Here is a 121896-nt window from a genome sequence, read left to right as displayed (position 1 = left end):
AACTGCAAGACTTCCTCCCTTCGACTCTTAGGTACAACTAATTGCCCCACACTTTCTCCAAGAATTTTGTCCTTATGAAAGAGAAAGTTATCCACTGTATAATAATTCCCCTTTCCTTTCTGAGCATTCTCCCATGCTCCCACCAGAGATTCACAAGTCTCCTGCTCTCTTCTAAATACATCCGCTGTACATAGTCTTCCTGGCTGAGGTTCTTGGCTTTCACTTGATTCCATCTTCCCTTTCTCATTGAGATTCCTTCCCATACTAGCGTTTCCTTCTAGTTTCCCTGTGTTTACCTTCACAGACTTTTCCTTTCTGCTAACCTCTGGGATGTTTGTGGTTTCTTCAGGTAAGTTTTCCACCCCTTCACCTGTGTCATATAACCGACCTCCTAACATGGTGAATACTTCCGGAGGAAGCAACACATCCTCTGCCAGCGATTCTGCAACTGCACACAAAATCTCTTGATGTGTAACATTGGCACTTTCTCCTACAGTAATACTCAGTGGAATGCTTACCAAAGGGCATTTAACAGCTGGCCCAAATATACCTTTCAAATATATACTCGATCCTTCCTTCAGTTGGAGACTTTTGGTTAACTCTTTCTTAACCACCGTAATTTCTGTTCCTGAATCAACTAGGGCCTTTCCTATTGTTCCATTCACACTAATAGGAACCCTTTTCAACTCACACAGCTTATAGTCGTTTACATCCCCTGACTTCCTCAAAGGATTCACACGAGCTACCACAACTTTGTCCTCTAGGATATTATTATCCTGATCTTTCTTTACCCAGTTTACCCTGGCTTTATCCTTTTCCTCATTTCTGTTATACTGCCTAGAACCTTTAATCTGCGGACAGTGCCTTTTAAAATGTGAAGCTGAACCACATACAAAACATGTTAAACCTTTAACGTTCCGTGTGGTTTCCCCTATGGTTTCTGACGTATGCCGACTGCCTCGTCTTTCTTCGACCTTAGGTTTCTCACCTACTGCCTGATTTAAAATCTTAGTTTCACAAGCTTCCCTACGTACGTTGTAGGACTTCCCTTTAGCGGCAAAGAATATGTCACACACCTTTCCAAGCTCTCTTGGCTTGAACCACGAGTTTCCCTGCCTTACTGCCTTATACCTATGTGTACTGCAGTTTCCGTATCAAGGGTCTGGTAGATTTTGTCCACTACCACCAACTGATTAAGACCTTCAAAGTCTGTCACCCCCCTTGATTTCACATAATTTCCCCACATCGCAGTAACTCTAGTAGAAAACTGGCCAAAGGTCTCTTCTGAACTTCGTCTTGCCTTTCTGAAATTCTCCAGGCATACCTGAGGTGAAGGTTTCAATTCTTTCAACACAGTTTCCTTTATTTCCTCATAATTCCCATACTTATCCTCGCTTATCAATGTTAATAAATTTGCCGCTTTATCTCCCAAAAGGTAAATCAAAATTTTGGCCTTATGCTCATCAGGGACACTTTCATTGACATAAGCTCTTTCTAAACTGGAGAAGAAGTAGTCCCAGCCATCTGCTTTACTTGGAACCTTTACTGTCAATAATCTGATTGTCCTCGTTAACTCTTCTACTTATCCTTTCTCCCCCCGTTCGGGTGTAGTACTCCTATTCGAGTAACGATCCTGGCAATCTACCTTATACTTCTCAATCGCAATCCGCTCCTCTGCCTCTAGTTTATATTCCCTTTCCTGCCTTTCCTTCTCCTCCTTTGCCTCCCTATCTGTAATGATAACATTCAGAAGATCCTTTGCTACCTGCTCCTCATAGCTTTCACTAGCAAGAATCTTTTCCCTCAAGTCCAAAATCCTAAATGTAGGCAACACTTCAACACCAAACTCTTGCGCAAGGGCGACTAGATAAGCCTTTCTAGATTTGGCCAAAAATGACATTATGCGACTTTATATTCAACTTAATTAAAATAACAGAAAATTAAAACTAAATTTCCTTACATAAAATTATACATTAAGTTAAATCCTTAACTGCTGTTGAATCATAAACACATAGTATCTGCATTAAATATGCACAACATCCAAATACTCAATAAATAAAAAAAACATGTATGTTTATATATAAGCATTTGAAAATTAATGCAATCATATCTCATAAATAAAACACAAGCATTACTTAAACTAATGATCATTCACTCATATAATAAAAAAACAAATGCACTTGCAAGGTAATTCAAGTCTCATATGATAATCGCACTGATAATTTTTGTCTTATAAAATACTTGTTAAAGTGTACCTTTACATTAACAGCAAATTTTTCATAAACACAAAAACATAAATAAATCACTTAACGAGAGAACCTGGTAGAAGATAACTATTCCACTTAATAAGCTTCGCAGCATTCGTAAGGAATTCACTTGAGCTTTTTCCGAGTCGAAGCAAAAATTAAAAGGGAAATTACCCTTTATTCCATAAGAAGAGACATACTTTTTGTCAATTTTCACCAAAGACAAATGATGAATATACAATCTTTTGTTCATCGTACAAATTTAGAGCCTGTAAACAACAATAAAAATAATGCAATATTTCTATTGTAGTCACTTATTTGAATGAAATTTTCATTACATATTTCAACACAATTAGGGATGCTAGCACGTGGCAACTCCGATATACTTCCATTTTCAAATCGTGAAAATGATAATTTAACTCAGGCTTAAAATAATTTAATGCATAACAAGAGTGATGCCTTGACAAATGCGATTTAAAAGATGACAAATTTTTGAATGTATTCCAACAATTATTTAAGGAACATGAAATAATATGATGTTTTAAAATGCGAAATAAATGCACATTTAAAATATGACTTGAATCCACAAACTTTACATGTTCTTTTAGTTTTAAACTCTTTATGTTGATACAAATGCTTTTTAAATGCTGAACGTTTGAAGTGCTGCAAGACAGGTATTGAAGCCATAAAAATAATGAAAATTTGGGTCATATCTATGAAAGGTTCTAATATGTGATAAATACAAACGAACATAATAGAAATTTTTATCACAATGGGTACAACGAAACATACTAGCAATATAAAATTAATAAAGTTTAGAAGATAAACTATCACAGTTGTAGCATTTAATATATTCCACTTTTGTAATGCAAAATAAATATATTACTCTTTTTTTTTTTCATATATATTAAAATGGAGATGAAATACATTCTAAAATGAAAACTTGATAAATGTAGGCTTGAAATTAAAAGTTTTGAATTTTGCACAGAAAATCTATAAAAACATGAAACAAAATATTCTACTTTAATGGAGTCTTCTGATGAAGACTCATAAATTTACTAGGTATTTTACCACTGATTTTTAAAAAATAATGCTGTAAAAATTTAAGAGTATAAGATCTTTCTTTTGGATAGCTTATATTTATAGTCTACTAATAGCATAGCAATAACGCAACAGCAGAAGTAAAATCTCTTGGGACACTTAAAAGTTTCATTTTCTGCAACTACATAGAAGTAAGACGAAGACGCAATATGTCCAACTGAAAAAATTTTAGGTGACACTGACTTAGCGTTTTTCAGCATCAGCAGGAACCTAAAAAAAAAGAAAAGAAAAAAAATGGGGGAGATCAAATTCAATAACACTTATAAATAATGGACATTTTAATAACAAAACGTTTATTGCCAGAATAGGTCATGTAACATTCTTACAAGATGGAGTATCTCTGCACATTACAAATCCTGTCCAGCATCTCTGTAATCGACACGTGAAAATGTCCACGCACTGAATTGCTCTAACATGCACGAATAGCCACCAAGATCTCTACATGTGGCTATTTTAAATCACAGGTATAAAGAGGTCAGCCGACATTCCTGGCCATGCTGAAGCAATTTAATTCCCATCATGCGACATGAAATTATAGCTGAACTCTCTTCTATGCAGGCTCTCTACTGGTTTGACAACCACCATACTGAGCATATGTAATCTTAGCAGTGTGAACTGTACTGCATCACATTATGAATTTCTGGCATAACTTAAGTGAAAATGAAAATGATAATTCTTCTAATACTGCTGGCACTTCCCCTCAGGACGTGGTAATTCAGTAAGGTAATAGTTCCCCCCAGGTTCCGAACGTTCCGCCCCTAATGGTCAACCTGAGAGAGCTTTCTTTTAGTGAATTTCTAAAACAACTTGCTCTAAGAACGCAAGCAAAATATTTAGGGAAGATTAACAGGGAATTTTTAAAAGATTTCCCACAAACTCCTGAGGATCATCGAACACTAACTACACTATTTAAGCACTATATTGTTACGAAATGTACAGATGCGGTAAGATGGCTTCCCCGCAAAGCAGTTTTAGGGTGTCCATAAAATAGCAAGGAAAGGTCGGGTTGCCACATTTGGCGAGAAATCGCCCATTTGGCGACACAATTGGCGGTTGGAGAACCTTCTGGAACGAATTCTTACCGGTTTAGCCCAGAATGTTCTCGAACACCCAGAATGTTCACAAAAGCTATATAAACCCTGCTGGTACGCGGAGTTAGTTACGAGTGTGTCTCAGAGAGTGTGCCTCGTCTAGGAAGCCGTGCGGAGTCGATCGAATTGACAGCCGGGCAACGGGTGCCGAGTGGGGGGTTGAGTGCACTCTTAGTATATCGCGGTTAGTGCATCGTCAAGAGAGCGTGTTGAGCTCCGGGAACGACTGAACCGAAGAGTCGGGAGCTGTGCTCGTGTATCGTCGAGTGCATCGCGAGTTGTAGTGTGGAGAGTCTCGTGGAGAACACACGTGGAGTTCCGAGAACGACTAAGCACAGTCAGGAGCTGTACTCTGGTGCTTTGCAGGAAACTGCCTCCACCGTTATTGCATGACAGTGTGAAGGCTGTGTCGCTGATTGTTCCAGCGTGTTTATAGTAGTTCATCGACGACTGTAAAACGTGTTTTGGAGCTGTCCTGACAATACTGACTAATAGAGTGTGTTTCGATACTTCATCAAGTGTCGTCGTTATTCAATCCAAATCACACGAACCCCATACTAACGTGAAGGAAGAAAATAACGTAACATCTGGTGTCAGAAGAAAAGAGAAAAACGCAACAACTGGTGTCAGAAAAATGTCATAATATTATAAATTATTAAGTCGAGCACTATATTATAAATGAAAAATATAAGAGGCCTATCAAAGTAGTCATCAGGGGCTTATCATCTAATGCCAATACTCAAGAAATAGCCCAAACAGTCACTGAAAAAGGACAGAAGGTAGCACAGCTAACTAGACGCAGAACTGGAGTTCCCATGCCTTTACTTTTGCTGACACTCATGCAGTCAGAGAATATTGATGACATATATAAGCTGAAGGGTCTAATTCTATTCTACGTGGCAGATGAAAAATACATTAAAAGAATCAGGTACCCCAGTGCCATAACTGCCAGAAATGGCATCACTCCTCGGAGAACTGCTTTTCCGAACCTAGATACGTAAATTGTGCCGAAAAGCATAGAACTGCCGAATGCCCAATAAAAGGTCGCACAGATTAGCCCAAGTGTGTAAACTGCCTCGGTAAGCACCCATCTTCATATCTTAGGTGCCCAAAATTTCCCAAGTACAAACCTGCCAACATCAAGAAAAACCAAGTGAAACCTGGTATCAGTTTTGCTCAGGCTGTGAACCCGAAAAACAGGCCTAATAGTGCAGCTAGTGAGGATACAAGTCCAATAGTGCAGCTAGTGAGGACACAAGACCCCACTTCTGAATTGCCACAGGCTGAAAATAGAAATTTCCGTAATAATAATAATGATATGTTTAACTTTAGTTAATAAGAGCACTAGTGGCTCAGATATTATGGAATTCCTAAGATATATGAAAGAGATTCATAGTGTATTTGGCCAGGCTAACATAACAAAAATGATCCAGATTTTCAAAAAATATGTACCAGAACTAAAAACCCACACTGATACTATTGATAGATTGTTTGTTTACTTTGAAATGCTTAATGAAATTAATGGTTAGTTTGAATAATTGTGAAAATTTAAGTATTGTTACATGGAATGCAAATTGCTTATCCCTGAGATATAATGAACTCAGGGACTTTATACAGGAGTGCAGTAAAAGATAGAGTAAGTACGAATAATAGAACTAGTGGTGGACAATGATTTTAGTCAAGCGCTCCATCTCTCACTACGAAAATACAATTCCACAGCTTTTGGCCGCGGAGGCGTTAGCTATCACGATAATTCCACACACTCAACGACCAATCACTTTAGTCTCCACCTATCTCCCCACCCACCGCACTAAAAAGGAAGTTTTCGCTGATTTAGAAATGCTTTCCAAACTCAATACAAGAATTATTTTAGATGAAGATTTCAATGCACAACATGTAAATTGGAACTGCAGTACTAACGCTGGATATGGTTACATTATAAATAGATTTTCCGCTAAGGCTAACTTTCTAATTGCAGCTCTAATTGCACTTTCTAATTGCACTATAGCTCTGATAGTGCAAGTATTATTGATTTTTTCATTATGACGACATCTATTAAACGAATGTGATAAGTTATGGTTACGGATTCGACGGAAAGCCCTTTCTCCTAAATTATAGTCACGCTGGGACCTTCCTTAGACATTCCTAAACAGGCGGAACGAGAAGCTAGTCCCTTCTTATGGCCATAATACGCTGTCCACATAGTATATATAATGTAAATAGTATACTAAGACCATGGTCCTATTTGTAATAAATTTGTAAATTCATGCATTTATTTACTGATCTAATATTTGATTTGTTGTATGTTATTTATTCAAAATTTTATTTTAGTATTGCTTTGATTTTCCTTAGTTGTAAATATGGCTTCCTGCCCAGCGATTGTACTGTTTGGGATGTGCAATTCTTGGGAAGTGAACAATGTTACGAATTTCTTATATATGTTAAAAGGTATTTCTCCTGCCTCCTTAGCATGCCTTCGTGGTGTAATGGTGAGCCCACTCGGCGCGTACTCGAGAGGTCCGTGATTCAAGTCCAGGAGATAGCACTGCTCGTTTTTCATTTCTCCTGCTTCGAAATAACCTAATGTCTCTACAGTACTACTCTATTTTTAACTCATAAAATCACTAATGAACTCAAAATGAAAACTAAGTTATCATGTAATTTAATGGGAATAAGATATTAAATGATTCTCTTTAAAATATTCATCTACAATTTTATATCACAAGTAATAAAAGCCTGGGAACCCAAATAACGAAATTTATTATTCGAATTGCATTGTTAAAAGTATAAGCCCAGTAGTTCTCAACCTTTTTTTGTCCCTTTCCCCATTGCTAGACTATAATTCCTACCCCTCGTCATTCGAAATTTCGAAAATATACATATACATTTATTTAAATGTACGTTACTTTTAATGTGTTTTATAAATTAAACAAAAAAGTGTAGAAAATGTTGATAAATACTAAAATTTGAATAAAAGTAAATTTTATATTCATAAACTAAAACTAAACATTTAAATTGTAAATAAAAAGACTGAGTGAATCCCCCCCATCCTTTTCTTAACTATGGAATTCCCGTCAGAAGAAAAAAAAAATTTCTCTGGTTGAGAATCTGAGAACTCCTGTATAAGCTATTATCTTAAGGAGTTTAACGAGAACATTTTTATTATTCGTTTACCATGCTTTTATTTCTCGTGATATAAAATTGTAGATGAATTTTTAAGGAGAATTATTTAATCTCTTGTTTTAATGAAAATACACAATAAATTATTTTTCTCCTTTTAGTAAATTAATTATTTTAAAACATTTGAATAGAAGCTTATTTTATATATAAAAATAAATAAAAAAAACTTCTCAGTTTATTAATATGCGGTGCCCTTTTCTCTAAAGTTGCTATTTTCTGCCCTTTTTTGTGTGTGTGTTGGGGGGGGGTTCAATTTGATTAATTGGAACATAATGTTATTTTTAAATACATTTATTCAGTTTTCCCTGTTGTCTTCCGTAACTCAAAGATGACAACTAAAACAAAGCGGATGCTCATATTAGTGTAAATCATAAAACTCTTAACAAACTAAACACGACTGAGTTTATCTCTTACTTCTGAATAATGAAGAATCTGCAAGCATATATGTTTGTAAGTTCCTCGCAAATGATGGAAAAACTATGGCACCTAAAAGCACTAATTTTTGAAAGCACGAACTCACCTCTAAGTCCGAATTTTGAATTGAGTTGTTTTTTATTTGTTTCATATTTTGTACGAATTTAATAAACTTCTGGTTAATAAATTCTACGATTTCAAAGTGAAGAGTGTCAACACTGTTCGAAACAAAGCATTTTGGTCTCCAGTGAGCCAGACTGTTTCCATTTGGCAAAATGTAACATGTTTGTCTTTCAGCGTCAATTAAAAAAACTCGGGTATTTAAAAGCAGTTTGTTACCACTGCTTGAAATAAAATACTTTTATTTTCCACGTCCCAGCTTGTTCCCATTCAGTAAAGCGTAACATATTTAAGTATTCAAATTTAATTTCAAATTTAACTCTGCTATTGTCTAACAAACCAAGCGATTTGAAAGTAATAAACGCAGCTCTTGATAACATTTTTTTTTCTTTTTGAATATAATTAATTTAAATAAAAACACATGAAAATCGAGAGATATCTCACCAATAATATTAAATATTTTTATGAAATTAAACTAGCTGGATTCGTTACATACTTCAACCGTTTTAGACGGCTGCCCGCACAAGCAGCTTATTTTTAAAGAAATAATGTAGTAAACATAAAAAAAATGTATGGCAACCTCTAACAATCTATCGGGAATTCTAAAGAGAGTGCTGTTTTAAATATTTTGTGATCCTGTTGTTGAATTTTACGTGACGTAAGTGCAAAAAACGAGATATTTAATAAAGTTAAACACATAAATGATTAATTAAAGGTTTAATTAAGAGATTAAACAATTTCAGAGCAATAATTACAGATCTTTATTTCTATTATTATTAATTACTAGCTGAACTCGTGAAATAACACTAGCTAGACTCATTAAAATCATCATATACTGTTCTTTCCTATAATAACTGTTTTAGGAGGTTGGATGCGCAAGTGGCTGATCTTAAAATCCAGACTTATTGATCCTTCACTGACAACCAAATAGGCTTTGGTGAAAGGAAACCATTCACAGTTATTCATCAAAAACGAAACCTACTCCGACCAGCGAAAACTCCAGCCAGTCTGTTCAGGATGTCTAGAAGAGGCACCTACTAAATATGCATTAGGAAACCTGTCGCCGATATAAGCTGGACAACTACTCATTTACGGACACTATCATCAGCGAACTTATGTATTTAAGGATCATTAGTCAGCGCGTATTTGTCCAAGGTTCGGGCCAACAATACATTACTCATGTGTCCATTCGATAGGTGGGAATGTATTCAGGATCATGTTAGTTTTGCGTCAAGAGAAGAGAGCATTTGGTCCACAGACGCATTTGCGCCGAAAGCACTTAGCATCTTCTAAAGCCAAATGAACCTGAGCTCACTTAACTGACAGAGATAATCGATTCGGATTTTAATCGCTTCCTGACAGTTAACGATAACTGAATTCGTTATGCCCATACAAGAGTTTTGTTCAAGTGCGTCATTTAACTTACCCGTTTAACTCAAAAGAGAATTTACAGCAATCAATAGATGAGATAAATTAATGCTGTTCATTGAAGAAATTTCGTTTTGACTTGAAGGACAGCTATTAACGTGAAATGGAGTTCTTAAAATAGTCTGAGGCTCATTGCGATGAAAGATCTGCGTGTAAATGAATAATCGATCATGTTTTTCTGCACGCAATGATCATTAAAGTTCTTTAAAATTTAAAAAAAAGTAAAGAGAATACGTATAAAAGTAAAGAGAATACGTGACTTAAACTCTGATTATTGACTTAAGTTTTCCCAGATAATATGCAAATGCAGTTTCTTTCAGATTTTCTCGGTAATTTTACTAAATAGCTGCGTATCGAGTTGCATAAAAAAGAGAAAAATATGTAAAAATTTTAATATGTGTGTATATCTGAAAGGTTTCAGATTTAACTGTCACCAAAAGGGTTTTTTAAGGTTCTCGCTGAACTCGAAGCTCTAACAGTCCGCTCTTGCACTCATACCTACTACACATATTTTTTTTTCACTTTTTAGGTTTATTATTAAATATCGATTTCTTCGCTCTTACGCCATATACAATTCAAGAGCAAAAATGACAAAATTTTTAAAAGCAGCATAACAGCATACGTTTAGAATTCCCTATGCAATGTTAAGTGTTGGTCTACATTTTTATATTTTTTCAGTCGTTTCTCAGTTCATCATTGGTGAGATGACTTACAAAACTTTTCTTTTTTCGTCTTTTTATTATTAACGTTTTGTGTGTTAACTTTATTTATTAAATATCACGTTCTTCGCACTTAACGCCATATAAAATTTCATTCAACATCAAAGTCACAAAATGTTTAAAAATAACATATCTAGAGTTCCCGACAGAGTGTTAGAGGCTGCCATGCATATTTTTATATTTTGCATTAGAGGATTTTATATTTTATAATACTCTAATTTCTTAAAAATATTGAAAATATCTCATGATTTTAACACATGTTCATTTAAATCAATCACATTCAAAAAATTGTTAAGAACTGTATTGTTTAAAATCGTTTTGTTTATTACTCAGTAACCTTCCAGATTAAATTTGAAAGTATCTTTCAAAGTATCTTTGAAAGTAAAGGTTTTACTGAATGGCCCACACGCTTGCGCGTGAAAGATGAATGTATTTTATTTCCAGCCACGGCAACACATTGCTTTCATAGAGCCGAGTTTGTTAATTAAAACTGAAAGATAAATATCTTACGTTTTACTAAATGGCAAAAATCTCGCACGCTGGAGTTAAAAATTTCGAACAGTGTTGCCATTGCTCACTTTCAAATCGTAGAGTTTGTTAATCAAAAATTTTCTAAAGTTTTATATATATATGAAATGAATATTAAAACAAATTTGAAATTCAAAATTCGGGTTTCCAGGTGCACATGTTTGGATGGAGGACTACGTTATTCAAAATTAGATGGCTCTAGGTACCGCCATTTTTTCACAAAACGAGAAACATATATACATTCACACATGAAGATTCTTAATTTAATATCTTTAAAAATAATACAGGGCAATAATATTTGATGGCAACAATTTGAAAAGTGATAAATCGTTTATAGTGAGCCAACGCAATATCCCATTTCTAGACTAATAGCCCTTTTTGGGGGTTTAAAAAAAAGAAAAATACATAATATTTTTAATCAATCCAGTTACTATCATTCCATGGGTTGAGCTAGTAATTAATAATAACAGACGTGAAGAGCTGTGTTTGTTGCTTTTAAACTGTTCATTTTGTTAATCAGTAACAGACAGATCTTTAAAAAAAAAAAAAAAAAAAAAAAAAAAAAACAGAAATGTTTCAGATTTTAAATTACGTCCAAAGGGTAATTTAAAATCTAAATTACGTCCAAAGGTCTTTTTAACATTTTGTGTGTTACATTTATTTATTAAATATCCCGTTCTTCGCACTTAAACCATAAAATCCATTTCAACGGCAATATCGCAAAATAGTTTTAAAATGAGCATACCTTTAGAATTTCCGATATAGAGACTCGCGCGCTGGAGATAAAAATGTTTTTTCTGCAAAACGTTGCCATAGCTCGCTTTGAAATCCTTGAGTTTGTTAATCAAAAATTCGTTAAAGTTTTACAAAATAGGTACTCGATAATAAAACAAATTCCAAATTTCAAATTTGGTCTTTCATATGTCCATATTCGTAGGAGGATTACATCATTCAAAATTCAATGGCTCTATGTACCGTTGTTTTATCACAATGCGAGAAATATACATACATTTATGCAGATTTTTCATTATTTAATTTTCCTTAAATATAGCACAGGGCGATAATATTTTGTGACAACAATTTGAAAAGTGATTCGCCGTTTGTAGTGAATCGACGCAAAATCGCAAAACGAAAACAATAGTCCTTCAGGAACAAAGCCTCTTTGGACTAAAAAAAAGTATATATGTTACGTTTGCAGAATAGCAACAAGCTAGCGCGTGGAAAATAAAAACATTTTAGGCACTTGTCTTCTGTAGTGGCGCTGACGCAATTTGGGTTTAAAAAGATACTTTTGCTGTCAAATCTTAAAAATATCCACGAAAATGAAATTGAAACGGTAAACGGTAAATCACCAGTTCATTCAATGTCTGTACAACACAAGTTGTTTAATATACACTGTAGAGTCATTAGGTTAACTGGAAGCAGAAAAGATGAAAAATATGCAACCGCCTTCGCCGGAAATCGAATCACGGACCTCTGGAATACGGGCCCAGCGTGCTACCGTTACACCACGAAGGCACGCTAGGGAAGTGGGAGAAATACCTCATATACTCCCCTTTTTAAAGGGCGTCTAGGGTTTTAGGGGACCTAGTCGCCAAATCCTGGGTGCGGAGAATTATCATCCCCAACCCTTCTAGTTCGGGCGCCACTTGTAGAGTCATTAGGTTAACTGCAAGCAGAAAAGATGAAAAATATGCAACCGCCTTCGCCGGGAATCGAACCACGGACCTCTGAAATACCGGCCAGCGTGCTACCGTTACACCACGAAGGACGCTAGGGAAGTGGGAGAAACACCTTATAACACATATAGAAAAAATGTAATATAAATTTGTATTTATTATAGTAAGTAATGCAATTTTGTTCGCAATTTTTTTAAAATAACAAAATTCAATGGAATAGTTTGTTTCTCCCAAATGTGTAAATTAGTAAATGTTTGTGTCTTGCACATGCGTATTTTGGTAACATTTGTTTTTCGTCAACGCAGAAAGGAGCCAAATCCACTTTCTCGCCAAGGACATTATAGAAAACAAGGACCCCAGATTCTTCATTATTTGATTTCTTTAAAAAATAATGCAGTGTGATAATATTTGGAGGCAACATTTGAAAAGTGATTCGCCGTTTATAGTGGGTAAGGAGGTTAGAATAAATGGAAAAAGCATAGCGTCACAAAAATCAAGCCAAGGAAATGTCAACAATGGGACTTCACGACTTATCATGGCCACCATAGAGTGCACGAATAAGACTACAAAACGTATTCTTAAATAAAATTATACTGACTTTGAGAACAAATATTAATATCCGAAGGCTCAAAAAAGTTTCTTTAGGCATAACTTTCGTCAAATACCGGTGAAACTTCCACTGGTGCTCTAAGTTTTACCATAAGTTTAGTTTGCCATTTACATATTTTCATGTACATAGATTTTATTGAATTTGAAACAATTATTTGCAATCCTTAGGATTTTTCCATGTACTAGGAAGAAAATTATTTAAGTATTAAAATTAGAACAGGAGACTTATAAGCATTTAATGATGAAAACTAGCGTGTAGACAACACCGATTAGAATGTAAAAAACAAAACCCACCAAAAGCTCGCCTATGGCAGCGGCCCTGTAAGTTATGACGTCATACCATTAACGTTTCATGGTATGACGTCATGATAAGGAGGCTTATTCCATTTATTTTAACCTCCTTGATAGTGGATCACCCAAATCTCGTTTTAGAGTAATAAACCTTTCGGTCTAATAAATAAATAAATAAAAATAATTATTACAAGGAAAAGAAATCTGAAAGGATTCAGATTTTGACGTCGTACTAAAGAGTTTGCTAAGGTTTCTTATGCTCTCCCTCAGTATTGCAGGTAACCCTTTTGCTCTTGAACTCACTCCTGCTAATGCAATTTCTTCTCACGTCCTTTTTTAAGCCACTGTGGCTTGGGACGTTGTTCTAGTGAAACAAGCTTTCAGGTATTCATTGCTCAGATATATTACGATGACTATCTTTTCTAATCTGCTTCATTTAAACACAATAACGCAGTGACCACCTGATTTGAGGAAGGAATTCTAGGTGGACAATTCGAGTGCGGAAGATTAGACAAAGATAAGAAATTCATATGTGCGGTCCCTTCCACCAGTTCCCAATTTTCGAGCTGTTACGAGGCGTGAGACGACAGGCTTGGACATTGCAGAAGCAATAACTCCTTAAGTTACATTTCCATTTGACATTACAAGAATCATAACATCATGACCAGTGTCAAGGGATTTTCGCGATCTGCACTGTGTCTCTGTCACCAAAGCCTCTCGATTTCAGGAAGGCTGACGGATTAATGATCCTGATTCGTTTTCATCTTCTGATTTCGTTTCAATTACAACGGACGTAAAACACAATCTGAAAATTAAGAGAGAGTGACTAATTCAGTTGCAGATTCTTTAGACAAGGCAAGAACTCAGAATGCCCGTAAACCCTCGACTACAGAGACTTTTGCCGATAGCAAGATCCTCACGTATTAAAGACAATAACATATAATAACTGTTTCTATGCCTTCAGTGTTGTTTATTGCATTAGAACTTGTTATAGATTCTTATTTAATGCATTTTTATTGTATATACAGTAAGTAACACACAACCTTAATAAAAGTAAACAACACCGTTACAACAGTTACAACGCGTAAACAACAGTTACCACATGGTGTCGCGCCATCAGTGCGGTGTACCATCATCACCCCACAGTACTACCAACACCTTCTTAAATACTTCTGTTTAAGAAGGTGTTGGTACTACTCTATTTCAGCCTTTGTTATTTTATCCATTCACAAAAATAGTATCACTTCAGTCACGAATGCTCTCGCTTACATAGTGAAAGAAAGGAAACAGGTGTTAGTAAATTCATAGTTCCCATTTCAGTCTCTCTCTCTCTCTTTTTCGTACAGTAAACACCGCTTAATGTGATTGTGGTTAATGTCATCATAGGAATACTGTTACTGATTTGTCGAAGTCCCACCCGTTTACACAGGAAAACGCGGAAAATATATCGCTTATTGCAATTAACAGTTCGGTTAATATATGATCAAAATATTATAGAATAAATTCTTTTAACTGAAATAAAATAACCAAATAAAAGATAAATTCTATTCATAAGATCAAAATAGATTATAAAAATTGTCAAGCGACAGCGAATTTCGCCATGTGAGGTGTTAAATTGTCAAACAGCTTGTTTCGATTTCCAATAGTCGACTGCAACCAACCGTTTAAGATAAGACACATATGCAACTTTAGTTTGAGATAGATTTTGAATAACTCAATCAGTTTCGAAGGCGATCAGACAGAAGTCTTTCTTCTTCAGAAGGAAAAAATCCTTGAAAATATTTCATTCTTGAAGAATTAATAGTAGGGATACAACATCAGTCGAATAATTTAAGAAACATTATGAACAGTTTATAAACAAACCTTTTTCATTTTCCTAGTTAAAATGCTGGAGAAAATACCTGTTGATATGTTTCTTGACATTTTTATATTAAATTTTAAATTTCATTGCTCTTTTGAAGGATATTTGTTTTTATCCTTCTGTTAGTCTTGTTAAATGCTGCTCAGACGGTATAGTGGTTAGGGGAGCCTACTGCGGTATCGAAAGGTCCAGGTTCGAATTCCGGAGAAGCCATGGATGTTTGTAAATGTGTATGGTCTTTGTGGCATGAGGGCACTCTAACTATATGGCGAGCCGAAAATCCTCTCATGTACTCGTAGTTGGATGGCACGGGAGAGGGGTGGGAGAGCCTCGGACCATCGTTTAAAGTTGTGTATTTTATGAATTCATACTTTAAATAATATGTTATCACAAAATATTTAAAAACAGCATATCTTTAAAATTACCGTTAAAGTGTTGTCATACGTATTTTCATATTCGCTATATTATTTCTTTAAAAACTGGCCGCATAAAATAGTTATCATAAAAAGGAAAAAGCAAATAATGATTTCAGTGAATCCAGTTAGTGTCATTTCCTAAACTGAATATTCTTAATTAGATAATTTAAAATTCTAATGCATTTTTATTTTAATCAATCATATTAAAAATTAGAAAATGTTTTCTTAAGAACTGTGTTTGTTGTTTTTAAGTCGCTCACATTGTTACTTAGTAACTTTCCAGATTAAATTTGAAATTTAAATATCTTATAAGAATTACTGAATATGGCAATATGCTGGGGTGGAAGATAAAAGTATTTTATTTTCTGCAGTGGCAAAAGATTGCTAGCTGAGTTTGTTAATTAAAGACTGAAAGTTTTTTTTTTTTTTTTTTTTTTTTTTTTTCCCTTATACGAATGGGAATAGTCTTATGCACTGGAGACAAAAATGTTTCATTTCGAATAGTATTTCCACTTCTCGCTTTCAAACTGCTGAGCTTGTTTAAGAAAAGTTCATTAAATTTGCATAAAAAATGAAATAAATTCAAAAGCAAATTCGATATTAAAAATTCGGACTTCGAGGTGCGCATGTTCGGGTTGAGGACTGCGTGTATTAAACATTTAATAGCTCTAGGTGCCCTCGTTTTTCCACAGTGCGAGGAATATACATGCATAACATATAACACAAATTCTTCATCATTTGATTTTTGTTTAAAATAATACCTTACGATACTATTGGTAGCAAGTATTTAAAAAGTGAATTGGGACCCCATAGTTACACGGACAAAACGTGCGGTTCAAGACTAATAGCATCTCAACTAGGGTATTTTAACAGACTACCTTGCTTTGCTACCTCTATAATAAACGAAAAATAAGGCTGGATGCCTGGTAATTATACTGAAAGTATATATTAACATGCATTAAGTTACATATGCAAGGTTTTACGTTTCTTCCATGCGCAGGCTTAAAGAGAAGAACTTGCCATTCTAAAAACAATTCTGTTTTTCAAAATCGAAGGTTTTAAGTGGATTTAGGGGGATTTCAAGTGGTACTGAAGTGGCACGATTTTCTAAAACGACTGAACAGAAATCTTTTATTGGAACATCAGCAACAATCCTCCCCTCCCTTATCGATATTAGCGGTGAATCTAACGCTTGTGATAACGGTGTAGGATATTCTATAGCAGCAGTAGCCTCATAGAGTTTCACAGAGACACTGCAGTTAAAAGATTTGTATCGAGTATATGAGTCATAATGATAAGATGGGTGCAAAAATGCCGAAGGAAGCTACTTTTAAGGGAACGCAGACCTAATTTTATTTCAGTGAGCTTTCAGAATTTTGCTAGCTTTCTCCATTTTCTTTTTGATGAACCAAATGTTTTATTTTTTACAAGCTTTTCTGTTTTCTGTTCTAGTTTTTCTGAAATTTGTTTCTTTAAAAAATTTATATTGGGAGTATTGCAATTTGTTTCTTAAAAAAAAGGACTTCAAGCTCGTTGTCACTCTCCCACATTTGTGATCGTAATGCATGCCGTCATCACCGCCCAGCACTTATTTTCGTCACCATTTTCGAGACTGTAGTTCAGGGGCCCACCAGCGGTCGAGCGGTAAAGTAGCTGAACACTGGTAATTGGGTCCGAGCTTCGAACCTTGCGAACGGTCTGGCTGCATGGGCGTTTTCGTGGTTTTTCCAATGTGTAACGTGTATACGAGTCAGTTTCCCTTAGAAAGTCTTCCGCCAAGGCATCCCTACTCTTAGTCGTTTAGAAGTCTGGTAAATATAGTAGTAATAGTCTGGTGACGTTTCATGGCTTCATTTTCACTGAACGGAACAAACGAGGGAGGCTTACTCCATTTATTCTTATCTCCTTGATTACTCCATTGATTCTTATCTCCTTGATTTCGAACAAGGTTGTAGTTGCCACTGCTCGAGATAAAAATGTTTTATTTCGAACAGGGTTGCCACGGCTCGCATTTAAATCGCTGCCTTTTTTAATCAGAGATTCATTAAATTCGTACAAAATTTTAAATAAATCAAAAGGACTTAATTACTAGTAAATTCAAATCGAAATTCGGGCTTCAGGGTGCACATGTTCAGGTGGAGGACTATGTATATTCAAAATTTGGTGCTTCTTCCCTAGTACAAGGGGCATACAATTACGAAATGTCCAGGCGCGGTGAGATAGGTTCCCCGCAAAGCAGGTTTAGGGTTGCCATAAAATTGCAAGGGAAGGCATGGTTGCCACATTTGGCGAGAAATCGCCCATTTGGCGACATGCCATGGATGGATGGAGAACTTTCTGGAACGTATTCTTACCGGTTTAGCCCAAAATGTTCTCGAACACAAGCCAAAAAACTATATAAAACCTGTTGGTACGTGGAGAGTCAGTGCGAGATAATTAGTCTCGAGTTAGTCAATTCATGCCGAGTCAATTGAGTTCACAGTTGGTCAGCGATTGCGGAGTGGGTCGTCGAGTGCAACGAAAGAGTCTCTTAGTGTATCGCGGTTAGTGCATCGTCGAGAGAGCGTGTTGAGCTCCGGAACGACTGAACCGGAGAGTCGGGAGCCGTGCTCTGTGTGTCATCGCGTGCATTGCGAGTTGTAGCATGGAGAGTCTCAAAAGTACGTGGGGTTCCGAGAACGACCAAGCAGAGTCGGGAGCTGTACTCTGGTGCTTTACAGTGAAGCTGTCTCCACCGTTATAGCCTGATAACCTGAAGGCTGTGTCGCTGATTGATCGAGCGAATGTATAGTTGATCTTCGACGACTGTAAAACGTGACTTTGGAGCTGCCCTGATTAATATTGGCTAAATAAAGTGTGTTTCGATCGACACTTGATGAAGTTTCTGCATGTTTTATCGTCTAACTGTTAACCTCTCCATAATGTACTACCTATGAGGGTTTTACCAGATTAAGTAAACCCTCATAGGTAGTACATTATGGAGAGGTTAACAGTTAGACGATAAAACATGCAGAAACTTCATCAAGTGTCGTCATTATTCATTCCAAATCCACACGAACCCGTGAAGAAAATAACGTAACAACTAGTGTCAGAAAGAAACGGTACAATACATACATACAGACAGATTCTTCATTATTTAATAATAGAAAATGCAAAATATCGTTTCAGTGATAAGCAATATTTTCATATAAAATACAATAAAACTTCCTTTTATCCAGAGTAATTGAGATCACAATCCATCCGGTTAATCAAAAAATTTCGAATAATCATTCCCCTCCCCCGGCCTACAAAGTACGAGGGCTATCCAGAAAGTAGATTACGTTTTGGAATAAAAAAATAAACAAAGTATAGGAAACAAATTTTATTATATACAGATGAAAGCCACACTCAAATACTACTTTTCTACATAGTCACCATACAAATTAAGGCATTTATCGTAGCGATGTACGAGCTTGCAAATTCCTTCGTCGAAAAATTCGGCCGCCTGCGCCTTCAACCACTTCGTTACCTCTTCTTGCCTTCCATCTTGCACAAAACTTGTGGTAACCAAGCTTTTCGCTGATGATTTCGTGCAACAAACTTCGCGAAATTTGTGGAAAACTCAAAGAAAGTTCCGTTATTGTGAAATTTCGATTTTCACGGACTTTAGCATCGACTTTTTCGAGAAGTTCGGCGGTCACTATGCTGGGTCTCCCACTTCGATCTTCGTCGTGAACATTGGTTCGGCCATTTTGAAATCTTATGACCCACTGACGCACTCCACCTTCAGTGATAATGTTGTCCCCATACACTTCACGAAGCTGCCGATAGATTTCTATCGGTTTACAGTTTTTTGCAGTCAGAAACCTTATTACTGAGCGCACCTCGCAGCTCGCGGGATTTTCAATTAACGCAGACATTTCAAACCGTCACAGTATCTGAACGGAGCACAGCACGAACCTCTCACTAGCACGGCTAGATGCAGACTGATCTGCGCAACGCTCTGACCCCAAGATGGCCGCGCTAGCCCCGCCCCTAGCGGACACAGACGGAAACGTAATCTACTTCCTGGATGGCCCTCGTATATATTAACTCTAATGTAAGTGAGAAAGTTTTTATTTTTTCGATCGTGTTATTCTATTTAAACAAAGCTTATGCAGTTAAGAAAAAGAATGAAACACAATAAAGTTTTAAATTCGATTCTGAATCTTTTTCTGCATATGTAATTATCAGTGTCTTAATTTCGTACTTATTTCGATACTTAATTCCATTTTATTACGTAAACGACATTAACTTTGTTGTCCACCAGTCGTAAAGAAGCCCTACCTTTTCAGTTATGCATTGAGAAGTGAAAATATTGCCTTATACAAAAGTAAAGCTTTCAAGAAAATTAAAAAGTCAGGCATACACACATGCAAAAAACGCCCGACATGTATTAAAACTCTAATAGGAGGCAGCTAATTATGATTAGGTCGAATATGCAAAAGAAATAAATGTAAACTTATGTAAAGAGAAAATGAACAAAATGTTCCTACAGTGCTCTACTGTTTATTGGGGGGGGGGGTACTTTTTATGGCTATGCTTTGATTCGTGAAGTAAGTTAAAACCAAACGATTCCGTAACAAATACGTAATGTATGAATTAGAACAGCTTTGTTTTCTTCCATTATGGAACAATATGAAACAAATTTCCTCAGAAAGATAACTGCGCTAGTGTTGCTTCTTAGCCGCCGTTAAATTAAATGCGATGCTTTTATCGCTCATAACACAGTTTTTGTTTTTAAAGTAATTAACGTTAATAAGAAGGCTTTTAAAATATGTCATTCACTTTTGTTCTGTGTTGACTGAAATAGCAAATCTAAAACTTACATTAGTAAATAAATAAATAAAAATAAATTTAAAAAAAAATGTCTGAAAGATTTCAGATTTTAACGGTCACACAAAAGGGTTTGTTATTGTCATCACGCTCTCGCTGAGCTCGCAGTTTACCGGTCTGCTGTTACCACTCACTCCTATTTCCCCCCTTTTTTTGTCTTGTTAGCTTTGTTATTAAGCATGATTTTCTCTACGTTTTCTTCGCAATTCAACAGCAAAATTACAATAATTTTAAATGCAGTATAGCATTATACGTTTAGAATACAGCTTTAAGTGTTGGCATACATTTTTCTGTTTTTTTACGGCCTTTTCTCAGTTCATCATATCAATGTTCAGGTTTCTTACTAAAGAAGATGGATTTAGAAAACTTATTGTTTTGTCATTTTATTATTAACGTTTTGTGTGTTTACTTTATTTATTAAATATTACGTTCTTGGCTTACGCCACATAAAATTCGATTCAATAGCAAAATCACAAAATATTTAAAAAATAGCACATCTGTAGAATTTTCGATAGACAGTCACGCGCGCTGGAGATTATTATTATTATTATTATTTCCCCCCCCCGTACAGTGTTGCCATTGTTCGCTTTGAAATCGTTGAGTTTGTTAATCAAAAACTTGTTAAAGTTTTACAAAATAGATAAATGATAACAAATTAAATAGAATATGAAATATGATAGTAAAACAAAGTCGAAATTAAAAATTCGGCCGCCCAGGTGCCCATGTTCGGATGAGGATTGCGTTATTCAAAATTTGATGGCTCTAAGTACCGTCGTTTCTTCACAGTGCGAGAAACATACATACATTCATGCAGATTTTTCATTATTTAATTTCTTTAAATACAATACAGGGCGATAACATTTGGTGGCAACAATTTAAAAAGTCATTCGCCGTTTATAGTAAAACCCCACCAAATCCCGTTTTGAGACTTTCTGAGCTACCGCCCCTTTAGGATATAATAAATCCACATTCGAAATAAGCGGATGACGAAAGTGTATTTTCTCTCATTGAAATATAAGTTTGCGTATCTTTCTATCTAAAAAAAGTGTTTGGCTTGTGTTGTCCCCTATAATGGAAAAGATCCGCACCATTTTTTAATTTAACAGCCGCCTAAAATAGTTGCTATGGAAAAGGAAAAAATATTTAATGACGTTAATGAATTCAGCTAATGCAATTTCACAGCTTCAGTTATTAATTAATAATGCCGCCCAGCCGGTGTAGTGGTTAGTGACGCTAACTGCCGTACTGATGGACCCAAGTCCGAATCTTCAAGTCTGAGTGCTACTAGAATAAAAACAAACTCAGATTGCTCAGCCTTTTTCAGCTACCCAGTATCATAATCGACTGAAAAAATAAATTAAAAATGAGAATATTAATACACGTATAAGGTATTTCTCCCGTCTTTTTAGCATACCTTCGTAGTGTGGTGGTCAGCACGCTGGACGCGTATTCCAGAGGTCCGTGGTTCTATTCCCGGCGAAGACGTTGCTAATTTTTCCCGTCACCTGCTTCCAAAAATACCTAATGTCTCTACACATGTAAGATAAGAATATTTACATCAATCATCACGAACGCAAGTACGTCAAATTCTCGGTGCTAAAGAATAGAAAAGTGACAGAAAGTTGTTACTTTGCTAAACGGAAACTTTATTCTAAATATTTTAGTAGCCTTGTTAAAACAGATTATTTTCAAAACTCTCCACCGTTTTTAAACGAAAAGGGAATAAAATGTAACTACCCTCTTTTTCTTTCACTCATTTATTTTTATTTTAGATGGGAGAGGTAGGAAGAAGCGGGATTAAAGATAGGGCAGATGAGAATATAGTGCTTGTTAAACCTGAACGCAGATGGTAGAAACATTGTTGCATGAAGCGCGTCAGTAATCTAATGACGTCATCAACGAAGCCACTGCAGGCTTCAAATATGCAAAATCATTATTCGGGTCTAAAATATCACGTGGAGCAGACAGAGGAGGCTGTTATGATATGGTACTTAATATGCAAACGATATTCAGGCAGCTTCGAGGGAAGAGGCGATGAATTTGCGGTACTATCCCTCGCAGTCTGATGGCAGACGATCCATTTCGGAATGGCAGGATGACCCGAATTTCTTCGCTAAATATGCGAAAGTTTTTTGAAGCAGCTAGAATTCTTACAAAAAAAACTTTGGCGGAGAAAAACATTTCAAAACTTTGTTCGATCACGAAATTGATTGCACATCGATTTGAAATTCGGCATGTTTTATTCACCAAACTGAAGCTGTGGGTAAAATCATCATTCTTAGAACTTGAAATTTATCAGCATGAAAAATTTCTACAGACTGATTCATTCCTTGTGGCTCATCATCTGCAACTTGGAGGGGAAATTTTTCAAATTTCGTAAAAGACATCAGAATATCATCCAGCCTATAATAAACAGGAGAGTAAAATTGAAAATCAAACGCTCGTCCTTTATTTATGTTACGTGTAAACATAAATAGAAATAAATTACTAATGTGCTATTTAAAACTTTTGTAAACCATATTATTTTGTAAGCCATTATTTTAACAACTTTGATGACGTAAATAAGCTGTTATTATATTCCAGGTATACCTAATTGTCTTCATTTTTGTTTCTTCAGAATCCGAAAATTGTTTAGATTATTATTCGATTACAGCAGAACGCACAAGAACTGTTTGCCTATGTATTCCCATTCTTCACAAATACTCTAGGCTGAAATGTTGATGCCTTGTCTTTGGATTCGAACCCAAGCCTATTGACGAGCTGGCCACCTTTCGTTAAGCAGCAAATCAACTGGCGAACCAAGTTCTGCACATAGGTAAAATACAATACAAATATTTATGTCTTTTCAACTTAGGAATATCAGTGCTCTTAACTCGTCTCCATTTATTGTTTATTGCTTAGTTTGACAGAGCGTGGATTCCTAACGGTGTCCTTATAAAATGTCCTTTGTCTCTGGAGGTCAATGAAATTTTAAAGGGGGTCGATAATAATCAAGGGTCAATTGATAGTCGATTGCGAATATTCACCAGCAATTGATAGGCATAATAAAGATCCCATTGATTATAAAAAATAAATATTAATATTATAAAACTGGTTAAAATAAGTATGAGTGGAAAAAAATAAGCAAATGCGGTTTAATATATTTTTAAAAATCAGTAATATTTTTTTAAAGATATAATTTTTTATGTAAATGTACCACGCAGAAAAGTAAAACGCAGGAACACAAGACAACCCCCTGCAAATAAAAAAGAAAGACGAAGACCACAGAACTTTCTTTGATATAGTCCTATATACAAGCGACTACGAAAATTTAAAAGAAGATCTAAGATGTCTAAGATCTTAGAAGATGTGCTTCTAAGATGTCGAAAATTTGAATGTGCCAATATGGCTCATAGAATACTGAATCGCGATATGTATGATCTTGATATTATGATGAAAAAAAGAGTTGATTACATTGAAGGAGGATGTTCAGCCCAAGTTTTATAAAACACATGTGTACGCTTAAATTTTGAAATTTAAAAGTCATCCGAGAGATATATCTCAAAATAAAAGTTGCTACCAAAGAAAATTACTGACCTTTCTCTCATCTTATCATCTCTCATCTCATATTTATATATTTATATAAAAAATTCTAAATATATACTAGTTACTCATGACAGTATTCGTAATAACATATCTGTTCTACAAGGGGTACAGTCCTTGACCCAGGCACGCTGGTGCTACACCGTATCCCCCAAGTATGCTGTATATTACCGGCAGAAGAATTCTGTGCCTTAGCCCTTTTAAGTCACGCTATGGTGCCACAGACTGCACATATTTTTGCAAATATCTAGAATACGTTTTTAAGCTGATTATTTCAAGCTAAAATTGATCTAATTGAATTTACATGAAAGTTTTTATAATACACATTATTTCTTCACTTCTAATATGCAACATTTTTCCTTATTTGCACATCGTCAAAAATGAGGAACATCTTAGACTAGCTAGTTTTTGCGAATAAATGATAATTCCGAAGTAATTAATTTATTTTTCCAATTACTGAATGAATATTATTACACTACACACTATTGCTGCTAAGAAATCGAAATTGATTAGCAAAATAGAAAAAAAAAGGGGAGTTAGATGTATATTAGAATTTTACAATTTATTTCACTTATATCATTCGATCAGAATAATTTTCCTGTTGGTGGTATTGAATTAAATACTGAATTTTAGAATCGAATACATATGACAGTATCAGAAAGCAATACTTATAAAACTTATTTTAAGTATTAATAAACATTTAAATTATTTAAGCAGCTGAAATTGCTTCATAATATAGCCACAGCGAGAATAGGGCCAGTGAGACATTTGCCTCAGTTTAAAATAAGAAGTGTATGAAAACTGAAATATAACAAATTAAACATAAACGTGAAAGTGATTAAAACATACATAGTAGGCGTAAATTTTAGAATTTATCACAATGTTTCGATTATTTCGCAAAAATGTATTATAATTCGTATAAAATTATTATTCGTATTTATTCTATTTCGTAAAAATGTATATTAAAATAAATATGGCGTTGCTATTACCCTGTTAGAGTACACTTAGAATATTTTCGCTAAATGATTTTGAACTGCTAATTGAAGTTTAGATTTTAAGATCCTCGAATATATTCTTGCGAGCATACAGTTCCTTAATAGATCGAATGCACAGAGATCCAATGATAGCTAGATAACATCTATTTTTCCAAAAGAATTCTGTACCTTAGCCCTTAGTTCTGGAACTTTCCACAAAAATACTCGTACAGCTCTTCACAGCATCAAACAGTACAATCAGTCTTTACACTTCAGACTACTAAGAACGATAAACACAACGCAATGCAAATCGCATCTAAACAGCGAAGCTAAGACAGCTATCTCAATACTCCGAATACTCCGAACTAAGAACCGAGGAAATGATGCTCTCTCCGGTTGTATAGTTTTCCCCGGCCGCCGAGAAATATCTAGTACTTCTTAACATTACTGGAAGGCATAGGAGGGCCGAATACGGTTTTTGCTACATACAGGATCAATTACAGTTATTCAATTACAATACCCATTACAGTTATACAGGGCCCGGACCAAAATTTCGCCAAATTTGGAAACTTTTGTCGATTTTCTGCCATATTTGGCGACAAAAGTAATCGTTAAAGTTCTGGTTAAAACCATCGTTGGTTTGACGATAGGCGATATCTCGCCAATTCAGCGAGATAGCCGTTTTCGTTTACTCAATTACTTGCTACTATATTCTTACTTTTCCAGCAAAGCATCTTCTCTTCAGATTTTCATGCTACATTATTTAAAAAAAAAAAAAAAAAGTGCAAGTAACAACACCATGAACTACGTAAGTCTATCTTAAATGTTATGCATAACAGAAATATCCAGAACATGAAGAATTATTATGTCATGTTAAACTTACTTTATGTAATTTCGTTTTAATTTATTTCATTGATTAATAGATAGTAAAATAAAGCGATGATATATAAAGGTTTTTGGCAAGGTACGATAACCCCCCTCAAAAAAAAAAGTATAATAATAATAAAAGAAGATACAATAAATCATTCTTGTGAACGAAAATTTTAACATTTGCTTAAATTTTGTTAGCATATCGGAATGATTTACGGAATTTTATCACCAATAATTCTTTTTCTTCCGATTTTATGCCTTCATTACACAAACCAGTTTTTATGCAAATTCTGTCTCAAACGCGTCAGCAGATCGCTCTTCCTATCGTTAATGTCATTCACATTTTTGATTTTATTCTTTCGGTCCAATATTTAATTCTTTTTTTTTCCATTTCTTTTTGTTGTTTTTTTTTCACTCCCTTTCGTTTGCTTTGCTTTCACTAAAAAAGAATTTTTTTAATTCACTGACGAAAAATTCGAACAAGAAATTAACAAACACGTTCTCACCCTGAAATAGGGAAACGTTATCGCCAGCCGTTTTTACGATCTCTGGTCTTTTCTTTTCATTCCCTCCTTTCTTTTTTTATTTCTTTATTGGCAACGGTCCAAAGCGTTCAGTTACGATATTCATTTCCACATTCACTTTATCTTTTTTTCGTCCGTTTTTTTAAATTTGTATGTAATCCATCTCAACTATAAAAAAAAATGTAGCTTACTCTTTTAATAATAATGACTAATACACGCATTAGGTAACTTCGACTTACCAATGTTAACCCCTTCGAGCCGGGTAGCGAAAACGCGCGCTTATCGCGGAGGCCGGCAGTGTCTTCCGCGAGCGTCTCTCCAGGGCCGGGAGCTTTTTTGCTACTAAGCCTAAATCCAGGAAATTTCCGAAGTATCAACGCATTGTTTAATAATGCTCTATAGAGTATTTAAACGGCTTATGCTTTATAAATATTTTTATATATATACTTTAATTACCTTATTTCTTGTCTAAATGCATATTTTACACATTTTATTTTAATTACTCACCATTTTATGACTTTTAACATTATACATCTGAAAACTAAATATATTACTTAAAATTCTCTTTTCGTATGAAAAATTTTAAAACAGGGATCTACACACAGTCCTACGTTACATTCCTTGAACTCGTAATAACTCATTTACCGTTTTGGAGGATTTTTCCGGGAATGTGAACAAACGAAGCATCGTCGTCTCATTTTCTTATCAGTCTCTTCTGAACAAAGTTTTGAAAATGTCTTTCAGTTAATCTTTCAGAATCAATATCAGAATTTCAGAATCAATATCTGAAATATTTTGCATCATTTCTGCTATTTCATGCTCTGTTAAACATTTTCGACGCTTCGACATTGAAACGGTAAAAACAGAAAGAATTCACGTCTAACAAGATCTAATTATTTTTTAAAAACCGAACTGCAAACCGAAATACTCAACGCTTTAGCGCATATAAAACTTCTACTTACAATAAACAACTACCACGTGCGAATGAATAAAGTGCGATTTAAATAGACGTCATAAATCACGCCATTCGGAAACATTTAGTTCACCGTTTGTTTATATAATCAAAAACACGTGTATGTGAGTCATGCTTCTTTCATTTCGAGTAGAAGCTCTAATGCACATGTATCTGAAACCATATGGGCATACAGTGCCATCTTGTGGCAGAAATTATAGTTTGAAAAACGTTCCAAGGTACTGGCACAAATACGTGACATTCGGTAGAAAACGCAACATTGCTCTGGCACGCCTGCGTGTCGGCCGGTAGATAAGTGCGTTCGTTGCTGGCACGTATACGTGACAGTCGGAGCGAAGGGGTTAAGAAATATATCAAGGAATAAAAATAATCATGAAACGTGAAATAAATCAAGCCTTATTTCTGGGAATTATTTTTATCCCAAAGGGCGTTAGCACAAAAGGGCGATTAATTTCGCTTTGGCATTTTGCTTTGATTCACCATAAATGGCAAATCACTTTTTTAATTGTTGCCACCAAATAGTATAGCCCTGTATCATATTTAAAGAAATTAAATAATGAAGAATCTGCATAAATGCGTGCATGTTTCTCGCATTGTGATAAAACAACGGAGCCTAGAGCCATCAGATTTTGAACAACATACATCTCCCCCCGAATATGGGCATCTGGAAGCCCAAATTTGGAATTCATTTTATTATCTATTTCATAAAGCATTTATGAGTTTTTGATTATGAAAGTCAACGATTTCAAAGCGAGTAATGGAAAAACTGTACGGGGGGGGGAAATTATCTCCAGCGCACGAGTAAGTTATTTGTACTTGCTAAATCTAATAATAATAATAGATTTTTTTTTTCCCCTCGGTGTTCGTCCCTTCATTAATTTTGAATTAAGTGATTTTCTATTTGTAGTTGTCGCTGATGCATTAAGCATAATGCGAAGCACAGTAGAGGTTTGCTTTGAACAATAATTTTCAAGATGATTAAGATAATTGCAGGCTGACGTTGCAATTTATTGAACTTCTTCCATGTGATTTAAAACTGTATATTCATTGATAAAATTCTTTTACAAAGTTTTGATATTCTAATCGCTTTCTAGTCGATTCTACACTTGATTTATTCTCTTCTCAACAAGATTTCGATTCTTCTAATTCCACACCTTCCCTAATGGGTAACCGTATTACATATCTTCCATCACTTTGTTGATAATGAGTGCGCTTAAAAAGTTCTTCATAGTATTTTTCTTCTTCACGCAAAACATCCTTGATATTTTCAATGCATAACCTTCCAAAACTTTTTACAAAATTTTATCAGATTTTTCTTCACTTTTAGAACTAAGCCTCAATAGTTACTTCTCAATTACTTTTCCTCTAACCAGACGGGAGGAACTGTTTCCTGGAATGTTAACAGTTGATTTTCTAATTGAAATTTTCCTATTTTTAAAATCTCAAAGAACAATTAGGCACCTAGCAATATGTCTATTTTGCTAAAAGCTCCAAATTGGGAATAAACTTATAGGGTTATTATTATTTTACAAGTGATTTCTAATTTCAGCCTTTATTGTCACTTATCTTTTCCGTTTCCCTAACAGAAAGCAAATTAGTTTGAGAGTATTTATGATGAGGTTTTTTTTTTTTGGATTGAATTGGTTTTCGCTGAGATTTTCGGATTGAATGAACTTGTTATTTCGCTGAGAGAATCTTGTCAAACACAATGTTGTTGAAAGCATATTGCCTGGAAGGGATCAACAGCATAATTATAGTGCAGTCAATACATTGATGCGCATACATTTTTATGGACAGGTGTTATCAAATATGATAGGGAATAGTTGTTTTACAATTCAAGAAAGTATGTTAGTAGCATTTAAAGCGATCGAAAGCTTTGTTATAGAATGCTTCATTATGACATCCACCATCCATCGCATCTTTAAAATTATGGATTTGGGAAGCGATAAAAGTATGATAAGGTGAAGAATATTAATTAATACAAAGCCTTTTATTATAATAGATTATTTGAATCAGGTTTTATTATAATAGATTATTTAATTTCGATAATATAGTAGATTATTTGAATCAGTTTAACGACTGAGAATCAGAAACAATGGCAAGAACCAAACATCTAAACTAAAACGAAGGAATTTTCCAACAGCAATTTCGAACGCTTGCAAACACGATTGTTTTCAAAAGAAGAGCAATGGAATGCATTACGATATGCGAAACATTTTCTTAGCGGAGTCGCCCAAAATAAGCATTTACAAAATCTGTCAGAAAACTCAGATATTACGGCAGTTACTGATTCCTCACGAATACAGAAGGTCGTTCGTACTTTGTGGAAGCGGTTTTTTATTTAAATTTTCTGGTTAGAATTCTTAAATAAAGATTTGGCATTTTTAATACTGTTCAATACTGTCTGCTACTGTTTTGTTTTGACTGGGATGCAGAATAAGAGATTTGTTTTGGAAATGGTTCCTAAAATTGATAGATGGCTCTAAGATTACGTAAAAAAGCACTTTCCTGAAAAAAGTATTCACATCAACAATTGTAAAGAGGTGTAAAAATCAAAAGTTTTTCCTATTTCAAAGAAAGTTTTTAATCTATTAAATTTGAAATGGTAAAGCGTCTAGCTCAGGGGTTCGCAACCGGGGGAATTTCATTGTTTCAGGAGGAGAGAATGAAATCAACCTTTTATTTACCTCTTAAGTATTTAGTTCTAGTTTATGAATATAAAAAGCTACTCTTTTTCAAGTTTTGACATTTATCACCATTTTATATACTTTTTCTTGTTTAATTTATAAATCCCATTAAGAAAATCATCTAAATTTATATAAATATATATGTATTTTTTGAATTTTAGAAAGGAGAAGGGGGCGGAATGATCGTCCAGCAACCGTAAAAGGAGTGCGTGGGGCAAAAAGGTTGAGATCCGCTAATCTAGCTGACAGGAAAAATGAAAAAGTGGCCTCAAAAAAGCATCTTAAGGCAATCCGAACGCGTTTAAATATCAACAGGGTGTAGACTCTGACTCTCAAAGAAAATACATGCACTTATTAAAGATCCATTGCACCAGAGCCGGGAATGTTCTTTTGGCATTGCAAGTAAAACTATTTATGAAAATTTGGTACTAAAAAAGATGTGTAAAAAGAAAGTTATCTGCTTTTGCTGCAGTATAATAATAATAATAATAAAGTATGAAAATACCTACCTGCTGATAAGTGGAAATTTATGGTAACCTCGTTGACTCCTTGATGCATGGGTATATTTAAGTGACCATGAAAAAAAAAAAAAAAAAAAAAGGGGGGGGACGAGTTTTCTATTGCTTAGACGAGGAAAAGATTATACGAAATGGCTTCGTCAATGCATAGGAAAAGTTTCTGACCGGATTCATGATAGTTGCAGCATTTTGTTAAAACGGTAAATTAAAACTCAAAAGTAAGGCTAATGTTAGTTCACTGTGCTATCAGAAAAATATTTCAGAACCAACTTTTGAAAGAAGGAATAGTAAAAGTTTACAATTGGGTGCCCTTTGTTTTTTTTGACGCCAAGATCGGCGTCAGGCATAGTTTCAAGATGGCCGCTACACAAAACCAAACTAATAAGTCAAAGAACTGCACAAACTCGTTGTCCATGTACACATCGATCTATTTTCACTTAAAAAATCAGAGAATTGCACAAACTCGGCAATGCGCACTGCCTTGACTTTGTCCATGTACACATCGATGTATTTTCACTTCAAAAAATCAGGAAGCTAAAATATAGTTAAAATTATCATGGTAACTAGAAATGGGGTTGCATCATTAAAATGGAACAAATTTTGTTGCCAATCGAAGGAGCACCCAATTCTACACTATAGCCGAAGAAATTTCATGCTTTGCATGGACAGAACCTCTAGTAAGACGCTTAAGTCAATTGCCGTTTATTTAGTAAAGGTAAAACCAAAAACAAGAATAAAATGTATCCCATTTTTAAAGAAATACCAGTAAAATCACCTGACGTTTCTTCCGTGGACTTTTGTGTTTTCGTTTCGTAAATACCATCCTTAGAAAAGAGGTATCCAGGAACACTGAATAGACTTTAGAAAACGATTCAAGCAGATTGGGATAAAGCTGACTGACATGACGGTGTTCACGCCTTTAATTAATGTTGAACAAAAAGTTCTTTCTCCAGATCTTCTTTCTTCCAACAGCCTAACATTTTCTCATAGCAAAGGAAAAAAAAAATACTTAATGTGGTAGTGATTGAGTAAAGAGTGAATATAAAATTTTACTTCACAAATAATTTTTTTAAAAATAACTACAAAGTGAGATAAAAAGGTTTTGTTATTTCAAAGTTTCAGATTCATAAAATCTCCGCCTAAATTGTCATTTTAATTCACTTTTCGAATCACCAAATTAAGAAGTTCTTTCTCCCCCCCCCCAAAAAAAAACCAGGCTTTTTATAGTAACCGCTTTTTTTAAAGCGGGAAATGGGCGTCGTTAGATTTAATCCCGTTAACTACGGGCATATCGAATTCCCATTAAGAGAGTTTTTTTCTAGAAATTTTAACATATACTATCAGATGGAGACTAATTTAGGAAGGGGGACGTAGAATTCTTGAAAACTTTAGTTATTTAATTTCCAATCTAGATAAATCAAGAAAACCTCTACATGCACTGCTAAATGTTTGTAATAAATTCTGCTCTTTTGAATAATTTTTTTTCCCTCCATACTAGCCGCCTAAAATAGTAATTATATATATGTAATATTTTGGCAGTCGGGCACATGAATGAAGCTTGGAAGAAATGATGACGCAAAAGAAGTTAACTTTATATCTCCATCTCTTTATTCAATTGAAATGCATTTTATCACTCTTTACTAAATAAAATTAAATTTAAATTCACTGCGTCATAATTCGAACAATGAAAGGGAGAGGGGCAGCAGCACAGATCTTAGTAGCAGAGGGTGAAAGCGATCTCTTTGACGCAAAACGGCGCGAGTTCGCTATTTATAGAAGCGGTTACGTAATAGGTTGGAATGTTCTCGAAAGTACTGGTATAGTTGAAATCTCTGGTCTGGTTTTTAAAAGTTCATAATTTTTATTAATCTTTTCTTGAGCGATCAATTTAATTTTTTTTAACTATTGACAAAATTATTTTTAAAAGTTGTGGAAATCTCTTCAGTAGTTACCGAGAGAATTGTGCATTAATTCAGCTTTTTCACATGGGATCTTATTTGTGAAACGGCATAAATATTGCATTTTTTTTAATTTTTATTTCTTGTAACTGAAAAATAATTTTAAGATAGTTTCATCGACATAATCTTAAATCATACCTTATTTTGATTACTTTTACAATTTAAATTATCAATTAAAAAGTTAAAAGTTTGTTTTAACGTTTTTTGGGACTCACTGTATGTGCAATATATCTGCGAATGGAAAATCATGTTATAAAGTAATCCGTCTTTGCGAGCTTTTTACCGGAAGACGCTGGTAAGTCCTGGGTTTTACCGCAAAGGCTTGGTAAAAGTCTGGAATGGAATCATATTAATGCATACTTCAGACTTTTACCAAGCCGCCATTTTGGTAAAAGCTAGATTTACCGGTAAAACCTGGGATGTTACAGTAATATATACAAAAAATACATAATGATTTTATGAGTCCAGCTAGTCCATTTTATGAGTCCAGCTATATCATAAAAATATTTAATACTTCTAATTAGACATCTCGAGATTTAAATGCATTTTTACTTAAATTGATCAGATTAAAATTAGAAAAATATTTTTAAGGACTGCGTTTATTGCTCTTGAATCGCTTAATTTGTTTTTGAGACAGATTAAATTTGAATACTAAATATCTTAAGCTTTCCTGAATGGCAACACTATGGAGCGTTGAAGATAAAAGGATTTTATTTCAGCAGAGGCAATGCATTGCTTTTTAAGTAGCCGAGTTTATTGATTAAAATGAAAGATAAATATCTTAAATTTTACCAAATGACAACAGTCTGGTGCACTGGAGATAAAAATGTTTTATTTCGAGCAATTATAAAGAATTTTCTTCCTTATTAGCGCTTGCCTTCGGGGTATAACTGGAAGCATTTGTGCCAAAGAATCGGTAGTTCCGAAGTTCGTATCCTGGTAAGGGTACTACAGATTTCTCTAGTTTTCTGACGTCGATGAAGACTCTACAAGTTGCGCCCGAAATAAAAAGGTGATGGGTGATAACTCATCACCACCAGGATTTGGTGCCTCCCCTCATTCCCAGTAGCCCTTTGAAAGGGGGAGTATATAGGGTATTTTCTTCCTTCATTTCCATATACTTTCGCGCGTAGCTGGAAACATGTCCAACACGAAATCAGAGATCCGGAGTTCGAATCTCAGCGAGAGCACTGTAGATTTCTTCAGTTCCGTGGCATCGATAAACCTAATGACTCTATACAGTGTACCCACGCCTCGCTTTTAAACCACTCAATTTTTTAATAAAAAATTCATTAAATTCGTACAAAATAGTAAATAAATCAAACATAAATTCGAAATTTAAACTTCAGGTTTTAAGGTGAATGAGTTCTGATAAAATAAAAAGGTGATGGGTGATAACTCATCACCACCAGGATTTGGTGCCTCCCCTCATTCCCAGTAGCCCTTTGAAAGGGGGAGTATATAGGGTATTTTCTTCCTTCATTTCCATATACTTTCGCGCGTAGCTGGAAACATGTCCAACACGAAATCAGAGATCCGGAGTTCGAATCTCAGCGAGAGCACTGTAGATTTCTTCAGTTCCGTGGCATCGATAAACCTAATGACTCTATACAGTGTACCCACGCCTCGCTTTTAAACCACTCAATTTTTTAATAAAAAATTCATTAAATTCGTACAAAATAGTAAATAAATCAAACATAAATTCGAAATTTAAACTTCAGGTTTTAAGGTGAATGAGTTCTGATAAAAGATTGTGTGTATTTTTTTTATAAAACCAAGCTCATTTGGTTTTATAAACCAGCCATTTGAACAACCAAGCTTCTGAGCTAAGATCTTAGCTTTTTCACAAAGAATCGGACCCGAGTGGGGTTTCCCATAGCATGTTGCTGCAAAAACCACTTAAAAACGACATCCTTTGAATTTTTGTTTGTTGCTGCCTTCATTGATTTTTCGTGAAGAACTTCCATCTTCGTTTTCAAGCAGTAACACGAAGTTTAAAAGTGTAAGTTTGCTCCTTTTAATGTCTGAAATCGTGGATTGTCCAATACTACGTTTCCGTCTTAATTTTTTTCTTAAATTCTGAAAACGATTCGGATAATCGGAGTTCGGATAATTGTACTGTAGTTATTTTGACACAAAAGAGGACTTTTTCTGAAATAATCTACAGATGTTTTTCCCATATTTCGATTCTACATCTCAAATTATGCCTAAATATTAAATTTTGTAAAATTTGGTGGGAAGCTTAACGAGAAATTCTAAAATTTGTCTTGGCGCACTTTTTTCAGTTTTCTCCGCGAATAACTTGCATCGTTCATTATTTCGAATTATTTTAACGAAGTGCATAAACCATATTTGGCGTTATTATCGCTTATAACAAATATGCCAAATTTCAAAATGCGCCAGTATTTAAATTCACATATATAAAGTTTGAATAAAAAATTCTAATTTTATGCAGATGTGCCTAGAAACATATCTACTTTAAGATGATTAAAGTTGTAGGCATTACTTTAGATAGGCGACTCACATGGACCCCACACATTACACAACTTATTGCCAAGTTCCGAGTCCGTAAACGAACACTTACCCCCTTAATTGGCCGGAACTCCGTTCTCTGTATAGATAACAAATTGCTCATTTACAAAACCCTTTTGCGTCCCATACTTTCCTACGCCTGCCCTGTTTGGGGATATACCAGCTTCACTAATATTAAGAAAATCCAAGTGCTACAAAATGTAACACTCAGACAAGCCACGAACAGCCGCTGGTTCATTAGGAACACGGCAATTCACGAGGAATTAGAAATTCCTACAATTTACACCTACTTTGCCCTGCTGGCTGAAAAATTCTTCAAAAATATTCCCAGTATCAATAATAGCACGATACCTGTCTATAGTATGACTTCAGAAATGAAACAAATAGTAAACGACCGCTTGCGGTCTTAAGATATCTACCATAATGTAATGTAAAATTTATTCATGTACACTCTCCTTACTTTTCTGTGCTTGTTTTGATGCCGACTGCTGTATATATTGTATATATTTTCTTTTGTATATTTTATTATTTCCTATTTTTGTATATTTAAATGTTCAATTATGTAAACTTCTGGTCGCACTTGGACTCTAAAACTCAATGAGAATAGGCAATTTCTTTTTATCTACGAGTATATATGCCATTGCCATGCGTGCTTATCTCCGTCAAGGCCTGCAGTTACAGGGGTATTTTTCTCGGACTCATACATCGCTCTTCCCCAGACTTCCACGGTTATGAACTCAAATTTGTTTTTTCGAATTTTTCACCAAGTAATCGAAACCACACAAATTCGAAAATCGAAAAAGATTACGCCGGGATAGCGTCATAACGCGGGGACCCGATTAGCGAAAACTCGTCGAGTTTGCCTGAGCCGAAATGTATTTGCACAGATTTTTGTGTTAAATATTAAAACATAGACTTTTTTAAAACAATTTCTTTTTTCGGAACTAATTATGTTTTCTCTACCTTAAGATTTGCGTTTGCAAAATAAATACCATCAAAATATTATTTGTAATAAAATAATTTATTCAAAAAGCGCCAGTCAATAATTCACATAATAATTCGGACACAAAATTTTGTTCAAATGTTTCGACAGATGATGTTTCTTATCATAATTTGGCGCACCAGCGGCCGAGCGGTAAAGTCGCTGAGCACTGGTAGTTCGGTCTGAGGTTCGAATCCCGCGAACGGGCTGGCTGAATGGGCGTTTTCGTGGTTTTCCCCATGTGTAACGTGTATACGAGCCAGTTTCCTTTAGAAAGCCCTCCACGAAGGCATTCCTCCTCTTAGGCAGATAGCCCTCGAGGCTTTGCCATAATCACACACTTATCATAATTTTTTATTTTAAATGAAATAAAGACAAGAATTGTCGTCTGCATTTAGAAATTATCACTTAGCAAAATAATAATAACAGTTCCATACCTGAAGTGAAAATAGCAAGACACCACAAATTAACGACAAGTTCTGTTAGAAATTTAATTAGTCGTCATTTTAAAAAAAGATGGCAAAAGTATTCGAAATACTCCCCTCCCACCAAAAAAAAGAAAAAAAAAAAAAAATCCTTGATGTACAGCTTTCGACTATTATGTTGGATGTATTAAAACGATTCAAATTATGTGGAACTGTTGAAAATGCGTTGAAGTCTTGATAGCATTCCAAACTAGCCCCAAAGAATAGAATAATTATCCTATGAAAAATCAAACAAGACCCAAAAATTGGTGCAGTAAAATTTGCAGCGTATTTACAAGAACAGTGTGCGATAAAATTAACCCTGAAATTATTAGGAAAACTTGAAAGCATCTGCAAGAAAACTCGCAATGTAAAATATATTCAAGTTCCAGCAGGATAACAATCCCAAAAATATGGCCCTAAACATTTGCTTGTGAACTCCTCCGTATTCTCCCGACTTGAATCCTTCGAAAATATATGGAGTGAGTTGGAGAAAAGTCTAAGGGAACATAACATTTCTTCGGCAGCTCTTACAGAGGAATGGAACAAAATGAAACATTCTTGCCCGAAATAATTAGTTGAATCCATGCCAATCCCGAAGAAAAATGTAATCTTAGTTTAAGTGTATCCAAAGAAATATTAAATGTACCGTTATTTCCGCGTTTTCACTAAACGTAAATTGTTTTTTCAAAGTGTCCGAAAACTTACGAAGTTAATTTTCAAAATGCTTTGAGTAATTTTTTTTAATCAAAAACCTTTTGAATAACGACTGAATAACATACGTGAGTTAATTTTTAAAATGTTTTGAATAATTTTTTTAAAAATCAAAAACCTTTTGAATAACGTTTTTTTAAAACAAGCAGTTTTAAAAAGGTGATTAGTAAGTAGTATGTGTGAAATCAGAAGAAAAACATTTCGCTAATATTTAGTGATTGATATTTGCAAATAAATCCGAAAAACACAAGTGTTCGAAAACAAAATGAGCCACTGTATACACATACATACTATAGAATAGAGACGACAGGGATTTTGATCGATTTTTGGCCTCAATTTGAGGGAAAAAAATATGAAACAAAGTTTGCGCAAGTTATTGCTGTTTTAATTTCTGCAAATATTTATCTTAGCTAAATCTATGCAGACACATTTCCGCGTGTAAATATTTTTGATGAACCTTATCCAGATGTTTTCAATATCTGCTTCCATCATACATCATTTAAAAATTATTCCTTTTATTTTCTCATACTTTATTTATTGCCTAGATGAGTTTATAATGAGAACGGGGAAAAAAAGAGAATTTAATTCTATAACTGCATCTTGAACTAATAAAACCAATTAAGCATCGCCTTCTTCAGACATCTCCCACATAAAATTAAAGAGCAAAATCACAAAATGGTTAAAAACAGCATATTACCCATAGAGTGTAAGGGGTTGCCATACATTTTTAACTTCCTTGTACGAATTAAAGAAGTGAATCGCGAAAATTCTGTTAGAAATTTTTAATTGTCAGATTTCAATAGAAATATCCATTTCGATAGTTCCCGAACATTTTGACTAATTTTTTTTTTTTTGTAACGTCTGTACGTACTGATAGAATAAAGGACTCTTCATACCAAAACATATTGTTACGTTATTTTCTTCCTTCACGTTCTCACGGAGTTCGTGTGGATTTTGAGTGAATAACGACAACACTTCTTGATGAAGTATCAAAACACACTTTATTGGCCGGTATTAATCAGGACAGCTCCAAAACACTTTTACAGTCGTTGAACTGTCATAAACACGCGGACACATTCAGCGAAACAGCCTTCACACTGTCAGGCAATAACGGTGGACACAGCTTCACAGCAAAGCACCAGAGTACAGCTCCCGACTCTGCTCGGTGGTTCTCGGAACTCCACGTACTCTCGAGACTCTCCACGCTACAACTCGCGATGAACTCGACGATACACACACAGAGAGAGAGCACAGCTCCCGACTCTTCGGTTCAGTCGTTCTCGGAGCTTAACACACTCTCTCGACGATGCACTAACCGCGAAACTCTTCGATGCACTCGACGACCCACTCGGCTCTCGTTGGCCGGCTGTCAACTCGATCATTTCCGCACGGACTGACTAGATGAGACACAATCTATCTGACTGCGGATCAGCAGGGTTTATATAGCTTTCGGCTTGTGTTCGAGAACATTCTGGGCTAAACTGGTAAGAATTCGTTTCAGAAGGTTCTCCATCCCTCCGTGGCACATCGCCAAATGGGCGATTTCTCGCCGAATGTGGCAACCCGGCCTCTCTTTACCATTTTATGATATCTCTAAACCTTCCATCTCACTGCACCTGTACATTTCGTAACACTGCCCCCTCCCAAGAACTGCACGTCCCGGGCAGTGCAACCCTTGGTCAGAAGCCGAATTCGATACAATCAAATCGCTTTAAAACATACAGATAACATAACTAAAGAAACAAATATTTACACTATGTACAAGTTACACACATCACAATTTTAAATTATACAAATTAAAGTTAAGAAGAAATTTCAGTCTCAGTCTTTTCATTAAAATATACCTGGGTCAAATACTTTTCCACTGCAGTTCTCAGATGTATTTCTGTTTTCATATCACAGTCTGAAGATTCATTTCAACCTTCATCTCTTCCTGTCCGGCTTTCAACTCGGCCAAAAAGTTCATCAAAGTCTTTGTTTCTTCCGCCATGGCTTTCCTCTACAGGCGGGTCACTGGCATTCACTCGCAAACCCCACTCCTGACACCAGTTGTTACGTTTTTCTTATGACACCAGTTGTTACGTCATTTTCGGGGTTCGTAGATTTGGAATGAATAACGACGACACTTGATGAAGTATCGAAACACACTTTATTTAGCCAATATTAATCAGGACAGCTCCAAAACACTTTTACAATCGTCGAACTGTCATAAACATGCGGACATATTCAGCGACACAGCCTTCACACTGTCAGACAATAACGGTGAACACAGCTTCACTGCAAAGCACCAAAGTACAGCTCCCGACTCTGCTCGGTGGTTCTCAGAACTCCACGTACTCTCGAGACTCTCCAACAAGTCGCAATGCACTCGACGACACACAGAGCACAGCTCTCTCGACGATGCACTAACCGCCAGACTCTTCGATGCACTCGACGACCCACTCGGAACTCGATGGCCGGCTGTTAACTCGGTCGTTTCCGTACGGTCTGACTAGATGAGACACACTCTATCTGACTGCGGACTAGCAGGGTTTATATAGCTTTCGGCTTGTGTTCGAGAACATTCTGGGGTAAACTAGTAAGAATTCATTCCAGAAGGTTTTCCATCCGTCCTTGGCATATCGCCAAATTTGTTATCGAATATCACCAAATGGGCGATTTCTCACCAAATATGGCAGCCCTGCCTTCTCTTGCCATTTTATGGCAACTCTAAAACTGCTTTGCGGGGAAGCTATCTCACTGCGCCTGTACATTTTGTAACAGCATTTTTTTCGTGACGCTCGTACACGGATATATCTCGCTTAACTCAAAAACGATTAATCGTACAAAATTCAAATTTTGCATTTATATAATCTACACTGACACTCCTTTTTGTATTGCTATACAATCTATATTGACGAGCCAAAACCCTTTATGACCATTTCCACATTTTTCGATGAACTTGTCTGGATAACGTGGAGAGCACATGATTAAGTGGGAATGATATTTAACTGCTGCTGGTGAAAGTAACCAAAACTGAGTCCTAAAGCTAAAAGGCACATTTATAACGTCTGCATTAAGCCAAATGTTTGCCAATTTAAGGCTTTGTTATTGCTTCCCAGCATGGAATACTGCCACGGATCGACAAATACATCAGTTACAAATTGCTCAGAACAAATTTCCAGATTTTTCACTGATACTCATTTCTTTGTTAAAACACGGATCACAAAATACAAGACATTAAAACTTATCTTCGAAGAAATAACGAACGCTTTTTCAACACAGCTATCATTAGTGAGCATACAAATTATTCCCAGCTTTTCAGTTATGAAATTTTACATGAAGACAAATACATCAGACCTCTGGCTGCTCACCTCATTATTGACAGCGATCACAATTGCGTCACTTAGTCACCTTACGCACGAATTGAATCTTATGTATATTGTGTAAATAGTTTTCGCTTTAAATTGATTTTCGCTTAAAATTCTTGATCTTTGTTTTCCTTTGTTTTTCTTTGTTTCCTGTTTGATGATATTCTATTTCTAAAAATTGTATGTTATAATCACCCGTGCATTAGGATGTCAGAAGTAACGCGGGGTAACCGGCGGACGGAAGTGACGTCACAGAAAAGGGGGCATGGCCTCCGCCATTTTGAATTTCTCCGGAAGTGACGACACCAGCGTCATCTTGTATCACGTAATGGAATCACATCATCAAACTTTCTTTTTTTATCGTGTGGCAACGATCTTTTCAAAGTTTTTATTTTTTGTGGCAACAACCCTATTTTTTCAAAGTTTTATTTTTGTGGCAACGACGATATTTTTTATGCTTGTGGCAACGGTCGCTTAAACCACGTGACGTCAACTTTATTATTTTCCTTATTTACCAATTTTTTTCCTTTATTATTTTAGTTATTTAATCTTTTTTATTCATTGTTTTTTAATTATGTTTCATTATTTAATTATGATTCATAATTGTTGCCACAAAAAATAAAAACTTTGAAAAGATCGCTGCCACACCATAAAAAACGAAAGTTTGATGATGTCATTCCATCACGTGATACAAGATGGCGCTGGTGTCGTCCCTTCCGGAGAAATTCAAAATGGCGGAGGCCACGCCCCCTTTTCTGTGACGTCACTTCCGTCCGCCGGTTACCCCGGGTTACTACTGATGTCAAACTACTGCCTGCTTTCCCATCCCAGCAGTCCAGTCATATTACTAGTTCATAACGTTTCTCTGATTTTCAGCTCAACGTCCCCTTTCTTTCCTCCCTGCCTCCGTTTTTCCTTGGCGAGATTACTACGCCAAGAACTACTAAAAATCAAGTGGCTTAAGGCTCATTTGTCATGGAGCCTGCAAAATTTCACGGAGGTATTATAGTTTCGGCGATATGTGTATAAATTGAAGTTGAAGTAAGGAATTATTCTCTCACTTACTTTTACAAGTGATGGGAAAGGCTGTTGACCTAAACGAATTTGATAGAGGCCAGATTGTAATGGCCCAAAGACTCGGAAAGAGTATCTCCGAAAAATTGCACGGCCAGTAGGTTGTTCACGATCTGCCTTTGTTAGTATTTATGGGGAAAACAAAGCGAGAAATATACATACATTTACGCAGATTTTTCATTATTTAATTTCTTCAAATATAATGCAGGACTCTAACATTTGGTGGCAACAGTTTGAAAAGTGAAACGGACATTTATAGTCATTCAACACAAAACGGAAACAACAATCCTTCAGGAACAAAGCCCCTTTGGACTAGAAAAAAATAATAAATAAAATAAAAATAAAAATAAATAAATAAAATGATGAATAAATGACAGTGAAACCAGTAGTAGACGCTAAAATGTTGGAAGTTCACGCGTCATCAAAGGAAAAGGACCTCGAAGATTGTCCCGTTTGGTACAGCAAAATCGGCCTCAGACAGTGGCCCAAAACAATGCGAGGGCAAGGGGCAAGTGTTTCGGAACACACAGTTCAGCGGACACTGTTGGATATGGGACTGCGCAACAGACGTCTCACTCGTGTGCCTCTGTTGCCGCCGTTGTCAACTGTGCCTACAGTGGGCCATGAAACATTAAGAATGGACATCGAGATAAGTGGCAGACAGTGCCTGGTCGGATGAATCACGATTTCTCATTCATAACGCCAATAGTCGAATCAAGGTACGCTGTCTTCCAGGTGAGCAATTGCTCCCCCCCGTACAGCAGGTCATATACAGGCTGGTGGTGGTGGTATTATGATTTGAGAGACGTTCTCATGGACGGCTGGGACCCTTAGTTAGAATAACAGACAATGAAAGCTACGACCTATCTGAGCATAATTGCGGATCAACTGCACCTTTACATTGTATCTGTCTTCCCAAATGGAAATGGAATTTTCTAGCATGACGCCGGCCCATGTCACAAGGTTCGAATTGTGTTGGAGTGGTTCGAGGAACATAAGGATGCATACCAGTTAATGTCTTGGCCACCTAACTCACCAGATCTTAACCCGATAGAGCATATTTGGGATGTCATGGAGCGGCAGCTCGGAGCTCAAATGCCACCATGTCGGAATATCTCGACTTCGCGTGACTGCTGCTTACACATTTGGTACAATCCTCCAATCATCTATCAAGAATTTGTGGCATCCATGCCAAGGCGAGCTGCAGCTGTTTTTCGGGCCAAATGTCGCGTAATGCGTTATTGAGTAGGTAGTCCTAATGTTTTGGCTCTTCAGTGTAGTTGTGCACCTAGCTTTTTACTGGAATTCTGGCATTATCAAAAGTATATATATATACAGGGTGCCCACTAAAGTCCTGTACCACATGTTTAACTGCTGAACGGCTGCAGTTATATTCATAAAATTAGTGTCTAGGTTATAGTAAAGTGGCTATGCGCTACTTGATGAGATAGCTTACAGCACCGTCTGGTGAAAAACGGCCGAGTTAGCCTCCCTTTCTCGAACACGATACGAGATAGGAAGAAAAAGTGAATCACAAAGTTGTAGAGCATCGTCGATTTAGTACGAATAGACACCTTGTGAATATGGATGCTAAAAACAGAACGCTGAAAACACACAATTGTTTCTTCGCGATTTTCGAAAATATGACTTCACGAAACTCGAACAAAAGGAGAAAAGATTATCTTTCGGATGAAAAACATGGCCATATCGTGGCAGAGTGATGTCGCCTGTAATTCACAGCCGAGAGGACTGTAGTTCAAACCGCGCGGGGTGCATCCTTGTACTGATTGTCTTTACAAATAGAGTAGACAACATACAGATCGTGCACAATCGCAAAACGCATCAACTGAACTGAACACAACTTGAGCTTGGTGTGCGAATTATGCAAATAGTGTATGAAACGTCACACCTCTTCAACCTGAGACAGCAATAAAAGAGGCACCTTATCGTGGTTGTATGTTGAAGCTCATGGTCATGGTGTGATTTTCAAAAAATTGATTATTGTGAGATGGTTCTACTTATGGTGAATATGAGCACAAGGAATGGTCAGCAGCACGATTGTATCGGCAACGTTTTTCTGCAGGCCCACATCCTTCGTACAAAACCATCCTACAGGCTGTGAAACATTTAAGGGAGATAGGCTGCGTGACTAGCCGACTTCGGCAAACTAGCTAAGGTAGGGCGGAAAGTGCAACAGGAAGATGTCTTATGACTGCAGCAATATATTCAAATAGCAGCACAAAAGAGATAACTGAAAACTTTGGCCTTTTCAAAAAGTCGCTTTTGGAAAATCCTAAATGAATTGGATGCTTATCCGTATCGACCAACACCTAATTATACATTACTGGACTGGGATGCCGAGGTAATCGGATCCTTCTCCTTGAATCAGTTTGATATTCAGCTTGATATTCTTGATATTTACCACAGCGATCATCGTTTTATTTTGATTGATATTAGAAAAATTGAAGTTTTGAGTTCTGACGACTATGTTATTTCGGCTGATAGCAGGCGAATTCGCTCCTTTTTGTAATAAACTGAAAAAAGAAATTAGGAAACTTGAATATCTTCTCGGAAATATTGACTCTAAAAAAGACTTAAATAACTTTGTTTTTGATCTGGAAGAGTTTTTGACTTCAAATATGAAAAAACTTTTAAAATCTAGGAAGAAAAATAAATCTTCAGCCACTTGGTGGAATGACGGACTGGCTCGTATTCGTAGGAGAGTCCGTGCTCTGAGGTCCAGATCTCAGGTCAGGGACCTTAATTGCGATGAAAGAATTAAAAGAAAAAGTGAATACAAAACAGAACTTGCATTATACAGAAAACTAATTCGTAAATCTAAACGTGAATTTAAATACATTCAATTTCAAAAAATTAAAAATTATTATGACAAACCTTTTAAAAATGCTACTATTAAGAGTAAAAAAATATTTTTTACTCGGCAAGTGATTTATTGAATCCTCAACATTATTACGAAAATTTATTAGATAATGCTCTTGATTTTGGTTTTTGTGATGACACAATTTGCTTTGATGATTACGCTGGCTATGAGGAAAAACAGTTCACCAGGTCCGAACTCGTTTCTGTTATTTCCGCGATTCGATTAAGGAGTGCACCGGGTCTCGACGGGATCACCCCGACTTTTATTAAAATATTTTTTGATTTCTTTCCTGGTTTTCTTTTAACACTGTTTAATAAATGTTTAGAATTACACACATTTCCTAACGCTTGGAAAATGGCTAAGATTATTTTGATACCGAAGGAAGGAAATCGTTTTCGACCGATTTGTTTACTGAAAGTTTTTGCTAAAACTCTGGATAAGTTGATTACAAAAAGGATTTATCACCATTTATTTATTAATAACTTAATTTCAGAAAGACAGTTTGGTTTTGTCCCTGGTAGGTCAACAGAGGGTGCTCTCTACCGGGTGGTTGATTTTATAAGATATTTAATAGTATAGATAATAAACCTAATTTACACGTCGCGGTGGTCTCCGTCGATATTTCCGGTGCCTTTGATGCCGTTTCTTGGCCTTCTCTTCTTTTCTCCTTGTGTAATATTGGTATTAGCTCAAATAGTTTCGGACTCATTAGAAATTTTTTAAATGATAGGATTCTAATCTATAAACCGAATAACATGATTGAAATTAAAAGAAGTATCTTCAAGGGTTTTCCATAAGAATCTTGTAGTGCTCCGCTGTTCTGGGGCCTCATAGTCGATAAATTTTTAAAGACAGAATTTGATGTGGTTGCTTATGCGGACGATTTGGTTTTTCTAATTACAGCTGAATCATTAGAAAAGTTGAAAATAAATTTAATAACATTATGAAAATTTTTAATCAATGGTGCTCTGAGGAGCAAAGGAAATCAAATGCTGCCAAAACTAAATTTTTGTTTTTTTCTAAGTCCGGTCGCCACACACGGCCCCCTAGATTAAGATTTAACAGTGAAATTTTAAAAATCAATCAAGAATTAAAATAGTTAGGTGTTTATTTGGATTCAAAACTCAATTTTAATTATCATCTTAATTATATTCAAAAACGAACCGATTTAATTTTAAATTTTTACAAAAGAAATTACCCATCCAATATCTTGAATAAAAGAAACGATATTTTAAGACTTCTTTATAATAATGTTTTTATACCCATTGTTATCTATGGAATTACGGCTTGGGGTCGCAGGGCAGGGGAGTTACTACACTTACGTACGAAACTCAATTCCATTCAGCGGGGCTGGCTTCTCGCGCTCACCCGTTGTTTCCACACAGTCTCGAGTGAGGTGCTTTGCGTCCTGGCGGGCATTCCGCCTCTCTCGATAATCTACAAGTTTTATTATGATAAAACAATATTAAGAAATAATATTTTGGACTTATTTAACTATGATGAAATCCCAGTTTTTGCTGACTCATTTTCTGTCTTTAATTTACATGTGATCCATCCGGCAAACCGTATTTCTATCAATTATAATATTTATGATCCTTGTTTAACGGAATACCAAATTTTTACTGATGGATCGGGTTATGAGGGCGGGGTGGGTTCGGCTTTTGTTGTATATTATTTTGATACTGAGATCTATCACTATAAATTGGGCCTTGAAAAATATAACTCTGTTTATCAAGCCGAGCTCATCGCCGTCCTCTATGCCCTTAAATGGATATTGAAAAGTCATTTTGCAAGAAATTCTAACTTCCATATTTTTACAGATTGCATGTCTTGTTTAAATGCACTTTATAATGCAGAAAATAATAATGGTCTGATTATTGATATTAAAGATCTTTTCCAAAAACTATCCTTATCCTTTAATATTAAGTTTGGTTGGGTTAAAGCCCATATCGGAATATACGGTAATGAGAGAGCGGATGTGCTCGCAAAAGAGGCTGTCATTTTGAGTGTTTCGGGGACGCCTTACGTTCAGGGTTAAAAAAAAAAATAGCAACTAAAGTTATTTATTCGTTTTATTTTAAGCAATGGCAGTTACAATGGAATTCTTCTAAAAGGAAAAGTCGATATTTGAAACATTTAGAACTGATTAGGAAAAAAAAAAAAAAAAATTATCTTTAATGATTTTGAAGTTAAACAGTTTCTGACCGGACATGGGCGTTTCCCAGGATACTTCGCTAGGTTTAAGATACAGAACGACGATAAATGTAAACTATGTGATCTGTTTGGTGATACTAAGCATTTTCTCGAGGTCTGTCCCTACTTTGATGGCTTAAGAAACAATAAAAATATTGATTTTGAAAATCCCTTTTTATGCTATAAAAATTTCGCACAATTATGTAAATCTGTGATGAAATTTATTGACGGTGAGCGCCGGGCAGTGGGAATCAGTGTATGATATTTGTATTTTATTGCCATCACTAATTGGTATATTTTAATAATTTGTTGTTACCATTGTTTGTGTTTGTTATTCGCTTTTTTGTTTTTGTCGTTAGTGTCTGCTCTTGTCTAAATATTTGTATTTGTTCCTTTTCTTCATTTTTACGCTTATAATTATTATTTACACATGATTATTCTCATTTAGATATTTTATGTTTTATTTTTTCATTTGTTGAAATGGGCATGGCCTGTCATGACCATAAGACCAACTTGTTTGGTTAGGCGGGTCGGGCTGCGCCCGCTACTGATACTGATACTGATACTGGGATGCCGAGGTAATTTTCGCATGGTGCAACTTCGTCATGAACCAGATAGACGTAAGGTTTTCGATTAATGTTTGGTGTGGAATTTATAATAACAGGCTAATTTTCTCAATATTTTACCAGGGTATGTTAACGGCCGCACAATATTTAGAACTTCTGCAAGACATAATACCGGATTTTATTCAGAACCTGCCGTTGCTTCAACTCCTGAATGGATGGTTCCAATACAACGTCGCAAGTGAACAGTACCTGATGGAGGAATTCGGAGAGCAAATAATTGGGTACGGTGGTTTTGAAGAGTGGCCTCCACATTCATTTGATCTGACTCCAATGGACTTTTTCTTGTGCGGATTCTCAAACATCAGATGTATACCTACCCCTCCAAAAACATCGCAGGACCTGCAGCGACGTATAACAGATGCTTGTGCAAATGTGTCACCCTCTATGCAACAATGTGCAATACGAAGTTCTAACAAGGGTCCAGATGTGCATTTCAGCTGATGGAGAGAAGTGTGAAACATCGAAAATAGTGGTAGCTTTTGATGACTAGTTTCTTTTTTATTTTTCCCCCCTAAGATCGTTTTGTGACGTCACAGTTTCGGAAATCTCGAACAAACAAATGCGCGTTTAAAACATTCTATTCTTAATATTCATATCCACAAGGTGTCTTTTCGTACTAAATTCACGATGCTCTACAACTTTGTAATTCACTTTTTCTTCCTATCTCGTATCGTTTCCGAGATAGGGACGCTAACTCCGATGTTTTCTACCAGGTGGTGCTGAAAGCTATCTCATTTAGTACCACATAGCCACTTTACTATACCTGGACACCACTTTTATAACTATACCCGCAGCCGTTCTGCAGTTAAACGGGTGGTACCGGACTTTAGTGGACATCCTGTGTAGAGAGAGATAGAGGGAAAAAACGTAAGAAATTTAGAGCCTGTAAAACAATTACGTAATATTTTTTATTAGGAAATTTTAGGCTTTTACTCGTCTTGATTTTCTTTTTTTATGTCTTTGTGAATTAGGTTCTAAATTTCTTACTGTTTTGTCTATAACTAATTTTTCAGCAGCATATTGCGAGGAAATAATGTTTGGTTTTTTTTTTTTTTTTTTTTTTTTTTTTTTTTTTTAATTTTGTGGTACTGTATGCATACATGAATTTATAGTCCTTACTCGGCTTAAAAGTCCTTACTGGCCTTTATTTTCGCAGTCGCTGGTAGTAGTCATATGCTTCCAATTGCAAAAATGTTTTAAATGATGAAAATATTCATGTTTTTCAATGTCAGATTAAAAAAAAAAGGGGGGGCCTACTAATTTTCGACAAACAACCAAATTTAACTTTTAATTCCGTCTCCTAGTTCCTATAACTTATATTTGGAAAAGTTTTATTTTCTTTATGAAAAAATAAAATACAAGAATTTTGACTCCTGCACGACAAAAATTGAAACTATTTGAGGAAGTAAGTTTAAATGAAGTGCAGCAAAAAAATGTATTTAATTTAATAGGCCGCACAAGGAAATCATGTGGTGTCTATATCGGAATTTTTTTTTTATATTCGTTATATTATTTATTCGAAAGCTAGCTGTTCGAGCGTCCAGCCGCATAAAAGTGTTATCATAGAAGAGAAAAAGTAATATATAGTGAGTACAACTAATGTCATTTGATAAAAATATTTTATATTTCTTATTGGTCATCTCTTGATTTAAATGCATTTTTACTTAAATCAATCAAATTAAAAAGTAGAAGAAGCTATTTTTAAGAACTGCGTTTATTGCTTTTCAATCACTTGATTTGCTACTCAATAAGAGAAAGATTAAATCTGAAAGTTAAATATCTTATCTTGCACTGAATGGTAATAAATTGATACATGAAGATAATAAGTATTCTATCTGTGGCAGTAGCAACACATTGCTTTCAAGTAGATAATTAATTATCTTATATTTTGCCAAATGGAAACAGTCTAGGATGATGGAAATAAAAAATGTTTCATGTCTACGAGTGTTGCCACTTCTCGCTTTCAATTCGCTATGCTTGTTAAACAAAAATTCGCTAAATTTGTGCAATAAATTAAATCAAAAACAAATTCGGAATTAACAATCATGTTTCGGTGTGCCTTATCGGGTGATGGATTAGGTGTATTAAAAATTCGGTGCCTCTAATTCCCATCGTTTTTCCAAAGTGCGAGGAACACACATACAAACAAATTCTTCATTATTTAATTTTTAATAATAATGCATCGCGATAACATTTATTGGCAAGAGTTTGAAAAATGATTTAGAACACAAAACTGATTCGGGCAAAAAGTGAGCTTCGAGACTAATAGTATTCTGATGCTGATAAAATTACCAACACATTAAATGTAATTTTCTTGTTACATCAATTAGTGAAATTTATTCTTTTATTTATTGCAGTAAAATTTCGATAACCCGCGAACGCTTCATCCGCGGTCATTTTCGGATGTAAAGAAACAAAATTGTGTATTTACGTGAGATTCTGCTGACCGTGGAAGCTGACGGTGATCCGGCCAAATTTGTGCCAGTGTTCCTATGGAATTCTGAAAGAACTAATGCCTCTTTATTTATTTTATAAGCAATCAGTATTCGACCCGCTTCATTTTTGATGTTGATAAAAATGATTTCGTCGACCTTTACTATTCTGTTAGGCTTTCCGATTTTATCGGAAGTTCTGTTTAAAATACTTCAAGTACAAATTTCCCGCAGGTAATTGCTCTAATTTATAACTGTTTGTTTATTAGTGTTTTGTTATATATATTCAGCTGACCATACCGTGGCGTATACATATCATACTCACTTTTTTTATGGTAAGTTCTCATAACTTTGAAAATAATCCGCTGCTTGTTGTTCTGTAGAACGCAGGCATCAAATTTTAATACTTTTTTCGAAATGTAAGAAAAAATACAGCCGTAATGTTTAGGTAAAAGATACAGCCATAATATTAAATAAATAGCTAAAGTAAAAATCGCAAATTTTTTATTTCTTTTGATTTTTCTTTTTTTTTTAAACCCAATAATTATGTATTCCTGCCGATGGAAATTTAATCTTGAAATAATATTGTAAGTAATATATTAATGTAGAGATGCAGCACTATGCAACTGTTTCGAATGATGCATGTGTTCGTCGTGAATAAATTCATTCATGAATATCAATGTGTTATTTAAAATTTCTAATTAATGGAGAATTTGAAATTAAAATTTTCCGTAGTGCCCATAAAGCGGATTGTATTTTAGAACATTTGCAGTTATGAACATCACTTTTAGCAGTTTTGAACAAAAGAACAGCTTTCTCTTTCTTTACTTTCGGCGTTTCCTAATTATTCAAATGCTTACTTTATACATTTAATTTAATTCAGAGCTAGATTGTCCTGTGCGCATTCCCTTTTATCAAGTCTCCATTCGAAGCGGAATATTTTCACCAAGTTTAATTTTTATTTCTTTCGTCGGTGACAGTAGCAGCTTCTTTTATTTTGGAGGTTTAGTATCATTATTACGTCGCAGTTTCAAAAATGCCATGATCTTATTGCGAATAGTTTTTTTTTTAACGGCTTGCTTTTGCTACAGTTCTATAAACTGCTCCAAAAGAATGCATCCATATGCACATAATTATTTGAAAAAGGAATTAGGACAAAATTAAATGTTTGCATATGAACATTTTCAAAGATATGTAATAATATATATTTTTGATAATATACCATGATGCGTACATTTCATAAGATCAAGAGGTTCTCAAGGAATGATCATGAGAAGTCTAAAAGAAATTTTTCATGGACATTTTGAAATAGCTTCAGTTATTTGATTAAAATACATTGTAGAGACATTAGGTTATTTCGAAGCTAAAGACGTGAAAAATGAGCAACGCCTTCGCTGGGACTCGAACCACAAACCTCTCGATACGCGCCCAGTGTGCTGACCACTACACCACGAAGGCATGCTAAGAACGCGGAAGAATTACCTTATATACTTCCCCTTTTAAAGAGCGAGTGGGAATTAAGAAATCCAATAGCCAATCCTAGTCGTGGAGAATCATCATCCACCACCATTTTCAGTTCGTGCGCCACAGTAGAGACATTAGGTTATTTCTTCGAAGCACGAGAGATGAAAAATAAGTAATGCCCTCGCCGGGACTTGAACCACGGACCTCTCGAATATGCGCCGAATGTCATGACCACCACACCACGAAGGTATCTAAGGCCACAGGAGAAAGACTTCATGGCATTTTAATAATTTCTCAAAATCTGATGATCATTTTAAACTTGTTCAGTTATTGATTAGAAAGATTAAAACTATTTTCAAATTTTATAATTTTGTTTCCAGCGTTTCATGTTTTCCCTCCTTTTATTTTAATATAATCCCTTTGTGACATAATTAGTCTATACAGGTAGCCACAAAGTAAATCTGACAATAAATGCAATGAAATAATTTTCCCGATGCAATTAGCATCACTGTTTATGTTTAGAAGTAGTTCAGGCTTTAAAAGAATAAGTTCGTGAAAAAAAAAAATTATAAGAGAAAGTAGATCGGTAATCTATCCATTCTCAGCACTGTGGTGATGTGATATTTAAAGGTCAGTGAATTTGTTAATGTTGATTTCATTGATTTAAGATTTGATTTAACATGGAAAATTTTGTTAAAAAAAGAACGCATGTTAAAGCAGCATTCCCGAAGTTAATAACGTCTTTAAATGAAACAGATCTAAATCGAAGAAGAAATCGAAATTTAATCCCCTTTGCAGCGAACTCCAGCAAATTTTGCTGAACTAGATGACATAACTTGCGCTGCTTTAATAGACGCCGAATATGAAGATTTTAATCTTGAATACGAAAAAAACTGAAGAATATCCGGAAAATTTAGATGTACTCGGATTCATATCAAAAGCATGTCTCGATAAACTTTAAAAATTTTGTGAATGGTTGTTGCCAATTACAAGCGGAAAAACAAAATTAAAGCTTTCTGAAATAGAACTGGTTAAATTTATCGGAGAAGTGAAAGAGTGGCTCACTTTTTTAAAATCAGTTTAGGAGAATTAATGATGATGATGAGTCAATTGGTGATGAAAATAAATGCCAGTACCTCATTCAATGCTTGATATTTGGCGTAGATTTCGAGAAACTGTAGATGAAGATTACATCAACAAAATGAAATCTTTTTCAAAATGTTACGAAACGTCTCTTAATTCATGACCCTTGCACAAATTAAAATTATATTTCATTTATGATGCATTTAAAATTTATTAATCTCTTATAATAAAAATGTCTTACATTTCTTCCTTGCGTCCATATAACGAAAAATACCCCTCTAAATTATTAGTAATTTAAAAAAAAAAAATACTTTTGTGAAACTCAAGTTTTGTACCAGGAAGTTATTTATGGGTATATTTTTAGTGTTTAAAAAGGATCTTGGATAGTTGAATTACAGGATAAAGGTATCAGTCTTACTCATTTAAGAAAAGGCTTGCTGCCTATAGAAGTTTGGATGAGCTGACTGTGCTGAAGTCTTTACACTAGGAACGTTTCCCACTGGTCACCTGGTGTCGTTGCGCTACAGATACTACTTGGATGGATTATTATAGACAAGATAAACAACTGCATTTCATCTTTCATTACCAGTATTAAAATTCACAACAGTAATTTGGAGAATTTGTGGAAATTAGATGCTGTAAGCATAACTAATGCCAATGAAAGCAAGTCTATTGTGGAATTGAAAATAACTGTATTTAATCACTTTTACAGGACATTCAGAAAAAATTATGATGGTAGATACGAAGTCAATTTGCCATGGGTCGATGATCTGGACAATTTACTAGTCAACAGAGACACTGCTGAAGAAAGATTGCTCTCAACCATAAAAAACACCTAAATTAGACGAAAGATTTGAAGACTATAATGCGGTAATTGGTTACAATCTGGAGTGATCGAAGAAGTGCCAAATAATAAAACAGAGAGTGGTCTGGTCTTAAAATGAACCCAGATCTGCCAAGTTTGTCATGTACTTCTCTGGTGGATCTGATTCTGAGATGATAATCTCTTTGCTATGCGAGTCCAACAAATTAGCTGAAGTCATCATTATGAAATTCTAAACCTAATTACTTGACAGGATTGACAACATCTAGTATATGAATAATTCAGATTTTGACATTGTTTCCGCTTCGATTTTGTGAAAGAACGGACAAATTTTCTTCCAGACACCGTTCAAGATTTTTCGAGAAATTTCTTTTCAAGATTTTCACAGTAATTAAAATACTGAATTGAAAACCAAAAATCTTTAACAGACAGATGATTATTTTGCTTCATAGAATTGCAAATATCCGTTTCGTGTACTAAGCCCTGTTTTGATGATTCTTGCACATCAGTTGAAGCAATCCGGTTGGTGTTGGAGGTAAAAAAACCAGTTTTCACACATGAGTCGGAATCAATTAAAGTGACGGGGGGGGGGACAATAAAGACCAAAACAGTCCCCGAAAACATGAGCTGTTAGGGAAAATAAGAAATATCTTTTCTTAAATAAGTACCCGCATAAGTCGGGGTACTACAGCATTCATAAGTTAAACGTATGAGTCTAGTATCGTAGGTTATAAAGTAATTGTGCATGCTACATTTAATGTCATGGTTAATATGTGTATTGGTATTGTAAACTGAATTGTGTCTTTACCATCAAGTCGCATGATCCCTGTTTCATTCACGATGAACTTCATCAAGTATATTATTGAACATCTTTTCTAAGACCGCATATAAATGTTAAAATTTTCATATTTGTAACTATTTTGAGTATTTTTTCCAGCTGTTTTGCTACAGTAAAAGTAGTTAATTCCCAAATCCTTTTAAAAAACCGATTTAAAAACAAATACAATCAGTTAAAAAGAAATTGTTGATATCTTTTAATTTTCAATGAATATTTAATTTTAGTCAAAAAATGGCTGTTTAAGAGACTGCACAGAATTCTTACGTGTTTAAAATTTCCATCTAAATGTCACGAATGAATTCATAAATAGAAATAAAAGAAAAAACAGATCAGAGGGAGGAGAGGAACTGTGAGCTAACAGATGAGTTATTGCTAAACATACACAGCTGGGATTGTCGAGGAACTGCGCTATTTTCTGAAAACACAGATGGAAGCACTATTAATCACTATGACTCAAAATAATACTTTATTTTTCTAAACATTTTGCTTTCTCTAGAATTTTGTTAAATGGTTTCGATTAAGAATAAAGACTCTGAAATCAAGACAGCTAATCTAGAAGATATTCTGAAGTGTGCGCTGAACAAGATGTGAGAAACATGCAATATATTAACGAAACAAATAATAATGATAACAAAAATGACAATGTGAAACATAAGATACAACATCTAACTTCAAGTGTAGACTTCTTAGTTGCAATAAAATAGATTTTTCGCTACCCAGTGACAGTATAGTAATTATGGGAGCCAACTGCTATATCAAAGAGACCGGGTTCGAATCCTGGAGAAGACATAGTTGTAACTGCCCGTCTCTTTCGTAGGAGGTAAAGGTGGCCCGCCTATTAAGCATCTCCATAATTAAGTGACCACCACTTCTGAAGCGAAGACAGCTGAGATCCCGCCATTGGTAAAAAAAAGATATTTTTTTAATGCTAAGTTCATGAATTTGGCAATAATTTCTTATTCATGTTGTAAATATTACATCTAACGCTCATAAATAAAATTCATAATGATTTTATTTCCAGCGGTATGGCTTCTTTTAAAAAATAAATTAGATATTTTAAATTTTATGACCTATTTTTGTACCCGAATTATTCAGAGGAAAAAAATAAAAATAAATAAACCTGATATCAGTATCAAGGGAAAAGGGGGAAACAATAAAGGAAATTTAGCGGAATATTATGAAATATATCATTAAATCAATAATCGTTTGAAAATATATGAGAGAAAATAAGATTGAAAGGTTAAATTATAAAAACTGATTATTTTACAAAACGTTACGGCAAAATCCATGAGGTCTAAAGCGAATGATGTCTTCATGAAGTATTTTTTAAAGGAAACTGCCTGATATTCATACAGGCTCGTACACATTTCTGCGCATGGAAATGAAATATTTTTAAGGATCATTAACGAAAAAAAAAATTAAGGCCGTATCAGCAAATGGGAACTGAATAAATTCAAGTAAAAATATTATCGACGGCTAAACTTCACTTTTGTTATACCATCCAAAGAATAAACTCTAAAAAGAATGCAAATATTATTAAGCATAATTATCAAACAAATCTGAGAATAAAATCAACTTTGCAAAATTTGTTAAGTAGCATTAAATAAGATATTTTACAATTATACACATTTTGAAGAAGATTAATGACATTTTATTTTTACGGTTTACTAACTATTAGCTTTGATTTCTTCCTTTATATCTCATTCCGTCACTTACTTGCTCAGTGTAGAGGTTTAGTAAATAGCAGGTAAATTTTATGTCAAACGGCACAGGTTAAAACGAGAAGTAAAATCATAATCACCATGATCCATAACAGAAAGATTGGCTATTGCCACCTCTGCTGTTTGCTTAGAGAGAGACAGCTGCTGATCAAAACAGACCTGAATGCTTGATGTTGGCAAGTTCTGAATGGTAATGTCTGAATGGTAATGTCTTAGCTTCGTGTAGAGTTGTAATCCAATTAATATACTTTAAGACTCCAATAAACCACAAAGCATCAGAGGTGATAAGTTGTTTTGTATTATTTTAAGTCTCACTAGATGAAAAGAATAAGTTTTATATTAATTTTTGCATTTTTGTGTTGTATCTTGTGACCACAGTAAAGATTAACGAAAGGCAATAACTTGCTTTATCATGCAAAGATAACTTTTAACTGTGAGCAGTTAGTTACAAATAATTAAATTAGGTAGTTAGATACCCTTAGTCGTAACAGATTTACTATTAAACTATTACTATTAAATTTTATTTATTTTAAAAAATATTTATTAAAAAAGCACTATTAAAATTACAATCTAATAACATTTCAATTTAAAACACATGTAATTTATGACATTGATTTGTAAACAATACTAGGATGATCATGCATTATAAGCTACAAAACATTTGCAACAACACAAATGTTTATGTCTTTTTAATTTGAAACCTTCCTAGATATTTTGGATAATTTATATCAATTTCTTCTCTTAAAGCATCTTTTCTAACAATACGAAATTTGTTTCTCTTAAAGCATGTTTTCTTCTCTTAAAGCATCTTTTCTAACAATACGAAATTTGTTTTAACACGTAAACCAATGTTCCCACTAGTTTCTGCTTTATCTCCTAACATGTCAATGTTTCGACAATATACCTTGTAACGTTGCGCGCCTCCAACTTGCACGCAACCAAGAGGTGACTGTGAAAACTGGATAAACCACAGAGTCTTGTGAAGGGTTTAAGTCCCTTTTTATTCAACGTAAAAATTACAATTGCGTGCTCTTGACGCTCACAGACTGCGCCAACTCGGCGGTCAAATAAAAATAATAACCTGAAAAGAAACTAAAGACAAGACTCTAACTACGAGGCTCTCTAAAATAACTAACTCACCGCGTTTTACAATACCGCTGCTAATTCAGCAGACTTGAAGCTCACTTGAACGATTAACACTACTTCCCGCCAAGCACATAGGCCGAAACGCGGGGTTCTTCAATTTCTCGCTAACTACCTCCGCGCTCGTGAAGTAAGAATCTCACACACCGAACTCGTTTCCTTCCTATTTAAATCAGAATAATTCCGCTGATAATTTGAGTCCTTGCGCGTTCTACTCAAATTTACATATTACCCTCAGGGGGCTCACTTTTGTGAGTACGGGTGTGGCAATCCCGAGGTACCCTAGCCCTTCAGGGGATCATCTTCTTGGTGAGACGGGTGTCACGATCCTGGAGCCCCAGTGATCTATCCTCTTTTCCGTCTCCTCTCCTCTTGGCTGGGACTTTTTCCCTTCCCTTCTCCCTTGTGGTTTCTCTCTACGGAGTTTGGGGCTCGTCACGAGAGGCTGGAACAGATCTTGTTTCTAGTTTTCGAGTGGCGAGAAAACTGCCCACGTGTTTGCCGTGCGTGGAGACCCGTGTCGCTGGAAAGGAGGGTCCTGCTAGTTGAGGGGCGAGGTACTGTCCCCAACACACTACTTTGGTCTCTGCTTCAGCTAAACGGGAGGCACCTTAGTCGTCCTCACGGGTGTCAATCGGCTGGTCACTAGTCCTTGTGTCAGTGGCTTGGGGTCAAGCTCTCGGGAGTACCTGCTTTCGGGAAAGCCGACTGTGGGGCTTCAGTTTGCGTATAGGTCCGGCTAGCCCTAACACAGGAATCTGTGTTCCCTTGTTGGGCTCCGTGGTGGGCGGGGCCGTCGGACCCGAATTTTTTCTCTTTCAATTATGGCTTCTCTATTTATTCTAAAAAAACCTGACTCAAAAGACACCAACCAAGATATTGAAATTGTTGATAAATCAATTAACAAGAAGACCCGTACCGATGAAAATGACAAAAGTACTGAAATCATTGACAAATCCAGTACCAAGAAGATCCGAACCGATGCAAATACCAAAGAGTCTACTGATTGTCCGCGCTTCCTTGTTATCTCTAGTCCTTCTGGTGAACTGCAAAAGATGTCTCCTTTTCTGGTAAACAAATATATACATTCATGTATAGGTGAGCCAAGGAACATAAAGCGTCTCCGGTCAGGAGACCTGCTTATTGATACCATGTCGGCCACCCAGTCTGCTTCTCTTTCCGGACAAACCAAATTTGGAGAAATATCTATAACTGTGTCAGCGCACAAAACACTTAATTTTTGTAGAGGTGTGATCTCGGAGATCGACCTTCTGTGTGTTTCAGAAGAAGAGTTCGTCTCCGAGTTAGCTGACCAAAATGTCTGTGGTGCTAGGCGGATCAAGATGCGAAAGGAAGGTAAGTTGATCGATACAAAACACGTGATCCTTACCTTCAACACGCCTGATCTGCCTAAGAATATTAAGGCCGGATATCTAAATCTTCCTGTAAGACCTTATATTCCTAACCTTATGCGATGTTTCCAGTGCCAGCGTTTCGGCCATTCTAAGATGACTTGTCGTGGCAGCCTCACATGCGCCCGATGCTCACAGATTGGCCACGATTCCGAAAATTGTACCGCTGCGCCTTCGTGTATAAATTGCAAGGGTCAGCACCCAGCATTTTCACGCCTGTGCCCAAAATGGAAATCCGAAAAAGAAGTACAGACTCTTAAAGTTACCAGGAACATCTCGTATGCTGAAGCCAGAAAACTAGTTCAAAGCACACAGCTCCAATAAAACAAATCTTATGCCAGTGCAGTTAAAACAACAAGTAGCATTGCCACCCAAACATCAATAGGCACGCAGACTAAACCAAATAAAACCCAACCGACTACATCCACCAAGAAAACAGAAAAGTCAACTCATTTAATACAAAATAAAGAAACAGTCATTCAAAGTAAACCCAAAACTGCCACTAAAAAAGTATCAAATAAAAATAGAAGTTCCAGCAATAGCTCTTTTGACGAAATGATTTCTGAATCTGCGGATTCAGACACTATGGAAGTAGAGGAGGGTCTAGAATTTCCCAGGCATCTACTTCCACGAAAAACCAAACAAGAGCACAGAAAGAACAAAAACCAGACATAATGGCCACCCATGTCTCATGGAACTGTCGCGGTTTCCACCGAAATTTGCTCGACATCAAAGCCATAATTAATGCTTATCATCCTGTATGCTTTGCAGTACAGGAAACAAATCTAAAACCAGAACAACAGGCAAAACTTCGGAGGTTTTCCTTCGTCAGGAAAGATAACCTTGCAGGTGAGCGTGCCAGTGGAGGTGTAGGTCTCCTCGCCTCACTGGATTATCCCTCAAATGTGCTTTCTTTGACGACATCCCTCCAAGTTGTCGCTACTCAAACAAATTTTGATATTGTTGTTACAGTCGTTTCTCTGTATTTGCCTCCAAATGAGCATATTGATCAGCAAGATTTAAATGGTCTTCTAGAGCAGCTGCCTGAGCCTTTCATCATAATAGGAGATTTTAACGGCCATAGTCCGCTCTGGGGTAGTAAAGATACAAATTGCGGAGGAAGACAAATTGAGCAGATGATCGAAGATCATAGCCTTTGTCTCCTGAATAATGGGCAGGATACTTACTTCCATGAGCCTTCAAGGACATTCCACGCTCTCGACCTTGCCATCTGTTCACCGTCTCTGTTGCCATTTTGCACTTTTAGTGTCGGAAATGACCTGTACAACAGCGATCATTATCCCATTTTTGTATCTCTTGCACGAAGAGGAGCAAACCCCATGTCGAGACTCCCTCGGTTTATACTAGACAGGGGAGACTGGGAACTCTTCTCTTCCTCCGCAGAGCTCACAGAGGAAATGGTAGAAGATGTGCATATCGATGACGCTGTGGAAGCTGTTACTAATACTATTATTCAGGCAGCTATGCTTTCGATTCCTAGAACATCAGGAAAAATACTAAAATATTCGAAACCGTGGTGGAATCGCGACTGTCATGAAGCACTGAAAAAACAGAAAAAAGCATGGGGTATTTTTCGTAGATATCCGACTCTGCGAAACCTCATAGCCTTTAAAAGAGCCAAAGCAAATGCACGAAAAGTAAGAAGGCAGAGCCAGAGGGATTCCTGGATTTCATATGTGTCGTCAATAACATCCTCCACGCCTAGTAAGCGGGTTTGGGAAAGAGTTCGAAAAGCATGCGGCATATATAAAGACCACTCACTTTCCTTTTTGGAAAAAGATGGCCGAGTGATTAGCTCCATAGAAGAAATTGCTAATACTATTGGTGAGACATTTGCTGCCGTTTCTTCCAGCCGAAATTACTCACCTGCATTTCTTTCTATCAAGCAACGCTCTGAGAAAAATCCCATCGCTTTCAACTCTTCCAAATTTGAGCCTTATAATAGAGATTTTACTGTGCTAGAGTTAAAGAGAGCTTTGTTACAGACACATAGGTCGTCTCCGGGTCTCGATGGCGTGAATTACGATATGCTAAAGCATCTGTCCTATAAGTCACTGAATTCCCTTCTCACTCTTTACAATAGGGTGTGGAAGGAGCGTACCTTTCCCAGTGCATGGAGGAGAGCTGTTGTCATTCCTATTGCTAAGCCAGGGAAAGATCCAAGGAATCCCTCTAACTATCGGCCAATTGCCCTTACGAGTTGCCTCTGCAAACTGTTTGAAAAGATGGTAAACAGCCGCCTAGTCTACTTCTTGGAAAAAAAAATATTATATCACCTTATCAAAGCGGTTTTCGAAAAGGGAGAACAACCGTAGATAACATGCTCCTCTTAGAGACATCCATTCGAAAAGCTTTTGTAAGAAAAAATCACCTTGTCTCAATTTTCTTCGATATAGAGAAAGCTTATGATAAGGCATGGAGATACGGTATACTTCGCGATCTTCACGAGAGTGGTTTGCGCGGCAACCTAACAATTTTCATTCAGAATTTCCTGAACGCTAGAACATTTCAAGTAAGAATTGGCTCTGTTTTTTCGGATGTTTTTCAACAGGAAGAGGGTGTGCCTCAAGGCTGTGTGCTTAGTGTAACCCTGTTTAGTTTAAAAATAAACTCAGTACTAAAAGAACTTTCTTCCACCATCTTAGGATCCCTATATGTTGATGATCTGCAGATTAGCTGTCGAGGGGCAGACATGAGATACGTAGAGAGGCAGTTGCAGATAGCTCTGAATAAGATCCAAGAATGGTCAAACAAACAGGGATTTACTTTTTCCAAACAAAAAACTGTGTGTGTGCACTTTTGTAGGAAGCGAGGTCTCCATCCTGAACCTGAGTTATATCTCAATGGTTCAATTATTCCAGTTGCGCCCGAAGTAAAATTTTTAGGAGTGACGTTCGACCAGAAATTGACTTTCCTTCCTCATGTTTTAAACCTGGGAAAGAAGTGTCTAAAAACACTAAATATTTTAAAAGTGTTGGCGAACACCTCCTGGGGTGCAGAGCGTTGCTCCATGTTTCGCATTTACAGAGACCTGGTTCGCTCTAGACTGGATTATGGCTCAGTTGTTTACGGATCCGCTCGGTCATCAGTTTTGTTAAAACTCGATCCTGTTCACCATCAAGCTCTGCGGATTTGTTCAGGAGCTTTCAGAACTTCTCCTGTCCAGAGCCTGTATGTTGACTCTAACGAACCATCACTTTATCTGAGGCGTGAGCAATTGTCCCTATTGCAATATTTTAATATTCTATCACAACCTGAACATCCCAATAAACTGTACTTACTTGATGATGTGTGTAACACTTTATTTGAAACACGTCCATCCTGTGTTCCTACCTTTCCTTTAAGAGTTCGCCCTATCATTGAGGAACTTTCCCTCTCTGATATGCGCCCCCAAGCAGTACAGAATTTTGAATTCCCACCTTGGGAAAATGCACGGATTCAGCTTCTTGATGTTTTCAAGCATCACGTCAAGACAAGCACCAATGACATCATTTATAGACAACTCTTCGCTGAGCACAGGCACAAATATAGCAGTTATCTTCCAGTTTATACAGATGGATCCAAATCAACAGATCATGTCGGGATGGCATTTGTAATTGAGAACCACATGGAGGGCAGACGCTTGCACCATGCCTCCTCTGTCTTAACATCTGAATTAACTGCAATATATTATTGTCTTTTGTACATCTCTAGGCTCTGCCACAAAAAGTTTATAGTTTATACAGACTCCTATAGTGCACTGAAATCTTTAGAAGCTTTTTCTAACACTCAAAACCCAGTCATAGTGGATGTTCTCAAGATACATATAAACCTAACGAGTCGTGGATATGAAATTCTGTACTGCTGGGTTCCCGGTCATGTGGGAATTAAAGGGAATGAGCTGGCAGATATCACAGCCAAATCTGCTGTTGAACTGTCCAATCGCCTCATCCCTTTTGGAGACATCTGTTGTGTTGTGAAAAAGAAGATACGAAAAAAATGGCAGCAATTTTGGGATGTTCAGCGTCAAAACAAGTTAAGACATGTAAAGCCTAGAATTGAGCATTGGGATTTTGCTGGAAATCGTAAAGAAGAAGTTCTTTTGACTCGCCTCAGAATTGGTCACACAAGAGTGACACATGGCTACCTTTTAAAAGCAGAGAATGAGCCTGTTTGTTCAAATTGTAATGTTTGTCTATCTGTCCGTCATATTTTAATTGAGTGTCCATATTTTAATAATCTTCGTCAGAAGTATTTTAATAGCTGTGACTTACCTCTCGACCGTTTAATCGGAAGGGAGGTGAATTGTAATTTATTTTATTATTTAAAAGAGACTGGCTTTTATCACCTAATGTAATTTGTTTTGAAAATTGTGTCTTGAATTTTAAATGTGTGGTTTTAACTTGTTTTTATATGACTTCATCCTCTGGATTTGACACATTTGTCTACTTGTTTTTATTTATTGTATTTTAATTTCATCAATTGTACTCACCCCATCTCGCGTTTGGCGCACTATAATCAACTTTGGTTTTGCGCCATAATCTCTCACTCACTCACTCACTCAAATTTACATATTCTGGCATTGGCAGTTCCAGGGGAAAGTAAGGCTTGACAGGAAAGATAGTTTAAACTTAAAATAAATGTTAGTTAAAATAAATATAAACCCTACAACCTATGAGGTTTTACTTGATCTGGTAAAAGTTAAATATTCCAAAACCCCTGACAAAAGTGAAGCAAATTATGGCCATATCTGAAATAACTACAAAGAAAGATAAAGATTTAAATAAAACTATTTATTTAAACAGAACTTAGAACGTAAATGCACGTTCTTATGCTAAAAAAATCAACTACAGATCGTATGATGTAACTAAATAGCAACAGTCAAATTCAAATTAAATATATGGACTAGTAGTAGAAAACTACAAAATTTAATTTCCGTTCCGTTATTATGAGATTTCTGTTATTCTAAAAAACTACACGTATTTAGAGTGTATAGAAGAAATTACTAATTTTGTTTCTTTAGTAATATGACCACAGGTGGGAAAATGCCTAGCGTCAGCTCTGTATATGATGCATTCAGACATATAAGATGAATCTTTTAAATTATCAGTTTTCAATTTTTTTATTAACAGAAAAATTCCTTTCTGTAGCTGCCTATCCATGTGACAGGATTCGAAGCATTTTTTTATATTTTCCATATTTGTATCTAATGAAAAGAAGAGAAAATAAATAAAGATAAACATGTTAAGAAAAAGATCAGAAGTAAAACATTCAAATATTATGTTTTTAGTGTTCTTCCAAAAATTCTCTAAAAGGTAGGAAATTCACCACGGACTTTGTGCAGAATATATCCATTACGTGTTAATACCATGAAGACATTTTTCATTTTGTTGCATTTTTCTGGAATCTTCTAAAATCGTAAGGCTATAAATATTGCCTTTAAATCCTTCTAAACTTTCCAAGATGCTGTAGAGTTTATATTTATTTTAACTAACATTTATTTTAAGCTATCTTTCCTGTCAAGCCTTTACTTTCCCCTAGAATTGCCAATGCCAGAGTATGTAAATTGTAGTAGAACGCGCAGAGTATTCAAATTGTAGCAGAAGTAAGTTGAGTTTAAATAGAAGGGAAACGAGATTGTATGTGTGCTTCTTGAATCGCGAGCGTGAAGGTTGCTAGGTAGAAATTTAATAACCGCGCGTTTCGGCCTGTGTGCCTATTTCGGCAGTTCGTTGAATCTTCAACTGCTTAATCAGTCAGCTTGCTGAATCTCAGCTGTATCTTAGAACGCGGTTAAGTTAGTTACGATTATAGAACCTCGTAGATAGTGATCTCTTTATTTATTCATCCTGTCATTTATTTTTAGTTTCATATTTCTGTTTTGTTAAACCGCCGGGTCGGCGTAGTTTGTGAGCGTCAAGTGAACGCAGCTGTTATTTCTAAAGTGGAATAAAAAGGGATTACACCCTTCTTACGAGTTTGTGTAATTTACAGTTCATAGCAGTCACTACCACTGTTGCTGACAAGTTGGGACCTCGTAACACTATATTGGCGCCCGAACATCTTACGAACTTAGATGGCCGATAACTGGATGGAAGCTTCTGTACAACTCCAACAGCAAGAAATGGCGAACCAGTTAGAAGGATTTGGATATCTGGTCCAAACGATGAGAGCATCTATCAAGCCAAACGTCGATTTTGACGGAAAAAATTCGGTGGCGATATTCTGAGAAGGCCTCGAAAATCACTTCCAGTTATACCTTGTGCCTGAAAGACAAAAAGTTGCCATTGCCACGTCTGCACTAAGAGGACAGGCCTCACTATGGTGGAAGAGTATAGGGAAATTTTTATTAGGAGAATTCGGAGGCCAAACATATACCTTTGAAAATTTCAAAATATCATTATTAAAGGCCTTCCCCATAGTGAAAGACCGAGCAAAACTAGAAGCCGAGCTGTATAGTTTTTATCAACGTAATATAGAAGAGATGACGGACTTTATTCTGCGAAAAGTTAAGCTGACGGATATGCTGTATGGAAAGAAACCTGACACGGAGATAATTGAAATAATCTTACCAAGATTGCTACCTGCTGTCCAAGATTACTTCGAAATCCGAAATCCAAGCACCTTGCAGGAACTCTTCGAGTTGGCGGTCAAGTTCCAAAACCGAAGAATAGCGGGAAATTCTAGAGGGGCATCGTATTCTCAAAGTCTACGAAGGCAATTCTCAAATCAACAGACCGGAACCACAAATCGGTCGTATGGGGGAAAGAGCTATCAAGACAACTCATCGAAGCTCGAAGGTCAAGGCCCAAAAAGGAAATTTGAAAACAACCGTCCGCGTACCCAAAAGATTGAAGTTGAAAGGAAAGCTTTAAACGAGTACAGGGGCCTGTAAAAGCGAGGGTCCAGACCCCGTAAGTTCGAAAAAACCCTCAAGAAGATACTTAAACACGGTCGTGGTAAAGAATTCCCAATTACCAATTATACAAGCCCTGGTTGGCGATCTACCAATAGAAGCCCTCTTTGATACAGGGGCAGAAGGTAATTTTATGAGTGATATATTTTTCAAGAAGAATTTTAATAGGTTACGATTATTTAAAAATAAAAACACAGAAATTATAGCGGCTCAAGGAAAAACCTGTCAATGTATCGGGAAATTATCATTAAAAATACAGATAAAAGATGAAAGCCTTAAAGTATTATTTTTTGTGGTGAAAAATTTGCAGAGTCCAGTCATCTTAGGCATGGAGTTCTTAAAGGCCGCAAAAGCCAAGCTAAATTTTCAGGAGAATTCGATCATGCTGGAGATGGATCGGAGGGTGGTGGAGCCAGTGGAAGAACCTCAGCTAGACTTGAGCCATTTGAGCGTCCATGAAAGCCAAGCCATCCAGCAAGTGGTGAGTACTTTTTCAATTTTGTTTTCAGAACGGCCTGGTAACTGTCAAATTGTAACACATGATATACAACTAACTGCCGATAAACCCTGTAGGACTAAACCCTACCGGTATAATAAACAGAAAGAGCAAATTATCGAGGAACACACTCAGGAAATGCTGCAGAACCAGATAATAACGCCCATAAATAGTGAGTACGCGAGTCCAGTCGTACTATGTAGGAAAAAGAACGAGTTTCCTCCTTCGGATAAAAGGGCTTGGAGGTTTGCTATCGATTACAGAAAGCTTAATAGTATTACTGAGTTCCCAGTTTAGCCTTTGCCGGTAATAGAGGAAATTATTAGAAAGATTAAGTCTACGAGATACATGACTACGTTGGACTTAACGTCTGGCTACTATGAAATAGCTATGAGACCTGAAGATATACATAAAACCGCGTTTATCACAAAATCGGGCACTTATGCATTTTTACGCATGCCCTTTGGGTTGTGTAGGGCCCCGTCAACATTCCAGAGAGCTATGGACATTGTTCTAAAGCCTGTCCTAGGAAAATCGACTTTAATCTATCTAGATGATATAATTATAACGAGTAGTACGTTGGAACAACATATTAAAGACTTGGAAGAGGTTTTTAAATTATTAAAAGAGGCCGGTCTTACAATTAACGCATCAAAATGCAAGTTCGCGACTAAAGAACTTAAATATCTGGGTTATAAAATTTCACAAAAGGATATAGAAACTCAGGATTCAAAAATAAGAGCCATCAAGAATTTCCCACCTCCCAATACCGCCAAGAAACTTTCTTCTTTCCTTGGGTTATGTTCTTATTATCGGTCGTTCATAAAAGATTTCGCGAACATTGTTGAACCGTTGTTAGCAATTAAAAGAAAAAAAAGTAAGTTTACGTGGACAGCAGAAGCAAATACAGCATTTGAAAGGTTAAAAGAAGCACTCATCAATGCCCCTGTTTTAAAATTCCCGGAAGGAGACGAAAACCTGGAAATTGCAGCAGATGCGTCGGACTATGCCGTAGGTGCGGTTCTCATACAGAATGGCCATCCTTTGGCATTTTTTAGTAAAACTTTAAACTCTACGCAAAGGAATTATACAGCTACAGAGAGAGAAACATTAGCCGTATTAATGGCTGTACACAAATTTCGAGTTTATTTCGGCAAAGCGCCAGTAACAGTCTTTTCGGATCATGCGGCTGTTGGTAGACTTTACTCGGGGGGAAAACCTAACGCCTAGGTTAATAAGATGGGCTTTAAAACTTCAAGATTATAATCTAATAATTAAATATAAACTAGGGAAAGAAAATAATGTAGCTGACGCACTATCCCGAATAAAACTGGACGATGAAGGGAATGAACTCAAATGCACTGTGTTGACTTCTAAAATTTTAGAATCTAGAGAAACAATTATTGCTGAATTGAAAGCTGATCCTGAATTTGGAAGTATATATGCTTATTTGAAAGACCCCGAAAGCTTTGAGCACACAGATATCGATGCGATAAGAAATAGAGCAGAAAACTATGAAATAATAGATAATTTATGGTTTTATACGAAAACAACAAACGAAAATTTTGAGTATAGACCAGTCATCCCAGCCTCTTTTCGATTGAGCACTTTGAAGGAATTACACGATGCGCCAACATCGGGTCATTTAGGGGTCAGAAAGACTATAAAAAGGGTACGCGAGGCGGTATATATCACGCAATTATACAAAATAGTAACGGCGTATGTCAGGTCCTGCAATCAATGTCAATTAATAAATAATATTAATTACAGCCCGGCCGGGTACTTAAATAGCATTCGCGCTACATTTCCGAATGAAATTTTAGGCATAGATCTTCTTGTCCTTTTCCCCAGAGTAAGTTAAATAAAAATCGTTTCCTTTTTGTAATTGTAGATCATTTTTCAAAGTGGACAGAAATTGTTGCACTTAAACGCGCGTCAGCCAAAACAGTTGCAGATGCATTCTTACACAGGTACATTTTAAAATACGGTGCACCGATGAAAGTCATTAGTGATAACGGAAAACAATTCATTAGTCAAATATTTGAAAACATATGCAATGGACTTGGCATACGCCATATCAAAATGGTTCCGTATAGACCACAGGCTAACATAGCAGAAAGAGTTAATAAAAACATAGTAAAAATAATTCGCAGTTACGTGAGCACACATCACAAGCGCTGGGATGGCTACATAAATGAATTAGCTTATGCTTTAAGAACGGCACATCATGATACTACGGGAAAAACTCCAGCAGAATTATTTTTAGGCAGAAAGTTAATTACGCCTTTAGATAAATTATTCTTTGTGCAACAAAGAGAGCAAGAATTTAAACAGAAAGATGTGCAAAAACTTATTGACCAGGCGCTTAAAAGCTCGGATACGGCAAGAAATAAGCAAAAAATATATTACGATAGAAAACGCCGTGAAGCAGATTTTAAAGTAGGGGGTAAAGTGTTAAAGCGGAAATTTTCTTTATCAAGTGCCCCAGATAATTTCACTGCAAAATTGGCTCCAAAGTTTGAAGGCCCCTATGTAATACAGGAAATCAAGGGAGTCGTATTGTACCTTAAGAACGAGAGAGGGGAAACCTGTAAAGCAAGTCCCGACCAGGTGAAAAAATATTATAATCAAAATGATTTTGAAATCCTTTAAAGTTTCTTGCAGGACTCAAGCGCAAAAGAAGTAGAAATTCCAGAATTAACGCCACCCGCTCCACCACCCAAGAAGCAGAGAACAGAAGAGGAACCTAGCCCTTCTACAAGTCATTCTGGGGTCCCGAAAAGAAGGAAGGAAAATGGTCACACTCCAGCATTCAAGAAGTGCAGGAAATCAACGCCGCCTCGTAAAGAATCTTTGGTAAACAGGAAAAGACCAGTTACAACTTCCCACAGTAGAAAATCTGCGTCGAGGAAACCACTTCCAGGTCCAGATAGTCAGGAGCAAACAAGGCCGCCGTTCACGAGAAGAAAAAGACAGCAAGAGGAAAGAAAAGATTGGCACCAAAGAAAAAATTCAAGCAAGAATCCAGACCGGAGGCCGCCAAGACCAGCCGTCCAGGGGTCAAACGGAAGAGACAGGAACCCGAAGACTACCACCCAAAGAGGCCGGCGTAGAGAGGGCGAAAAAGAAAAGTCCCCATGGAGGAAACTCGAAGAACCCAAAAGCGGAGATTGACGTCCATGAATTCCATAACTTCGGATCAATTTTGTGAGAAGAGGATGTCGGAGTTCCAAGCATCGAAAACTCAAAGATAAGTTAAAATCTTCTATAAATTTTTCTTTTGTTCTGAAATGTTATGTGTAAATACGAAGTTCTATGTATTGACGGAAGTCAATTTGTCTCGGTTGAGACTTAGTTTTGTTTACTGTAGTTAGCTAAGGCAAAAGCATTATTAAGTGTAAAATCTAACAGCAAGCAGTTCCTGTTGGTCGAAAGACTAGTTCTGTTATGTTAAAGCCAAAATTTGGCCAAAAGTAAAATAACTTCGTATTCTTGTATTAATGGAATATTTAGTTTCAGTGCCGCCAGCTTGGCGAAGAAAGCGTGAAGTAAAATTTTATTTTTATCTTATTCATCTTATTGTAAATTGTAAAAATCATACGTATTAGAATTTTGTAAATATAGGTAAATACTTGAAAGTTATGTAAAAGTAGAATTTAGTCTAGAAGCATAAAATTTTAGATGCTAAAAGTAAATGATCAAAAGAAACGAGTTCAAATCTAAGTATTAAACAGTAGATAAAATCATGCTTTAGAGCGAAAGCCTGCATGTCCAAAGATGAATGAGGGGGAATTTAGAATGAATGTGTTTTGTAGGGTTCTCCACCTACACTTAAATTTTAAGAATATTAAACATAGCTCATTGAGTTTCAGTATGTTGGATTAAGGTGTGTCACATTTGGTCGTTTGAATTCTAACAAATCATCGTGGTTAGGGGAAGTGTTGTAATACAAAAACACGAAGATTCCTGTTTGACACCACACATGGTGGAGAACCAGGGTAAAGTTAAATTCATGTTTGAATATTTGAATGTATGTGAATGTAAGCAGTTAATTAAGGAAAAGAAAAGGATCGAAAACGAAAACTTTATCCAGTGTTAAGAAAGTGTAAATCATAATGTATTTAGAAAATACTGATACTTGTTCCTTCCAGGTGCTGGAAGGAAGAGAAAAAGATTGATTGATGAAGACCAATTACCAGAAAGGATCCTGTAAGAAGATATGGTATTTTAATCATCTACAGAAACGATTGTAATGTTTTAGGTAAAAGTTTGTTTTTGTAAACGGGGCTCTTGAGTCTTAGGTCAGAATATGGAAACTTTTCAACAGGTCGTTTCTAGGACCTGCTTTCAAGTTTACCAAATTCTGGCAGCGGCAAATGTAGGGTTTATATTTATTTTAAGTTTAAGCTATCTTTCCTGTCAAGCCTTTACTTTCCCCTAGAATTGCCAATGCCAAAGTATTTAAATTGTAGTAGAACGCGCAGAGTATTCAAATTTTAGCAGAAGTAAGTTGAGTTTAAATAGAAGGGAAACGAGATTGTATGTGTGCTTCTTGAATCGCGAGCGTGAAGGTTGCTAGGTAGAAATTTAATAACCGCGCGTTTCGGCCTGTGTGCCTATTTCGGTAGTTCGTTGAATCTTCAACTGCTTAATCAGTCAGCTTACTGAATCTCAGCTGTATCTTAGAACGCGGTTAAGTTAGTTACGATTATAGAACCTCGTAGATAGTGATCTCTTTATTTATTCATCCTGTCATTTATTTTTAGTTTCACATTTCTGTTTTGTTAAACGGCCGGGTCGGCGTAGTTTGTGAGCGTCAAGTGAACGCAGCTGTTATTTCTAAAGGGGAATAAAAAGGGATTTAAACTCTTCTTACGAGTTTGTGTAATTTACAGTTCATAGCAGTCACTACCACTGTTGCTGACAAGTTGGGGCCTCGCAACACTATAATGCAATGTCCAAAACCCGAAAGAAAAATTACCTCTACCAGTTCTGTAGCAGTAAAAAGCGAGAAATATTTTATGGGGGGGGGAATAATTAAAAGTGAAAAAAGTGTAAAATGAATTTTACAGAGAAAACAAATGCACGTTCTGAGAATTATGAATGGTCTGAGACATGGGGAAAACGCTTACCATGAAAAAATAAAAAGAAATCATTTGAAAAAAATTACATAGCTATTTTGCTTTTGCTAAGAACTCTTTCATAAATTGTGCTTTATAGCATTTACTACCTTGTTTATTTTTCAGATTAAAAATATTATAATAATAAGTCGCAAAAATAAAAAGTAATGCCACCTTATATGACAAGGAAAACTATATTACCATCATTTTAATGAAATTTATCAATGCTATAATGTTTAAAAAAAATCGTAGAAAAAGTCACAGATCTCCAAATTAAAAATTTTCTATAGAAATTTATCTTAAAATCGCCAAATTTAGAACCAATTAATAAAGGAATTCGAATACCATCCGCAGTGTCGGCGGTCGGTGGCCTGGTGGAATTCTCCGGCTGTGAAGTTACAAAAAGGATTCTGTGCTCTTTAGCAGTTCACAGTTTCTTTTTTATTTAATTTTTTTCCTTTATTCTTTTACCCGGCGCAATGACATCAGTAGATGTCCGGTTTTATGTACATAAAGGAATTGAGTTTCCACAAATAGCAAGCACAGCACTAAATATGGACTCAGATAACGGACAGGATCATTTTCAACAGTAGACTGGACAGGCGGACAAATTAAGCTTAGATGAACTCACAAGCAAATTACTTATCAAATGCTGATTAATTACTTTATGAATAAAACTCAAAAGCGCCATTTGTTAATGATGGTTGCCACCAACTAATGGATTACTTTCTCGCTAGATAAAAAGTTAACCAAGCAATTGAAAAATTTAATTCAGCTTCAGAAAAGACACGAAAAATTCCATCAAGAGCTCTATACGAGAAAAAGTCAATGAAAACCAAATAAAAAAAAAGTGCTATCCAAAAGACAACAGAAACTATCTCAACTGATAATGAATTCAAAATACCCAAGAAAACACACACACGAACTCTCAGTCAATCCTGAAATCCTGAAAGTCGGATTTAGAACATGTTAACAAATTTCGGTCTCTCGAAACAGAAGATAAAAAGGATCAAGATTTACCACTAATGATACAGAAACCCCAAATAGCTCTGCAGCCAATGAAAACAAAAGCCCAGATGAATTTAGGCACCAGTTTTACATAATTTCTCAAGTCTCAATTTTTTTTCAACTGAATATCTAACTTTAATCGCTGGGGGCTTATATTCAAAAAGTCCCACCTGGAACTCAAGAATTACTAACTGTAAGAGGAATTTTACGACAGTCTGCAATCAACATGGTATCAAAGTTATAAGCCCCCCACATCTCTAACTCGTATACATCACAACGCAACTACAAAAGTGTTTGACATTCTACTGACTAAATAAGGTATACATTACACTCCACATCTAGAAGTTTTGGAAGAACTAAGCTCAGATCACTTTCCAGTGATGTTCACCTTTAACGGATTGCATCCATCAGCATTGCCAAAAAAAAAAAAAAAAAAAAAAAAAAAAAAGAAAAGAAAAATCCCAAGCTGAGCAAAGTTTAAAGCGCAGCGAAAAAACATACAACGGAATCCTCAGCTTTGTAGTATAGCCAGCAATGAGTTTGCTATTACAAGCTTCAGTACCAAATTTATTCAATATATATCTCTGGCGTATCATTATATGCCATAGCTTCTAAATTGCAAAACAGCCAAATATGCAAATGACACTGTTGTCATGCCCAAATCAGACAGGCCTCCAATATGCAGTTTGGACTTAAATAACAGCAAATTGGTGCAAACTGCGGAAAAGTCAAACTAAATGCATAAAAATGCTGTGCCATATGTTTCAGAAGATATCGCAGAAATCAACAAGTTAATTTTAATTTACAAATTGATAATCAACTTCTCTCAACAGCGAGCTCTACCAAATATTAGAGGTCGTCTTGGATGAGCAGCTGAATTTAGTTTGTTTTTTTTACTGGCCTCAATATAGTTCTTGTTATATTATCCTTGGTACTTAGCCCAGTGTTGTTGTAAAATGTATTAATGCTATTAACTGCTAATTAGTTTACTTTGAAAACTTGCTGTGGTAGCTACCGGGAATTGGAGTTCTGAAAACCCCCGGCCCCGGGAAGAAAAGGGGTTGTGACGATACAGCTACTAGCATCCCCGCGGGCACAGGTGCCGAATTATAACTTCCTGTTTGTTCGCAGACGAAATGGACGATACCTGCAAAAAGCAGGACTGCAGATAAAACCCCCTGGGAGTTTCCGGACACAAGGAACTAATTATGTTTCCCTTCGCAGATAACAAAACGAGTGAAATCTTTGTGTAAGAGTTCTTCATGTGATTTTGAGGTGACAGGACGCATCTTTTACGTTCTAAACCACGCCAGTGGTTTCGGTCGAACAATAGTTTTTTTTATGCTGTAACTACAGTAAAAAGGACGCTTTTTTGAATCCAATCTGCGTTAGCGGATATTGTATGATTTAGGGCTGTAATGATCAGTTTATTTTTATGTTTTAATCAAGAAATCTATTTTAGTTTATCAAATAAATAATTTAAAAGACAACCTGTCTTTCTTTCACCCGACACGGGTGCACTGACGTTACAGCTATAATAAATGGTGGCAGCGGTTCAGATGAGAAACTCCATGCAGAAATTACAGACCGTCAGGCTCTAAAATTTCATCTCAAGATTGTGGGACAGTCATTGTCCGGATATCAATAGTGTTTTGCAGATATTACAGGCCGTCAGGTTCTGAAGTGCAGCACGAAAAGTTACGAACATCAGTTCGAAAAAGTGATTACAGCTCTTCGAAGCGACGAGATCAGAAAATCCATGCAGAAATTACAGACAGTCAGGCTCTAAAAATTCATCTCAAGATTGTGGGACAATCATTGTCCGAAGATCATCAGATCATTGTGATGTGTAGAGTATTGAAAAAGTGATATGTGGGTGATCACCCTTGTGATCGAGAAAGTTTAGATCATCAGATCTTGTGTGTGTGCGTTATAGGTGCCTGGATCATCAGTGTCCATAAAATCTTAAATTGTGAGAAGCGAAGTTGTGACGGCATCCGGTTTTGCATCGCAACCATTTCAACTCTGCAATCCAGACGGGTAAGTACCTTGGATTTTTATATTGAGGCAGTAAAGTAATTTAATTTGTTTCTGTAAATCAGTATGTAAGTTCACATAACTGTTTTAAGTCAACTTGTTCCTGTAAAGCTTAAAGAAATGTGCTTTTTGGGTTTTATGTTACAATAAGAAAGTATAAAATTTAGAATTTAAACCTGTGTTAATAGATTTTTTTTAATATCTGAAATGTTAATGTGTTGTGCTTAAATTAAACTTATATATTGGATTGTGTAAAGGAGTAGAATTACTGTAACTTGAAGGTTTTAATGTTAGGTGGCATTCTGACATATCATTTCTAAGACGTTTTGTATGTTATAAATATTAGAATTTCAGTTAAGGTGTGTCAAACTTTTATTTGTGTAAGAACTGAGAATTTTTTTTTCTATTGAAGGAGTAAAAGGGGAATGATAAAACCCCCAGTATCTTTCCTTTTAACTGTTGTCATATTAATGTTAATTACTAGCATATGGATAGGTATTGTGTAATTTATTGTATTTCTGAATGCATATTTTAACATATCCCAAATTTTGAGGAAAGTATATTGTATTATCATAAGCAAGTGTGTTTTACGCAACTGAATTTAAAGCTTCACTTTCGTTTCGTTTATTATTTGTAGTTTCATACGTCCTCAAGTAGACAATTTTTGTTTTTATTTTTGAATGCATAATGTGCATATTATAGTGTAAACTGTCTTGTTTTGTCTAACATCTGTAAAATAGGTTGTGAAAAAAATTATAAAAGTTTAATTTTTACTCTCTCTTGTGAAAATGATATCTGTTTAAATCAATTGTATGTATCTGTAGTGTGAGGGAGCTAAAATTGTTAGGATCATAATTTCGGTTATATCATAGCATTCTTAGCAAAAGTTAGGAAAGAGGATCTTAAATCCTTGGCTGAAGAGTTAGGGGAAAAAGTTAGCCCTGAACTTAGGATATTGGATTTAAGACAGCTGATTATGAGAAATGAATCCTATGAGGAGGAACTAGTGAAAGGCCTGTTAGAAAATATCACTTCAACTAGGCTTGAGAGAGAAAAAAAGGAGCAAGAAAGAATTAGAAGAGAAGAAGAAGAAAGGCAAGAAAGAATTAGAAGAGAAGAAGAAGAAGAAAGGCAAGAAAGAATTAGAAGAGAAGAAGAAGAAAGGCAAGAAAGAATTAGGAGAGAAGAAAAAAAGGAGCAGGAAAGAATTAGGAGAGAAGAAGAAGAAAGGCAGGAAAGAATTAGGAGAGAAGAAGAAGAAAGGCAGGATAGAATTAGAAGAGAAGAAATGGAATTTGAATTATCCAAGTTACGTTTACTAGCCGCTAACGGAAATGACACTGGAAATGGTGGGAATGAAGAAAATGGACTAAAGAAAAGCCGATACAACCTAAAAAAAAATGATGCCAAAATTTGATCCTGAAGAGAACGATATCAGTTTGTATCTAGTCATGTTTGAGCGCCAAGCAAAGCGTGCGAATCTTCACCAATCAGAATGGGTTTCGGTTTTATTGACAATTTTGCCAACTGACATAGTTCAGCTGATTATGCGAGAACCAGAACAGAAGGCTTATGATTACGCTTATATAAAAGGGATACTGCTTAAAAGGTTCAAACTTAGTCCAGAAAAATTTCGCATCAAATTCGTGCAATCTCAGAAACACCCCCAAACCACTTCGAGAGATTTTGCCTTTGAATTAAGGAATTATTTTGAAGAATGGATTGCAGGTTTGGAAGTTGCGGGTTTTGAACTTTTAAAATATCTCATGATAACGGACCAAATGAAGCGTCGTGTAAATGCCGAAGCGCGGCAACATTTTATTGACGAATGGGCGAAGATAACGACTCCAGAGAAATTAGCGGAAATGCTAGAAGAATATGAAAATGTGCGTGAACCCCGGAAGAAGATCTCTCCTATTCATAGTTCGGAGTCACAAGGGGAAATACAAATAATTTAAGGGCTATCCAGAAAGTAGATTACGTTTTGGAATAAAAAAATAAACAAAGTATAGGAAAAAAATTTTATTATATACAGATGAAAGCCACATTCAAATACTACTTTTCTACATAGTCACCATACAAATTAAGGCATTTATCGTAGCGATGTACGAGCTTGCAAATTCCTTCGTCGAAAAATTCGGCCGCCTGCGCCTTCAACCACTTCGTTACCTCTTCTTGCAGCTGTGCGTCGTCATCAAAACGCTGCATAGCCAGCCACTTCTTCATTGCTGGGAATAGGTGGAAGTCGCTCGGTGCCAGGTCGGGACTGTACGGCGGATGAGGAAACAACTCCCACTTAAAAGATTCAAGAACTTTACGAGTGACATTTGCCGTGTGGGGCCGGGCGTTGTCGTAAATCAACAAGATCTTAGAGCTCAACATTCCTCTGCGCTTGTTTTGAATTGCTCTTCTGAGTTTTTGGAGAGTTTATTGTAGTGCCTCTTTCCAGGAAGTCCACCAAAATTACACCTTTTCTGTCCCAAAAAACAGTCGCCATCATCTTCCTTGCCGATATTGTTTGCATGCATTTCTTGGGTTTTTGGGGAGAACTTGTGTGCCCCCACTGCATTGATTGCAATTTCGTTTCACCCATGTTTCGTCACCAGTAACGATGCGATCGAGTAAAGAGTCACCATCCTTATGGTAAGCGTCCAAAAAGTTCAACGCTGCAGCCATTCGCTGATTTTTGTGGTCCTCTGTCAAGATTTTTGGAATCCATCTTGCACAAAACTTGTGGTAACCAAGCTTTTCGCTGATGATTTCGTGCAACAAACTTCGCGAAATTTGTGGAAAACTCAAAGAAAGTTCCGTTATTGTGAAATTTCGATTTTCACGGACTTTAGCATCGACTTTTTCGAGAAGTTCGGCGGTCACTATGCTGGGTCTCCCACTTCGATCTTCGTCGTGAACATTGGTTCGGCCATTTTGAAATCTTATGACCCACTGACGCACTCCACCTTCAGTGATAATGTTGTCCCCATACACTTCACGAAGCTGCCGATAGATTTCTATCGGTTTACAGTTTTTTGCAGTCAGAAACCTTATTACTGAGCGCACCTCGCAGCTCGCGGGATTTTCAATTAACGCAGACATTTCAAACCGTCACAGTATCTGAACGGAGCACAGCACGAACCTCTCACTAGCACGGCTAGATGCAGACTGAGCTGCGCAACGCTCTGACCCCAAGATGGCCGCGCTAGCCCCGCCCCTAGCGGACACAGACGGAAACGTAATCTACTTCCTGGATGGCCCTTGTACATTCGAGGGATCCGCAAAAGTATCCTCAGTCCGGAGGGAAAACGAGATATGCGCCCGAGAAAAAAAGAAACTTTCAGAAATTAGAAAGAACGCCAATTTGATGTCCGTAAACCCTTTAAGTGTTATTCCTACGGTTCCACCGAACACTTAAGGCCTCAATGCCCGAAAGTTCAAAAAGATTTCATCAGAGTTGCCACTCAAACAGGAGAATGAAATTCCCTGACTTTTCCAGGTGTGTTTTAAGAAAATTCCAGTCTATCCGCGTAATGTACGTTTTTGTGCTAAGAGGTAAATTAATTATGGTATTACTTGTATTGTGTAGCAAATTCACTTAATTATTCAATAAATCCCAGAGGACATTTATTCTTAATTATTCTTGGTATACTTTGGTTGATAATTTTGTTTAGTTTTCCACTTGAGAAACTTAATAAAATTTAAGATATATATATTGGATAACAAATGTATGTTTTATTTAATTATTACTCATGATCATCACCAGTTCAACACGAGGCTAATCCGATCCTTATAAATCACAACGCAATGCTAAATAGTTAGGTTAGATTTTAGGTAAATTTAATTTGCGTGAGGTATGTTCTTAAAACCTTAACACTTGAAAACACAAATATAATTATAATAGTTGTTGTTTTCTCCACTGAAGATTGAGATTAGAATCTTCACAATCTGGAATAAAATAAGGCTTTTTTTGCAAACATTCTGCAGCTAAACGAAAGAAAGAAATCTATTTTAATAAATTGAGGTATTTTATATTTATTTTGCAGCATACATAAGGAAAAAATATGTGCATTAAATTTCGTGATGGTATGTCATCATACTGCTATAATTAATTTCAGGATTATGCCAGAGAAAATTTCCTGAAATTTGGAAATATTATTTACTAATAATAAATAAATTTAGAGGGAAGAAGCAACATTAAATTATATGAATAACTTAAAAATAATTACTTAAAAATTGAATTAGAATAATCATCTATATTTTAGCGAATATAGTTATATTACATGGCTCTAGATGACTGATTACTATTTTTTTATTTTACTGCAAAATGGCAAGGTATTTATTAAAAAGAAAAAAAAAAGGGTTAAAAAAGATTTTGCGGTAAAATTCTAGTATACGGTAAGGCTTTGGCACGATTTTGAAAATTGTCGCCAAGACCAAAATGACCCGTTTACTGCGCATCAAGATGTCGCCAAATCCCATTATTATTCTAACCAAAGAACGTCTATGTAAAGAAGAAAAGGTTCCATACAAGTAAAATGCTATTACGCCGCTAGAATGCGGAGGGAAAATTTGCCAAGGGATTTGGCGACGGAACCTGGCGGTCAGAATTTCCCTTTCCGCGATGTGTACAGGAAATTGAGAAACACGTGTTAAGAAGAAACGCTCTTTGACAAAAAGAAAACTACGAAAATCCGTTAGGACGTTTCTTCTTGGATTTTTCGCAATAATTTTAAAAACGGATTTTCGTAGTTTTTTTTTTTTTTTTCCTCTGAAAATAACTAATCCACGAATTAATTTACTTGCGCCAAAAAATATTTTCTTTTCCTTTAGAGTTTAACCACTTGCGCTAAGACTAAATTTCACGGTTGCGGTGCCGTGCGCTACAATATAACAAGCGGTAAAGTGTCTCATTTACGCCGCTCCGCATCTGCGAGTGCAATCCAGAGCTGTAACTCGAGAAATAAACAATCTCGTTGTTAGGCGACATGTGCACCACGTTATTTTCGTTTTTGCGATAAATGCTTATCGACGTGGTGTTCACGTCGCTCGCGGTTTGAGACAAAAGCATCTTGACGTGCGTGGCACGTCTTTTTAGCGCAAGTGGTTAAAGAAATTTTAAACGATATTCATTTTATGAACTCTTGATAACGTGACCTTCGAACTTCGACACCGGTTTCGAGCTTTGGTGACAGATATATCAGACATGCACAGCTGTTTCCCTCTATGATGGAACGGAGCCACAGCCACGTCTGTTGCAGAGAGGTTTTCCTTCTTTACAATACATATTCTTTGATTCTAACCTCCATAGTACCGTATACTAAGATTAAACCCATTTTGTTTTATACGAGAACAGGTACTTTCTTTAGTTCATGCACTGCACATGCAATTCTCGAGAATACTGGAAACCAAAAGTTGCGGGAAAGTTGCTTTGCCTTTCTAAAAGACAATCAAATTGGAGCTGCGAAAATTGGCTCTGTGCCAGCTACCCGAATGACACTCACGTGATACATAATTCGCCAAAAAAGTTACCTCTTCCGACGTCGGCGCAAAAATCGCTTTTTTTGGCGGGATCGTTGTATGAACTTCCCTGACTTTTCCAGATTTTGACAAAAATACTTAAATTCCCTGACTTTTCCCTGAATATTTTGGTCAATTTTCGAATTCCCTGACTTTTCCCGGTAGCGTGGCAACCCTGTTTCATATCGCCAGCTGTAGTAAATAGGGTACAGGAAACTGAAGAAGATTTTTTAGCCCCGTACACAACGATGGCTAAGGTGAATGGATTCGATTTACCTGTATTACGGGATTCGGGAGCATCTATAGATGTAATTTGCAACAAATACATCACTCCTTCGATGCTGACGGGCGAAACGGTTTGGGTCAAACATCCGTTTGAAGAGGATTTAATTTGTTTACCCTTAGCAAACGTTACAATAGAAGGAACTTTTGGCCAAGTAACAACAAAAGCAGCGGTCATTCGAAATGAATTGGAACATTATCTGTTAGGAAACAGAACCGCCGAAAAATTAGCAGTAGATCAACACGATAAACTTTTCTTTCAGGTGAAAACAGGAATTCGAGCTCCGAGTCAATCAAAGTATGAAATGGGGAAAATTTGTCCACTGGAGTCTGAACGCGGCGAACTCGAAACCTCAAGCGAAGTTTCTTCCCTCATTATAGAAAGGGGTAAAGTCTTGTCTCAAACATAAAGGATAGAGAAAACAAATTTCTTTCTGCCTGAAACGAAAGTGAATGATTTATCACTGCCTACAATAAAATATTCTTTTATAGCGGACCTACAAAAGAAAAGTGACGTTGTAAAGCCATCTTGTGACTTAGTCGCGTTAAGCGATCACAGTAATTCTTTGGGAAAGGTGTACAAGTTAAGAATTACCTTTTCGGTTCGGCACGAACAAGAAACTGTAGATAAGCTAAATGACGTTTCGTACAAACCAGACTCGGGAGGTTTGCGAATGCCTAGAAATTCCGTAGGAGAATTGCCCAAGACACCTAGTAGTGTAAATTTACCAAGGAAAGTAGAAGAATCCCCAGTTTATTATTTATCTATACTAGTGCCTGATACTGAACGGTCAAAGGGGATTAAATATAGCTACTTCATGAATGATGTAAATCCAACTTGTAATGAAGTGGTTTTTTCTGATGTTAAAGCCAAATTAAATGTACATGCTTATTTTGAGGTCAAACGTAGTAGTTCTCATCCAGGTGTTGGGTTACCATTGAGAGTTTATCACAAACGGAAAATTAAAAATCTGCAAGGTTTCCCTTTTCAGCCTGGCTAGATATATAATAATATTAAACTTAGGAATGCATGTTCCATTTTTCAGAAAATTATACGTTCTTTATTTGTATGTGTATAATTAAGTTTATTTCTCAGTATTATGTTGATTATTTGTTTTTTTTTTTTTTTTTTTTTTTTTTTTTTACTGGCCTCAATATAGTTCTTGTTATATTATCCTTGGTACTTAGCCCAGTGTTGTTGAAAAATGTATTAATGCTAATAACTACTAATTAGTTTACTTTGAAAACTTGCTGTGGTAGCTACCGGGAATTGGAGTTCTGAAAACCCCCGGCCCCGGGGAGAAAAGGGGTTCTGACGATACAGCTACTAGCATCCCCGCGGGCACAGGTGCCGAATTATAACTTCCTGTTTGTTCGCAGACGAAATGGACGATACCTGCAAAAAGCAGGACTGCAGATAAAACCCCCTGGGAGTTTCCGGACACAAGGAACTAATTATGTTTCTCTTCGCAGATAACAAAACGAGTGAAATCTTTGTGTAAGAGTTCTTCATGTGATTTTGAGGTGACAGGACGCATCTTTTACGTTCTAAACCACGCCAGTGGTTTCGGTCGAACAATAGTTTTTTTTATGCTGTAACTACAGTAAAAAGGACGCTTTTTTGAATCCAATCTGCGTTAGCGGATATTGTATGATTTAGGGCTGTAATGATCAGTTTATTTTTATGTTCTAATCAAGAAATCTATTTTAGTTTATCAAATAAATAATTTAAAAGACAACCTGTCTTTCTTTCACCCGACACGGGTGTACTGACGTTACAATACTCTGATTCTGAAGAATCATGTAGTATTCACAGCCAAAGCAAAAGTGAATCTGAGCTTTCTGCAGATGAATATCATAGTTTTTCTAATGATTGTGAATAAAATGATAATTTTTATGGAAAAAAGCGCTTCAAATGGAGCAAAAAAGAACCAAATCGGGCCGTACAAACATCAAAGCATAACATACTGATTCAGCTTCCTGGTTTGAAACATCCTGCAAAAATAGGCTCTACAGCAGAGCCAGAAGATACTTAGAATTTATGTTTATACATATTGTTCCAGTCATATCCTGATGTTACAAAACTGAAAAGAAAACATTTTATGCCTTTTTTAGCTAATCAACTTATTAAACCGCATCTGAATGTTGGGATAACTTCCGCTTTTTTGCCAAAGGAACTGAAAATAATAATTAGAGGAATCTTTGAACAGAACGAAATGATAAGATTGGATTTATCAAATCAAGAAGAAAAATTAGAAAAAAGAAAATCATGTAGTCTGTGCCCACCTTGTAAGATGAGAAAAACAGCATATTAAATGCTTGGAATACAAGGAACAGTGTGTCTTCAATGCTTTCAAAAAATGTGTTTTGACTGTGTATCATCTTACGATTCATCCTTGTAAACAAAGATATACTAATCTATTATTTTTTAATAATTAAATTCATTTGTTGTAAGAATTATGGTTTAATTGACAATAATACTTAATAAAGTCACATATTTCCATGCATGTTTTAATAAAATCTTTGTTCCTTAAAACGAAGAAAATAGTCATTTTTAATAAGAATTTAACTGCGTAAAATTAAATGATTTATGTTTAAAATACATTGATTTAAATGAATTAGAATTTCATAAATATGCATAAAGCATCTATAACATTCCTTGAAAAGGCATAAAATTATGTATTTTTATGTGTTTCTTTAAAGCGGTCTGTGAGACCACTCAGAGTAATTATGCCAAAAAAATTGTCACAGCAGTTGAACAATTTGTTTGTATTTGCATAAAATGTATCCTCCGCCTAACTTCCAACATCAATACTTCATCTTCTCTGAATCACTCCACAGAAATTTTACTTTTCCCATTTTCTGCCTGCACCTTCTGAGTTACCAGTTCAAATCAGCCCCAGTTAATGGTAGAGCATTTTGTCTGCTACTGCTTGAATAAAGCACATCTCTCTCAAGTCGCCTTCTTTTTTCATTCACAAAATGTAAACTTTGTATATCGAAATTGTGGGGCGCGTTTAGTATCCCTAGTTTGTACGAGTTTTAAGCAAAAATGTATTTCAATAATGTTTTAACCATCAAGCCAGTTATGATTAGTTTGGTGTTCCTAATTGACTAAGTTAACTCCATGTAGTGCATTAAGAGGTTAATGTCATTATTTTCTCTTATTTCAGCAGCTTTATTAAAAACAAAAACCCTTGTTACCTCTTATTTGGAGTTAATGAAAACCACAAAATAAAAAATTTATATATATGATATAATAATAAAACGGAAAAAAGACGGAGCAATGTCGATGCGTACGTAGATCCATATTGAAGAGGAAGCATTTTGATTGTGTAATATGCTAATATGTTGACTTGGTAATATCTAAAGAACTTGCAGTCAAGGCAGTTTTAATTCAATTTTTATTTGCAACTGACGTTTGTAGCCACAATTCACTTGCATTCTAATAGAGCCTATTCAAGAACATTTACATCTTTGATATTATAGCGATAGCAAGAAAGACAGCGAAATTACATCCTAGCAGTGCAGAGAGCGAAGCTGAAGTGCATAGTTAGGTAAGATGGAAGCACACAAAGAGAAAGGTTTTGGTTTGAGTTAAAAGTTTCAGTTCACAATTATTACGTTATTAGCACTCTTTTTTTTTTTTTGGTGGTTTTTCACATTTCTTTAATATTTTATGGGAATTTAATTTCCTTTGGGCCTTTGTAGATTCGGTTCTAAATTTCTTACATTTTGTCTATAACTGTTTCATTTTCAGCAGCATGTTGCATGGAAATAAGATTGGAATAATTTTCTTTTAAAATAAAAAAAAAAATTCATACTGTAATAGTACATATTGTTAAGAAATTGGTCGTTGGAGTATCGTGAGTCTTTCGAGTATTTTGCCAAGTGTATCGTGAGTTGTAGCAAGGAGAGTGTCGAGGGTACGTAGAATTCCGAGAGCGACTGAATCGAGTCGGTAGCTGTACTTTGGTGCTTTGCCGTGAAGCTGTCTCTACCGTTGTAGTCTGAAGGCTGTGACTGCTGATTGTTTCAGCATGTTTGTTGTAGTTTTCGATGACCATAAACGTGTTTTTGAAGCTGTCCTAAGTAATACTGCCTAATAAATTTTGATTTCATTCTTCATCAAGTGTTGTCGTTAATCACTCCAAAGCCACGAACCCATACAAAAACACAACAATCTATATGTATATATATATAATTTATTTACTAAAGAAATATTGACTAGGAATGTTGGAGGGAGGTTTGTTCCAATTCCTAGTCTCTCCCACATCCCAAAAATAACTTCTCAAAAGTTTCACCGCCTGTAATAATTCAAAAGCATTCCCACTACCGATAACGGAATTTCGAACACACACCCCCTCTGAGTAAGACACAGAAAAAAACACTTTACCAACATCCCACTAGAAAGGACGTAAGTTAATTAATGCATTTTCTGGCCTTTTATATTTTCATGTACATTTCACATTTTACTTTCTTACTACATATATATTTCAATTTTTCAACGTTTATTTGATTTGTTTTTGCAAAGATAACATAGTTATGTTTCTTACTTTTCTCATGTTTATTTCAATTACTTTGAGTTTTATTTCATAATTCCGGTTAAGATTACTACTGTTTATTTTTTTTATAAAAATAGCCTTGAATTAACATGCATAAAAGTGAAGGTGTCGGGGGACATTTACTCAAGTATCCTGTAAATTTCACTACATAAATTGGCTATTCACTCAAAATTTCTAAAGAATCTTGTATTAGCGAAAATGCTTCATTCAGAATGAGTTTTTTGATACTCTACTTTGGCTATAATCCCATCACTTCTACAATTTTGGCCAAACTTAATTTTCCAGTTTGGCATCATCATTCTTACTTGAGTAAAAGACGAAACACCTTCGCATTTATTAATTATTGTTCACTGAACGGGAGTTGGTTTGTTCCGCTTGAAAAGTCAACTAATTTCCGATCAAGAGCGATAATTACTTGTTTTTTACTTTCTTTTTCAAAGTTTGAAATTTTGTTATTCATGATTTAAATTAAAGTCCCCTTAAAAAGTTTTTTTTTTTTCACGGTTTACATTCAAGTTCCGTTAAAACACAATTTTTGGAATTAAACTTCCTACATGTGGGTTCCCTCTTTTTGATACATTCTACTAAATTTATATTAGGAGGTAATATAATCAATATTTCTTTAGTAAATAAATTATTATTATCTTACTTTGCAGCTATTGCACAAGTATTAGAAAAACTTGTTTTCAAATTCAATGAATTTTAGATCATTCAATACATACAGTCTATCGGAAAATCGTGTCTGTTTTTGAAATAAAACAAAATGCAAATTTTTCTTACCGTCAATAAACTTTCTTAAAATAATACAATTGCCATTATTATTAATGACTTCATGCCAGCGTGAGGACAATTTGTATATCCCATTTTTGAAAAATGATGTAACTTTTAATGCAAAAAATTGAGCTGGTGCTTGTTTGATATCTACTTCATTTTTGCTCTTCAAAAAATTTTGTAAGGACAGAAACAAGTGATAGTCAGAGGGTGCTAAGTCTAGGGAATATGGTGTATGTGACAGAATTTCCCAGCCTATTTCTGCAATTTTTTGACGAGTCCCCAAAGCAGTATGTAGCCTGGCATGATCATGATGCAGTAAGATGTCCTTCCTGTTGAAAATCGCCGGCCTCTTTTCTTGAACTGTTGTCTTTAAATTGTCTAATTGCTGACAGTACTTCTCCGAATTGAGCTTTTTGTTCGGTCTTAAAAGGTGCTCGAATGCCTCACCATATACACAACATTCTCCTTATTCAGGGTCAAATTTGGTTTAGAGGTGGGAGGGCTAGGTTTTCTGGGTTCACAAAATGCCCTTTTTCGTACAATGTTTCCATGGGTGATCCACTTTTTATTCCCAGTTATCATCCAGTTCAAGAAGGGCTTCATTTTGTTCGGAGCAAGCAGAGATGTGCATATGACAACTCGATCATCCAAATTCTTCTGACTTAATTCATGCGGCATCCACCTTGAATATTTCCACACTGATCCTATATTCCAAATATGGTTCGAAATGATTCGCTGAGCTGCATTAAGCCTTTCTGCGATCTCCGATGTTGTCAGAAAAGGATCTTGCTCCAACATGGTCATAACAACACCATCGCCGATTAAAGATGATCACCCAGAACGTGGCTTATCAGAAAGTTCGAAATCTTTCATATTTTTAGAGGCATTTTCTGCATGCCCTATCAGAAACTGTACCTTCACCAAACACTTTCAATAAATTTCTACATGCTTCTGTAGCATTTCTTCCTTGTTGAAATTCGTATAAAATACAGTGGCGTAAATGAACTTTATCAGTGGCCATGGGTACACTATTGCTTCACACATAAGACTAATGTGAATCAAGTTTGATTTAGTTAACTTGCTACTTTAGTATGTATACATAGTCAAACATACGGTAAATAAACATGTGCTTACGTGTCAAAATTTTTTGTCATAAAACGGACATAACTTTCCAGTAAGCCGAATATATATATATAACTTGGTTGAGTGTTTTTATGAGTGATTTTGGTTGAGTGATCACAGAAGATTTGGTCAATGCTTTGGGCAACGAGATTTGTGAAAACCGGTGATTCACAATTTAAACTTTAGCACTGGAATTTCTGGTGGAACAATTTTGTACAAAATTGCCTCTGAAAAGTTGTGTTTCACAAACTGTTGGCCTGGGAGCCCAACGTATGCATTATTGAGGTCCATTGAGGAACATCATTTGAAAAGACTGGCTTCAACTCTGGATTTTTTGGACCAATATCATAAGAAATATGATCAATTTTTAGAAAGGATTGTCACAGGAGATGACACATGGGCTTCACACATGAACCCCAGAGTCTAAATGTCAGTCAATGGAATGGCAGCACACAGCATCACCAGTCAGAGTCAAGGCCATGCAAACACATTTTTCTTTTTTTCCCCACTAGGCGGGCACAAGTCATCAGAGACGGCCTCTAAGACTAGAAGCAGTGGTGACTTTATTATGGAGGCATCTAATAGGTGGGCCACCTTCGCCTCCTATGAAGGAACAGACAGTTACAACCATACCTTCTCCGGGATTCGAACCTGTGCCCTTTAGCATTGCAGTCGGCTCCCCTAACCACCGATTTAAAATGACTTAATTATTCTTTAAGACTTATTTATTATTGAAATAAAATTTTTTAGATCAAAATTTTCTGCTGGAACTGTAGTTCAGTTATATTAAAGCTCTGGGCATACTTTTTATTTATATCTGTGGGTTGCTAGAAGTGTTCTGGTACTTTCAGGACTTGGCGGAAAATTTCTCCAGCAGGGGTACATAAAGGAGGGTATTGAAACTACATAAAAGCACCACAGGTTAAATGCACAGAATTTGCTGCTTCCTCACTACCCCATCATTATCTGGCTTGATTTCATCATCACAAGTGATGAAAAATTATGCATTTACATCAGATCACAACTCAAATGAATTTGGGTGAATAAAAATAAACTGCATAAGATCTCAGTCAAAATTTACTCATATAAGTGATGCTGCATTGTTTGATAGAATTTTTATCCATTAACTGAAATAATATGAATCACGCTAAATATGAATTCTAATCTTCTTAAGTCAATATTACGGATATTTTTGTTCTTGAGAATTTTACTGAAATTTTGGGTACTTAATGCATTTTCCCGTTGACCATGAAAGTTGGCAGAGATCCAATTACAGTTATGCCAATCGTTCCTCCAGAATTCTGAAAGAACTGACTCTTTCTTAGTTAATAAATGAACAGTATTCAACCAGCTTAATTTTTGTGCTTAGTAAAAAAAGCTTTTTGTCGATTTTTATTATATTCTTAGGTCTCCGATTTTATCAGAAGTTCTGATTAGAATGCTATGAGTACAAATTTCCTGCAAGTAGTTTTTACAATCTGTTACTGTTTTATCAGCCATATTTAGATGACTACACCATGTCCATTAATATACACTTTTTTGAAAGTAAGACCACATAACTTTGAAGATAACCCACTACATTTTATTCTGCAGAAGGTAGGCCCCAAATTTTAATAATTTCTTTTATAATACTAAAATAACAGTTAATTTACATCCATACATTGAAAGGTGGCTTATCAAGTAACAATCATGGTTACATCAAACAAAATCATAGATGTTACGAATGTGTTGTGAAATCATGCTTATCCGTAGTTGATGCTAATTTCCTTTCATGGTTGATGGGATACTACATAAGTACCAAATTTGCACCTTACAATTTAAAACAAAATATACTTTTACAGCTATAGCTCTTTCTGCTTAAAAATTAACATATCAAATTAGAAATTAATTCATTGACACAAACTTCAATCCAGAACATTTGAATACACCACACAGGAAGTAACAAGAATACATTTATTTACAAGAAAATTTAAATTAAATCACAATAAACTGTTTTAAAATAAAAATATATACATAATTTTGATACCATTTATGCAAAAAAGTCCATTTTTTTTACATTTATTCCATACTCCATGAGTGTTGGCTTGAGATCTTCATTAGTTAATACATACCTCTTGTCCTGTAACATATATAGCAGTAGAAGTATATTACAACAAAAAACATTAATCATGAAGCATGTGATTTATTGCTTTTAATTAGTTACTTATTTTTTAGATGTTCACTAAAATTGGTTGTTAGTTTCATCATTTTCACCCACCTCCATTTTATCACATGTTCAGATTTAAAAATATCATTTTAGTGGCAGAAACTAGGAAATAAATAACTTCCCACCAAAAAACTTATTGCTACATAAGAGACATTTAAATTTATAATGCAATGCTGTATAAATACATTTGTTCACGTATACCCTGTATTTGGTTACATTGCTCCAAAAAGTCTGCAGGTGCTTGCTCTTCTCTGTGGGAAGTCACTAACTAGCATTGGACACTTACTCTCTGTTATAAATTCACAAGACTTTCTTAAGAATAAGCCTTTGACATTTTGGGTGACATTTCTTTCCTTAAAAGTCTCGGTCTCTGTCCAAGAATTTATTTCCCAGGGAAAGTAAAGCATGCATTCAAAACTTAAATTATTCTTTAAGACTTATTTATTATTGAAATAAAATTTTTTAGATCAAAATTTTCTGCTGGAACTGTAGTTCAGTTATATTAAAGCTCTGGGCATACTTTTTATTTATATCTGTGGGTTGCTAGAAGTGTTCTGGTACTTTCAGGACTTGGCAGAAAATTTCTCCTGCAGGGGTACATAAAGGAGGGTACTGAAACTACATAAAAGCACCACAGGTTAAATGCACAGAATTTGCTGCTTCCTCACTACCCCATCATTATCTGGCTTGATTTCATCATCACAAGTGATGAAAAATTATGCATTTACATCAGATTACAACTCAAATGAATTTGGGTGAATAAATAAGATCTCAGTCAAAATTTACTCATATAAGTGATGCTGCATTGTTTGATAGAATTTTTTTAGAGTTTAGTGTTATTACCAAACTGTACTCTTAACTGATAAATAACTCAAGGAGTAAAAATTAGAAAATTTAATATACCAATGTAAAAATGAAATGGTGCAAATAAAAGCTGATGGTAAAGGGCCTAAATAATAAATCCTTTTTGGGTCTTAACATATAATTTTACTGAAAACTTCTTAGAGTAAAAAATGCTGAACTACAGAAAGTGATAAAAAAAATTCGTAAGCGACAGAGATAAAAAATATAAATTTACAAGAAAATGGATTTTATATTATATCCTGCTACCCAGGCAACATAATTTCTCTATATAAGAATATTTGTTTTTACTGGCAATATGATTGAATATAATCACTTAAATATCTCACAGGAAGTAATCTATAGGCAGGAAATCTGGCAATGAAAGTTCTAATATATGAAAAATAATATAGTTGCTGGAAAAAATTCAACAAAAGCTCTATTATACATTTATTTGTAGGACACCATCATTGACATATTTCTTGTCTACACTAATCAGAAATCTTTTCATATAAACACATAAACTTTATTCATGACACTAAAACCAGCACCGTCAATTTATACAGGATGGCAAATACACTAAAATAAACTATTAACAATCTCACTACTGATGTTCTAAAAAACCCATCAGTCACATATTTTAAATGTTCCTTTTATTCTGGCGTTCCCCCCTTCCTTTTAAGAACATTTATGACGTAGTAGATGGTGCTATCTTGCCTGTCTCTATGAAATTGACTGGGCAATAGAGTACTATTCTTAATGAAAGCATGCAAAATGTTTATTCTCCTTTAACAATCTCCAAACTTAAACAATAAATCTCTATCTATTTACTGTAGAGATCCAATACTTTGCTCTGAAGAAATATGGCACAATCAATTCAAATTTTCTAAACACATAGATCTTAAGTAAGAAGAATAGTTTGATGACTGACGACTATTTCATATTTTGTTATTTACATTTAAAAGAAAGCAAGCTTTATCTGTAAGGAAAATTTTAAATGCAGTCATCTTTTTTTGGTGGGGTATGAAGGTATCCCAACAAAACAAGTATATCTGCTTATAAGATGTTTTAAATTTTTGGATACTAACAGTGACTATTGGCTAGCATTTCTGGGCATAGCATTAATATTTACAGTTTTGTGAAATCAAGGATGTATTTGCTTATTAATTCGGAACTTACACGTTAAAACAACTACCTTAGTAGAATTTGCCAGATTTCCAGAATGCACCAAACTCTGGCAACCATGCGCTTAAGAAAGGCATTTAAATAAATAAGCAATGTCACCATTTTCATATGCTTTCTTTTTGTTATATTTCGAATTCCAATGTTTTTTATTGACAAATCAGGATACATTATATATATATTTTTGTTTTAAAGACAACTTTAAAACATATACTTTTGGGATTATCTTGCAGTGGAAGAAGTGCAGTAAGATTTTTATGGGAACACAGCATTTTGCCACAAGACCATTAAAGGTACATTGACTTGAATCTATTTGTAGCATGATTACTACAGTCAAAAGTCGTTAATCCGGACTCGTCGGGACTTCGGCGATTCCGGATTATCGATTTTTCCAGATTATAGATCATCAGTTTAAATCTGGTAAAATGGCATGCAGAAATTATAAAATAAAAAAATATGAAACCGTAATTTACGAAATAAAGAACAATTATGATCTAAAAGGTATCAAAATTTACAAAAAAGAGCTTAATATTTATTTGTTTACTTATTAAACATTTCTTTCAATGTAAGTTGTTTAAGTTGCTTCGTTTTTTATGTGATAATACATTCTCTTTAATTCTATAAACAGACATAATTTCTTGTTCAGTTACAAAGTTCCGCTGTTCAAGTCCTATAATTGCTGTGTCGAGAATACCGACTAATTTGTCATTCGAAATTTTTTCGTTTTCAATAACCTCTGTCACTTTCTTCGCTATCGGAAGCGAATTATAATGACGAGGCATTTGATTTAAATCATATCAAAGAGGGAGTACATCGAGATGAAATACTACATTGAATAAGCAATTATAAGCCAAATAAAATAAAAACATCTGCCCTTAAGATAAGGATAGTGTTGGCAGATCAACTTCCAATTCATTGCACGCTGCCCTGGCGTTAAAGATAAACAAAGTTTAGATAAACAAACGTTAAAGTTTAGATAAACAAAGGATATGCCTTTATCCATTTTATGCAGCAATTCCGCTTTTTGTTTAATGGACTCCGAAAGATACTTTCGCTTTGTATATCCTTTACATATTAGTAAATATATGTCGGAAATTCTATTTGACATAATCGAAAGTTCCAGCTTACTTTTATAAAATTGCTCTAACAGTCTGGAAAAAATAATAATCCAGATCCAATCCGAAGATTAAGGAACAACGCAATCTGCAAACTGAAATAGATAATTAGATAATTTTAGCTTAGCTTATCCCGTCCGTTTTACATTAAATGCACATTCGTAAATGTATTTTGTGCACGCGCACACGCAAATTCGCAGCGGTAAAGGTCTTACACACATGCGTCAACGCGACGCATGCGCAGAAAGTTTGTAGCTTTGAGGTCCGGATTATAGATCATTCCGGATTATGGGTGTCCGAATTAACGACTTTTGACTGTACAAAACTTCCACTAGAACAAGAAAAAACATCTGCTTGTGAACAGGTTTACTCATTCATTTTCAGGAGAAAGAGCTGATTTAAAGGTAAAATATGTACATAATAAATATTTTAAAAATTACACGTCACTGTTCTTTTTCTTCAGTAAAAACTCACCAAACTGTGCCAAAGTGGTGTTATTATGTAAGCACCATTAACTCTATAGTTTAAGATGGTCGGTAAATTAGCATGTTTTTGATTCATGATCAAAAACTGTAGAATTAATAAACCAAATCCTTTCACTTACTACTTGCAAGAATCTCTAGTAAACTATGCTTTAAATATCTAGAACAATACTTCTGCATCACTAATTAATTTAAATTCCATTATAAACTTATTAAATCTTCTTATATGTGAAGCACATGTAGAATAAATTATCCTCATTTGATGCAATATGACAGACTTTTGGATAGCTTACCACATGTTGTAATACTTTTGCAAAAATAACATGCAACTTATGCATTTTTTAACTTATGGTTTATGAACTCTATAATTACATTGTAAAATATAACAAATTATATATAAATTAACAATATATGATAAATAACAGATTTCAGTGTATAATTTTTTTAATACAAAGCTTAATGTATTTCACATTCAAGAAGCATAGTACGAGAAAAGAAAAATGATACCTCCATTCCTTTTTTGCTGTGTTCGGCACCTCTCATTTTACAGTGCTGTAATGCATCATTAGCAATATCTGATATGAATTTCTGAGCTGCAATTGATATTAACCGAACCCTAAAAAATAATTTTAATCCCAGGTCAACAGAATATAGCATTATAGGTACAGGTAGTGATAAAGCCAAGATAAGAAACAATATTCATACAAATAAGTAATTATAAATCATATTAAATACTTGAAATAAGGCAATTTACAATACAAATTACATGTCATTTAACACTATAACACAAAAAAGAACAGAATTCTAAAGTAAGTTTCACAATGGAACTTCTAAGAATTTATTTGGCAGTTCAATTCTTCCTTATTTTAATGCACAGGAAATTAAATGTATAGTATAAAATATATAAGTGTATGGTCAGTTATTTACAGCTGTCACAAATACTGATGCAAACTAATATTAAGGGTAACAATGGAATTCAACTTATGATATGTCTTAAACATGCTTCTCCTACTGAAAAACTTTAGATTGTTTAATTGGCAAAGTATAAGAGAGTTATCTGCTAAAGGGATATCTGCTGAGGCCTTCATGGAGCACTTCTTATGAGCATGCAGCCCATTTAGTTAGTTATGAACTCAGGTTGAACTACCAGTTCACAGTAGTCTTATTCATTCACCTATTCGTTGGTCAAGTTTAGAACATAGATGTTCAAAGGTTTATGATTTCTATGCGCTAGACATTGAATTTATAAATAATTAACAGACATTCAGAATTAAAACTAATGAGTGTGAAACATGCTACAGAATTGTGTGGAAAATTATGAAAAAGACTAACTTCAACAGAAATCGTCGATATAAATGCACAATCAGGTTAGTTATTAAAGATGCTTTTCAGACATCAAAGATCTATATATGCATTAAAATTAATGAAAAGGCAGAAAATGGTGCTTTAATATATGAAGTTACAATATACACAGAAAAAGTGTCCAGCAAAACAATTCCAAATTTTGCCAAACCAAAGAATCTAAGCATACTGCTATGACTCTGTGACCCTGGCCACAGCTTCATTGTTTTACCACACTCAGAATAATTTTTATTATTAGATTTAAACCCAGTTGAACATTTCTGGCAAGAAATGGAATATAAACTTTAGAAACAATGTATTTCTCTACAGCAATTGGAACTAGTAATTTCATAATTAGAATTCTATGTAATGGAAAAGTAATAAAAAATTATATTTCAGTTTATTTAATAAAGACAAAAGGTATTTTAGATGCTCATAATAATAATCCAAAAAACATTAGAAAAATTTCAAGAAATATTTGTTACCGATTGTTGCTTGATCAAATAATAAGTGTCTGATTATTTTTATAACATTTTCCTACTCAATGAAAGATACAGTTCAATTCTTTCTTTTTTGAGAAATAGACTAAAAAAAGACCAAATAAATGTACACTTGATAGGCTCTGGTCAGAACAAGCAGAAATTATGGGATGTTTTAACTATACTGTTATTACTTTGAATATTGCCTATATTTTAATTACTGTATTACAATAATTAAGTACATCTTTATGCATTTGAATTTCTATACGTTTTCCTGTTCAGTTCAAAGATTTGTTATTCTGTATTTGCAATTTTTTTTAATAAATATTATTTTTTTTAATTTCCCTAACAAATTTGGTAACAAATTTTGTTATGTTCAGGGAAATTCTAATCTATCTTATTCCCTTTTCAGTAAAGAAGTGACTAAAGAAAGTCAGGTACCCAGCATCAATCACAACTCACATTCTTTCTGTTAGAACACATGCTTGAAGGATTACAGTTGTACCCTATCATTAAACTTAACTCTTGGTTCATTCTGGGTATGGTTTCTAAGCTTAAACCCAGGCTTATAAGTGTTATAAAAATATCGAATAAGAAGAAAACAAAGCTAATTAATATGATAATGGAATGGAATTTGGTTGCTTTAAAGAGACTGGATAAAGAGGGAAGACATTGATAAAATTGCCATAGATTTAAATGTTAGATGAACTATTATAATAGGGTGGAGAAATAAGAAGTCAGAATCAAATCTTGATGTGCAAGAAGAGCACATTCTAATTGAAGAAAAATAAAAGTATGAATGGTGGAAAGAGTGAGGTAAAAGTATGAATGGTGGGGAGAGTGACGTTCTTTATTTGTGTAGGCAGCAAAGGGAAAGTGAACACCTATTTTAAGACATATTCTGCAAGAGAAAGATTTACTCCTAATAGATGGAAGAAGTGCTATGGTATCAGACAATTAAATATTTGCGGTGACAAACTGTCATCTGATTTGAAAAATGATAATAAATTCAAGGAAAATTTCCACAGACTAACTAAAAAGGACAGCATATCATGGGATTAAATTTACTACTGTGATGTGTCTGGTTTGAATTCTTGAATGCTGCCTTTGAAAACACTTGCATCCAGATAAGGAAAAGAATCCTCCAGCTATAAAAGAAGTACAAAATTACAAACTTGGCATGCAGTAATGCACTAGACAACCATAATTTAGCTCACATAAGCAAATGGAAAAATCCCCAAGTTTAAAAATGTAAAAAGTTCTCTAATGAGACTGACATATTCTTTGCCTGTTTGGTGCAAAAATCAGCCAAATGCATACATGAATCGTGCCATATTTGAAGACTGGATTTATAAACAGACTGTTTCTTCTAACATTCTAAAATCTTCCAAGAAAAGTACTACAGTCAAATGCATCTACTAGGAATATTTTGTTTCCCTGTCGCCTATGCGATGAAGCTGAATGAAAATTAAATGAGTGTGTAAGACAGTCGAGCACCCAAATATTTTTCTTACAAAGTGCTACTAGTCATTGCTTACTGCAAAGTCTGAGATCCGGACTCATAGGCACTCTGGCGGTTCCAGATTTGGGATTTTTCCAAATCATCAGTTTAAATCTAGTAAGATTACATGTAGAAATTATAAAATTAAATATCTGAAATAGTGATTTGTGACCTTAAGGGAATATATATATATATAAAAGTTAAAGGAAAAAAAAAAAAAAAAAAAAAAAAAAAGAGGGGGGGGGGAGGAACCTGAAAGCTTTCAGATTTTACATTATGCCCAACGGGGCATTCTTTTAACCATTCTGTGAGCTACCACCTATATTTATTAAATATCATGTTCTTCACACTTAAAACATAAAATTCAATTCAACAGCAATATCACAAAATAATTTTAAAATGAGCGTATCTTTAATATTTCTGATACATAGTCTGTGATGGAGAGAAAAATGCTTTTTCGGTTGATTCTCGTTTTTGAACTCAAGGATTTCAAAGCAAGCTACCTTGCCATTGCTTGCTTTGAAATCCTTGAGTTTGTTAATCAAAAATTCCTAGAAGTGTTACAAAATATGAAATCAAAATAAAAACAAATTCCAAATTAGGGTTTCCAGATGCCCATATCCTGTGGAGAATTATGTTATTCAAAATTTGATGGCTGTAGGTACCCTTGTTTTATCACAATGCAAGAAACACAGATAGATTTATGCAGATTCTTCATTATTTCATTTCTTTAAATATAATACAAAGTGATATTGGTTCATACGGCCGGAGTATTTCGGCAAGGTGGACGGGGACTTTTCCTCGATAAATCTCAGGACAATAATATTTGGTGGCAACAATTTGAAAAGTGATATGCCGTTTCTAGTGATTCAACACAAAATGCCAAAACAAAATTAATGGCCCTTCTGGGCTAACACCCTTTGGGCTAAAAATCTGAAAGCTTTCAGATTTTACATTATACCCAAAGGAAGCATTTTTAAAAACGTTTTGTGTGTTATCTTTATTTATTAAATATCATGTTCTTTGCACTTAAACCATAAAATTCAATTCAACAATATCAAAAAATAATTTTAAAATAAGCATATCTTTAGAATTTCTGATACACAGTCTCGTGTGCTGGAGATGTTTTTTTTCTGTAGTGTTGCCATTGCTCGCTTTGAAATCTCTGATCTTGTTAATAAAAAATTCATTAAAGTGTTACAAAATATGAAATCGATGATAAAACAAAATTCCAAATTAGAACTTCCAGATGCCCATATTTAGTGGAGGATTACAGGATTCAAAATTTGAGGGCTCTAGATACTGCTGTTGTTTTAGCACAATGCGAGAAACATACATACATTTATGCAGATTTTTCATTATTTAATTCCTTTAAACATAATACAGGGCTGTAATATTTGGTGGCAACAGTTTGAAAAGTGAATCAAAGCAAAATGCCAAAACGAATTGATAGTCCTTCTGGGCTAACGCCCTTCGGGGAGGAAGAAGGAGGGGGGAAAAACCCTCTATTTGTTTTCTTTTAATTTGCATTTTTGTGTTAATACTTTTCCTTCTCTATAGACATCCTTCTATAGATTCTATAGACAGACATAATTTCTTGTTCAGTTATTCAAGTCCTGTAATTGCCACATCAAGAATTCGCACTACAATGTCAATCGTTGTTCTCAACAAGAACTCTGTCACTATTAGTAGCGATATTTTCTGGACTTAGAGCCATACAACAGATTTTGATACTACAGAATATTAGCTGATTGATGATTATGGTTTTGTCATTGCAATAAAAAACTTGTGTTATATCATCTTCATTTATTAACACTTTTCCGCGGCACATGCGCAGAAAGATTTTAGCTTTGAGGTCCGGATTATAGATCATTCCGGATTATGGATGTCCGAATTAACGACTTTTGACCGTATTCTCTAGTATCGAAATCTGTTGTATGGCTCTAAATCCAGAAAATATCGCTACTAATAGTGACAGAGTTCTTGTTGAGAACAACGATTGACAATGTAGTGTGAAATCTTAATGTGGAAATTACAGGACTTGAATAACTGAACAAGAAATTATGTCTGTCTATAGAATTAAAGAAGTATTAGCAAAAAAATGCAAAATTAAAAGAAAACAAATAGAGGGTTTTTTTCCCTCTTCCCCCCTCCGAAGGGCATTAGCCCAGAAGGACTATTACTTCGTTTTGGCATTTTGCTTTGATTCACCTTTCAAACTGTTGCCACCAAATATTACAGCCCTGTATTATATTACAGTTATTAATATTAAAAATTAATTCAATTACTAATATTAAAAAGAATAGTTTAGACATTGCTGCATGAGTCATTCCTTAAGTTGCAGTTTGTTATTGTCATGCAGTGGTGAAAGCAAAAAATAACAAATAATGATTTGCCAGGTTAGCGTCAAGGCCAAAGTGAAATTAAGAATTGGCCCTCTCCATATGATTTATTATGAAAAAGTATCAAATTTGAAAGTGTAAAAGGGAGGGGCAAAAAAGTTGCTGGTGATCTAGGGTCCAGATTTTAGATCATTCCAAACATAGGACATCAGGGTTTGAGACTTTGTACTGTATACAATTTTTTTATTATTATTTTAAAAAACTTTAAAAAAAAATTATTTTAGAGTATGTTCTACTTTTCTGTGTCCTTTATTGTCATGGAGGTACGAAGTAAGAGGAGAGGTCCTAACTGGTTTTCCCGATTCATTGCTTTGAAGCAGCGGTGATCCCTTCATAGAGACCAAAACATTCAGTGACTTACCATTAAGATCAGTGGGTTTTGACAAGATCGGATGTAAACATTTTGTAATTACGTCGTAAATATATGTAATATTTTCTTTTTCCACAATATTTCAGAGTCCCAAGTATGTGAAAAGAATGCATTTTTAAACATTTCATTCTGAATAGAATTAAATGCTTCAATTTTTTCCAGAACAGTTTAATTTGAATGAAATATTTTCACAAGTTTTCGTTAATTACATTAGAATAAAAAATTTTGAGGTAATTTGATTTTATTCGGATAAGGATCAGTGTGTGCAAATCTTTAATTTCTTTGCAATCACTATCTTTTTCAAGTAAAGTTATTTACAATAATTTAGCATATACTAGAATGTTGTTATAAAAAATGTGTATAAATATAATTTGAATGAAAATTACATGCATTATTTTTAATACCCGCTCAGTTTTCCTTCGAAATTTCTCAATGATGGCATATCTTCCTTTAAGCAGACAGCCCTTACATGCCTTACCCTATTTAATAAAAACTTAACCTGACATATATGCCTAATTACAAATATTTTAATGTGCATAATTTTATATTTACATCTAGATATCATGTTTCTAACTTTTGACTGAAAACACTTCTTAGAAGCTATTCATTATGAAATTCAGATTTTCTAGAAAATACATTTTACCCGGTTTAATAGTTCTCTGATAATATAACAAATAATAACTGTCCATTTCACATTTAAACATTAATGTCACCGTCATCAGATTGCAATCTCAATTGTCTTTACATAATATTAGTTCATTTTTTTAAAACAGTTAAAACAACTAATTGGTCTAAATTCACAAATACCTGAAATTTTCATACTGGGAGGCAATCTAGAAGGCAACAATATGCAAAGTATATTGCTACACTGATTAATAACATTGATGATGTTTTTTCATGTCTTGAAACTCTTTCAAAAATAGCAGACCTCTACTCAAGCATATGTAATGAATAAGAATTTCATTCAAGAATTTTGTATTACATTTAGTTATCAGTTAAACATGCTAAATAAAATTTTAAAAAAGAGAGACAGAACTTTATTTTTTAAAATTTCTTAGTTAACCCAAAGTGATTATTTTTCAGTTTTATGAAAATAAAATGATAATATGTGGATGATAAAACATGTATTTTATTTAAAACATTTTGATGTTTGGAACATAAAATAAAAGTAGGGAATACTCTATGAAGGGTATCAAAAGATGTATGCAGTTTTAAACTGGTAAAACTGACAAACAGTAAACCATTTTGTAATTTTAATTGCTTATTATAAATTCTTTTCCTTTTCATAAAATTATCACATTGTGTTCAACAAGTATAAAATCAAATGAGTTTCAATAATATTTAAAGCAAAATCTCATAAAAACATAAAGCATACTATTCAAAATGATCATTTCACAAAAACCAAATTGGGGATTAAACAACTCCTTTTTGCACTGTGAAAATTTAATTTTAAATATATAAAAGCTGAATTAGTACAGATAATTGTCTGAAAAACTTACACTTGTGGATCTGTTGTCTGAAAACCAGCTGAATGCATATAACCTGATACAACAGGATCTGGTATCTGAATTAGATGAAAAATTATTAGAGCAATTCTAAGATGCATTGCTATGCAACAACATTACAGATTAATGCATATTAATAATATCAGTATCAAATTTTTATCATGAAAATGCCTGCTTGTTAATCAAAAGACAACTGAGCATTTTATGCATCAGTTGTATATTTGTTATAGTGATCACTAACAAATATGTTATATTTAATACACATTAGAAAGTTACATTGAATATTTCATTAGATTTTTCATTCACACGTTTTTTTCATAAAATAATTTATAAACACTTATGCAAGTAATTTGGCCAATGAAATATTATTATTTACATAATACTAGACATGGCATACTATGCAGATAATGATAGGATTCACGTGACCAAATGCTCCTTTTTGTTTTTTATTAGCAATATATGACTTGCAAAGTTTCTTTTTTGACTTATTTCTATTGTGCAGTAAGATTATTACAGATGAAAAAAATAAATCTAATTCTGCTTTTACACAGTGGACAGATTCTCAATATTAATAAAAATAAAAGTACAGTGTGGATAAGCAAGTGAACTTTTTTTAAAGGATATTCATGAAATCAGACATCAAAGAAAACAATCATGACACACGTATAGTTTGAAAATGCAGATATAAAAGCTGTAAACCTTCCATGCCTGAAGTTTATCCTGTCAGACATGCATTTTTCAGGATTACCCAACTGCTGGTCAGGGCTTAACACAGGGTTCACAGCCACATTTTTGTTAAAAAAATAAGCATCTATAAGCACTTTTCAAGCACATTTTAAGAAAGAAAGAAAGAAAAAAAAAAAAAAAAAAAAAAAAAAAAAAGCACCTGTCTAATTATATTATACACAACAGCATAACCTTAAAAATTAGACTTGTAATTTAAAATATGAGAAATGCAGTATTTATTAAGAGAGAATAAGCATTACCTCAACCATGGAAAATAATTACTTTTATTTTATTTTTTTTTTTAAATTTTAAATAACAGTTCAATTTACAGAACTAGTTTACAATGAGAGGAAAAAAAAAACTGCAGAACTAAACTATATTACAAGATGAAATTTCAGTTCAAAATAGAGAAAATAAATAATAATAATAAGGCATATTTATTGTATTCGCTTGGAACCTAATAACAAATACAATTTATTTTTCCACTCATATTGATATTTAAATAATTTAAATCTAAATTCTGAACGGCGTTAAATTTCCGGAATGGAATAGAATCATTCTTTGCTTGGGTTGGTAGACTGCAGAACTTTTAGTCCTATTCAATCCAGATTGGAAAGTGACACACACACACACACAAACAAACAAACAAACAAAAAAAAGTAACAGTTTCAATATTCAAGATTTTGCGGAGAAAGGGGCGAACCTCCCAATCTTCATACTGTATAATGTACTGGCCAAAAAAACAAAATTATTTTTACTATTCGATTACTTTCCCTTTATTTAAGCCATTCCGAATATTATTCCTTAGAAAGCTAATCTGTGTTAAAACACAAACATTTTTAAAAGTTTACTATACTTCAGCAGTTACTGCAACTATGTTATTACAAACATTCATACATATGCTCATAATATAAGCATAACGATGATAATAAACATGAATATGAACTGATCACGTGGAACGAGAATGCAAATTATTAAGATCTTGATAGAAATTCAAATGTGTGTAGTATTTGGGTGGGAGGAAAAGAATGCCGAACGTACCGGAATTTTCTACTGCTTTCGCAATTCTATGACCAATAGAATGATGAACACCTGCCTGTACTCTTCGTGCACACCAAAGGTTATGTTAATGCAGAGAAAGAAGAAAAGCTATATCCGGGAGTATGATTCACCATCTGACATTCCATATTAGGAAGAAAAGTTTTTTTTTTAGTTTCGGCTTTGGTACGGAGAAAAAAAAATAGTGTGTTCATTAAAAAAAAAAAAAAAAAAAAAAAAAAAGGCTTTAAAGAAAAAGCAAGCACCTATAAGGGCTTTTATATTTTATTTTCAAATATAAGGACTTATATGCACTTATAAGGACCGCAACGAACCCTGTTAACATTTTAGAAGAGTGCTAATTAAAGTTGTGGTATCCAGAAGTAGGCAAAACTGCTCTATTGTGGGATCAAATCAGAACTGTTTGAATCCCGCAAACGGGCTGGCTGCATGGGTGTTTTCGTGGTTTTCCCCATGTGTAACGTGTATACAAGCCAGTTTCCCTTAGAAAGTCCTCCACGAAGGCATCCCTCCCCTTAGACAGATAGCCCTAGTGTGCTTTGCCATGATTAAATACACCACCAGAGCTGTTTGTTCATTTAACTGAATGAGTGCTTTTTCAGGACCCATCACTTATGAACTTGATGAATAAAATCAGGATTGGAAACTGAATCGCGTACAGGAATGGAGCAAAGCATGAAAAAATCAATTTTGGCAAACTGCTGGTTCCCTCAACCGATATCTTTTGACTGCAATTCTGATATTTCCTAAAATCTCCTTTTGACATAGAACTAACAAAATTTTTGGAGAGGAAAAAATATTGAAAAAAGTTGGAAATTGATAAAAATTAAACTCGCTTTTATCATAAGGTAAACACTCCTTTCTTCCCTAACTGACACTCAGCTTTCCTGGTATGCTTCCAACAAGAGCTCTCGAAGGAGTTCCCGTTCACTTCGTTAAATTGCCATTTGTTCACTCAGTAAAGTGAATCAATTCAGTTCAGAAGCGGATCATATATCCTTGATGCTATACAGTTACAGAACATGAAAATTTAAGCTTGGTAGCAAATGTAAAAGCTAAATAATGATACAGCTATACAGTCAAAAGTCGTTAATCCGGACTCGTCGGGACTTCGGCGAATCTGGATTATCGATTTTTCCATCATCAGTTTAAATCTCGTAAGATGGCATGCAGAAATTCTAAAATTAAAAATATGAAACCGTAATTTATGAAATAAAGAACAATTATGATTTAAAGCGTATCAAAATTTAAAAAAAAAAAAAAAACTTAATATTTATTTGTTTACTTTATTAAACATTTCTTTCAATGTAAGTTGTTTAAGTTGCTTCCGTTTTATGTGATAATACTTTCCCTTTAATTCTATAAACAGACATAATTTCTTGTTCAGTCACAAAGTTCCGCTGTTCAAGTCCCGTAATTGCTGTGCTGAGAATACCGACTAACTTGTCAATCGAAATTTTTTCGTTTTCACTAACCTCTCTGTCACCTTCTTCATATCTTTATCCATTTTTTGCAGCAATTCCACTTTTTGTTTGATAGACATCGAAACATACTTTCGTTTTGTAGATGTTTTGGTAGCTCCAACATCGGAAATTCTATTTGACATAATCGAAAGTTCAAGTTTACTTTTATAAAATTGCTCTTACAGTCTGCAAAAAATAAGGCGGATCCAATTCGAAGATTAAGGAACAACGCAGTCATCAACATTAACTGAAATAGATAATTAGATAACTTTAGCTTATACCGTCCGTTATACATAAAATGCGCACACGAAAACGTATTTTATGACAGTAATTTTTTGTTTAAAAGTTAATAGGTTCTGTATTTTCACAATTAAATCTTTCACTTTTTGCCGCTCTAATGCTTGTTCTTCCACCCTGCTCACCCAACCAGGCGGGATACCTAAGATAACAAAATATGATAGCTGTTTCAAAAAAATAATTGGCAACCTCAAAATTAATATTCTAAATTTGGTGATCTGCCTTTAAATTCATCTCTTCTCACAGGTTCAAGATTTTTATATCTTACATAACATTTTAATGCAGATGCCTCTTGTCCAATTAAATTAATTGTAAACCAAAACTCTGAACTGAAACTTTCCCACTCCCAACCTTCTTTCTCTGAAAGTACTATGACTCTTCTAGAAGGAATTGATAGTCTAACTATAGAAAGTCATGAGCACCAACTAGTGACAACATAAAACCCACTGAAAACTGGGGACTGAAAGTTCATGCCGTCTGACAGGCCTTTACTATAGTAATAGTTGGCCTTGATTAGATAATAAAGATATATAAATTACAGATATAGCAACATAAAAAACTTTAATAGCTTATCATAACATTTGCATGGCACATAGCCATTGTTTATCCAATGTTACTGTGGCTTTTTTGATGCCAAGATCCTGTAACTTTGAAAATATTCCACTTCACACTGTCTCAAATATTCCCCCCCCCCAAATTATACAGAAAAATATAGCTTACAACTTCCTTCTCTGATTTTTTTTAAAAATTTTTTTGAAAACAGATGACAACACGAGAAAAACAACAATGAAAAAATTGCAGGAGGAATTTTCAAAAGTGTTTTATTACTGATGTTTTTTTTTCTTTTTTTATAATTTTATTGATAGCTCTTTTATGAAAATGTTAGTGCTTCTCCATTATGAAAATGGCTCTTTCTTTAGACACAGCAGGTCAGTTAAAAAATTTTGAAATGGCCAAGACATACTATAATATGGAAAGAACCCCGTTTATCTAGAAAGTTGACAACCAGTTTAAAATGCTGTATAAAAATCTGCCAATTAGTTTCAACTTTTCAGTAAGAATAAGATAATCAGAAAATACAATTAAAAATTATGCACTTAGTATGATAAATCAGCAAACAGCTCAATATTTGAGATTTTTACAATAATGTCAAATTGAATACAGAATTATTACTTAAGTAGTTTTCATAAAAAATGAAAAATTCATAAAATTTGATCAGTGTGAGACTAAAACGCAAGCTTTCTATATTTAAGTTATGATATCATATCGGTACTTACATACTATGGCAACTACCTAGATATCTCACCAAAGCTGGCGACCCTTATAGGTTATACAGGGTGCTGAAATAAAGAGTATTATCCTGCACTTGCTATTACCATACCTTTTTTTGTTAGATTATTATGTTTAGGTTAAACACATGAAACTTTTTGCGATTATTTTTCTCCCAGTGGATATCAACATTTTCCAACTTCCTTCAAATGAAGAAGAAGCAACAGATTTTTTCAGAGAGGCTGGAATTTTACAAAAGAACACGTTTGTAAAAACACAGCCATGACATGAAGTTTTATAATCCAGGATTTTATTGGAGATGCAGTGTCAAAAATTGTCAACAAAAGTTTGGTGTCTGAACTGGTACATGGTTTAAAAACAGTCGTATTGAATTTTTAAAAGCTTTTATTTACTTTTGGGCATATGAACAGTTGTCCATTAAATGGTACAAACATCAGTTGGATTTATCCGATAAGACTGTTATTGATTGGAATAATTATATGTATGAAGTGTGCGGGAAGGATTTGGACGATAATCGAAATATTAAAATTGGAGGGCCCAGAATAATTATTGAAATTGACGAAAGCCTTTTTACGCGTCGAAAGAATAATCAAGGTTCTATCTTGCCACAGCAGTGGGTCTTTGGTGGAATTTGCCGGGAGACAAAAGAAACATTTCTAGTCAGAATTCCAGACTGGAAGGTAACAACATTAATGCATGAAATCCAAAATAATATTGCTGAAGGCTCAACAATAATGTCAGATTCGTGGCCTGGATATCAAACAAAGGAGCTCATCGCTGCAGATTTTGAACATTTTAAGGTGAATCATCGATTAAATTTTGTTGACCCATCTACGCAGACTCGTACACAACACATTGAAATGATTTGAGGTTCCGCAAAATGGAGGAACAAGCCACCCTCATTTGGATACCTATTTAGCCGAATTTATTTGGTGTGGAAAAAACAGGAAACACCTTTTGTTGCTATTTTAAAAGCTACTTCTCACCACTTTCCTCACCATTAACTTTAATGTTTTCTTTTAAACAAATTTAAGAATTTTAATTTTTTAAATTCATATTTAGTATATAGTTTTTATATATATATGCATTTATAATATGTATATATATATTCAGGATTTTTGGTTTTTAAGTTTTTGTTCCTTTATAATTAGGGCTTTTATTTTAAAAAAAATTTATAAACATAAACCAAAAACACCAATGAAGATTTTTATTGGTAGATGTTGTCATAGTATGTAAGTACCAAAATATCCTTTAAAAAAGTGCTATTGCATACTGTACAGAATAAATGATACAATAATTTAAAATATGAATAAAGAGGTTAAGCACATAAAAAACGTTAAAAGTATTGAAAACTTCAGATTTAATTGTTATTTCACCCTGTGTTAACTATATTTTTGAAAAAATAAAATTTGCCCATTAAATACAAAAAAAATTAATAAAAAATATTTTTAACTTACTGTAGGCATATGACCTTCGAGTTTTGAAACAAATTCTGATAAAGGCTGTCCTGTTGTTTTTGACAAAGAGAGGCCCAGAGAGGATGCATTAGGTGTACTTCTAGTAGATGAAGTGGCAAGTGACTTAGAATCCATATCCATTGCTTCTGAGGAGAGTGAAACACCAGTTAAAATTTATTACATTACTTTTATAATTAAAAAGGAAAAAAAAAATGTTTTAAAATATTGTATATGTAATTTATGGAATATTGAACTGATAAAAATCTGTAAACATTTCAAGAATACCATATTTACTTGCAAATTTCTTTTTTAGCTTTTTACAAAACGTGATTTAAAAACTTACAACATAATGTTATGAACAGATTGGAAATCACACTCCATAAATAAAAATATTAGGCACCTTTCTTTGGAAAACTCATATAAGCGGCACTTGGCGTAATTTTTCCCGCCATCTTGAATCGCGAAAAATCACCATATCCTCACGAGGAATTTTTTGACGGCAAGAGGAAAATGGCATCAAAAAAGACGCTTTCCAAAATCGGGGGGAAAGCTCTCCTGGGCGAAAATCGCGTAAGGCAAAGTGTAACATTTGCATTGAGATGGTAAAGTATACACATAGAACAAATTGTAAACAATTACTTATTGTTGTGATTAAGTAAATCTACCTACTTTTTTTCATCTTAGTATTTTATATTCTGATATATATAACCAGGGCTGTGGAGTCGGTAGGGAAAATGGCCGACTCCGACATATATATAATGTAAACATTACACATGGATTACAGCTTATTTTTTTAATATAAAAGAAGTAATAGATGCTACAGAAAAAAAATGATAGCATAGCAAATTATTCATATTAATTAGCATTTATTATGAAATGGAAAAACTGGCATTAGTTATTTCTAAGAAACAGTACAGCTTCGGCAACAGCTTCTGGTTGGAGAGCCATAGATTCGATTTCATAAACTTCAGAGCTGAGAAGAGTCTTTCCGCACTAACTTGAGTACTATTAGGGCTACTTCTTTTAACTTTTCAGGGTAGATTTTTATATGTTCTAAAAGAGGTATCTCGCAAGCACAATCATATTTCTCTATTTCTTCAAAGGCCATGTAGAAATCTTGTTTGTAGTTTCTCATTTTTATATCTAAAGGCACTTGGTTCTTTATTTTCATTCTCTTTGCCTTAGCCTTTTCTATATTATCCAAAAATATTTTTCAAAATTTAATTCATCACTGGGAGAGAATGATAGACTCAATTCCAACATTTGCAGTTTGACTGTCCCGATTCGAAATCTCCAATTGTTCTGAGAATAATTTCATTCTTAATGAAAGTTCATAGGTGGCTTTCTTTGCCTTTTTAATTCGTTTGTCATCGAAGAAAATTCGGTGTTTCGGATCTACATATACTGAATTCAGCAAGATCTCATTGTTTAGCAAACTAGTTTCTCTTTTCTTCATTGAAGAAATGATTCCTTCTGCAATAAAAACCCTCCATTTCAGAAAGAACAAACGTCCCATTCTTCCCTCCTGTCAATTCTGCAGATTTTGTGGCTATATACAGTGTAGAAAGACGAGTTTCCAATTCTGCAAGATCATTCCACAGTCTTTCTGTTAGTGAAACAGTAAGGATGTCTACATCTTCTAAAAAAGTTCTTAATTCTAAAAACCTCTTCATCATCAAATATGTACTTCCTTATCACATTACTTGATCAATAATTGCTTCTTTTCCTGCTTGTTCCCTAAGAATGGCATCAATTTTGGGAGTTTTTGCTGCTTACCTAAATTTACCAGTGAGATTTGTAACTAAATAAATCAGTTTAACCACTAGTGGCAAATACCACATCCATCCTCCTTTTTTATATTTATTTATTAATATGTCAATAAAATAGAAAATAACTATTTATTAATGTATACAGCTCATAGATAAAAATAATAACTCAGCTCGTCATTAATTTTTTTCAATTCATTTAAATTTCATTTCAAATTCAAACTGTCCTACAAAAACTGGAGTCGGAGTTGACCTGTTTTTAGCGACTCTAGCTCCTACTCCTTTTACCCTAAAATCTGCCCGACTCCGATTCCAACTCCACAACCCTGAGTATAACTCCAGCATTATTAACTTTCATACTTCTCTTTTTTAATTCTTACCATGAATACAGTCAAAAGTCGTTAATCCGGACTCGTCGGGACTTTGGCGATTCCGGATTATAGATCATCAGTTTAAATCTGGTAAGATGGCACGCAGAAATTATAAAATTAAAAATATGAAACCGTAATTCATAAAATGAACAATTATGACCTAAAGGGTATCAAAATTTACAAAAAAAAGCTTAATATTTATTTGTTTACTTTATTAAACATTTCTTTCAATATAAGTTATTTAAGTTGCTTTGTTTTATGTGATAATACTTTCTCTTTAATTCTATAAACAGACATAATTTCTTGTTCAGTTACAAAGTTCCACTGTTCAAGTGCTATAATTGCTGTGTCAAGAACATCAACTAATTTGTCAATCGAAATTTTTTCATTTTCAATAACCTCTGTGTCACTTTCTTCACTATCAGAACCGAATTATAATGACAAGGAATTTCATTTAAATCATATCAAAGACAGAGTACATTGAGATGAAATACTACATTTAGTAAGGAATTATAAGCCAAATAAAATAAAAATATCTGCCCTGAAGATAAGGATAGTGCTGACAGATGAACTTCCAATTCATTGCGCGCCGCATGAAAAAAACGGAAAAGGAGCATATTTTGTAATTTTCTTGTATAAAAATAAAATTATCTTATTCTAATTACAAGAGTAATTAATTTATTTAGAAAATAATTAAACAGCGAATTCAAACTACTGACAATGTCACGTAATCATCAGCATAAGGATTCATCTGCAAAGTCATGGCACCCAATGCAAAGTATCAACCATATAGAAAGAAAATATCCCTTTCCTTTTCCCTGTTTTACTTTACATCTGGGCTAGCAACCTAAACACTCTTCCAACTGTTTGGCGTCTATCGCACAAGTTGGCGAACCCGATTTCCGGAACCTCGCCAAGTGCCAGTTTTCTTAGTATCCTCACTTCTGTTATCAGAACCGGATTCAGAATGCATACATGTAAGTATGTACATGTGTATGCATAGGTCTGCATATATACACACACATATGCACGTACATACATATATACATGCACACATAAATCTCTGAATCCATTCCGGATAACAGAAGAGTAACAAATGTTATTAAAATTAATATCTGCAATTTACTATTAAATAGTATATAATGGCACCAGCCCATCTATTCACACATACTTTTAAATGTGCTATGATGCCTATTTAATTCTACTCCTCAGAATTCATAGACTGCATAATTTTCTGCATTCAATTTTGAAAAATAAAATTAGTAAAAAGAAGGTGGTACAGTCAAGTACCGAAACTCTGCGTTGCCTCTCAGAATATAAACATTCAGTTTATAGGTTCCGGAAACCGCAACATTGAGTACGAAATATCGAAGGAAGAAATACTTACCGAATAATGACTCATAATTACTGAATAATAATGAGTCAAAACAGAAATACCAAATTATTGATATAAAGAAGTTAAAATAAATAAGTTTTTTCCCCTCTAATCTGCATCGAGGTAAAAAAGCAGACGATTCACTCAACTCTTTGTTCAAGTTCACGTTGTATTTTCTGAGCTTTGTTATTTCATTTCACGAGATTGTTTAGTGCTGCCTTTTTTTTAATCCGAATATTTTGCAGATAAATTAAGAATATTTTTAATTTGCCTTTTTAATTCAATGACAGATAAGAAACACACTCATGATTTTACTGCTTGGAACGTTGAAAAACGTAAACACATTGCATTGACGGTAACGCAAAAAGTGCAAATTCTGCAAAAGATGGAAGCAGGCGCTACTTCTTGATTTATAGCAGAATGGTATGGAATTGTGACACGATTGTGTATGATATACGGAAAAATAAAGAAAAGCTGTTTAAATTTTACAGCAAAAGTGATTCTAACACTGGAATCCGAAACCGGAAATCTTTGCATGAGGCGAAATTGGCAAACCTCAATGCTGTGTACATATAATGCAATGAATATAATCAATTTATATATGTAATAATAATTTAATGCATATAATAAATTATTGCAATAATATATATAATAATTTAATTAAATGCATCTAATGCACCTTATTCATTTTGCACTTTTAGTCCAAATATTATGCTTTATCTTTTCTGTCCTGAAATCCAAACAACCTCTGGCCCCAAGCTTTGCGGATTTCTGGAATTCTACTGTACTTTTACGTGAAAGTTGTACTATACATTTTTGGCTCAAAGTTGACAGTTTTGTGAATTTCTTTCCACACACCTTTGGCTTAATACTACAAAATGGAATGATCAAGAACGGCAACAAGGAAGCAACCCACCATGAGTAACCTGAGGATCAGCCTATATATAAAAATCCTTCATTTTGTAAACAAATTTCCCCAATGTTTTACCCCCATAAATTTTTACATTATATATGATAACAAGAAATTCACACAGACCTCTCTCATGCACCATTATGACTGATGTGAAGAAAGCTTTGGTTTGCAAAATTCAAGAGATGTTAACTACTCACACCAAAAATAAATTAATTGGCAGTAACAAAAGTAATCCATGATCTAACAAACCATATTTGTGTTTGGATATTCTTTTTTTTACTAACACAAAAGAAGGCTGCATTGCTTGTCAGTGTTACTACAATGTGGTGCACATGTACTCTCTTCGGATGTAAACAAATCGCCAAAAGCTGGTTATCCGAAAACTGCCACATCTGCTGGCGTTACAATGGTTTGGCGCATATGTGCTCTCTCCTGATGCCAACAAATCCAAAATTTCACTAAGTGCTGCTAATGGAAACATCCTCATGGTTTTAATTGAAAAGTACCAAAAAGAGAAAATACATGAATAAATACGGCAATCCAAATATCTTAATGATTAAGTCTGCTAAACATTAGAGACAAAACTTTGCAAACAAGGAGTTCAGGGGTAACAAAAGCTGAAAATGTATAGTAGCTTCACCTGGACCTGAACATGGGATCTTATGATAAACAGCTTCAAGTACCAGGGTTAGCAAGTTTCTTTCACCGTGGAAAAAATCGAATACAAGAAACTAAACTTATTTCCCATTTACGTTATTATATCAATATATCATTCATATGAAGGCACTCCTATGTTACTAATTCTTCCTTTTCTTTATAATTTAACAAGTCTTTATTTATAAGCTAAATAAAATATGTTATACATACCTAATATATGTTTAAGTTTTAATTAGCTTGATGATGGTTAGCTACCTAACTTGGACAAAGTAAACAATGTTAAGCAAAATTTAAAAAATATTCTAAAAGCAAGTTAAACTATAAACAACACATGTAAATTACGTTGATGATCTTTTAGAAGAAACAGCCAAGAGAATTATCAATGGAGGTGAGTTTCTGGAAGAAATACTAAATAATGCTAACAAATTGCCAAGAGCCGGTTATCTGAAAAACTGCTAAATAAGCAAATAACTATATAGCAAAAATTATATATAACATATACGTATAATAAATATAAAAAAAATATGGTTAATCTTTGAATTATGGTAACTTGGCGATTTTTTGGTGAAAATTTGGCGACCAACTCTGCTACAGCAACCCTTTATTATTTTTTTTTTTTTTGCCGCCATTTTGTCTTCACGAAGTAAAGACATGTTTCTTTTCTTTTTATTTACTCAACACTTTTTCCAACAATCTGCTAGCCGAATTACACTTATGCTAGAAATTTTATGGAACAAAACTGCTTAATCATGACAAATGTTAACTGCAAAATTGGGAAAAAGTGCAGAATCGCAAACTCCTTGCCGCGTTTTTCAGAATCGCACATACACATGTACCATGTACACGTCAACTTATTTTTACTTAAAAAAACATCCCAGAATTGCAAAAAAAAAAAAAAAAGGCATTGCGCACACTCTTGACTTTATCCATCTACACTGCTATTTACTCATAAATTACAAAAATTTGCACGAAAATGCAGGAAAATCGCTAATCTTTGGAATATGGTAACAGGTAGTTTGGCAAGGCGATAAAGGTTACTAGCTAGGACTTTAACAATAATCTGAGAAGTGCACAGTTTGAATCACAGATTATTTTATCTCAAAGAAATGAGAGATCATGAGACATGTAATGTGACATTTTCCGGAAAATTCCAATCGGGATTTTAGCTAATAAGCACTTAGAAACAATTTCGCTGCTAAAGTGCAGAATTGGATTTTTGTCTATTTTCTTTAACTTTTTAAGTGAAAATAGGTTGATGTGTACATGGATAAAATCAAGAGTGCGCACAATGTCATTTTTGTGCAATTCTGGGATTTTTTTAAAGTGAAAATAGGTTGACGTGTACATGGATACCGTTCACGTGCAATTCTTAAAAACGCGGCAAGCAGTGGGCGATTCTGCCCTTTTCCCCAATTTCGCACCTAATCTTCGTCATGATTAAGCACTTTTGTTCCATAAAAGGGCTGATCTTTGGAATATGGTAACAGGTAGTTTGGCGACATTTTGGAGGCGATAAAGGTTACTACCTATGAATTTGGGAATAATGTGAGAAGTACTCAGTTCCGATTACGCATTATTTTGTGTGAGGGAAATGAGAGATCATGAGATATGTCATGTGACATTATGGACGAATCACTGTTCTTTAATCAAAAAAGGGGGTATATTTGTAAAAATATCTGCTATACTTTATAGCAGTAGTTTCATTCTATATTCTGTGAAACAGTGTTGTTTAATATTTGTATCCCATGGCCGTATATAACATAAATCCGAAATTTTTATTACGTTTATGTGTAATTGAAAAGAATTGCTTAATTGCGGATAAGTATGAATGTCCAATATGTGGGAATGAAATGAGATTGTGTGAAAGGAAGGATATTACAGATAGTTTGAATGGCAGTGCAAGAAACCTGGTGAAAATGGACTTTCCAAGGATGAACATTTCCACGTATAATATAAATAAATAAAATATATATTATATTATATAAATAAATAAATATAATATTATTATAATATAAATAAAATATCCAAAAACTTTTACCTCTAAATTATCTATTATAAACGTTACCAACGAATTTATAACAAAACATTAAAAATGGTTACAAACACTTAGTGTCAAATATTTAAATTATTTCCATGCACGTTTACTTCCACTGAAATGTATACCAAATTGCTACAAACATATAATTCACAAAATAACTATCATTTAATTAAAATATAATTAAACCATGTACACGTCGACTTATTTTTGCTTAAAAAAACATCCCAGAATTGCACAAAAATGGCATTGCGCACACTTTTCACTATATCCATGTACACTGCTTTTTTCTCATAAATTAGAAAAATTTCACGAAAATGCATGAAAATTTTGTGAATCTTTAAATTCGATAAAAAGGACATATATGAAATTATCTGATCGCGAAAAAGTATATACCCTTTCGGTTGATCTTTACCATATGGTAACTGGTAGTTTGGCGACATTTTGGAGGCGATAAAGGTTACTACCTAGGACTTTGGGAATAATGTGAGCAGTACTCAGTTCCGATTACGCATTATTTTGCGTGAGGGAAATGAGAGATCATGGGATATGTCATGTGATATTAATGGACGAATTACGGTTCTTTAATCGGAAAAGGGGGTAAATCGGGAAAAAATGTGGAAATTTTGTATTTAGCTTTATTCTGTGTTGTGTGAAACAGTGTTGTTTAATTTTTGGATCCCATGGCCCTAACTAAAGTAAATTCGAAATGGGCATTTAGGCATTGTGATAAAGAGAAGTTTGCTTTTTATTTAGCGGAGGAAGTATGGAGGAAAAATTCGCAGAAAAAATCTTTCAATAATTTTATTGAATGAATTAGAAAAGTGTATCCGCCACGTAATCAAGATTCTGAAGAAGATTAGGTAAGTTAGTATTTTTAATTATTTGAGGATATTATTTTTATGCATTGTTCTAAATGTAAGGTGGAAAGGAATTTGGTATTATTGAGAAAATTGTTATTAGCAATGATTTATTTTAAAGTAATTAGGATTGTAAGGTAATTTTTATTAATTTAATGTATGTGCTCATTTATATTTTAAGTAGTGTTTTTGAATTTAATTATATTTTAATGAAATGATAGTTATTTTGTGAATTTTATGTTTGTAGGAATTTGGTATACGTTTAAGTTGAAATAAACGTGCATGGAAATAATTTAAATATTTGATACTAAGTATTTGTAATGGTTGCGGTATGAATTCGTTGGTGACGTGTATAATGTAATAGATGATTTAGAGGTAAAGGTTTTTGGATATTTTATTTATTTTATATGTGGAAATGTTCATATTTGGAAAGGGTAAATACTTTTTTGCGATCAGGTAATTTCATATATGTTCTTTTTACCGGGTTTAAAGATTGAGAAAATTGTCATGTATTTTTGTGAAATTTTTGTAATTTATGAGAAAAAAGCAGTGTACATGGATATAGTGAAGAGTGTGCGCAATGCCATTTTTGTGCAATTCTGGGATGTTTTTTTAAGTAAAAATAAGTCGACATGTACATGGTTTAGTGATATTTTAATTAAATGATAGTTATTTTGTGAATTTTATGTTTGTAGGAATTTGGTATACGTTTAAGTTGAAATAAACGTGCATGGAAATAATTTAAATATTTGATACTAAGTATTTGTAATGCTTGTGGTATGAATTCGTTGGTGACATGTATAATGTAATAGATGATTTAGAGGTAAAAGTTCTTGGATATTTTATTTATTTTATATGTGGAAATGTTCATATTTGTAAATGGTAAATACTTTTTCAGGATCAGGTAATTTCATATATGTTCTTTTTACCGGGTTTAAAGATTGAGAAAATTGTCATGTATTTTTGTGAAATTTTTCTAATTTATGAGAAAAAAGCAGTGTACATGGATATAGTGAAGAGTGTGCGCAATGCCATTTTTGTGCAATTCTGGGATGTTTTTTTAAGTAAAAATAAGTCGCCGTGTACATGGTTTATGTGTATGTGTTATTTTGAAAAACGCGTAAGGAGTATGGTATTGTGCACTTTTTCCAATTTTGCAGTGAATATTTGTCATGATTAAGCAGTTTTGTTTGATAAAATTTCTAGCATAAGTATAATTCGGCTACTAGATTGTTGGAAGAAGTGTTCAGTAGATAGAAAGAAAAGAAACATGTCTTTACTTCGTGAAGACAAAATGGCGGGGGGAAAAAAAATAGAGGGTTGCTGTAGGAGAGTTGGTTGCCAAATTTTTGCCAAAAAATCGCCAAGTTACCATAATGTAAAGATCAACCATCCTTTCCAAGGATGATTATTTGCACGTATAAAATAAATAAAATATCCAAAAACTTTTCCCTCTAAATTATCTATTATAAACCTCACCTACCAAATTCTAACGCAAACATTAAAAATGGTTCCAAATACTTAAATTCTTTCTATGCACATTTACTTCTACTCAAACGTATTCCAAAATACTCCAAACATATAACTCTCAAAATCACGATCATTAAATTAAAATATAATTAAATTAAAAAACACTACTTAAAATATAAATAAGCACATACATTAAATTAATAAAAATTAGCTTACAATCCTAATTACATTAAACTAAATCATTGCTAATAACAATTTTCCAATAATACCATATTAATTTATTTACTCCTTACATTTAGAACAATGCATAAAATTAATATCCTCAAATAATTAAAAATACTAACTTACCTAATCTTTTACAGAATCTTGAGTGCATGGCGGATCACAAAATGTCCATTTTCAGCAGATTTCTTGTACCGCCATTCAAACTTATCTGTAATATCCTTCCTTTCACACAATCTCATTTCATTCCCACATGTTGGACATTCATACTTATCCGCAATTAACCAATTCTTTTCAATTACACATAAATGCAATAAAAATTTCGGATTTACTTTATATAGGGCCATGGGATCCAAATATTAAACAACACTGTTTCACAGAACATAGAATAAAACTAACGCTATAAAGTACAGCAGATATTTTTACAAATTTACCCCCTTTTCGGATTAAAGAACAGTGATTCGTCCATTAATGTCACATGACATATCTCATGATCTCTCATTTCCCTCACACAAAATAATGCGTAATCGGAACTGAGTACTTCTCACATTATTCCCAAAGTCCTAGGTAGTAACCTTTATCGCCTCCAAACTACCTGTTACCATATTCCAAAGATTAGCCAAAAATATAATTTAAGTTGTTTGCAAGGGAGCAAAATAGCCAGGAATGAGTAATTATTTTAAAACAGCACATGGTACCAATTCAGAAATTCAATGCAAGAACACTTCACGCTAAAAAGTGTCAAAACATTACAAATAATGCAAAAAGACAATAATATCCAGAGCAGAAAATTTTTTGCAGATTCTTGTAAGTTGTTAAAAAGATGCAAAATATTAATTTGAAACCAGAGTTTAATGCTAAAATAAAGCAATCGTAAAAGTCGTAAAATTGGTTACAAAGTGGCAAAGTAAGTGTAAATGAATAAAGTTGAAAAAAATGGGAAATTTGAAACAAGTTACTAGATGAATGGAAATTCTTTAATTGACAAGGCATAGAAAATAATAGTAAAATTCAACAATCATCAGAACACATGAAATCCTCCGTACTTAATGTAAATATATAATAAAAGAAAATTTACCTCCAACTTCAGTATATTGCACAAAATTCATCACTTAAAAAACGCGGACAAACAAAATTCAGCGCACGTTGTAAGGCATCAAGTTGAGAGGTTGCTACGCTTCTTCCGATGAGGAAAAGAAAAAAAAAGGAAGACTTCCCAACAAGGCCATTATTTACCCTGACAAGCGCTAGTGATGCTTAAGGCCGATGCACGGAGTATAAAGAAGAAGGGGAAACTGGTATTACCACCTTTTCCCAAAATGGTCCACTTATTGACGCGTTATTTATAGAGGATGCTGCAATCATTAGCTTTTCGTCTTTTCGTAGTATTTGCATAGACAGTAATAGCGAAAATATTGATTTGATATCAATTTTCATTATGAAAAAGGTCAAATAATGGAAACTGTTTCGTCCCTGGATGCAACAGTGTTTATGGAACTGTTACACTGAAGGAAAAAAAACCTTGTAAATCAAGAAACCAGGTATATTTAGAGTTCCAAAGGTGAACAATGGCTAGAATGGCTACTATGTGGAAGGCTATCAAATACTGCATTTTTAAAGTAAATAATAGAAGCATATTTCTATCGTAGTTGTATGAGAACTGAATAATATGAGATTATAGTATAGTTAGTTATACAATAATATCTGAAATAACATTTTCAAAAGCATACACATAATTTTTCAATACTTGGGTTTTCAAAGCAGAAAAAGTTGTAAAATAATACACATGCAGAAATAAGTGTCAAAAGTAGCTAGTTATCTGATACATTTGTAGATCATATGAGCAGGAATGTGATATATTAATACTTATATGAAATCAGATCGAAAAGTAGTTGCCCTGCGTTTTCGCAATAAACGCACATTACTCGACTTTTAATGCTAATTTAGCAGTATCACAGAACCAAATTAGAAATCAGATACAAACAAATATAAACACATCTTAATCCCGCTTTTCCCTATATAGTTTTCTTTTCTCCCTAGCGCCTATTCTTCACATGATATTTACTTGCGTTGGCATAATTAAATGTCGCCCATATCCTTAAAGGAGCCAAGTTGGCGCAACCAAGGCTGTTCTCCGAACCTTATCCCATCATTTATATTATGCCTGATCATATTATACGAATTTATATAACTTTTCAGAACGTCTGGATTGTTAGTAAATAAGAGAATATTTACTCTATGCTTATAAAAAAAGTAATAAATTGGAAATAGTTAAATATTGCACATAACTCATATGCATCTGGATTTCGTCCATGAAAGTATGCAATCATTAGATTTCAAAGTTAAATAAATTTCTGAAATTATACAAGAATGATAGAGTATTCGCCCTTCTATTTCATTTACAGAAAAGAAGATAAATTCATCCCCCCCCAAGACAAAGCTGCATGATTGAGCGAAAACATAACAGCAGATAAATGTAATGAAAAATGAATTTTCTGTGAGATAAATTCAATATATCAAATAAGTTATGAATATGAAATCATCCCACCTGATCACATGGATGAATGGTTATTGAAAATTAAGATTTAAATCTTGTTAGAGTGCATAGTGAGAACCATTATGCACAAGGATTTTAAATTTGAATTTGTAGAACTGTTCAAGTGTTACATGCTGCAGTTAAATTTTAATTTGACATTACAATATTCAAATTAAATTTGCATCAAAGTAATGTAAAAAAATTACATGCAACAAGTATATTTTTATTTTGTATGTAACTGAATTATGACATTTATATATACTTAATGAAATACTTTTTACAGGATTCTGTGCTGCTAGAAGAATGGAGACATGGAATTTCTCGAGGAGCGCACACAAATACAATTGAAGATACATGGCGGCACATTAAAACACATCTACCCCAATATAACAGAAATGGAGACTTTGCATTGTATTTAGCGGAATACATGTTCTCCAAACAGTGTGCAGAAAAAAATCAGACATAGTCACAACATTTTCAGAAATTGTTCGTGAAATTGAATGGTGACATTTGTTTGTTATTCAAAAGTATCATTAATAAGTATTTGTGTATATGTTAGCATTGTGAAGATCTTATCAATAAATTTTTAACATAACGGGTGGCCATAATTAAACTGACAGTGCTCACTGTATTCTGTAGCGCGATCTATTTGCGAGAATGACGCCACATTTTGTAGGAAGATTAAACAAGACGGGGGAGGAAGGATTCCGCGAAAAAAAATTAGTTCCAAAAGTCACCGCTAGGGGAATATTTGGCGCTGTGTAATAGAAAATAGAGTGTTAACAAATGCAAATCAATACGGAAATTACCTTTTACTTTGCATTCAAATAAGGTTCAATGTGGCTGCCGTTGTTGTGGACCACATATTGCATTCTGTGCACAGTATGCACAACAGCAGAAAGTAACATGTCTGCAGGAATCTCCCGTACGTGAATATCTCCCGTGATATGTTATCCTTCAACGTAGCCAGGTCCTGGACCACTCCTTGATAGACCTTGGACTTAAGGTAACCACATAGCCAGAAGTCGCATGGGGTAAGATCAGGCGACCAAGGTGGCCATGCAGTTGGAAAGTAGCGGCTAATGACTCTTTCTGTTGTGAATGTCTTTCGTAGCATCTGTTGCACCCGTACAGCAACGTGTGGAGGGGCTCCCTCTTGCTTGAAAATGATTTTCCCCAGGCATTGTCTTTGCTGAAGTGCCGGAATGGCAAAGCTGTTCAACATGTGGCGATATTTCTCTCCGGTAACAGAACAGGTTTCCGGTCCTGTCGGGGTAATGTTCTCATAGAAGAATGGACCTACGATAAATTTTATTCCGCATTAATTTGCATTTGTTAACACTCTATTTTCTATTACAGCGCCAAATATTCCCCTAGCGGTGACTTTTGGAACTAATTTTTTTCGCGGAATCCTTCGTCCCCCGTCTTGTTTAATCTTTCTACAAAATGTGGCGTCATTCTCGCAAATAGATCACGCTACAGAACACTGTGAGCACTGTCAGTTTAATTATGGCCACCCGGTATATGGTTATAAGTTTTCTAAATTTGCATTACGGAAATAATTTTATGATGGAAATCTAGGTAAGTGGTCTTTTTTGGTGTGCATATGTGTGCTTTCTCAAGGATAAAATATACTGAAATTTATTCGATGTTCTTCAAAAATAATTTTGCCACATCAGAAAATTTGTCATGAAATTTGGGAGTATAAAAATTTAAGTGAATTAAATTGAATGGAAATTTCACACTCCAGAATGGCTACTGCATGAAGTTAAATAATTCTAAGGATTTGAATCAAATAATTTGTTAGTCATTGAATAATTTCTCCCATACTTTGAGCAACAAACTGAAAAAAAAATTCCAAAAATGTAAATAAGTTGATTGGAATTCCACCTTCCTCTTCAGAGGAAAAAAAAATCTGAATTACATTTCATAAAAAAAATTAAGAAATATCTAAATTTTCAACAAATTTTTTGTTTTAACACATAAAAAATTCAAAATACCCATTTTATACATTGATAAAATGCTTGTCTTACAATAAAAATGATAAAATGCTGAAATCTGAATTACATTTCATAAAAAAAATTAAAAAATATCTAAATTTTCAACAAATTTTTTGTTTTAACACATAAAAAATTCAAAATACCCATTTTATACATTGATAAAATGCTAGTCTTACAATAAAAATGATAAAATGCTAAGTTATCAAATCTTATTGTTTGCCTGCCATTTTAATAACACTGCACATATAATAATAACAATAAAAATAAAATCAGAGTGTTTAACTACATGAAAATTCAATCCCGCTACTTACACCAGGTTGCCACTTGCCTGACCACAGAGTTAAAGATTGGCGATATTTACCGTTGGCGAAAAAATAGGGTTCGCAGATTCATAAGTTCCAACATGATAATCATCATGATTTTATATGAGGCTGGCACCGTGATACTGGAATTTTTATTTATCCACATATTAATTTTTCCTCCTTCTCCCCCTCCCTGAAATGTTGTGAATATCTGATGAGGTCACATTAAATTTATGTCCTTGGAATTATTGTTAGACTGCAATGCTTATTTGAAACACAAATTCACTTTAGATCCAGGTGAATCAGCAACTACCATTTTGAAAAATTCTTCCTTGCTTAATTCAGCAAAAGTATCATTTCTTCATAAATGATTCAATAAGCTTCTTATGTTTGTTTTGAATAAATGAAATAGTGCTGAATCAGTTGTTATCCCACTAGCATTGAAATCCTGTGAATATGAGAAATTTCTCATATATCCCACCTTCGAGTTCAGAAAATGTATGAAATCTTATCGAAAGATTCTTTTGGAAGGGTATGTATAATGACACAAAGAATTTTGTGCTCCCGTATCATTTATGTAACAAATACAAATCTTTCACTCCTAAACAGGCTCCATTATATAGCTATCAGAATACCTAAATATCCAAATGATTTTATTTCCATAAATATTGGCGGTCCTGTACGAAATTGTGGACATGATCTCACTATTCTAGATCATTTTTCTAAACATCTTGTTTTATGACTTCTAAAAAATCTCACTGCTGAAAATGTTACACTACATTTATTACAATATATATACCTGGAAGACCAAAAATGATCGTAATTGATTTAGGCACACAATGCCCTTGACTGGTGTTTGAATCAATTACCAAATCCTTGGATATTAAATTATCACACTGTATTCCTCAGAGACCTGAGTATGATGCACAAAATGAACGTGCTAATGCCAGCATCAAGAGCTCTTTTCTTATACTTCATAAAAAAGGTATCCCATTTGAAAAGGCATTGCTTATCCATCAAAATATTGACAATAGTACTGTTCATCCTTCAACTGGTTATTCTCCTAATATTCTGCATTTTTGGAAGAAATTTATTGTTACTTTTTAATATACGAGTATTTAATCCTGATCCAAGGCTATTCAGTTGGATAAATCACATGATTTGTGTGATCTTTTAACACAGCTAAAACTAAGTTATGAGCATGCCTATGAGATGTTGAAATAAAGCAAATAGAACTGAATACTTGTCAAATGAAAAATGGCATATTAAGATCATTCAATGTTAATGGTATAGTGTATGTGAAATCTAAGGTTACATTCCAGCATAGGTTTTCGAAAACATTTTTGTGTTATTTCTTCTTAAAGTAAATGATGTTATTTGTGCACTTGACGATGATTTTTTCTCAGCCATCAATTGCTTTCGCTTGGCTGCTAAAAGATTCTCCGACTAGGTTCAACATCCATCTCCCACTTCTCAAATTATACATCA

General features: G+C 34.5%; 1 protein-coding gene across 3 annotated transcripts; it reads right to left on the bottom strand.

The window, feature by feature from the left end:
• Positions 1 to 3329: 3329 nt before the first annotated feature.
• On the bottom strand, positions 3330 to 116800 carry LOC118199823 (transcription initiation factor TFIID subunit 10-like). Of its 3 annotated transcripts, XM_035371682.2 has the most exons (6): positions 116649 to 116800; positions 105902 to 106047; positions 99604 to 99668; positions 92519 to 92627; positions 88213 to 88305; positions 3330 to 3557 (listed from the first exon to the last, which is right to left on the bottom strand). In XM_035371682.2, exons 1-5 carry the CDS (start codon positions 116677 to 116679, stop codon positions 88216 to 88218), a joined length of 441 nt encoding a protein of 146 aa, XP_035227573.2. In that variant the 5' UTR covers positions 116680 to 116800; the 3' UTR covers positions 3330 to 3557; positions 88213 to 88215. The 3 variants fall into 3 exon arrangements, with proteins under 3 accessions (XP_035227573.2, XP_035227572.2, XP_085681917.1); XM_035371681.2 differs by lacking the exon at positions 3330 to 3557 and having other exon boundaries at positions 88126 to 88305; XM_085825791.1 differs by lacking the exon at positions 3330 to 3557 and having other exon boundaries at positions 88126 to 88305; positions 105902 to 106044; positions 116649 to 116780.
• Positions 116801 to 121896: the final 5096 nt, after the last annotated feature.

Source organism: Stegodyphus dumicola, chromosome 10 (genome assembly GCF_044657685.1).
Source record: "Stegodyphus dumicola isolate Sdum_Otavi_A_Nest chromosome 10, ASM4465768v1".
NCBI classification, from domain to species: Eukaryota; Metazoa; Arthropoda; class Arachnida; order Araneae; family Eresidae; genus Stegodyphus; species Stegodyphus dumicola.
Note: the sequence above shows the minus strand (reverse complement) of the source record. Positions and strands in the feature narration are given on the sequence as shown.

Coding starts and splice junctions, on each gene's coding strand:
- LOC118199823 (XM_035371682.2), bottom strand. CDS start 116,679: ATGAATTTTGTGCAATATACTGAAGTTGGAG. Junction 99,669..105,901: donor TCGAAGGTCATATGCCTACA/GTAAGTTAAAAA, acceptor CATCTAATTCAG/ATACCAGATCCTGTTGTATC. Junction 88,306..92,518: donor ACAGCAAAAAAGGAATGGAG/GTATCATTTTTC, acceptor TATATGTTACAG/GACAAGAGGTATGTATTAAC.